A 138,164-nucleotide genomic window follows, 5' to 3' on the forward strand; every position below is an offset into this window, starting at 1 on the left:
CTAGCCTTTCTCAAAGAAAATGCGAACAGCATGTGTTTGCTCCCCTTTGGGTCCTATTGTGCCTCATTTTGTCTGGTCGTCCATCTCCCAGGCCGCAGCTGATGTAGCAGTTTTAGCCGTTCTCCCAGGAAGGGAGGCCTGGTGCTGGGGCAGGATTTGAGATCCAGTACTGGTTCTGCCTTTTAATAGCTTGTATTGCTGGGTTCAACTCCGGAACTTCAGTTGCCTTATTCATTCATTCATTCATTCAGTAGACATGAATGAGCCTGCACTGTGTGCTGAGTGCTGTGCTGGGTGCTGGGGATACAGCTGTGAACAGAACAGACATGGTCCTGCCCTAATGGAGCTTTTATAATACATGATTATATAGAAATTATATATTTGAGTCGGGGAGACCGACATTAAATAGGAGACGTAAGTAAACTAGCATGTTAGAGAGTGATAAAGTCGTACGGTGAAAAAGCAAAGCAGGAAGAGGCACCAGAAATGTTCCAGGAGGGGCTGGTGTGGATATTTCAGGGAGCGTGGCCAGGAGAAGCTTCACTGAGAAGCTGGCATAAACCGAGGCCTGAAGGAAGGCGGGTCATCTGCAGAATGGGGGCATGAATATTTCACAGACTCGTGAGGAGTAGGTGGGGTGATGTGTGTGGAACGCGTTGCCCACAGAGACAGAGCCCTTGCCTTTGTCCGGTCAATGCCTTCTCCTAAAACTGCGGTCCTTAAAACCTACTCTGAACAAGTCCAAGGTTAGAGCCCCTTTGATGGCTTTGGTGACTGTCTCCCCTGTTAGCTACTTCCTTAGGGCAGCGCTGGCCCAGAGCGGCGCCTCTGTGGGAAGCCTGGCTACTCCCTTCATCAATTCCCTGCAAAAAATGACATCCCTGGGGAGGCTGGAGGAAGCACCCAAGGGCAGGGCCACACGGGTGTCACTCTTTCCCTTAGCTTTCGTGGCCTCGGTGACAACGCAAAGGAAGTGATAATGCAGAGGCTGATCTTTAAGGAGAGGAGGTGACAGTAGTCATGGGAGAGTTCCCCATGAGAAAGAAGACGAACCGTCTGGTTGAGGCAAAAGCTGAACTAGGTTGTAACTGCAGCGTCGGTACTGATGCTCCTTCAGGCTGCTGTGCCTTTTAGCAATTTCTTGGTGCCGTTCCTGGTCGTTTGATAGACGAGACCTCAGGGATGTGCGGGCCCCGTCCTCTTCTGTGCATAATAGGTGCTTTTCTGCACCTCGATGTCTAACGTTTATTCACTCTTCCTACCCCTTGAGGTCATCCGGGTGCTGGGCTGCAGCTGTTTTCAGAAACTCATGCAGTTGGTGCAGAGATAACTGTGTCCCTTTTGACCTTCACTGTCTCTTTAGAATGTTGCAGGAATGAGGAAAGGGTGGAGTGTTTACCGATTCAACTCTTGGTGGTTCCCAGTTACACCAACTCAAAACTGCAGGGCCATGCGGCCTGCTCCCCTGAAGAAAAACAGCCCAACCCTCTCTGTTCTCTTTGGTGGTGGTGTTTATAGCGGTACTGGTGGCAACGTAAACGGGTCTCTGTGTGGCTGCCATTGCCATGATCAGGTCTGGACAGGAGAAGCTGAAGCTTTCCACCCCAAAGCAAACAGTAGTGCCGCTGGGAAGCCGGCCGCACAGGCCAAGGGAGCTGCTCTCCCTGCCACTGGTGAGTCACTGGAGGTTTGATCGGGGGTCTGAGCCCGGGAGAAGGCTTCCCGCTCACAGCCACTCGGAAGGCACTGCGGGCACGCGGCGTATGGGGGCTGTCTCTCTTCTCCCTTTTGGCAGAATGAACAGACTGTTCACCAGACCTTCTCGGAAAGGACTGGAGAGGCAGGCCAGGATAGAGGGAGATCTCCCACCCAACCCCTTGTGCTGGGCTCACTCTCAAAGCACCTATGTGAGTGGAGCTGGCTGGCAGGAAGGGAGAAGCAGCTGGGGGAGAGGATGTGGTTACTTTGCAAGACCCTGTTCTGCTCCAGGATCAAAACAAAACAAATTGTTGCAAAACACACTCATGTTACAATGTAACAGACCTGTAGCTATTAAAATTGTGTGTGTGTGTGTGTGTGTGTGTGTGTGTGTGTGTGTGTGTTTTCCTGGGTTTTATTATGTGGACCTTGTGGTCAATGACCATTTAGTGTGATCAGTAGTTTACCAAGAAAGAGTCATATCTCACTGTGTTGCTTTGTTAGGGCTGCTAGAACAAATCACCACAGTCTCGGGGGCTTAAACAACAGACATTTATTTTCTCACAGTTCTGGAGGCTGGAAGTTTGAGATCAAGATGTCTGCAGTGTTGGTTCCTTCTGAGGGCTCCCTCCTTTGTCTGCAGATGGCCGTCTTCTCCCTGTGTCCTCATCCGGTCTTCCCTCTGTGCGTGTCTGTCCAAATCGCCTCTTCTTATAAAGTCACCCACCATTAGATCCCAACCTAATGACCTCATTTAAAACTTAATTACCTCTTTGGGAATTGACATATATACACTACTGTGTATAAAATAGATAACTAATGAGAACCTACTGTATAGCACAGGGGACTCCACTCAGTGCTCTGTGGTGACCTCAAGGGGAAGGAAATCCAAAAAAGAGGGGATATATATATAGGTATAGCTGATTCACTTTGCTGTACAGCAGAAACTAACACAATATTGTAAAGCAACTATACTCCAATATAAAGTAATTTTAAGAAAACGTAATTACCTCTTTTAAAAACTCTTCCTCAAATATACTCAGTTTTCTGAGGTATTGGGAATTAGTACTTCAGCATATGACTTGTGGAGGACACAAGAGTCATCATGACACAGAACAGGGCCTTGGAGTTTAGAAAGTATAAGGGCTTAACCATGAAAAAAAAAATCAAATGTACTAATAAGATTTTTTGTCCTGAAAAAACAGCTAAAACATTTTAGTGTTTTCCAGAACCAGTTATGCTGCAAGACTTAACTTACACTTAACTATAACTTAACACTTAACTATAGACTTAAGACACTTAAGACTTAACACTTAACTATAAAACTAAGCGACCTTTGTTAGGACAATTGGATTAGAGGTAATTAACTTTGTCTCCATTTCATAAATGTTATTGTTGTTCTATATTACCTTTCTCATTAAAAATTATAAATGCAAAATGAGTGGCGACATGGCACCTATTTCAGTGTCTCCTGTTTGGAGCAAGGAAGCTTGGGCACAGAGAGGGAGCCGCTGCCAACTTCCCAGCGCGCACGGTCCAAAGGCCCGCGCTCAGGTAAAGCTTTGCACCGAGGTAGCTGGGCGGTTCTGAGATTTCCGCAGGCCCACGGAAGTGGACTGGAGGTATTAAATGAGCCTCTGACCCTGAGTTGGGGCTTTTGTTACGTTTTCAGAGAATACTTTCCTTTGTTTGTGTTTCTGATAAATCTTGAAACCAGTGCCGGCTCTTCCTCGGCACCCGTGCTCCCCAGATGAGACAGGCCGGGTCTCATCGGCCTCCTCATCTCCGCCCACGACACCCACGCAAATAGGAGCCCAGACGGGTGAGCCCTAGAGTCCTTCCAGATTCTTCTCAACGGGGGACTTGATTCCCTTCTCTGTAAGAACAGCGTGCAAGCATCCCATCGGGGTGCAGCTTGTTTCAACAGGAGGCAGGCGCGCGTCCAGAGAGACCGGGAGCGGGGCCTCAGCCTCGCTGCGGGGGACAGAGCTTCTCGGAGCCCCCGGGAAAGCCTGTCCGCCGGCCCCCTGGCAGGAAGCACGCGTCAGAGCACATTTATCAGGGGCTGCGCAGCACTCTGTAATCCAGACCCTGGGGATCTGATGTGAGGAAACACTTTAGATCCCTCCCACGTCCCCTGAAGGCCGAGAAGCGACTTCATAAGTCGACTGCTTCCTTCTTGCAGTGAAAATTAGGATGCACGGATGTCATTTACAGGTTCCAGGAAGGATACAGTATTGTCTGACATGTGAGAAGGCGGGCGTGTGACCGGAGGAGGATGGTTTATCTCTCAGTGACGTGAGATCCCTCGCTGTTCCTTGCTGGCGTGGCAGCACTCGCCATCTGCTCCGGGATGCTCGGGGTGTGTGTGCGCCCGGCCTCGCCTGGCAGAACCCACATCCTCTGCCTGTGCATCTTCCCCTCCCAGGCGTGCCCCTTTCCCCTCTCGCCCTCGCTGCTGCTCCTGACACACTGTGGGAACGAGGTTCGTCCCTTCTCTCTGAACAAAGGTCTCAAGAGTTTTCCTGCTCTGGATTTGGGGTAGCATGCTTAGTCACCAATACATTTCCTTGGTGATTTTAAAAAACGGTGAGAGAGTTGACACCGCATAAAACCTACCATTTTAAAGTGCACAGTTCAGGGGCATTAAGGACATTCACAGTGTCGGGCAACCGGCTGCACAACGCATCACCAGGACCTCCCCATCATCCCAAACAGAAGGTCTGTGCCCGGTAAACAGTCACTCCCCACCCTCCCTTCCCTCCAGCCCGAGCTAATCTCGATTCTGTTTTCTGGATTTGTGAACGTGCCTGTTCTAGGTACCTCATGTACATGGAATCATACAGTATTTGTCTGGCTTATTTCACTTAGCAGAGTGTCCAAGATTCATTCATGTTGTAGCATATATTCAAACGACGTTCCTTTTTAAGGCTGAAAAATGTTCCTTTATATATATTATATACACACACGTATATCACGTTTTGTTTAAGCACTTCTCTGTTGGTGGGTGTTTGGCTTTACCTCCGTCTTTCTGGCTATTGTGGATAATGCTGCTAACATTACTGTAAAACGTCTGAGTCCCTTCTTTCAGTCCTTTTGGGTATAGACTTAGCAGTGGATTTGCTGGATGGCATGGTCATTCTATGTTTAACTTCCGGAGGAACCGTCAACCCCAAATCACTAAGCATCGTGCCATTGTGTACTTATTTGTAAAAGCAGGACCACTGCCTCTTAGGGACCGGACCTCAGAGGTCATCCTGTCTACTTCCTTTGACCATGGGGCTGAATGGCCCAGGGGTTCTGTGCTCCCCAGGGCCAACCAGGCAGAGTTGAATTCCAGTTCTGATACTTGCTAGATCTGTAATGTTGGGTGAGTAACTTAAGCACTCTAAGCAACAGTTTCTAATGAGGACAATGCTATCTACTTTTGGGGGCTGTTGTGAGAAAATAAATAAGACAACATGGTAAAATGCTTGGCACAGACCCAGTGATGGGCAGCTTCTTGATGAGTGGTAGATGTCATCGTCACTGTGACCGCGTTTACAAGACTGAGAGACCCAGGGAAGGTAACAGTCCTCTGGTTGCTTCTTGCCACGGCTGGTTCTAAATTTCTGTGTACCTGGCTGTCTTGATATGTCCATACATTACAGTATAGTGTAAGTTGAAATCTTCCTGTGAACCTTGTTCATCTCCCCTGCACTGTTCATGGCTGTGGTTGGTTGACGATTCTGATCCAGCTCGAATACTCCAGGAAGCAGGGTGACTTGGCATCATCCCGCTCTGCTATTTATGCACCGGGTGACCTCAAGCAGGTCACTGGATCTGGCTGCTCCTCGAGTTCCCTCATAATACGGGGCATCACATCGAGCGTTCAGGGCTGTGGTTAGACCCGTGGAAAACATTTACGTAAAGTCCCAGCGCTGAGGCACTCAATGAAGAACAATTTCCATAGTTCATGCAAACAAAGACACTGTCAGATGGGCAATTTAACTACTACACAAAGCTAAGGTGCCGTGGACTGTAAACTGCATCTCCATTGCCCAGATGTTGAATGTGAGGGAAATGTGCGTCATAGGACGGATGAAATATGGTAACTGCCGTTCGGTGAGTCCCGAAGTAAAAGGTCATAGAGGAAAAAAGGAAGAAAAAACACAAACCAGAAGCTCAGAAAAACCTCACCTTTTGGAAGAGGAACAAAGGGACTGGAGTCGTTCTGCTTTTCCTGTGATTAATTTGGGACTCACACCTGCATCATGCTCAAGGAATTCCAGGAGAAAAAACGTCGTTGGAAATGCAGGCTCAGCTCGGGCACACAGAGTGGGAGAAGGAATGCTTTGGGGGGAAAATGCTCTCCCTTTTTCCGTTGTATGAGATGGAAGCAGTGTCCTTGACCTGTGGCCGCGGCTAGTGGCCAGTGGTCTGGGTGGGGAGAAGAGTCACCTTGGACTCCACAGGTTAACCGGGTCCAGCTCCCTTCCCCTCCCTCCCCCTGGGTTTCTTACACAATGGATCCGTCTGAAGGTGCCCACTGTAGGCGAGTGACTCACTTCTGAGCCTCTGAAACACCAACTTGTTGGGTCTTGATGGAACTTCAGAGATGACCTCAACAGTGGCCTCGCCTCCGGAACACTCACGTTCCCACAGTTGGGCGTGGCTGCAGCCGCAGCAGAACCCAGGACTTCTGAATCGCTCTCCCGTGTGCACACTGGCTCTCAGAGTTTTACAGACAAGGTGGAGCGTCTGTTAGAGGTTGAGCAGGGTCGCGGATGACGTTCTGCAGATCGCCTGGACCCGCGGCCCACTGGGTTCACCAGGGTTTTACTTCTTTGGTGGAAGCTAAACTTTAATAGCTGTGACCTCTTAGCAGGTCTACGGTTAAGTCTCTACTTCATTCCTCAAGACCCTCACTCACAGGAAGCAAACGCTCGCTGAGCATTTGCTACATTTCGGGCCCAGTTCTAGGCACCTTTACCTTGAGGAAGGTCCCATCGCTATCCCCGTTTTATAGATGTTGGTCAAGCCCTGGAGTCCTCCGCCCAGTGTTATGCACCAGGTTTGAACTCTGACTTTGGAGACTGAATTCTCAACCCAGTGCTGTAGGGCCTCCCTTGACTGACGTTGTCTCCTCCTCAGAGCAAATCGAAGCCATCAGATGGGAAGACGCTCAGTTTCCCTCCACGGAACTCACAAACATCCCTACATCTGCACCGTCTTCCTTGCTGGTGCCCATCTGCTCGTGCTTCTCCGCAGCCACTTGTCCCCTGTGCGCTCGGGGTCCCTCCCTGGCCTGCCTCCTTAAGGACTTCACTCCATGACCATTCTCTTCCACCTTTACTTTCAGCCTCTCGTCATTCACGGACTCCTTTCCTCACTTAAGTATCTCCCGTGGGAAGAAAGAAGTGTGGTGCCCTGGCCCCTTGCTCCCTCCCCTCCCCTCCCCACCCCACAGGTCCCTATGGCTCCCCACTCACTGCATGGTCCCACCTGGCCTCACCATCCCTCTGCATTCCGGCTCCAGCACCAGCACCCGTTTACAGGAGGTCTGTCCAAGGTCACAGTGGCCTCCGTGCTGCGAAATCTGGCAGGATCCCCTTAGTCCTTACCTCCTTGACCCATCTGAGCATCTGACAGCGCTTCCCACTCCTTTTTTGTAGAAATGCTTCCTTTGGCTTCTCTGGTACATCTCCAAAGTAGACTTTGTTTTGGGGCTACTTACCTTCTGATCCTCCACCTTTGGAAAAAGAACCCACTCTTTTCCTCTTGGAAGATCCCCTGTCTTCCCGTGGGGCTGTCTGTGGAAAGGCTGGTCTCCCTCAGCGACCCCACCACCTGCCCCGAGCTGCTCAAACAGCTGGTTAGGAGTGAAGCCTTGTCTCCTGCCCCTTGTTTCCACGTGGAGGGGTTTTCACAAGTAGCGGTTCCTGAAGTGTGGCCCCTGGACCAGGGGTATCAGCATCCCTTGGGAACATGTTAAGAATGCAGGTTCTCATTCCCCACCCCAGACTCACTGAATCAGAAACTCTGGGTGGGACGCGGCAATCTGTGTTTTATAATCTCTCCAAACGATTCTGACACACGTTAAAATTTGAGAACTAGCGTAACACCCCTGTTTTTTGTTGTTTATTCTTGTTCTGTTTTAGGTTAGGTTTGTTGGAGTTTAATTTACATGCAGTAGTAGTCACTCTTTTTACACACACAGTTCGAGAAATTAAAAAAAAAAACAAAAACGTATCTAGTCATGTAATCACTATCATTAACAAGGTATTGAATACTTCCATCACCCCAGAAAGTTCCCTTATCCCCCTCTGTATTTAATCCCTCCCTCCATCCCCTGCACCTGGCAACAAGTGATCTTATTTTTGTTCCTATAATTTTGCCATTTTCAGAACATCACGTAAATGAAATACTACTCGCTTCTTTCACTTAGTGCAATGCCTGTGAGATTTTTCCACCTTGTTGTGTGTTATCAGCGGCATGGTCTTTTTAATTGCTGAATAGTATCCATTGTGCAGATACTAGAGTTTGTGCAGTCATTCACCAGTTGATGGGACATTTGGATGGTCTCCAGTTTCTGGTGACTATGAGTAAAACTTCTATAAACATTCATGTACAGATCTTCATGTGGACGTACATTTTCCTTTCTCTTGGCTAAATATTTGGGAGTGGGATTGCTGGGTCATGTGGTAAAAGTTCATTTAGCTGCATAAGAAACAGTCTTCCAATGTGGCTGTACTATTCTGCACTCTCATTGGTAATGGACGATTCTTCCAGTTGCTCTATGTCCTCATCAGCACTTGGTTTTGTCAGGTTTCTAAATTTTAGCCATTCTGATAGGTCTGTGCTTGAATTTCTTTTTCCTTTTCCATTATTCCCTGCTGGACGGGGAGATGGACAGGTGGGTGGAGAGGTGAATTATCTGACAGGTGAGTTTGGGAGAGGGCCTGCGAGATTCAGCTCTCTTCTCTCCCATGCCCGAGAGCAGGTGCACGATGATGTGCGTGGCTGGCCTGGCTGCACAGGCTGTGGTCCCAGGCTCTGCCCCTGCTGGGACATCTCCCACTGGTCCAGTTTTGCCTACGCCTGGTGGTAACTTTTTTCTTAGGTGCAATATTAGAAAAGCCCATTTTTTGCCAAACACCTGAGTCACGTCTCTATCCTCCCCATTCCGCTGTCCCCCCAACTCCCCAGCTTTAAATCTGACACGGGGATTCTATTTGTCTGGCTCTTGCATTCATCTCTCAATTGATTCTAAATTTGGAGGGGGAACTCATCGCCCTGGACCCTGTAATTGGTTCAGGGTTGGCAAGTGATGGCAGAAAAACTGTTCTGTGGAGATTAACATCAGTCAGGATCTGCCTGGAGCTCTCTTTGCCATGGAGTCAGTAGAGCGTGTCTGAGAATAAAGCCAACACAGGGGAAGCTGCGCTGAGAGACAGAGAGAGAAAGGAAGGGGTGGAAGGGAGGAGGGAGAGAGAGAGAGAGAGAGAGAGAGAGAAGTGATGACATTGCCTCTGTCCCCTCAGGTGTGCCTGAAATATGTCCCACGTTCTACCCCTCATCGTTTTAGTTACGGTGAACTGGTAAATCCCATGGTTAAGTCAGTTTGCGTTCAGTTTCTGTTCCTCAGAACAGGAAGAGTCAATTTGGTGTAAGAGGGAGGACAGAGAACATGGTCTCTGGGGGCAGCCACCTGAGTTAGAACCCTTGTTCTGCAGTGTGACCTTGGGCAAGCTCCTTCTTCTGTCTGTACCTCAGTTGCCTCATCTGTAATATAAGGGTACTAACGTGATAATGCCTCATACAGGGTTGTAAGAATTAAATGGATTAATACTTGCTATCCACTTAGAACAGTACCCGGCACGTGGTAAGTTCTTCATAAATGTTAGCTGCGATTCATACGGCCATATTCTTAGTTTTTGTCCTGCCGTGCTGGGCACCCTTTCTCAGAACCCTTTGAGACCCCTGCTCATCTGCTTGTCATCTGCATTGGTGGAGCCTCAAGTTTCTGTCCTGGACTTTCTCCTTGTCACTGCACTCTCTCCCATGGCTTTGGCTACTACCTATACGTTAACAATTGCCAACTGTGTATCTCCAGGCTTGACCTCGGTCTCGTGGTCCAGATCCAAACATCAAGTGCTTGTTCGCTGTCTCCAGTTAGATACTGTGTTATTTTCCGATTAGTGCCTTCAACTGACACACATTTATCATCTCGTGGTTTTCATGGGCCAGGAGTCCAGGCATGGCTTAACTGGGTCCTTTACTCAGGGTCTTACAAGGGTGAAATCAAAGTGCTGGTTGGGCTGTGATCTCATCTGGAGGCTTAGCCTCAGTGTCTACAGCCTGTTCCTCAGCACCTGGGCTTTCCCAACATGGCGGCTCATTGCGTCAAGCCCACGGGACAGTCTCTAGTTCCGGATGGCTGAGCGAGAGTCTTCTGTAACATAACGTAATGTAGTCACAGCAGTGATGTCCCATCCCCTTTGCCATAGTCTGTCGGCTGGAAGGAAGTCACAGGTCCTGCCCACACTCAAGGAGAAGGGGTCACCCAAGGGCATGAACTCCAGGAGTTGGATCGTGGGTCACCGTAGGGTCTGAGCGCCAGACGTTTCATAAGCATCGTCAGCATGGCCACACCGACACATCATCTCCTGACCACCCTGCGCTTCCTCCATCTTCCCGGAGGTAGGAAAGGGTGCCACTCTTCACACCACAGGCCGAGAAGTCCTCCTTGACCCCTTCTCCTAACAGCCTCTCAGACAATCAGCCGTCAAGCCCTATTGATTTGCCTCCTAAATGCCACTTGATTCCTTCATGCTCTCCGGTGTCTCACTACAGCTGTCTTCTGCTGCCAAGGTTCTTCTCTTTCCACCGGAGTCAGAGCAATGCGTCCGAAGTGCAATTCTGGTCACATTACACCCCACTTAAAACCCTTTAATAACTTCCCATTGACCTGAGGATGAGACCCAGATTCCTTAACGGGCCCATCAGACCCGTTGTCATCTGGCTTCCCCCCCCTCTCCAGCTTCTCTCCCTTCTGACCTTGGCACTGTCTGTCCCTTTCACCTGGAACCCTTCATCCTTCCCTCTGCCGTTAACTCTACTCATGCGGCAGGACTCAGCTTCTGTGCCATGTCCTTTGGGAGGCCTTTCCTGCTCAACTCTGGTCCCTCCCCGGCCCCCGCTTACTTTCCATGTTCATACCCTGGACTCCCGTGCCCGTGACACTCCACACACAACGTGGGTGCTTCTTGATCGCTTGTCCTTATTCTCCTCTGAACTGTAAGCTCCGTGAGGCTGGGGGACAACCTCTGAAAGCTGGTACCATGCTTTCAACACTGTGGGCCCTCAGATAATTGTCAAGGGCATCAAATGATAGATGAAGACTTGGATCTCAGCTTACCCTTAAAAATATTCCCACCTTCCCTCATGGTGACATCCCGCTTTCCCTCTCGATGGGCTCTGTTCCAGTTGGCAGACCATTTGAAATCACAAGTAATATATTAATAGAGACACCTTTGTTTTGGGTCATATTTCTTTCCTATTATGGCCAGTCCAGCCCCAAGACATTTCCTTGCCGCTGACATACTCCAGTGACATGAGTGCTGGGATGTCACCTATTTCCTCCTTATGTGATTTTTGTCCTTTAGCTATGTAATTGGAATTTTGTAAAAAGAGCTGACCAACTGCAGTACATACAGTCCTGTGAGCTCACTGGGAACTGGCCCCTGCATCCACGCTATGGAGGGGCCCACACCTGCTCCTGGGACACTCCAGGAGATGCTCTCACCCACGGAGAACACGAGGAGCATTTGTTCCCCGGGCCCACTTCGGAGGGACAGCCGAGGCTGGGCCTGAGCCAGCCAGGCTCCTGTTCCTGGGCACCGGGCTATTTTCACACAATAGGCGATTGAGCTTAGTTGACAGGTGTGAAGTGCGTCCTTTCTCACCATCTCTGTTCACGTCTGCCTGTATGGGTGAGGCACACTCTCCTGGGAGCCCAGTTAGCATGTCATGGGGGGTGTGTGTGTAAGTGAGAGAGACAGAGAGAGAGAGAGAGAGAGAGAAAGAGAAAGCAGAAGCAAAACTCAAACAGGGAAAGAGAGGTGGAGAGAGAGAAGCTCAGAGAGACAGAGAAATAGAAGGAAACAAGGAAAAAGAGAAGCAGAGAGCTGGAAGTAGAGAGCTGGGTGGCTAAGAGGGCTTGGGAGCGTGTGCAGGCGGCGCCGCTGGGGGCCTTTTAGTTGGGTTAAGTGCGCACAAATGGAAACCAGGATGGTGTAGAGTGTCAGGCCCATCTGGAGGCGCATGTGTGAAGCCAGGGCAAAGTGAGCATCTGCGTGGCCATTAGTTTCTTCCTAATGGGCTGGATTCTCGCAGGGCGGTGGGCTGGGGGCACATTAGACCAGGAGACCGTCTCCCTGGCAGGAGGCTTCACTTCCAGCCCCGGTCGGCTCTCTCGTACACACACGAGGCTGCGGAGATGCTAGAGTGCCCACCACGCCATTATACCGGGCTTACGATGTGAGGGCCTGTTCTGTGTGGAGGGAAATCATTCCTTTGAAGGTTTAGAAGTGGTTCTAGCACACAGAGATCCTGGAAGCCAAGCGAAGCCGTTTGGAACCATCCATTGGCTTCAGAGCCCCACCGAGAGGGGCAGGGCGCCATTCCTCCTGTTCTTCACGTATTAACTAACTTAATCCTCACAGCACCCTTAAGGGGTGATGCTTTCACTGCCCCATTGTACAGATGGAGATAGAAGACACAGGGGAAATAACCAGCTTGCCCAACGCCACACTCCTGGGAAGTGGTGGAGCTGGACTTTGAACCCAGGATTTCTGGTTCCAGAATCAGTGCTTTTAACCACTATCCTGCTAATCAGATTCAGCTTTCAAACTATGTTCAGTTCTTTTTTTTTTTTTTTTTGTCGCCAGAGTCCTTTCCAGAGGAGAGAAGGGGCAGTAGAGTGTAGTGGGAGAACTGAGACATTTGTAGCTCTGAGTTTTCCTGACGACCTCTCTAAGCTTCAGGTAGGGCTAGTGACGACGTGCCTGGACTCTGGAGCCGGACCAGCCCCAGCTCTGCCACTTCCCAGCTGGGTGCCCTTGGCCTTTACTGAGCCAACATAGGCCACAGGCTCTTCCTCTGTAAAATGAGGACAAAAATAGGGCTGTCCTCATGGGGTTGTGAGGGTTCAACAAAGTCATGTATTTGACATGCCTGGCCTGAAGTAAGCTCTCAATAAGTATTACCCATTATTATCTTTCAAATGATGGTCCTTCCTATTTTGTATCCTTATTGCAGGGATAAAATGAGATAATAAATGTGAAAGTGCTTTGTACAATTTTCTGCACTGTTGCAGAGTTAGATATTATTATTGTTGTTAAACACTGAGTGAGTATGAGGCCCATGGAAGGCATGTGGATGAATACTTCAACAGATAGTCAGCAAGACATGGAGACCACCATGGAGGGACTGGAGGGAGGGGCTGGGGGACGAGGGGCAGGCAAGTGACTGTGATACCAGATACAGTATGGGAAGTCCCACGAGAGAATTCCAGCACCGAACTCTGGGGTCCAGTAGGCAGAGGGATAGGAAAAAGCTTAATTAAAACACCAATTTTTGAAAAGGATGTGAAATCCGTTCATTCAATGCCTATGGAGTCTTTACCCCTTGCCACGTCATTGGGTGCTGGGGATACAGTGATGACTACGACATAGTCAAGGTATCCAGGAAATGATCCTTGGCATGAGTTTTCAACTAGAATTGGTTGGGAAGGGCATTTCCAGAGGAGGAAATAGGGGGAGCAGAGACAGAGAGGTAAAGAGATGGAAGCGAGCTTTGTGACGCTCCCAGGAGTCATCTGTGGCCGCCATGGATTTTGTAGAGTAATGCAGGTGAATCCAGAAAAGACGTTTGGGGCCGTATTTGGGCAGGTTTGAATTAATGACAGTGTGTAATTAATTTGAAAGGCAATGGAGGAGCCATCTAAGGGCAGCAATAGGATTGCAGCCGCATAAAGGCCACCCTCAAGTACAAATTCGCATCAGCACCCCTTATGTTTGCTAGTTTAGAGATTACATCCTAAATATAGACGATAGCATATCCCAGAAAAGACGAACCCAAAACTTTTTCAGGGCATGAACATGTATATTCAAAGTCCTTGAGGGTGATTCGAAGTCAACTTCAATAAACAAGCCATTCTTTTAACTTTTCACAGATTTACTGTGGTGCACACACACACACACACACACTCACGCAGAGTAGTAGACTACACTGTAAAGTCGGCTCTGTATTTGGGTGTATTTACGTGTGTCATTTTCTCTTTCAACTCCAAAATTTAATGTGTCAGTATATAACATTCAAGAATAAACGTATATGGCAGGGTAATTGTTCAAGAATTAAAATATATGCCAACAGAACATCGGCAGGCTTCATTTCGTGACATTTGGGGCTCCTTTCTTTGCAGTGTTTCTTTGTGGTGAAAGAGGTAGATTAAAGATCATTGCAAATCAAAGCGATGCTTTCAACTTTTGAAATGAACGCTAGCTTGTCTTTTCCCAGTTTTCGCACATTTGCTTGGATGTCAACCGAGTTCTGAATTCTTTTAAGAGTAATGTTTTATACAAAATTAGGAACACCCGGGTGCCACAAAATTGCTTTGCCCCTCTCTCCTTCACCTCACACCCCCTCTGCCCTTTCCTTCACCCCCTCTAGAGCCTGGTTCTACCAGAAGATTTCACAGGAGCTTAAAGAGGTGGAATCAGAGCCTTAAAAACAAACCAGGAGCCGCCAAACAGAACCTGCAAGTAGAAGCCAACCCCCCCACCCCCCACCCCCGCCATTGACCCTCCCATGCGATGTTCTGTGTTTGACTGCAATCCTGCTGACGGTCGGTCGGAGAAGTGTGTTTTCAGATGTTCCCCAGTGAGATGCCTGAAGTATCTCCTGGCGGGACCCAGGTGGTCAGGTGTGATTCTCCTAGGGTAAAAGATCTGTTGGCTTGGGCAGGGTTAAAAGGCCTCCGTGAGAGAGCCTCCGGCAGTGTGGGAGGATGGAAACCCTACTCGCTCCTTCAACTTCAGTTATGGGTAGTCACACTGGTGCAGGGGTGCGTTTGATTCCGATTGGCTGCCAGCTGCCAGACACCATTCAGGTTTGCAGCCATCTCTGCTGGCAGTGGGTTACTAACCACAACTGTCACGGCCTTGGAAAGAAACAAAACCCCAGGGCAGGGCAGGGCCTTGGTTGGGTCTGTGTTTTGTTGTCTGTTATTTTTAATTCCAAATTAATAGCATAGATCAAGCCCACAGTTAAATCACACATCTGCCTGGGGGTTGGGTAGTGATTCGCAATATGTTTTTATTCATTTTTGCTTTAATTATGGCCCATACTTCTTTTGAATCTCTCCCAAGTAACAGGTGGTTTTCTGACCATAATAAATGCTAAGTGCTGCTGAGGATAAGGCAGTTAGGCATTGTTTGCCTAGCTGTGGTTACACCTAGGCCCCAGGCAGCCTCTGAATGAGCAGCCTGCAACAGATTGGAATTCCTAGGGGACTTCACTTAACCCTTAGTTCTCCCAAGCTTGTTTTCAATGCACTGTGGGGTGAGGGCTCCCCAGAACACCCAGCAGCTCTGCAGATGTACTTTTTGTATCCTGGGAGGTAGCGGGAGGGTTCAAGACAGGTCAAAAAGTTAATATGTCAATGTTCTGAAGGCTGATGGGAGTAAGAACTTGGTGTGATATTAAAGATGATTTGAATTTAGATTTTTTTTTTTTAGAATAAAAGCATTCTTTTATATATCTGCAATAGATGATAACAATTAAATAAGTCACACATGAATCATAGAAATTAGAGCAAGGGCAAAGACCTATTAGATCATCGAGCCAATTCCCCAGCTGACACAGAATTATTCCCCACAGTATTTTCAGGAGAACTTTGTACAGTCTCTTTTGAAAGAGTTGAGCAATTGGGGCCTTCAATTATTTCCTTGGGGAGACACTTTCCCTTATAAAAGGCCGCAGTGTTTTTCTCCTTAGCCTGATTCAAGCTAAAAAAAAAAAAAATGTCTCTGTTACATGCAAAATCGTCTGCACAGTGAGACTGATCAGAGGTAGAAATTATGCCCAAGTCTTCCAGAAAACTGTGCATATACTTGGCATTCTTCTGTGTCCTCTCACTTCTGGGTTTTATGCTGGAATTTGCGCACCCCGTGGGGAACAGCACAGAAATATCTTTGGAAGCCTCCATGTTTCCAGTATCACTGTCACAAACCCGTCAGAGGTGACGTGGAACCCCCTCCCTAGTCTGAAACAAGGGGAGAAGATGTTTTTGAATAAATCTGCTCAGACCGTCCATGTTTCCAGTGTAAAGAGTACTCCATCATCCAGGAAAGAGCCACTGCTCAGAATTCCTCTCTCTCTGGAACAAACTGGTGTTGTCTTCCAGGGCTGTTTGTACTGGAGAGGTATGATTGTGTGCACACGTGGCCTGGGGCTGCAGGGCAGGCACCCGGCACCAGATTCTCTGTGATCCCAGGCTGGGAGCCGCTGACCCAGCACCAGCAGAGCAGCACCCACGAAGCTGCCCACTGAGTGGCCGTGGTTTGTGTCCCAGGGCCCTTAGAGGGCAGCGTTTAGTCTAAGAGGTGAGATTTTGTGTTTGGAGAGTTATAAACACGAAAAGGGAGACATTGCATAGATTTCCAGAAGCTGGGATGCTGCGATTTGAACGGCTCTCCTGTCCCCTTCCCCTTACCTTGCATTAGAGTCAGCCAACGGGCTAGGAAATGGGGAACAAAGGATCAAGCTTCCCGCCCTGAAAAACCTATGGACTGCCGACAGGTGACCCGGATTAATCTCCAAGCCCTGAGGAAAGGGTATGAAAGAGGCAGGGCAGGGGAGGCCATGGGCACAGGGAGGGCACCCGAGGAAGCCTGGAGGCAGGAAAGAGTTCCTGGGGAAGCTGAACTTACAGGACAGATGTGGGGAAAGTTGGGGGGCGGGGGGAGATGCAAACAGGCAGAGAAGAGCAGAGGCGCTGGGGGGTGGGGAGCGGGGCAGCCTGTTGTGGGGTGCCTGCTGCCACGCCAGCTTCACGTTTCTACCCGGGCCTGTGGTCCTCATTCTGCAGAGGAGGGCGCTATGGTCCAGAGAAGCCAGGTGCCTCTTCCAAGGTCACACAGCCCAGAGGCAGAGCTGGGATGCTCACCTGCTGACCCTGCGGGCTCAGGAAGGCAGGGCAGCTGGAGTACAGATTCGGGGTGGGCAGATTTGCAGCCTCCTGTGGGGAGCAGGTGGCCATAGGAGCTGCAGCCCTGGGAGCGCCAAAGGTGGCCAGGACCTTTTGGTGTCCGCCTGGAAGGGACAGAGGCAAGGAGAGAAGAAAGAGGTTCTTGCGGAGTTTGTCAGCTCCTGTTATTACTCAGAATGACTCACGTCGAGGCAGAACAAGTCCCTTCTGCAGACCGGCCACCCTGACCAGGGCTGAGTCAGCGGGGCTGGTGGCAGCCACACTGAGCCTGTGGCCGTGGCCAAAGCGAACGTGTAGCTTTGTGGCGGTGGCCTTCCGACAGGCATGTGATACATGGGGAAGCCGTGGGGAGCCATCCCGACTCAGATCTGGGGGGAGGAGGAGAAAAGACAAAGAAGCCGCAGCAGCAGCTGGAGAGGCGTAGGTGTGTAATCAAGTGCGGGGCTCCTTCTACTGGGGCGACCCTCCCGGCCTCTTCCTCGTGCTTCCTCTACCCTTCCTCAGTCCGGGTGAGGGCGTGTTTGGGTCTGATTGTTGAGGTTGTGAGAAGCGAGTGTGGCATCTTAGCCCTTCTCCTCTCTCAGAGATTTGCCAGCTCACAAATATTATGGGTTCCAGGAGCTGCGAAGCTGGGTCTGCTGCTTGCTGTGTGCTTGATGTAACTCAGAGGGTACGACAAGGCAGAGGTTTGGGCTGTCTTTTGGTCCAGATGTGGTGTTCCATTAGGAAGAGCCAATAGTGGCCATATCTAAACTGTGGTATCCACTACAGTCTTCTTGTAATAAAGTTGCCATGTTGAACAACTGTGTCTACTTTGCATTGATTCTGAGCTCAAAGGTGGAGCAAAGAGCCGTGATGATCATTGCTATAACATTATAAATTTAATATTAGCTTCTGAGACATTGATCAAGTGACGACTAGGATTGGAGCTGGGGGGAATTGCTTACTGAGAATAAGATAGACACATTAGATAATAAATTAGAAACCAGGACAAGCTCGGTTGTCCAACAGTAAGATTTTGGTTAAATAAATTACAGCATATCAATACAATAAAACATGACATTAAAAATGATTATATGTGGGCTTTCCTGGTGGTGCAGTGGTTGAGAGTCCGCCTGCCGATGCAGGAGACACGGGTTCGTGCCCCGGTCTGGGAGGATCCCATGTGCCGCGGAGCGGCTGGGTCCGTGAGCCATGGCTGCTGAGCCTGCGCATCCGGAGCCTGTGCTCCACAACAGGAGAGGCCGCAACAGTGAGAGGCCTGCGTACCGCCAAAAAAAGAAAAAAGATTATATGTGTATGTAGGGTGTCATAAATATTCACACTCTATTAGAGGCCAAAGCAGATTATAAAACAGTATAATTGTGTTTTTGGTTAAAACATGCACGCCCAAGAAAAAATCTGGAAAAATATAACCTAGAATATTAATAGATAATTTCTGGGAGAGGGATTATGTGAAATTTTTTTCTAATTTGTTATGTTAATTTTTTCCTAAAATGGATATGGATTTCTTGAGTCACTAAAGAAAGTGGAAGATTGTAGACATCTTGTCATACAAAAGAGAAGGTATGGCAGAAGGAAACAGTACTGGGTCTAGAACAGGAAAGAACTGGTTTTGAATCCCAGCTTTGCTCCTACTGGCGAGGTGGCCTTGCCACTTGGGTCTTTTGTTTCTTAGTCTGACTGCTGTGGGCTCACAGCAATGCACAGTGACACAGGCTGTCATCAGGTGGGGCCCTGAAGGTCGACAGGTGCTGATGTGTGAACGGGGCTTGGTCCCCACAGCTTTGCAGGCTAAAAATCTTGATTCTGTTATCACGCAAGAGTAGATCAGTGATTGACTTCCACTAACCAGCTTCATAAATGACTCATGTATATGTTAACTCCATTTTTATTTGACTTGATAGACGTAGAGTGAGCTGGCAAGAGGCAGGAGTCTTGAGTTCTCAATTTGATGTAGTTTTTCCATGCAGGCAACTTCCTAGGAAGCCAGACTATAATAAAAACCTTGCTGGGTGAGCATAGAGTCTTTTATTTGTTCAACAAACAATTTCTAATTACCTAAGATGCTCTAGGTTTTGGGCTAGATGCAGAAGCAGTAGTGACCAAATTGACAGTTTTTTAGTGGGTATAATATTAGAATATTAATAACTGTATAGGTTAGTGTTTAGGGGCTTTGGAGTCAGATGGTCCAAGATTCCAACTCATCCACTTACTTACTACATAGCCTTGGGAAAGCCACTTCCCCTCTCTGCACTTCATATTTTTTCTACCACTAAAGTAGAAATAACACCCACCACACTCATAGTCTTTTTCTGAGTATTACGTTAATAATGTATATGAGGTGCGAAGCACAATGCCTGGCACATAGCCTTGCTTGACAAGTGGTGTTATAGCAGCTGTTGATACACAATTTTAGCTCAGTGCATCGTTTTGCAACAGGCCCTACCAGGTCTGCTAACCCAGGGCCTTTGTCAGGCTAACCTCACAAGTTAGTACTTGCCTGGGAACATCTGGCTTTCATTTTCTTGACTTTTTTCCTTTGAAACACCCACTGACCTTTCTGATTATTACATTTTTTCTTTAAATATGTTAATACTATCAATTAGGCCAGGGGTTGGCAAACACTTTCTGTAAAGAATCTGATGACAAATATTTTGGGCAAAAGGAAAAAGGAGCTAAAGCTACAGGAGGAGGTGAGGCACATGTATCAAGTGGGCATGTGGGGGACCCTTGTTGCTACACAGGCATTATTTCCTCTGAAGTAACAGTCCCAGCCACTTTCCTTGCACTTTACTCAGCCCTTACGCTGTTATCTCTGTTGCAACCACTGAGCTCTGCCATGATGGGACAGAAGAAGCTGTAGACTAGATGTAAATGAACAAGCATGGCTGTGTGCCAATAAAATTGTATGGATACTGAAATTTGAGTTTCATCTAGTTTTCACTTGTCACGAAATGTTTTCCTTTCTTTCTTTCTTTTTTTCCTTCAATCATTAAAAAATGTAAAAATCAATCAGGAAGTAGGCTGGATTTGGTTAGGGTGCTGCCCTAACTTTTCATTTGAAGGGCTCTTACTCCTATCTTGAGAAGTAAATTTGGCTCCACAAAGCACTTGAGAGAAATGTATACTTTACTGAAGATATTGTGGGAATACAGGAAGAAGAATTCACAATCCATCCCACACTGCAAAAACATAATAAAACATCTATTAGACATTCCTTCTAACTCCCACAAAGTGTTGCTGTTTTTGCCAGCTTTCTTGTCTCCCTTTCTTCTCTTGCCTCAAAATCCTCTCTACTTTCCTCAACACCCCCATTTCTACTAAGATCAGGTCTCAGTGTTGGTGGTAGTTTCCAAGCACAACCTCTGGGGAAAAGGGAAATCAAGAAATGACATTTACTGAGCACTCCTGTGACAGGCACCGTGCACTGCAATTCAGCTCAGAATTTCTTGTTCTGTTCCAGAGCATCCTTTTAGGAACATTTTGTTCTTTTAGATGTTCATCCTTTAGAAGTTTCTTTGATAAGAATCTATTAATGGTAAAGTGTCTCAGATTTTGTTTTGCCAAAATGGTTTTATTTTCATATCATTTTTGAAAGATAGTATTTCTGAGAACACAATTCTAGATTGACAGTTATTTTCTTTCAGCCTCTGGAGATGTGGTTCCACTGTCTTCTGGCTTCATTGTTTCTACTGGAAGTTTGCTGTCAGACCACGGTCATTCTTTGTTAGGTGATCTGTTTTTCCTTTCTTGTTGTTTTCAAGATTTTCTCTTTGGCTTTGCTGTTTTACAGTTTCACAGGATGTGCCAAACGTGTGTGATAATTTAAAGAATTTTTACTCTCCCTGGGATATATTATGCTTCCTGTCTCTGCAGATCCATGTCTTTCATTAGTTCTGGCATTTTCTTAGCTATTAGTTCTTCAAACAGGGTCTCTCTCTCTCTCTTTCATTCTTTCTGTTCTCTTTTGTGTAACTCTGTTTGGCTGTATATTAAAACTTCTCATTTATTCCTCCCTTTCTCTTTGTTTCTTTTTTGTTTTTTTGTGCTGCATTCTGAATGATTCCTTCATATCTGTCTTCAGTTCACTAATCTTCTCTTCATCCGTGTTTATTTTGTTGTTTCACCTATTCATTAGTGTATACAAACACACCCATACACATATATGTATGAATGTATCTATCTCATTATAATTATTATATGTAATATATGTATAGTTTTAATTATGTATAGTTCTATTTTTATTTCCATAAGTTCTATTTGGTTCTTTGTCAGATCTGTTTGGTCACTTTGGTGGTACCCTTTTCAAAACTTGTTCATTTTTCTATCTTTCATTTCTTTTAACATTTCATGTGTAGTTATTTTTATGTCCTATATCTGATAATTCTAATATTGAAGTTCTTGGGAGTTTAAATCATGCTTGTTATTTCTGTCGATTCTCACTTATGATGGTAGTTACCTTGTGGTTTGGTAAATTTTTTCTCTTTTCAAAAACTTATATGTAATCAAACTTAAACTGTGGGAATCCTCATGTGACTGAGTTAGGAAGGCTTTGCGTTGGAGAGGATTTGCATTTCTTTCTGCCAAGTGTTGTCAAACTGGGACCACTTTATTTTTTTGTTTGGGGTTTTCAAATTTAGGTGGGTAGCAAAAATTTGAATCTGAGGTTCATATGAAGCAGGTTCATAGTTACAAATCCCCAAGGGAGATCATCATTATTATTTTAAAATCTTTATTATTATCACTTTTATTAATAACATTGTTGTCGTGAAAACAGAAGGATTTACCTCTGACTTGTTTTGCCAGCAGGTGTGTTTTTCTAGCCCACCCTTTTCCTGGAGAGTAAGCCCCTTTGAAGGTTCAAGCTTCAATGACTCTTGGGTTCCTCTCCCAACTTTGTATAGGTCCAAAGACCCCATTTCCCTGAACAACCATTAAGGGCTTTCTTAAAGGATCAGAGTAAATATTTTAAAAGCTTGCAGGCCATATAGTCTCTGCTGCAACTACTCAGCTCTGCTGTTGTAGCACAGAAGCAGCCATGGGCGATACATAAATGAATGGGCATGGCCATCTGCCAGTAAAATTTATTTACAAAAACAGGTGGTTGGCCCATGTGCTATGGTTTGTTAATCCCTGCTGTAGAATCCTGGCATTGGCATTTGTTTCCCGAGCAGCCCCGGCTCCTGAGTTTTCTTACTTTTTTGCTCATGGCTTATTTTGTTTTGTTTTATCTCACTTTATGTTTCTGGGCATTTCCCTTATTAATCAACTCATTTAATATTGCAGTCTCTGTGCTTCACAGTGAAAGAATATTTGAAGTATCCAGTCTTCTGTATTTCTAACAGCAGAACTTAACAAGTTCTCTCTCTCTTTTAGCTTACACACCATTTCAATTAGGCAAAGCCTGGTAAATTAGCTAAAGGACAATCATCTATTTTTCCTTAAGCATCTCCCTCAGTCCTTTAGCATCTTGTTGTACCAATTTATAGCTCCTCTTCCATATGAGAGCTTTTCGTCACAGGTTAGCAAGATTTCAGAAGAGATATCCTAAGAGCCTGACCCCTCTTCTGTCGTGTCAGAGGATAGAGTAGAAGAAATTTGGGTGTTCAGTATGAATGTGGCCTTCTGAAATCTCTTTCAGCCTGTTTCCTGGGCTTCTCCTACACTTCTCTCACTGCTCTAGGGGCTAGGGTTTACAGGTAGAAAAGACAGAAAAAACTCCTGCTCTCTTGGGCCCGACATTTTAATGGGGAAGAAAAGAAAATAAGTCAGTGAATAAAACTAGAAAATATCAGGAAATGAGAGTGCTATGTTGAAAATAAAAGAAGTTGTTTTACTAGCGAGTGACTGGGAGGTTGTTTTTGTCTGTTTATTTTTTTGACGGTATGGTAGCAGAGGGATGCTCGGTGAGGAGGGCAACATTTGAAGCTGACTTAAATCAGATAAAGGACCGAGTTTTGTAAGGATCTGAGGTAGGGGAGGGAGCATTAAACACAGAGCAAGAGCCCGGGCAGAGACTGTAAAATAGGAACTTTCTGGTATTTTCGGCAGTCAGAGAGAGTGCTAGTGTGGCTGAGACAGAGTAATACAAGACTGAGACAAAAAAGTCTCCAAGAGAAAAATGGGAATCTGAGAAACAGTGGAACAAACCCAGGAGCATAATGAAAAAGAATCCCGGGTGACAGCTGTGCGGCAGTCTTAGAAAGCAGTTGATCCAAATGAGTATAGGACAGCAGAGGGCCCAATAAAGAAGGCCTTTAATACGATAGGTACTTACATTACACACATTATGTGATTAAGAACCTGGAAGATTTTCCTGATAAGACGGGTGCCTGTGTCTTCCGTGAATCCGAAAAAAGAAAGATAATAGAAATTGTGAGAAAGATATGTATCATATATGTGTATATATATATATATAATTTTCTTTATTCATCTATTGATAGACAAGTTGCTTCCATATCTTGGCTATTGTAAATAATCCTGCAATGAACATGGGGTGCAGATATCTTTTTGAATTAGTGTTTTCGTTTTCTTCAGGTAAACGCTCAGTAGTGAAATTGTTGGATCATAGAGTAGTTCTGTTTGAGGCACCTCCATACTGTTTTCCACAGTGTCTGCACCAATTTACATTCCCACCAACAGTGCACGGCAGTTCCCTTTCTCCACATCTGCCTTTGATCTTGACGTGGGGCACACTCTCCTCTGGGCAGTGTGAGCTGAGTGACAGACAGTCCAATGGCTGCACTGACTTTTCTACGAGCACCGTCACATCACTCGATGCTGCAGTGGGTGATATTTTTACAGTAACAGTAGTATAATTGATGTTGTTTTGAAATTTAGAGTTAACCTAAATTGACAAAGCAAGAAGGACCCAAACATAGTTAAAGACAGAAGGTAAATATAAACCTTGATGCTGTAGGAGGGTGCATGGCAGCTGACCAAAGCTGGGGTCATGATGGACTCTCCGTACGCTCATTTCCTGGTCTTAACATAGCACGTTTGAGGGGTGAGGGTGGAAGGAGAATTTAAATTTAAAATTATTTTGTGTGCTTTAAAACTTTAAAAACTGCCTGCCTGTATTATTTTTAGAACCTTATATTAGAAAGGGTTATCCTTCAGTTCTTTTATTCCACAAAATTTATGGAACATTGCCTACATTTCAAATGCCACGTACTGTGGAACAAGTGGAGAACAAGACAATAAAATGTCCCTGCCCTCATGTAGCTTCTATTCCAGTGGGGGAGGATGGGCCTTTCTACAAGAACCCAAAAAAGCCAAGGTAAAGAAATGGGGTGTCAGTAACATCTCGGCCACGCTCGCCAGCTCCCCAGGTTCAGTTGCTGTGTGCGTATCGACGGCTCCTCGCTCTGTATCTTCAGACGAGATCTTGGTCCTGAGCTTGCAATCTGTGTGTCTACATGCCTAGTGAGCACCTCTAAACCTGATCTTCCTCCACAACCTGCAGCTCCATCAGAAGACATCCTCCCCCCCTTCCTCCATCCTTCCCTGGCACGCACACACCTCCCCGTGGCCGGTCAGTTACCAAGCTCTGCTGATTCTGCTTCCTGTGCAGAAGTCACCTCCCTTCTACGCCCACGGCTCCCTCTCAGACCTGGCCATCATTTCTCACTTGGATTATCCCAACACGCCCTTCACTGCTGTCCAATCCATATTCCACACTGCGGCCAGGGCAGCATTTCAAACAAACAGATCTGATCATCTCATTAATCTGCCTATAGTCTTTCAATGACTTCCCATGGCCCTTAGGAAAAAGTTCAGATTCTTTAGTATGGCTTGCAAAGTCCCTCTCTCTCTTTCACGTATGTGCGCATGTGCGCGCGCGCACACACACACACACACACACACACACACACACACACGGGCCTATACGTTTGCTGCTTTTTCTTTCCAGAATGTTCTCTCCACCACCTAGCTCTCTTCTCCCAGGGTCTTCCCACCCTTCCTGTGAGCCCAGCTGCTTGTGCTGCTGGCAGGGCACCAACCTCACGCTTGGCTCTGAGGCTCTTCCTGTCCTGGTGTCCCAGTGACTGTCTGGCGTAGAGCGATTATGCAGTGCAGGCTCTGGGGTCCCACCCCTTGGTTCAAATCCTGATTCTACCACTTCCTTGGGCAAGTTACTTAACTTCTCTTAAGCTGTGTGAGCATCTGCAAGATGGGCATCACAGTGAATTTACCTCCCAGGTTGTTGTAAGATGTGTGACCGGTCCCACAGTGCATCTTGGCTGCCACCGTGAATTTTATTGGGACTCACAGGTCTGGCCCCAGCTCAGTGAGGCTCTCAGGGAGGTCTTCCGTGACGTGCCCTCTGTTTTCCTGCACCCCACATTTCCCCTCCCTGCACGCATTCCTCTTTATTGCCATCACTCGTGGATACCGCTAGCGTAATAGCAGGAATTGTCTGCCGGCGTGGGAGCTTCGTCCGTGTGGAGACCAAACCTTTGGTCCTACAACACTCCCAGGGTTCAGTGGAGAGCTCGGTACACGGTCGGGCTCCGTAAAAAAGGAATAAATGCAGAACTGGGGTAGATGCGGAATTTAGTGCATCTGACTTGACCTTGGAAAGAACTTTCTGACCTTGAGAGTCAAGGGGCCCTGAAACACCTAAGCAGCAGAGCTCCACGTCTGGAAGTGCATTCTGTCCTTCCATAGAAGAGCTTAAAAATGTATTTCTTTATTGGCTTTTACAAAAATACTTGTTTTCCAGCCACGTTTCTAACTTTGAGATGATTAGGAGGTGCCCAAATGCTGGGGCCACCTCTCCTGGCCGAGGGCAGAGAGGTTTAGAGCTGGGCTTGCAGAGACCACGCCCCCTCAGGCCTCTGTGCCTCTTTGCCTTGGGTGTCCTCTTTTAAGAGGCAGTATTATTCATCCAGCGCCCCCACCATGCACACGTGTCGCAGGACCAGCCAGCGCTCCTCCCTCGAGGATGCTGCTCTGTCCTGAGGCTGGGGGACCGGTGTTCAAGGCGAGTGTGACACAAGCTCAGGCAGCGATTTGGCTCCTTTAAGAGCTCTGACAAGCTCCATGAGTCCGGCAGCTCCCACCGCTTGGCAGGGCAGCCAGCAGCAGAGCCAGCTGTCGTGGGCCCCGCGGGGACCTCGCTGTGTTTACGTGAATGGTCACGTGGTAACCTCTCCCAGCTCGCGGGCGGCTGCCTAGTTACCTCATCTGCAGCCCAGTGACCTCATGCACATAAAATGTGGCCAATGCGAGACAGGAGCAGGACGGCCCAGCCTCTCCCTCGGAGCCCAGGAGAAGCTCAGGAAATCATCTGGAGAGCTGTCCACTCAGTAATCCCTCCCATCCAGGAGCCGATTCCTAAGTCAAGTGGACGTGGCTTCCAGCGGGTAGGGCTGGGAGGTGCCTGTGCAGAAATGTCCACGCCCACCCTGGGAGCTGCTCCCCTCAGGGGATTTGCATCTCCCCTCCTCCACCCCAGGAAGGACCCTGACCTCAGGCCAGGCAGAGCCACCACCACTCCGCCTCCTCGCAGACCCCAGCCCTGAAGCGCTTTGAAGAAGTTGAGGCACAAACAGGATGAGAAATATACCACAAAAGCAGAGAAGGGCCGAGTTCTCTTGACTTACGGGTGGAAGCATCACTAGATAATGTGGTTTTTTTTTTATTGTTTATCGCTTTCTTTGAATTATATTTGCTCTCCCCCTCCAAAAAATATTGCATGTGATGACTAAGAATATAAAATAAATTACCTTTGCCATAGGCTGCTGGGTTTATTAGCCCCTTTCAAGCTCTTCACAATGTAAAGGACAGGCTGACCTAGAGTGAGCTTCCTCCAGTCACCTCCCTCTCCTGCTAGCTCGGTAACAGGAGCTCTGCTATTTGTGCATTTCACAGCTTAACCCTTTGGGTTACCCAGAGCTCTGCATCCTTTCTGGGCTTGCTTTTGGGAGAGCGTCCGGCTTTGGGTTGGCACTCTAAATTTTAAGGCAGCTGATTTATGTTATCCATATCATGTGTATATTAAAAAAATAAAATAAAACAGATTAAAAAACAAGCCTAGGAAGTAAAAATGGAAGAAACAACACAAAAGTTCAATAGCTTCAGAGGTCAAGAATTTGTTTGGATGAGGTCTGCACAATGAAGGTCTTGCCAAGGGGAGCGGTTTACTCATTTTAAAGAGTAAATGTCAATAAACATACAGAGCCATTGCCCCCACCCCATTACATGGAGATCAGCTAGCCGTATAGGAGCCATTGCACGTTTTCTTTAAATGCCTGAGCAAACCAGTTATTAAAGGTGAGATCTAAGTCTTCCGGGGTGGAGCAAACCCTTGGCTGTAATGATCAAAGGAGCAGAGGTCATAGTTTTGATGGGGTGTTTGCTATTTACTTGCAGTCAGGCACTTGACGTATTCTTCCTTATTAGCAAGCTTGGAGCCGCCCTGGAGAGTGTGCAAATCATTCCCCCCAAATCTGGATTCCACAACACTCCCCCTCCACACAGATGAATGCCCCAGCAAGCAAACTGCACCCTTTCCCACCCCCAGCCTGTCCAGAGTCACCGAGGCTGCTGGCAAATGGGTTTTCAGAGCAAGGTAAGCACCACGGAGAACCGGAGGCTGTATATTTAAACAGTCACGGCCTGTGTGTGTCTCTGCGTCTTCTGCCCGGTCTCAGCAAGATGGTGTCCTGTGTGCATTTTACATATCAATGGCAGAGGAGCCTGTCTCCAGATGGCTGTACCTATTTCAAAGCCACCTTTTTATGCAGAGGGAAGACTGTGTGACCTCCCTCCAAGTAAATGTGTTTTGTAAGCCCTGGGAATGACTGCTTTAAAAAATGGTCCTGGGCTATATTTCACGTCCAGTCCAACGTGTGGTGTGTGCACAGCTGTTCCGGGCTGGCATGTGAGAGCATATTAAAAGGAAGATTACCATTTCCCATTTTTTCCCCCTTCTGAAGGCTCGATATGCATATATGAAACTTGTGGAAAAAAAAAATAGGCATAATGAAACAAGGAAGCCGGGTCTCCAGGCACTCGGCGGGGCACATCTGGAGTTTGTAGCATTCTAGAGATAGTTGCTTATTCCCAGGAGCCGCCACCGGGGTGGGAATGGGAGCCCGGTCTCCATGGTAGCCTCCCTATCGCTCCGCGCCAGGTGTGAGCGTGTGTTATTTCTTGGAAAGGCTGTCCTCTGAGGGAGTGGGGAGGGGAGAGGACCAGAGAGGAGAGGAAGGAGAAAACAGAAGGGAGGTAATTAGGCACCCCCTTGCCCAGCGGAGCGAGCTCAGAAGCGGCTATTGGGAGGGCGCTGACGGAGTCAGATGGTGCGCAGCGCCTTCTCCGCGCCCGCCAGCTCCTGGCTTGTTTCTATGGGGATGAGACCAGGGAGGAGAGGCCCTGGGGTCAGCAGAGACGCACAGATAACAACGCCAAGCAGGAGGGGCTGGGAAGGCCCTGGCTACTTGCCTCCTAGGCAGTGTGATATTGGTCTTGAACTGACACCCTGAATTCTTGCTGGTATTTTTCCCAGTTAAGAAATCCGAAGTGTTTCAAACCTCGTTGGCTGTTATGCAGGAAAGGGCTTCCTGGGGTAGTATTTTTACTGGGCAGGAGAAAGTGGGGAGTTAGGAGCTGTAGGGACCTGCGTTACAATAAGAGACCAATCAGGACCGAGTCTGGGACATTTTCCCAGGAAGAGAGTTCGTTACAGTTTCATGGCTTCATGAGATTCATGGATTTTTTTTTTTTTTTTTTTTTTTGAGCTGCAGGACTGTGAGGTTTGCAAATGCCCCGTGTAAAACAATGCTCCCCAGGGGAGAGCCAGGGACAGGAAGTGTGAGGTCCAGCTCGAGGCCACCCTAAAACAGGCTGTAAGCAGCAGCTGCTTCTGTTGTGCGTGCCAAGTGCTGCCTGTTAGTTGAGGTCTCCTAACTCCTCGTTTCTTTCTCTTAAACCAGATGTGACCAACAGGAGTTTTGTCAGTTCCTAGGTGGATCCCAGATGGTGGGAATCAGGGGAAGGAAGCTGAGGGGCACGCGCAGGGGTGCGGGGGCCCAGGCGGGAGAGGGCTGTCTGCCCTTTCTTGGGTGCTTGGTCTTTCTCCGCCTCCACATCTGATCTGCTGTCCTGCCGCCCAGCTCTCTGGATGCAGCAGCTGAGGCCAAGTGGGGAAGTGACGCCTGGCGTGTCTGATCTTCAAGCTCAAGTGCGGGCACGTGGGGGGCGCAGGGCACACTTGTGGAGGGTAGATGACGGCTGAAGAGGTCTCAGAGGGGCGGCGATTAGGGAGCCCCAGGTGGAAGGCAGGACGAGGGTAAACAAAAGGACTCCACGCTGCTGGGACCCTGCAGACCGTGGGAGATGAAACACAAGGGCGCGGGTGGGAAAAGACAGAGTGCATTTCGCTCAGCCACACCTGGCACAGGGGTTCATCAGTCCCCAGGCTGGTAGGGAGGAGCCGTCAACTTCAGAGCCCTAGTCCTTCTAGTTAATTGTGTGTGTGTGTGTGTGTGTTTACCCTTTAAGAAACTGTGGGTTACAGAACCTTTTGAGCTACGAATCAAAAGCACTGTCTGAAATAAGTTGACCCCTAAGGAGCACAGGTGAGTCACCAGCACGGAATGGGGAGATCAGGGAAGCAGAGGTCTCCCAGAGCTCATCCTCGACCCTACATTAAAGCCCTGTGGCCCGGGAAAAGACCCACAAGAGCAGCCTCCGTCTTTCTGTCCTCTCCTTTTCGTGGAGATGCTGAGAGTCACTGTGAGACTTACCTCCTGAGGTGCTCAGCTGTCCCACTGTGTCTGACAGCTCTTTCTGTGTTACACAGCAGTGAGTTCTCATCTACAACTGGTAGAAGTGAGGTGGGTGTAGCCATTCTGGACAGCAATTAAAAAATTGTATATTATATATTTTATATGCCACGCCATGGCCATCCCAACGTACGCCAGAGAAACTGTTGCGTACATCCATATGGAAACGCACAGGGGTAAGGGTACTCCTCATAGCATTACTTCGGGTCCCAGGGAGCTGGAGGTGACATAAGTCTCCATAAGTTGGGGAATGGATAGGTGAGATGTAGCAGAAGTGGTAAACACCGTGCAGCAATGAAGCAACAGATAAACATAGTTCCTTAGAAAGAGTGTTGAATGGGAAAGGAAGATGTAGAACGGGATCTTTAGCAAGATATCGTTTTAATAGAGTTAGGAAGAGCATACACACACTAACAACACTCTATCTTTAAGATACGTATGTTTCCAAGGGCAAATTCCTAACACTTTAGATGGGTGTCTATCGGGTGGGGAGAGAGGAAGGAAGCAGGTCATGGGGTCAAGGATACAGGGAAAAAATCAAAATAAAATTAAAGAAGGGAGGGGGTTTTTTATTGACTAATTATAATAATGTGCCATGAAATGAAGAAACAATGAACTGAACACTGTACCTGGTTCCTATGCATAAAAATTCTCTCTCTCTCATCCATCCACCTACCTATCTAATACCATCGTTTCTGTGATAAGAGCTACTGTAGAAATGCATGAATGCATATATAATATCCTTAACAATCAATCATCAAACACTCTTTAAACCGATACTATATGCTGAGTACCGAGGGGCCTGCGGCAGTATATGGGATTGTCCTTGTTCTTTTCATGCAGCTTGGAATTAACAGTGTACAATTCAAAACAGTTTATAATGAAGGCCCAAACTCTGTGAGACATACCACATGAGTTGCATGAGATTGGAAAAGAAAACAGAAAAAGATTGTTGGTGAGGACAGTAGAAGTCAGGAAAAATTAATGTGGAAAGAAGCTCCGTCCTGGGCCATGAAGGATGGTGGGCTTGGCTTGGAGGCGGGGAGGTGGTCTTGGCGCTGCCCTTGGAGCTGCCAGGCCTCGCAGATGGGCAGGTTTGAGATGTGGAGAAAGTGCATGCCTCCCCTGTGGCCTGGGCGGCACTCACCCCCTGAAAACTCTGCTGTTCTGTGTAACCTCTTAGGAGCCTGCTCTGGGCGTGGGCACTTGAGTAAGAGTGCGATTTGGGATTTGGCCAGGAGGATACATCTGCCACCCCTGAGCTCCCTTTCACTTTATTTTCCTCCTATACTAGGGGCTGCCTCCTCTGCTTTCTCCTTCCATAAAGCAATGAGAAAGGGGCACATTTTAAAGTGACAGTCCTACACTGGCAGCATCACATAGAAAATTCTCACTCCGCACACCTTCCCAAGATCATTTTTCAAGATCTTTTTAAAAATCAAAATCATATATGCATGAGTTGAAAGAGTCAGCCAGTCCCCTGAGGTTTGTTAGAAAAAACACAAAACACAAGACCCCAGGAGTCCCAAGCCCCTTCCCGCTCCATTTCTCGTTACTCAGGGGCAGTTACTTGGAGCTAGGGTGAGAGAGTCCTTCTGTATCTATTTCTGTGTTTCTATTCAGTAGGATTATGTTGCTTCTTCTTAATTTTTCAGTTTCAGGCATTTGAGATTTAGCTTTCTTTCCTCTTCCTCCTTTGACACGATGAACATTTCCCATCCCCACCTTCCCAGTGGAGTTCATATTATGATTCTGATTAAATGAATATTCAGAGTATGTTACTCAAAGCTGAGCCATGTCGTAACTACAATGATTCTTCCTTTTCCACGTAACTTTTTGATCACTCTGGATTTAACTCTCCAATACAATAGCAACTAGCCACATGGAACTTTTGAGTGCTTGAAATGTGGCTACTGTGACCAAGGAATTAATTTTTAATATTATTAAAATGCTATAATAGTAATAATTATTATTATTTAATTATTAATTCGTTTACATCTAAATTGAAAACGGATGGCTTTTGGAAAAAAATTAAGTATGTATGGAGCACTTTTGGTATGTGAATCACTTTTTCAACTGCAGATTTAATGAAAACTAAATACAGCCGAAATCAAGTATTTCTGAGAAATTTCAGTGTGCAAACTGAGATGAGCTATAAATGTAAAATACATACTGGACCTCAAAGATTTAATATGAAAAAGAATATAAAAATCTCAATAGAGAAAGACAAATACCGTATGCTAACACATATATGGAATTTAAGAAAAAAAATGTCATGAAGAACTTAGGGGTAACACAGGAATAAAGACACAGACCTACTGGAGAACGGACTTGAGGATATGGGGAGGGGGAAGGGTGAGCTGTGACAAAGCGAGAGAGAGGCATGGACATACATACACTACCAAACGTAAGGTAGATAGCTAGTGGGAAGCAGCCGCATAGCACAGGGAGAGCAGCTCGGTGCTTTGTGACCGCCTGGAGGGGTGGGACAGGGAGGGTGGGAGGGAGGGAGACGCAAGAGGGAAGAGATATGGGAACATATGTGTATGTATAACTGATTCACTTTGTTATAAAGCAGAAACTAACACACCATTGTAAAGCAATTATACCCTAATAAAGATGTTAAAAAAAACCTCAATCATTTTATATTGATTTTATGTTGAAATAAGGTTTTGGATAAATTGGATTAAATAAAATATATTATTGAAATTAATTTCAGCTCTTTCTTTTTTTAATATGATTTTGCTAAAAAATGTAAAATTACATATGGGACTCTTGAGGGTGCTGCTCTGAATTGTAATTGTTTTGTTTGTTTATTTATTTGGTTTTCCATGCATTTGTCAATCCCTGATTCTATGCCAGTGTTTTAGATGTCTCTTGAGATAAGCATTCACAAAGGACATCCTGTGTCTTACTCTTCTGGGGGAGTCTGTCCGGGAGTCCTCTGACGAGCTCTTGTGCGGAGTGGCTACTGTCATTCGGAGGTCCCCCTTCACTAACGGCCTGGGAAGTCCCTTTATTGTTCTACTGTGTTGAAGCCGAGCCCTGCACCTCATACCTTCTTCCTCCTTGGTTCATTCCTTTGTTTTATGGAACACACTCTCCCACAGTTTCCTAAGAAAAACCGTAGGAGGAGGTTAATTTTTCATATGTCTGAAAATGTCTTCCTTCTACACACACCTGTGACTCATAGTGTGTCTGGGTAGATGAGTCCAGTATGGAGATCATTTTAGAAGGCATTGCACCGTTGTCTTTTAGCTCTCTGTGTTGCTTTTGAGAAATTCTAAGTCATTCAATTTCTTATCATTTGTGCGTGACATTTCTCTCAATCTCTCTTTCAATCCTCTCTCCCTCTCCTTGCAGAATCTTCTTTTTCTCACTCCTGCTGTGATGTCTCATGGTAACGTGACTTGGTGGGGGTCATGCCCTTCAATATGGGGAAATTCTCTTGAGTTACTTCATGGGTGATTTCCTCCTCTCCATTTTCTCTGTTCTTTCTCTCCGGAACTCTTTGTTATTTGGATAAACAGACGATTGTGGGTCTGTCTGAGTCCTCTAATGTTCATGTCTTTTTATTTTCCAAAACCCACCTGTTTCTGTAAGGCACTGCGGGCTGCTCTTGGCTGCCTCTGCCTGTTATCTGTTGCAGTTTCACGACTACCTCAAAACTTTGTGGCTTGGAATAACCATTTTATTTTCCTCACGATACTTAGGGTGAGGAGTAGCTCGGCTGGGTGGTGCGTCTCTGGTCACGCGGCCTCGGCTGGCGCAGCGTGGATGGAGGGTCCACTTACACGCTGGCTTCTACTCCTGTGGCATGGCGGCCCGGCCCCGCCACCATGGCATCTTACGCTCCAGGGCCTTTCTGTGGCTTGGGCTTTTCACAGTGTGGTGGTCTCAGGGCGGTCGTACCTTTTACGTGACTGATGACTTCCAACTGGCAAGAAGCAAAAGCTGCTAGGCCAGTGGGGAGCTGTGCCCAGCGCTGGCACAGCATTGCTTCCCGCACATTCTACCGCTCGGAAGTTTTAGTCTGTCTGCCACCCATGACCGCTTCAAGGATGTGAAGAAAGAGACTCCTCCTCCTGGAAGAAGAAGTCCACATTGCAAATGAATATGGGAGTTGGGAGATTTGCCATCTTTGGAAAATTCACAACTACCCAGCTTGAAGCTGATTAAAAAAGAAAAATTTGGGACTTCCCTGGTGGCGCAGTGGTTAAGAATCCGCCTGACAATGCAGGGGACATGGGTTCAATCCCTGGTCCAGGAAGATCCCACATGCCACGGAGCAACGAAGCCTGTGTGCCACAACTACTGAGCATGCGTGCCATAACTACTGAGCCTGCGTGCCACAACTACTGAAGCCCGTGCACCTAGAGCCCGTGCTGCACAACAAGAGAGGCCACTGCAGTGAAAAGCCCGCACACCGCAACGAAGTGTAGCCCCTGCTGGCCGCAGCTAGAGAAAGCCCGCACGCAGCAATGAAGATCCAACACAGCCAAAAATAAATAAATATTTTTTTTAAGAAAGAAAAATTCTAGTGAGCATGATTTTCACTGATAGGAATATTTATCAATTGTTTTCTCTTTATAGCTATTCTCCGTAATGTCCTTCCAACATTGTTGAAAATATAAATGAAAGATTGTGTTAAACTTATCCCCTGCTTTGGAATAAGTTTATTTCATAGATAAACATTTGCTCTGAGTCTTCAAAAATGTCTTCTTTCTCTTTTCATATGCTCCGTGATTTTTATTGTATTCTATTTTTTTGATTTGTTTTTCCCTTTGGAAGGAGATCTATATTTATTCATTTTGGAGATTTGAAATGGTTTTGTCAGCAATTGTACTGGTTCTTTTTCTCTTAGTCCCAAAGGGGGAATTTTAAATTTATTTGGTAGCAAACTACTGAGAAGGCATCTTTGCCTCAGGAAGTCACTGCTTTTTCAAACAGCTTCTTTGAAGCTTCTTGTGTTGGAGGTGTGGATGAGGGTCCCTCCTTCCCCAGGTGCCTCCTGGGCGGCCAGCAGTTCCGTGTCAGGCACTGGTGTTGTTGCCAAACTGCTCTCATTTTCTGCCCACCAACTGTCCCACAGTCCCATCTGCTTCCAGATCAAGTTTGAGAATTTCCCAGGTCTTTGAGGGGGAATTTTATCCACTTGCTTCCCACCTGGCTTTTCTTTGTCAGTGTTGAATAGTGCTTGTCAGTATTTGGTGCGACATTTTCACCTGCACCAAATCATGCCAACTTCTTCAAAGTTTCTAGCCCCTTGATACCATTCTTCTTCTTCTTTTTTTAAAATTAATTAATTAATTTTATTTATTTATTTTTGGCTGCGTTGGATCTTCGTTTCTGTGCATGAGTTTTCTCTAGTTGCAGCGAGCGGGGGCTGCTCTTCGTTGCAGTGCCCGGGCTTCTCATTGCAGTGGCTTCTCTTGTTGCGTAGCATGGGCTCTAGGTGCGCGGGCTTCAGTAGTTGTGGCACGCAGGCTCAGTAGTTGTGGTGCACGGACTTAGTTGCTCCGCGGCATGTGGGATCTTCCCGGACCAGGGCTCAAACCCGTGTCCCCTGCACTGGCAGGCGGAGTCCTAACCACTGCCCCACCAGGGAAGCCCCATTCTTCTTTATTTTACATTAATGTCTTACACTTTTCTCCCTGCTTAGCATAATTCTGTGATCTTTTAGTGGGATTTAGGAAGGGAGGGGGCATTAAGCATGTTGGCTCAAATTGCCATCTGCAAGTCTTATTGGTCAGTTTGTTCTTGGTTTTCGTCAACCAGGTTTGCAGAGATGCGCTCCAAAGATTGGATTATGCTTGAAAGAGTGAATATTTTCTTTTCTAGGGTTAAGAAGAGATCTTGTCTGTCTCTTGATACATTGAGATGTTATTCTCAACCTTGCACTTTAAGATCACCTGGCAGGGGTGGGGAGGGCTTTGACAAAATGCTGGTGTCCAGGCCACACCTCCAGAAGTTATGATTTGATTGGCCTGGGATGGGGTCAGTCATCAGCTTTCATAAAAGCTCCCTGGGTAGTTTTGGTACTGAGAGTGCTGAGAACAATCGCTCTTAAAATAATGGGTGGGTGCATGTCCTAGGTCTGTGAGTGCCTTTGGAATAAGGAAAAAGGAAGAAAAGGAAATAGAAATAGAAAAGGAAATAGCAGAAAGGAAGACACGATAGAGCTGAGGAAAAACAGTGAGGAAAAACAGTGGGATTTAGTGCTGATTGCCGGCTCCACAACTGAATGTCTGTGTAACCTCACGTTACCTCTTTGGGGCCTCATTTCATTCTTTATAAAAGAGCAGTAATGACACCTACCTTGTGGCATTGATGCAAGAGAAATTGCATGTGAAAGCAAATGTTTGTTATTATTATTTTTTTTTAAAAGGAAAGAAAGAGAGAAAATGTCATGTTAGAAAAGGGAGAGAAATGACACGAAAGAAAGTAAAAATCATAAGATTGAGAATAATGATATGCCTTTTGTTGGCTACCTGACCTTGGCATGAATTTAATCAGTTATTTTTTCATGGTGAGAAACTGCAGGGGACAATCCAGGAAGGGGGTCCAAAGGGGCCTTAATCTGGGCCTCAGACCATTGCATGCTTCCTTAGCTCTAAGGGCAGTGACAATTCCAGTGATCAACTCACAGATTTCGCTCTCATTAAATGTAATTCATATTTCCTGCCTATCCTCATATTTCCTGTGATTCATATTTCCTGCAGTGTAAACTCAGGATTGGTGAGCAGGTGGTGCAAGTCCTGAAAAAAATCTTGCAATCTTTTTTATAAAGTTTGTACAAAGACCTCATGTTTTACTAAAGGCAAAAGAGATCCCTAGCAGGAAGATCCATTAACCTCTGTACTTTGCCTTCTTAGGTTGATTCCATAAATAACACATTCATAGATTTAATTAATATGTGCTCAGTACTATTAGATTTTGTGAGAAAACAAGGATCCTGCTTCTTCTTTCCCTTCCTCTTCGTAGTGAGTTGAACTATGCACCCCTAAAATATATATCCAAATCCTAACCCTAGTGGGGTATTTTCTCTGACACCAACAAATTCTCTAATTCTAAACACCAAAACTGGGTGTTCAACAGTTCAGTTCAATTCTGACACTAATTGCCCAGGATTAGTACAGACCCCACAGGTTAAGGGCCTGGAGCCACCAGAAGCTAGAAAAGGTAAGGAGGGATTTGGAGTATTTGGAGGGAGCACAGTTCTAATGACACCTTGACTTTGGACTTCTGGTCTCCAGAACTGTGAGAGAACAAATGTTTTTGTTTTGAGCCACCAAGTTTGTGGTAATTTGTTATAGCAGCCCGAGGAAAGGAATACACCCTTTATTATACCCCTCTCCTTCTTCTCCTTCTTCAGCTTAATCATAATGTTTAAGAAATTCTTCTTGTTCTCAAAAGAGATCTAATTATGCTGAAGTAAAGGACACCTATTCCAGTGGAAGTTAAATGGTATGCAAGTTAAGTGACCAAATAGGACCACAAGATGGGGATGCCACAAGACACCAGGTGACCAAGAGCTAAGAGTGCATACAATAAGTACAGGGAGGGCAGGGACTTTTTTGGGCTCAGAGTCAATATTTCTCTTGATTAAACTTTCCTTGATCCTGAGAACAAGCTTTCTTCATGCTCTGGAAGATGTACCTCATTTAGCAACATCGCTTTGGTCTCTCAATTCTGACCCTCCTGCTAGACTCTTCTAGGTCTAAGTTTTTTTTCAGATCATGTTTCCAGCGTGTTTTATACGTGCCTGCCTCCTAAAGTGAGTTTTAGAATGTATGTGACTTAAAGATGGCAGATAAAAATCACTGGGTTGTTTAATCTCTTCTGAGAGACCATGAGAAAGTTAAGACCCACATTTTATGAAATGTTTTTTCATGTTTGGAAAAAAACGTGTACTTTGAATTTTAAATTAATAATTATTTTCTCTTTTTTCTAAATAAGAATCAGTCAGTCACTACTGGGTGACTTCATGGGGAGAAAGCAGAGTAGAAATCTCCAGGAATCTACCCATCCGCCAAAACAGTGACTGAGCTGGCAGGAACTGTCAGCCCTTCCACGTGTTGAAGCGGCTTTTGAGGGGATTTAAAGAGACAGGACCCTTTTTTTTTTTCTCCCCTGCAGCTCTTCTGGGAGGCAGACATTTAAGGAAATCTGGCTGCAGAGATAACAGAAACATGAGGGACCACACAAAGCAAGGAACACACCTGTCGCTAAAATAGTTTGGAAAAGTTCAACAAGCAAGATTCAGCAATCCCTGAGGTGTGGGAGAACTAGATCTCTAGAGTTGAGTTAACACACTTCTCAGAATATCCAGTTCTCAACAATAATAACAAAAATACAAAATATACAAGGAAACAGGAAAACATGACCCATTCACAAGAAAAAAAGAGTTTGACAGAAATCAGTCCTGAGGAATTCCAGACATTGGAATTATTAGACGGAGGTGTTAAATCTGTGTTAAATATGTTCAGTGGGCTAAAAGAAACCATATGGGCAAAGAACTAAAGGAAATCAAGAAAACAATACATGAACATTGTTGGTATGAGAATACCAGCAAAGAGATAGAAATTATAAAAAGGAACCAAAAAATTCCGGAGGTGAAAAGTATAATAACCAAAATGAAAAACTTACTAGAGGGGTTAAATGTCAGATCTGAGCAGGCAATAAATCGAAGATAAGACAACTGGAATTATCCAGTCTGAAGAATAGAAAGAAAAAGGAGTGAAGAAAAATGAACAAGAGCATGAGGGATGTGAGGGATACCATCAAACATACTCACGTACACATTGTAGGAGTCCTAGAAGTAGGAGAGAGAGAGGAAGGGGGAGAGAGTGAGAAAGGGGAAGAAAAAAATTTTGAATAAGTAATGGCCAGAAACTTCCCAAATCTGGAAGTACATGAATATACATGTCCAGGAATCTCAATGAACTCCATGCAGGATAAACTCAAAGAGATTCACACCAAGACACATTATGGTCAAACTGTCAAAACTCACAAAGAGAGGATTTTGAAAGCAGCAAGAGAGAAGTAACTCACGATGTTCAAGGGATCCTCAATAAGATTAACAGCTGGTTTCTCTTCGAAAAGCATAGAGGCCAAAGGCAATGGGATAACATATTTAAAGGCCTGAAGGAAAAAAAAATGTCAAGAATTCTATATCTGGCAAAACTATCTTTCAAGACTGAAGGAGAAATTAAGACATTTCCAGATAAACAAAAGCCAAGGGAGTTCATTAGCAATAGACTTGCTGTAAAATAAATGTTAAAAGGAGTCCTTTAGGCTCAGATGAAAGGCCAGTAGACTGTAAATCTCACCCGTAAGAAAAAATAAGGAACATTGGTAAAGATAGCTACATAGTTAAATATAAAATCTAGTATCTGGATTTAAAAGTGCATAATACTGCACTTTGGTAATGATTTGTAACTTCTCTCTTTTTCCCATATGATTTAATAGGAAAATTCATACAACAATGATTATAAGTCTATGTTAACGGGCACACAATGTGCAAAGATGTAATCTGTGACGATAACAATATAAAGGGGGAGAGATGGAGACGTATAGGTGTGGAATGTTTGACACTATGGAAAATAAGTTGGTATTATTCGAACCAGGTTGTTATAAATTTAAGATGTTAATTGTAACCCCCCAGGTAACCACCAAGAAAATAACTAAAGAAAAACAAAAACACAAAGAAGACAAGAAGAGGGAATCAAAATGATATACTACAAAATCGAGTCCTAGCAAAACATTCTACACTTTCTGAGTACCTTGCAATGGTTTTTATTTATGGGTTCTTACAACCCAGACTGTGTGAGAGGAATCGGTAACATACTCAACCCTTTGATAGTTTGGAGCACTTAGCTGTGAGGTAGTGTGCTGGGCCAGTTCTACCAGGCCAAGCTAAGACCTTGGGTCAAAGAAGGAGTGTAATAGCGTGGAGAAAACACCAGGCCAGAAGACAGTAGCAGTGGGTCCTAGCTCCCTGGGTTCTTTGCTGCCAGCCAGCCTTGTGACATTAGACAGCTGTCAGCTTTCTTAGCTGTAAAGGGAGGGTGTTGAACTAGATAATTCAAAGGTCTCTCCAGCCCGCCTATGGGCACCAGGGTCTGTGCACAGTCTCCCACTGACAGCGCGTGCCCTCTGAATTGAAGAGCACGGGTATAACAGAGACCTCTTTCTACTCATTTCCAGGACAGATGCTCATTCTGTGAGGCTAAATTTAAGAGGGATGAAAGTGTCATGTGGCTGGAAGGGACCTTGCAAAGTGAGTCAGTGCAAGAACAACGACATCTGCAGCAATACTGATGCCGTCTGTCTGTGCAGAGTTTTGGAATTATCCTCAGAGGCAGCGCGCCCGGCATGACTTTGAGACTGTGAGTCAGGTAAGACAGACATCTGGTTCAGATAAGTGGATATATATATATTTTTAATGTAAATCATTTTTTAAAAAATTTTATTTATTTATTTTTGGCTGTGTTGGGTCTTCATTTCTGTGCGAGGGCTTTCTCTAGTTGCGGCGAGCGGGGGCCATTCTTCATCGCCGTGCACGGGCCTCTCTTGTTGCGGAGCACAAGCTCCAGACGCACAGGCTCAGTAGTGTGGCTCACGGGCCTAGTTGCTCCGCGGCATGTGGAACCTTCCCAGACCAGGGCTCGAACCCATGTCCCCTGCATTGGCAGGCAGATTCTCAACCACTGCGCCACCAGGGAAGCCCCAGATAAGTGGATATTGATTGAGGGTCCTCTGCGTGCCAGGCCATGTGCTCAAAGCTTCACACAGGGCATGAAGAGTGAGTCCTGCCTTTAAGGAGCCCACGTAGAACATCAGGCCCGGTTGAAGAAACCGGCACTTGGAGAGGTCAGGTTTTGTGAATGAAATCACATGAGTTAAAGAGGCATAACTGGGGCAGGGAGACAGAGAAGGGGATCAGGCTGCTGCTGGATCTGCCAGGCACCATTTTCATGATGTTCAGAAGAGGCGGCTGTAGAACTCCTTTTGGATAAACTCTGGGCTGGCGCACCTGACTGCAGGGATTTTGTTCTCATCGGTAGCCTGAACAGCTCACGTCAAAGTTAACACTTCCTTCCTCTTGTTCTATTTAATTGAAAAACACACAGTCCCTGCCCTTTTTCACTTCTGGTCAGTGGCATAAGTTCCTCATTCAGCACTTTGCAGAGCACACAAATACAGCCCCCTCTGGGCAGGACAAGGTGGAGGAGGGAAAAGCAGAACTGCCAACCTGGGCCCCGTGAGATCTCAGGGCCCAAGAACCACACACGTTCTAGAAGCAAGGCTTGCAAAGCTTGTACTTTCTTCATCTGGAGGTGAAGAAACAGGCCTGTTTCTTCTCCTGGGCCATGGTAAACACTTAATTTTTAAAAAAAGTCTTGCTGTCTCTTTAACCATCACATGAACTCTTATCTAACTATTGCAGTGGGCTTTGCATGGACATCTATTTTAACTTGCTACCAATTTTGTCACATTTTTGAAATCATTTTGTGTCCCTTCCTCAAGGACAGAATTGTATGGTCAATAAAGAATTAAGCGTAGGGACTATAGCAGACTGAATTGTGGCCCCCAAAATATCAGGACCTAATCCCTGGAACCTGTAAATGTTACCTTATTTGGAAAAAGAGCCTTTGAAGATGTGACTCAGTTAAAGAACTTGAGATGGGGAGAGTTTCCAGGATTATCCAGTTGGGCCCTCAATGCCATCAAAACTGTACTTAGAGAGGCAGAGGGAGATCGCACACACAGAAGAGGAGAAAGCGACGTGAATATGGAGGCAAAGATTGCAGTGATGCAGCCACAAGCAAAAGAATGCTAGTGGCCCCTAGAAGCTGGAAGAGGCAAGGCAAGGATTCTCCACTGGAGCCTCTGGAGCGCGCATGGCCCCAGGACACCTTGATTTCTGCCCAGTGAGACTGAGGTTGAACTTCTAGTCTCCAGAACTATAGGACAATAAATTTCTGTTGTTTGAAGCCACCAAAATTGTAATTTGTTACAGTAGCCACAGGAAGCTAACACAGAGACCAAAAAAAAGCTTAGGCCTCTGTTGTTAGAGCAGTCTAGCAAAGCGTATAGAATCCCTTCTCAGGAGAATGGATTCAGATCATAAAATAAAACACGTAAGACAGTGCAGAAAGCCAAATATATTGACACACTGTTGTTAGAACATAAGAAAACAACTCTGCACAGCTTTGAGCACAGTAATCAAGATGACACATTTCAAATATAGCCAAGCTAGAGCTGATCTCATTTCTGTAAAACACCACTGTGACGGCCACTGTGGTCCAGCTTGAATCACACACGGCATCATGGACTGGCCTGCAGGGGAGAAAGGTTGAGTTCACGTGTGATCTACTGGGGGGTCGAATACCCACTGCTGTTTTGAAGTGGTGAGGAAAGTAAGGGGTTCCAAGATACCGACAGTAGCTGTAATGTAATCATGGAAGTGTCTGGTGTGCTCTGGTGACTCAGTCCCAGGGATTGCTAGGCACTGTGGTTTGTTGCCTACTTTTGCAATCAGAGGAAATACTGAATTTCAGACGGTGAAGCTCAGGCTCAGAGGGAGAAGCAGCAGGAAGGGCAGCCTGAACAGCCACAGTGAGCGTGGAGTTGGGGCCTGGGGAGGCCAAGGAGGGCCGGCCAGGCCTTTTTAGGGGTGCCAGCCTGTGCAGGAGCTGGACCCCTCACTCGGGCGCCCAGAGAGGCAGCAGGCGTGGCTAATTGGACAAGCTGTCGGGTCGACTATGAAATATGATGGATTAACAGCCGAGGCTGGCGCTGTGACCTGCTTTCAGACACTTATTTAGAAGTTATATTGCTGGATGCTTCCTATAATTTGTGATGATGTTGATTGTGATAAATCGTGGGTTTCTGGCAGACTCCCCCGGCCTGCTCCAATGGCTGAACAGAGAAAATGTGTAATTCTGTGGGAACATTCATGCCACGAATGAAAGCGAGGATCTGCCTGTAACAACAGAATGCTCAGTCAGTGAACAAAGTAATTAAATCGAGCTAATTAAATCACAATAAAAATAATTTTAATTTAATTAATTTCTCTGCACTGATTGAACATTATGTTGCAAGCAGGAGGCTTTCTGAACACTAATAGAATTCAGGGGCTGGGGCACCGAAGTTGTGGTCACTGGTGTGGTATGTGGGTCACTGTTGAGGGAATGAAATTAAACACGTTTAATGAGATGCTGAAATGTTGCCTGAGCCACAAATAGAAAATGCTTTTGGAATTAAGATAATGGGGTCTTTTCCTCTCCCAGTTAGGTTTCTGTACTAACCAGGGCCATACATTTGGTAATCATTTTTAAGGGTCTAGATAAATTAGATGGTGCACAATTTGCTTTACTTGTTGGAGTTGGTGGGAAACCTCAGTAGTGCAGAAGTACCAGGGACACTTACCTGTTGTCACCCCTCTCCCCAAGTCCCTGGTAGCTAAGAAAGGCTCTAGAAACGTTTGAACTGGAATCCTGTGGGGTCCTCAGTCAAGGATTAAACAGGTGGCAATGGGTTTTTAACAGCAGCATGAAAGATTTAGGTGAGGCATATAGAAGGACTTTCTATCTGCCAATAACCAGTTACTTCTTGAAAACCAGAACCACGGATCCCTCCCATCCCTCATCCCCTTATCCCCAGTGCTAAGCAGAGAGAGCCTCAGCCTAGCTGGTACTCCAGTATTTATTATGAAATTAAATTATTGAGTTCTCGAGGAATTTCTTTCCTTAGCACCTGAAAATCAGGATGGATACTCTTCTTCCGGGGTTGCTTAGACATTGTTCAGTTTATGAACAGGAGGATGCCACACAAGGCGACCTCTCAAGGTCACCTCCCCAAGACTGATTTTGTCATGGAAGCAACCCTGGAATTCTGAGTACGTGTTAGCAGGCGCTCAAGTAATTGCCAACTGTGACTTTCCAGGAGTCCTATGCTTTGGATTCCAATATTATTTATCATGCACGTTATTTTAATTAATATTTTGTGTGCGTGCCAGCACTTGAACCAGACCTCATTATGACTCGTCGGGGCACTGCATTGTTTGCTGAGTGGAACTGTTTTCGGGATGCAGCTGGCTTCCCTCCCCAGCAGCCAGGAGGGCAAAAAGGGCAGCAAAAGCCTCTGCTGCCACCACAGTGTGAGCCTGGGTCCTAGATGCTCATCAGCAAGGAGCTCTTTCTCCATCCAAAAGAGGGGGGTGTGGAGATGCCCCTTGGGAGGGCTCTGGGCCCTGAATGAGGTACCAAAGGGGGAAGGATGCGGGAATCAGCGGTGTCTGCATGCTGCAACCAGCCTCGGGAGCGAGGGGTGTTCATGTGCCTTTGAAGAGAGAATTGGCACCTTTTCTGTTGTCTGTTGTTCTGTAATTGTGCAAACAGTGTGAAATCCAGGCTAGCACAACGCCCAAGAGCTCCAGCTGGCCATTCAGCTCAGCTCGAACAATGACGGAAGACCCCCTGCTCCCCCAAACGTCTGCCCGTAGGACGTGTGGGCAGGTGCCCTTCTTCCCGGCAGAGCTGTCCCCGAGATTAGCACCTGACATTTTCCAGGAAATGTTTGTTGTTCCGAAAGGAGAACTTCCAGCTTGACCTGCATCCCTGCCAATCCTTTCCCCATCTCCACTGGTTTCAGTCCCACCTCCATTGTGACCCCTTCCCTTCCCAGCACTTCCTGGGTGCCTCCCTCCCTCCCTCCCTCTCTCCCTCACAGGTGCAAACGGCCATCTTCACCAGCAGGAAGGGACTGATGGTGCAGATGGTGCAGGTGGACTCCTCCCTCTTTCTAGAATATCTTTCCTTTTCTAGTACCTGATCTTAGAAAGATGCTACACACCAACGTGAAGCTTCATGTCCCAGTTTTGCTAATGAGAATTAAAACCCTCAGATTGGCTTTAACCCCTTTCCCTCACTCTCATAGACTCCTAAGATCTAGTTCTATTCATCTCATATGTTATTCTGCTTCAAACAATACTATCTAACCTTCCTTTGAGGTCAAAGAGGTACCCAGCAATTTCCTAAGCTCTTATCCGCACCTTTAGTTCTCACAGAAACTCTCTCACGTAGGTGCTATTTGGATTTCCTTCTTATAGATGGGGAAATGGTAGCTTGTAGAAGTTCAATAACTTACCCCCCATCACATCTAGTAAGTAGCAAAGCTGCTATTGGAATCAAGGTCCTTCTCTTTTCAAAATCCCTCCTCTTAACCGTCAGCTGCCATGGAAATGAATCCACGAGTGAGATATATTGTTTCCCTGTCCTCCTCCTTTCCTGCCCAGCACACAGCTGCTGAGAATACACAAGTCGTTTGTCTGCGCCCAACTCCACGATCTTCCCCCAAATCCTCTTTCCCAGCTCGGAAGGCTCTTTTACTGAACGAAGATCTTGGACCAACTAAGAATGTTAAGACATTTTTTTTTTCTCTTGTAAATTAACTAACACTTGCATCTGTATTGGTCCAAGGATTCTGTCACAGGAAGAAGTCTCTTTAAAGGATTTGACTCTCAGACCCTAAGGTGTCTTGCACGCGGGTCTTGAAAGCCGGCTCAGGTTCTGCACATGCCCGGCGGCCGTGGGGCTCAGCGGGGCTGGACCTGGTTTCCTAGATGACTGTCCCACGCCAGCCGCGGGCCCTGGACCAGCCCGTTCAGCTCCATCTACCCACCTGGAGAGTTCCTCCTTGATATGCCTCTCTTTGATCTCTCTCTCTCTCTTTCCCCCTGTTCGTTTTCTCTCTTTTTCTATCCGAATCGACTTTGTCAACTCTCACTCCCGTTCCTGTGCCAGCCCCTCACTTCCTGTCATCTTGACTGTGCCGTTGGCGCCGTTCTCCGTTGTGGCCTCTGCCTGCTTCGTGATTCTCTGCTGAGAACGAATAATAACAGAAAATCCAAGAAGAGGGAATATTTACCAGTTCTGAAATGGCTTGAATTAATGAAATAATGTTCGGGGCCATTTAGGTTGAACTGGTGTAATTGTAGTTTGCAAAGTAGAAGAGTAGCTCATGCAGGGATAGCATTTTGTGCTATCTTACTTTCAGGTTTTTGTTAATCCAGTAGGTTTGTTGGAATTAGAGGGCTGCTGTGAAAAAAAAAAAAAAAAAAAGAAGAAGAAGCCTAAGCAACCTGCTGGCTTGAGAACAGCCTTGTCAGACTAACAGGTAGCTGCACGTTTAGCCTTTATCCAGCACACAATCAGGGCAATCTCCAGGGCCTGTAGAAAGAGTATTGAACTGTCGACACAGGACATTTTTGTTGAACGTAGTCCTTTTGATTTCATCTTCCCAGGCTAATGTAATAAAAACAGACATTAGGGAATGCATTCATCTCAGTTTGATAGGGACCATCGTGAATCCCCAGCAACGTGTTCAGTCATAAAGGTTATCCAACTGCTGGAAGTGACCGGAAAGATGATTGTAGATCCAGAGGTTGTGAGCACCTCCCCAGATGGGGGCGGGTAACTGTCACTGGAGCAGGCCCATGTGAGACAGAGTAGAGACACGCTCTTGCTACTAGGAGGATATTTAACTTCTCAAACATTTCAAATTTCATCCACGAGCCCATTTTCTCTAATTAGCACAACTTTGAGGGGTTATCTCAAAGGAAGAAGAAAGGAAAACAAAGTGGAAGAATCTTGAACTTGTTTTTGCTGAGCCAATGGTCATTTCTATGGAAACAGAAATGGAGGCAGGAAGCGGCGCTGGTCAGAGGCCTGGTTCCTGTCGGCTTCTCGGACTTTCCATATGCTCAGATTCCATACTCTGACTCTGCAAGTTTCTGACCTCAATGGCGACCAAATGCAAAGCACAGAGCTTCGTGTAACTTGAGAATTTAGGAGTTTTCTCCCAAACAAGAAGCTCACAGAAGTTGGGCTGATTCCGGCATTTGAGAGCATTCAAACTTACTAAACCTAATTTCTTTAACTGATTGTAGCGTTCCAAGTTTGCTGTGACACGGTAAACATTACTCCCAATATTTATTTGTGTGGTTGCTATGGTGATCTTTTCCATGCACTCGCTGAAGGCCACTGAGAAGGACTGCTTATCCTCCATTAATTTTGGTCTGCCTTGAGTTTATAGGTAGCGTGTTGCTGGGTGTTTGAGAACAGGTGAGTAACTGCGGATTGAATTTGAAATGTAGTGTATAAATATAATTCCTCAAACTAAATAAAGCATGACCTGAAATTTCTTTGAGATTGAAGAGGCTTATGTCTCATTGTTCTAATAATCACTGTTGAATTCATTGTATTTTATCCTTTTTGTTTACTTGTGTATTCACTCAGCAAGCTGTCACTGAGTGCTCACTGTGAACTGGGATTCAGGCAGCCGATTCTGGGAGCTTACACACAAAGGACACAGTCCCTGCCCTCAGGCCGGTTACAGTCCAGAAGTGCTTCCAAGACCAGGGGGATGGTTACAATGTAGTACGATAAACACCAAGATAGGGAGATGCTCAGGGTACAGTAGGAGCCAGGAGGAAGCCAGAGATCCAGCCGTGTGTGTACACGCGTGTGCTCATGGTGTTTGGAAATGCATAGTTTAAAAGTAGACTTCCTCCTAAATGGGAAGGAAATCCAAAAAAGAGGGGATATATGTATACGTATAGCTGATTCACTTTGCTGTACAGCAGAAACTAACGCAACATTGTAAAGCAACTACACTCCAATTAAAAAAAAAAAGTAGCCTTCCTGGTGATGATGTCTAAAACAAATATGGAAGGATAATAGGACTTGAGATAATGAAAGGGAAAGGGATTACATTCTAGATAAGAGCAAATGGCATTCCAAGAACTACACGTTACTTTGTTAATGAGTGCTACCCTTACTTAGGGTTGTGCTGATGGATGAGTCTGGAGAAATTGGCAGTGCTATTGTGTTTAATTCCAAGGGGTTTATTTGTTGAAGGAAGGGAGGGAAGGAGGGAGGGAGGGAAGAAGGAAGGAAGGAAAGAAGGAAGGAAGGGAGGAAGGAAGAAATGACAATAGGAGTATTAAAGAATAAAAAAGGACCTAAGCCTCACACTGGTCAGAATGGCCATCATCAAAAAATCTATAAACAGTAAATGCTGGAGAGGGTGTGGAGAAAAGGGAACCCCCTTGCACTGTTGGTGGGAATGTGAATTGATACAGCCACTATGGAGAACAGTATGGAGGGTCCTTAAAAAACTAAACATAGGGCTTCCCTGGTGGCGCAGCGGTTGAGAGTCCGCCTGCCGATGCAGGGGACATGGGTTCATGCCCCGGTCTGGGAAGATCCCACATGTCGCGGAGCGGCTGGGCCCGTGAGCCACGGCCGCTGAGCCTGCGCGTCCGGAGCCTGTGCTCCGCAACGGGAGAGGCCACAGCAGTGAGAGGCCCGCGTACCACACACACACAAAAAAAACTAAAAATAGAACGACCATATGACCCAGCAGTCCCACTACTGGGCATATACCCTGAGAAAACCATAATTCAAAAAAGAGTCATGGGGCTTCCCTGGTGGCGCAGTGGTTGAGAGTCCGCCTGCCGATGCAGGGGACATGGGTTCATGCCCCGGTCTGGGAAGATCCCACACGTCGCGGAGCGGCTGGGCCCGTGAGCCACGGCCGCTGAGCCTGCGCGTCCAGAGCCTGTGCTCCGCAACGGGAGAGGCCACAACAGTGAGAGGCCCGCGTACCACAAAAAAAAAAAAAAAAAAAAAAAAAAAGAGTCATGAACTACAATGCTCACTGCAGCACTATTTACAATAGCCAGGACATGGAAGCAACGTGAGTATCCATTGACAGATGAATGGATAAAGAAGATGTGGCACATATATACAATGGAATATTACTCGGGCATAAAAAGAAACGAAATTGAGTTATTTGTAGTGAAGTGAATGGACCTAGAGTCTGTCGTACAGAGTGAAGTAAGTCAGAAAGAGAAAAACAAATACCATATGCTAACACATATATATGGAATCTAAAAAAAAATAAATGGTACTGATGAACCTAGGGGCAGACCAGGAATAAAGTTGCAGACGTAGAGAATGGACTTGAGGACACGGGGAGGGGGAGGGGTAAGCTGGGACGAAGTGAGAGAGTGGCATGGACATATACACACTACCAAATGTAAAATAGATAGCTAGTGGGAAGCAGCCGCATAGCACAGGGAGATCAGCTCAGTGCTTTGTGACCACCTAGAGGGGTGGGATAGGGAGGGTGGGAGGGAGACGCAAGAGGGAGGGGATATGGGGATATATGTATACACATAGCTGATTCACTTTGTTATAACGCAGAAACTAACACACCATTGTAAAGCAATTATACTCCAATAAAGATGTTTAAAACAAAAAACTAATGTTTATTTTCTGCTTATGCCTGGTGATTTTCGTTGTCTATTATGTCTTTTAATGTTTAACCTCTGAACCGAGTTTCCTCATTTATGAAAAAGAGATGTCCCTCCACCATCGGGAAGTCGTGAGGGTCAGATGAGATGCGGATGTAAGGTGCTGAGCACCGTCCCCGGCACATTACTGCTGCTCAATGAAAGTGGTTATTATGATGATGAGCGTGGAGGATGGGCTGCAAGGTGCGGGATCCGAAACAGTAAAGACGCTGTGAGAAATGATGGCAGCCTGAGATGGGGTGGAGAGACAGCAACTGCTGTGAAAGATACTTGGGGAGGCAGAATCAGCAGGGCTAGTGGCTGATGATGTGCCGTGGTGAGAGAGAGAGGAGAGTCAGCAGCTTCTAGGCTGCTTCTGCCCAGGAGCATGGGGGTCCCTCCACTGAGATGGATACGGAGGGAGCCGCGGGCAGTGTTCATGACGTGAAAGACCATACAATACCCAAACCCAAATGGTCTGTAGAGCTTGTTTTCAAAACTAGACTCAAATCGGGAGCGTGTGAAGCAGTGCGTGTGCTAGCGGGTGGGATGCAAAGACATCTCAGTGGGGGTGGATTTGCAGCAGTTCCTCCCAGATGACCCTCCCGCAGGCCATGTGACCACCTGCACCTCCTACTCAGAGACACTGGGCCTGTGTCTCTCCAGCTCCCTGGCCACCTGTAAGAGACAAGCCTCTCTCTACCTTCTCCCATCAGCCCAGGTTTATCACCTTGTCACGTGATCTGTGATGCTGGTGACCTTTGATCCTCCCTACACACCAGATCCAGCATCATTTCATATAAACCTGTTGCTGGGGAGAAGCAAGTTCGGGGTCCTGCTTCTTTGTGTTCTAGCCAGAGCAATAAGATATATTCCCAATACTAATACCACAATTTAAATTTATTATCTTTGTGCTTTACAGTATCCATAGCAATAAAATCTATTCCCAAGAGTATCATTACAATTTCCAGCTACTTAAGGAATTATTTTTGTCTACATTTTAAAGCCACAGCAATAAAATTTAATACCAACAATAATACTACAACTTTGCATGCCCTTAAAATTTGTCATAAATGATTATTGTGAGGAGATTGTCAGAAAACATGTAAATGTTTCCAGGGGAAGCAGACTTTTCCGTTTGTCTCATGGGGAGACCCAGATTCTTCACAGAGCGTCAAGAAGCATCCTCCTTCCCGATTAGCCAGCAGTCTGGTTGAGCATATCTCCTAAGTTTTTCTTGAATCATCCCACTTCTTTGTCCTCGCACCCCTGGAGCTATGTGCCACCGCTGTCATGTAGGGAACCCTTCTCTCCTGCCTGGGGGACAGCGTGGCCTTTCACTGTCCACTCTCCCACCTCCCATCAGTTCTCCTCACAGCAACTTGGATTACATTTTCCAAACACAAATCTTGCCAGTTTCAAGGAAAATATGGGGGACAGAAAATAAGTTATATGACCGCAAAGAAGCAATCAGACAAATGCAGAATGTGGGGCACTGAGCAGGACAGATGACCTGGTTTCTCTAACAAATCAGTGGCACGCAAGAGAGAGAAGAGGGAAGAGAGGGGATTGTGATGGAATCAAAGAGGTGTAAGAACTGTCAACACAGTGACCAAGTGTTATCTGTGGGCTGAGCGTGACTCCTGATTTCAACAAGCCAAGTGTATACAGACCTTCTGGAGAAAATCAGGGAAATCTGACCACGGCGTGGACATTAGCTGAAGAGCTACTCTTAATTTTGCCTGCACACCCTTCTGTTCGCGAAGCGAAGGCTCTATCGGTTAGAGGTGAATTCTCGGGTATTTACAGAGGAAGTGACATGATGTCTTTGTTTTAAAATACTTCAGCCCTCTCCTTCCCCAGAGTGGATGGGTGGTGTGCATAGATGAGAATCAAGCTCGTCAAAATGTTGGTAACTGTTGAAGCTGGGGCATGGCGGAGTGGGTTCATTATGTATTCTGTCTACCTTTGTGACTCTTGGGAAAGTAGCCTAAGTAAAAGTAAAATTTCAAGTGAATAGGCCAGATGAAGCATTTGTTTTTTTCAATAGTAACTGATTTATTTGACAAAGATACTCTTTCTTCACCTACTTCAATTCAACAGATTTTTTTTAACGAACGCCTACCTCATACAAAATTGAATAAGACTCAGCTTCTGCCTCTCAGTACCATCTGGTCAGAGAGGAGAAACTTACATTTGTGAAAAGATAACTGATACTAATACTAATATTAACACTCGTACTCATACTCATACTAACACTAAGAGCTAAATCGACAATATGCAAAACAGTCAAGAGCTATCACAGAGAAATTCAAGGTACAGAACACAGCGCATGGTATGCTACTTCTTTTTTATTTTTTTATTTTTTTTGCGGTACGCGAGCCTCTCCCTGTTGTGGCCTCTCCCGTTGCGGAGTACAGGCTCCGGACGCGCAGGCCCAGCGGCCATGGCTCACGGGCCCAGCCGCTCCACGGCATGTGGGATCCTCCCGGACCGGGGCACGAACCCGTGTCCCCTGCATCGACAGGCAGACTCTCAACCACTGCGCCACCAGGGAAGCCCTATTTTTTGAATATGTAAGGAGAAAAATAAGAATTGCTAGTTTTATTTGATTATGAGTGAGTATAGAAAAAGTCAGGAAGGACACATAAGAGACTATAAAAAATCGATACCTGTTTAGGAGAGAAGCAAATGAGGGACGAGGGAGGAGCTTTTACTGAACACCTTCTCATGCTTTCTGGTGTTTGAAAACATGTGAAGGTATTATTGCGTATCAAAAATTTTAAATAAAAAGTAAAATAAGCTCTCAGCTCCTCCTCCATATCAGACCAAGTTTTTCCTCTATTAAAAACCCTTTTTTGGGGGGGCTTTCCTGGTGGCGCAGTGTTGAGAGTCCGCCTGCCGATGCAGGGGACGCAGGTTCGTGCCCCGGTCCGGGAAGATCCCACATGCCGCGGAGCGGCTGGGCCCGTGAGCCATGGCCGCTGAGCCTGCGCATCCGGTGCCTGTGCTCCGCAACGGGAGAGGCCACAACAGTGAGAGGCCCGCGTACCACACACAAAAAACAAACAAACAAACAAACAAAAAAAACCCTTTGGGAATTCCCTGGCGGTCCAGTGCTCAGGACTCGGTGCTTTCACTGCCCAGGTCTGGGTTCAATCCCTGACCTGGGAACTAAGATCCTTCAAGCCGCACAGCATGGCCAAAGAAGAAGAAGAAGAAGAAGAAAAAAAGTTAAACAAACAAACAAAGAAAACTTTGTGTGGTCCTGTTATCCTTGGTATATAGTGCATAGTCCTTGTGGTGGCTTCTCAGGATGGGCACAGTGTGGCTTCTGCATCCTCTCACCTCATTCATGCCCGTCACACGATTGTGCAGGCTCCCAGCTCAGCCAAACCTGCTCTGATGCGAAAAGCCAACGAGCTCTTTGTTCTGCCTGGTTCATCCTCGCTCCCGCCTGGCCTCACCAAGCCCTGACCATTCAGGTTTCCCTGAGATGCCACATTCTCGGGCAGCTCATTCGACAACTTGCTTTAGTCCCATATGTCTCTATTTTGGTAAGGAAATGCGTCTAATTTGTAAGTAATTGTCTGCTTTCATCTTTGATACTCACCTGTAAACTCTGCGAGAGCCAACTAGTCTCATTGTCTCCTGTGTTCCATCACCTATTTCCAACCCTCCTGTCTAGTGGGAGTTGAATATAGAATATTTAATTTCAGGGGCCACAGTTGTAGAGAATAAAGACATGGTCAGCTTGCATGTGTATAATGTGTAGCGTGCAAGAGAAGATAGCATTTCTGTGAGAAAGGAAGATGGAGAGAAAGTGCTAGAAGGAGCAGACAAGGAGTGGCATAAAACAGCACCACAAGAAGTGACCCAAAGAATACTTTCTGAAGCAGAGGTCTTCTTTGAATCGATGTAATGGAGGGCACCCGAGAGAGGAAAGCTATGGGGAAAAATGGAAGTCCCGAGCTCATGGGATGCAGTGGGGATCACCTGGTGTGACACACATGGAGCCCTGGGGAGGGACCTGCCCGTGAAGCTGCTCAGGGCTTCACTCCTCCGAGCGGCAGGAGACAGGCCAGCCTCACTGCAGCCCCTCATGGACCTCCACGTCAATGATTTCTCTAGAGCTGCCCAGGGTGGGCAGTTATGGGTTTAATCCCTGGGTTCACTCCGTAGGACGGGACGTTCTTGCCCAGTGCCTCTCCTGTCTTCAGGAGCTGGAAACTGCACTGTCTGTTCAAGGCTCCTGAGTTGAGGACAGAGGATGCCTTTTCATGCCTGCTTTTCCCCCTCACAATTCTGATTCTGAGCAAGTTACTTTCTATCACTGAGCTTTTATATCCTTGCTTCTGTTCTGAGTGTACAGGCTGTTGAGAAGGTGCCCTCATCTGCTCGGGCTGCAGAATACCACAGACTGGGGGCGGAAACAACAGAAACCTGTTCTCTCACAGTTCTGAAGGCTGGAGGTCCGAGATCAAGGTGTCTGCAGGGTTGGTTTCTCCTGAGGCCTCTCTCTCTGGCTTGTGGGTGGCCGTCTTCTCCCTGTGTCTAAACATAGTCGTTCCTTGATCTGTACCCTGATCTCTTCTTCTTATAAGGACACCAGTCAGATTGGATTAGGATCTACAACCTTATTTTACCTTAACTACCTCTTTAATGACCCAGTCTCCAAATAGAGTCCCATTTTGAGGAACTGGGGGTTAGGACTTCAACACATGAATTTTTGGGGGGTGGGGGGCACAGTTCAGCCCATAACAGAAAGCTAAATGAAAAACTGTATATTAAAACTTGGATAAAGCAGGCACTTGATCAGTGCTGGTTCAATTTGTTGACATTTTCAGAATGGCTGTCGTCAAAAAGAACACAAATAACAAATGTTGGCAAGGATGTGGAGTAAAGGGAACCTTGTGCACTGCTGGTGGGACTGTAAATTGGTGCAGCTACTGTGGAAAATAGTATAGAGGTTTCTCAGAAAATGAAAAAACGAAAAATGGAACTACCATATGACCCAGCAATTCCACTCCTGGATATATCTGAAAATAACAAAAACACTAATTTGAAAAGATACATAGACCCCAATGTTCATGACAGCATTATTTACAATTGCCAAGATATGGAAGCAACCTAAGCGTCCATCAACAGATAAATGGATAAAGAAGATGTGGTATTTATATACATATATAATGGAATAGTACTCGGCCATAAAAAAGAACAAAATTTTGCCATCTGCAGCAGCATGGACGGACTTGGAGGGCGTTATGCGAAGTGAAATAAGACAGAGAAAGACAAATACTGTATGATATCACGTATATGTGGAATCTAAAAAATACAACAAACTAGTGAGTGTAACAAAAAAGAAGCAGACTCATAGGTATAGAGAACATACTAGGGGTCACCAGTGGGGAGAGGGAAGGGGGAGGGGCAAGATAGGGGTGGGGATTAAGAGGTGCAAACTATTAGGTATAAAATAAGCTACAAGGATATATTGTACAACACGAGGAATATACCCAATATTTTATAATAACTATGAATGGAGTATAATCTTTAAAAATTGTGAACCACTATATTGGACATCTGTAACATATAATATTGTACAGCAACTATATTTCAATATAAAAAAGAAAAAAATGTGTTGCTGCGTGTTGCTGCCCCGTATTTCGCTGGGATAACCTATGGTCCATGAGCGGGTATTACTGCAGCTCTGACTGGGCTGAACTGGCAATCAGACTTTGTTTCCTTCTGTTTCCCGCCCAGCTCCCTCACATCCCACGCCTGCTGTACCACCACTGGCAAGGGGCAAATGAGGGCAGAGCTGAGAACTTTTTAGCTGCAATGCTGCTGAATCAAAAATGGACTTGGTGAGTCTCCTCTGACCACATATTGTTAGGGGTTTCAGGACATCGTCCAACTGTTGTCTTACTGGTCACATGCCCTGTGTCACTGGAGCACAGGTTCACAATTGTCATCTTAAGAACGAAGGAAAATCTGTCCTGAGCCGATGGGGTTGCTTGCGATATCTTCACAAAATAGCCTTTCGGTGTTTCTTCAATTAACACAAAAGGAAGTAAAGAGCACCAGTAACAACCACTGAAAATATAAAGAAAAAGGGAGAGAGAGCTACTTGGTTCCGAAGATGAGAAAAGTGAAAAGGTCTTTTGAAAATTCTGTCTCTGTCCCCGCCTCTGTCCCAGGTCAGAGCAGCAGCAGCTCTGGCTCTGGGCCTTTCCTCTCGCTTTTCTCTCTTCCTGGTCCCACGTTCCTGCATCCTGCAAATGCCATCACCAGTTATGGATTCCTCTGAGTGGTGCTCTGGTGGTTCTCGGTCACTCAAAATGTCCCTCCGGCCAGGGTTCATGGCTGTGGGCAAGGCCTGCCGGTTGGCACCCCAGCTTCTTCTGAGGAGAAGCAGGCAGAGGCTTTCAAGCCCATGGGCTGTTTGTCTGCAACCTTTGACTCTCGAAGGCCCCTTCGTTCTGCCGTCCTCTGCTCTTCTGTTTAACGGCAATTGTAAGTGTTCAAGGGGCAACCACGGGGGGGAGCGGCCTCAGCTAATGGGGCTAAATGACGAAATAAAGGTAGACATTTTCTCTCTCGTGCACAGCCCTGTCTATTCCAAGAGCATAAATAATGAATTTGAGGGGGAAAAAAATGAAGCATGAAACCTAAATGTAGGTTTGAAGGAAAGAAAATTTTAATTCTAGATTTTGGGGAAACAAAATTTCTGGTTGCAATTTTGAATAGTCTTGATGGATGGAGTTGGCGGACGGTGACCACAGCTGCAGCGCAGAGAGGTCAGATGGCTTGCCAGGAAAGAGTGAAAACTCAGGGAACTGTAATGACGAGAAGCCCTCAAAGAGCTTTCAGGGAGCAGACAGACATGCTGGGAATCCTGGGAGCCACTGCAGTTAACATCTAGAAACAATCGTGGGACATCCTTGCCTGAAATACAAACCGACAGTGCAGTAGTACACTCTCAGTGTCTAGAGCATGGGCTCACAACAAGCAAACAATCTGTGTAGCATATAAATGTATGCAAATATGTATACATTTGATATATTTATATATTTAAATAAATAAATATATATATACACATAGATACATATACAGTGTACGTGTATTAAATCTGTGCTGGTTAGAATAAAATCAGATGGGGAGGAGGGTGGCAGATCCCAAGTTTTTCTAGTCTCCATCCGAGCTGGGAAGGGACCAGGTTCCTGTCGTGCCTTGCCTGGCCCAGCCGCTCTCTTCCTTCTGTGTAAACTGTGCCACGAAGGAAAGGGGAGGCTGTCACCTTACTCAAGCAGCTACCAAGCTCTCTCTTCTTCAGCTGAAAAGAGCCTAAGATTTTTTTCTTTTAAATAGTATAGGATCACTTTAAATAGCCAGGTGGTCATGGTCAAAAGATGTTCTAATATTTATGCAGAGTTCATCGAAAGGAGCTCACAGCACTCTCAGGCTTCTTACCAACCCTCAGGTGTTGCTGGGTGAGTGTGAGTGTGTGTGTGAGTGTGTGTGTGTGTGTGTGTGTGTGTGTGTGTGTGTGTGTGTGTAGGATGGCGGGAAGGTTGGGAAGGCGATGGAAGGAAGGCATGATCTTCTTTTTAAAACAAGCTGATAGGGAATTCCCTGGTGGTCCAGTGGTTAGGACTCGGTGCTTTCATTGCCAAGGGCTCGGGTTCGGTCCCTGATCAGGGAACTAAGATCCCACAAGCCGCGCAGCTTGGCCAAAAACCCAAGCCCAAACCCAAACCAAAAAACAAGCTGAGGCGATGAGCATTTGTGCTTTTGCATCGTTTCCAGTAAGAAAGAATCCATATAGTGCAGGGGTCCCCTACCCCTGGGCCTCGGACCAGTACTAGTGCACGGCTGTTAGGAACGGGCCAGCACAGTGGGAGGTGAGTGGCGGGCTACGAGCGAAGCTTCCTGTGCCGCTCCCCATTGCTCCCCATTGCTCCCCATCGCCTGCACCATTCCCCCGCCCAACCCCGCCGTCTGTTGAAAAATTGCCTTACACAAAACCGGTCCCTGGCGCCAAAACGGTTGGGGACCGCTGATATAGTGGACTCCTAGTTGAGTGCTCTGTCAGGGAGGACAAAAGACAGGAGGGGGAAGGGGGCTGGTCTCTTTTGCTGGCCGTGCTGAGGCCTTAGTTGGCAAGGATTTGAGAGGACAGGCGGAGAGGTGCTGTGTCACGCCGGGAGGGCTGGCTGGCTGGTCCCCACCCACTCCCTACCTGCTCCCCACCCATCCTGGTGTCAACTTCAAGCTGGAACACCCTCAGCCTTGTTCAGTGAGCTTATTTGACTGATTCCGTAGCTGCAGTGTCATACCAGGATACCCAACCAGAGTGCCACGTGATGTGAGAGCTTGCCCTCGTGGCGCTGGCCCCTGGGGTGTAGGACGGGGAGGGGGCGTCACTTCTTCTCTGTGGCTTTTCGGGCCTGCCTGGTCTGGCTGCTGTCACTCTGGGTGGCACAGGAGATGGGTCAAGGGACAAAAAGAACTCCTGCCAGGCTTGAGGTGTCGCAGGAATTCTATGTCCTGTCCCTGCATTTCTGTCTGGGTCTGATCCTGGTCTTGGAGGGGAGTCAGTAAACATGACCCCAGAAGTCTTGGCGTGAAAAGAAAAAACCCACAACAAAGCAGACTTTTTTTTTTTTGGACAGACTTTCCCTTTACCTGAAGTACAGGTTTGTTGACTGTCAGGCAGTGAAGCTCGCACAGGTAGTCAGTCCCTTGTGTGGCCGGAGAATCTGCCATCTGGGTCTTCCTTTCCTGTCAGCCCTCACCCTGGTATCTGTTTGCTCCCAGAGTGTCCTACAAATCACAATAAGCGTGAAAAAAACACAGATGAGCCCCCAAGGTGCTACAGCCTAAGGTGATTTGGGAACACAGGGGACAGTCCTGCCATCCAGCGGCCAGTATCCTGGGGTTTGATGGGTGTTTGTGAGATGGAGGTGACAGGACAGCGGGAGGGTGGAGAGCAGGTGGGGGACAGCCAGTGGCAGCATTTCAGAGCAAGATCCTGCCCTAAAGAGCCTGTAGCCAAGCTTGTAGCTCGTAGCTTGTAGCTTGTGGGCTCTGGGATGAGCCGGGGCCTCTGGTTGACCTGTCCATTTCAGCTCAGTGTGTGAGGCTGTTGGCCGGCAGTTACTGTGCAAGAGGAACCTGGGGCAGAGGACGAAGAGGAGAGGAAGCCACGTGGGTGAAGCCGAGCTAAGCAGAGAACGGATGAGAGGTGGGAGAGGCCCGAAATCAGAAATGAGAGTGCAGGAGAGCGGCAACGAGGAAGTGAGAACGTGGGGTTCTGCAGAGAGGCGTTGTGATTTGGGGGCGGAAGACCTGGGTCTCACCTCTGCCCTTTATGAGCTGGGGAGCCTTAGGAAAGGGATTTACCCTCTCTGAGCCTCCATTTTACCCTCTTGAAAGTAGAGCCGATAACCTCCGTCCTCTCTCCTTCATAAGGATGGTGTGAGAATTAAATGAAAACATGAAGACCTTGTAAGGCAAAACTCACGCTAACACCCTCCTTGGCCAACCATTGGTTGGTTCAACAAATTTGGTTAAAGAAAGAAAGACACAGGGGAGTACAAAACAGAACATAGAGAGAAGCTGATTAATCAAAGGAAGCAGGAGGGAGCCAGGTGGAGAATTAAGAAAGAACCAGATGGTGATGGTGTTGGCAGAGACACCAGACTCACTTGAAGATGCAGAAAGAGTGATGGGGTCCAATGGATGAGCAGCGATACCCGTGCTTAAGAGCTCAGTGTCAGCCCAGTGAGTGAGAGACAGGGCCCGGAGCAGGGGGAGCAGGGGAGAACCCCCACGGTGGAGACGGCGAGAGAAAGTCAAACAACACTTGGTCTTAGGAAGCCTAAAGGCAGAGGCAGGAGGTCGCACACCGATGGGCAGACAGATGAAGTCATCTCGGGTGGGGTACAGTAGACAGTGAGGCAGAATGATGCAGGCTACCTTAGTTGAAATTTAGGGTAGCTGAGATCTTTATCCAAAATGGTAATCTAAGAAAGGGACGTATTTTTTTTTTTCAGGAGAGAAAGCCTTCACTGATTTGCTCTGAATCCAATTATTTGGTCCAAACTGGAAGATGAATCACGTGTAAGAGAGTCCAGAGAAGGAGAGTCCCATGTACAACTCAAGAGGAGGTGGGTCAAGCTTCTGTAATTCAGTGTCATGAGAGGTACAGGAAGAGGCTCTGGAAGGAGGTGACAGCACTGTTTAGCCTTCCAGGAAGGGGGCCAGTGAAACTGGGATGATTGTAGTTGATTTAAGGGGTAAAAGTTGAGAGGCACAGGACAAGCGAGGTTGAAACGGCTTCTCTGAGAGGCCCTTTTATTCCCAGGCAAGACGTTGCCGCTGCTGGGTTCAAGGGGGGTGGGAGGGATGATGGATTGCCAATGAACATATGAAGAATGAGGCAGAGCAGCATGAAACCATTTGTTTGGGCTTTATAGATTTTCTAATAAAAATGTCAAGGTTTTTTCACACCATTTCGAAAATGTCATCAAATGCAAAACAGTTCTCCTTATGCCAATGATAAAGGCTGCATTTCCAATGGTAAATTCCAGCCCGAGATGCAATAACAAAGTTTCTCAGGTTGCCTCCAAGTCAAACCAGGGGTCAGGGTCGGTCCAGGACCCTTCGGGGTGACTCTTCACAGTAACTGACCCCTCCCAATAGAGCCCAGAACTCTCCTGACTGTGAAGTACTGGGGGAGTAAGGCTTAGTTAGCCCAGCGGGAACATCCCTGAGAACAGGGAGCCATGTTTGGAGAGTAAAGTATGTATCTCTGAGCCTCTGACTCAGGCTTTGTCTGCGGTAGCCGTTAGAGAACCTCTCCGTGGATTTTCTTGTCTCTAGACTCTCCTTGCAACCTGCCTCACACACATCCTCAAAGTCCTTCTTCTTATTAATTGTTATTATTTTAATGCATCTTTAATCAGGTAGCAGCCCAGCTCAAAGACCTTCAATGGCTCCTCCTTGCCTTTTTTTGGTCTTCATTTTTCATAACATTTTAACGTAACCCAAGAAATCCAAGATATTATCGTTACAAAGTATGATCCACATCAGAATAAGGAATAAGATGTTTTATATCCTATGTTTGTACTGAGCTTCAAATCCAGTGTGTGTTGCATAGTTACAGCCCGTCTCAATTTTAAAGTTAAATTTTATCAGTTATACTTCATCTTGCGTTTAGCTTTCGTAAGATTACATTTCTAAGAGAAGATTCACAAACCAAGTTGTCCAAACATACCTTAAACATTGCCAATAACTGAATAGAACATCAGGTTTTAGAGTTGACTTTACACTAGTTAAATTTGAATCAAATTTTAAAAATCTCATTCTCATTGCAGAGTACCATCCCACCGTAGGGCTGGACCATTCACTCCCCTTTGTCTTTCATATTAAGTGCAAACTCTTTTGACTGGTATTCTACCCCCTAATTCCTTTACAGCCTTATCTTCTGCAATTCCTGGGCATGGACCTCATACTCCAGCCAAACTCATCCAGCCTCTGTCCCCACCTTTCACATTTCCTGTTCTCCACTGCAGGGCCTTTGTCACCCCCTTCATCCAGGGCATTTTCCCTTCACACCGTCTTTGCCTATTAAGATCCTGTTGTTCCTTCTGGATTTATTTCAGAAGTCACTTCTTCCATGAAGTCTTCCCTGATTTTCTGAACTGTGATTCTGTCAACGGTTATCTCTCCTTCCTTTTTATCCTTCAAAGCACGTCGGTGCCTCCAATGAATCCCCTTTGACCTGTGTTCTAGTCTAATCCGAGATGCTCATCTCCTTGAAATTGAAGTAGAAGCGGCCTCACACACTTTCCAGCCCCCTACACGCCATCAGCTGCACTAAAGCTTTCTCAGGTTGCCTCCTTGTGGGCCACCAGGATTAGGGAAGAGTGAAAGCTTTCCATTTAGAGTCAGTTTTCTTTTGGGGTTCATCTCTGTTAAGTTGACTGGCTAAAAGGACCATACGTGGAAAAAAGAAAAGAAACGCAGGGAGAGCAGCTGGGTTTTGACCTTGGTCTGGTCTAGCACATCAGATCTGCTGCCCCACATTTGACTTTGGTAGATGTCTCTTTCCTGGGCCCAGAGGCAGAGGCCAGGAAGGGACTTGCAAATATGCTGTCTTCCGTCCCTGGCGGGTTCTCTGCAGCTCAGAGGAAAACACTTAAAGGACAAAAAAAGAGAGGGGGTTTCTGAAGGGACTCTGTTTCACGTGTGGGACTTCTAGGGGGGCTTCTAGTGGACCAGGACTCTAGGGGGTCCTGGTCCAAACACTTCCTCTTGGATCCTCTGAGCGTGAGGGATTTTAAACACCGGAAGGGCTTACTTCCATGATCCAGGCAAACACCGGAATTACAGTCTTTGACTTAAAAAAATGTATGGATCTGGGGAGTGGCCAGCAGGAAGGCAGTAAGTTCTATATGTACTGTCTGGAAGGCATAGGGGTCAGCTCAACAGGCCTGCCACCTTCTGCATCCCAGGAGCGATGGAGTGTTGGTGGTTGGATTAGCGACGTCTAGGCAAGAGTTTTGCAGTGTGCAGGAGGAAAACTTGGAGAAGCGTAATAAAACAGCTCCCGGACAGGATTCCCGGGGGCAGGAAGCCACTGCTAGGATAACTGACGATAGCTTAGTCTGTTAGCCCAGAATTTGATGGTCTAGTCCTAGATCGACCAGTGTTTTATGGTAGAATCCTGAACATGTCCACCTCATGCCCGAGTTCTCCATATGTAGATGGGGTTGTTGCCTGACATTTCTGGCAACCTGGCCAAACATTATGACTGATTTAGCTTCGAGCTTGAACGCCTTGCACCCCCTTCCTCCCTCCCCCCTCCTCCCTCCCTCCCTCCCTCCCTCCCTCCCTCTCTTCCTTCTTTCCTTCCTTCCACAGATATTTATTAAATGCCTGCCAATGACCGGGAGGATACAGCAGTGATCAAAATAGTCAAACTTCCTAACACATGCTAGCAACAACTAGACAAGAAAAAAAAAATTTTTTTAATAATAAAAAAATAAAATACTTATTTTATATATATAATAATTCTTGGGTATTGGTATATAATACTTTTTGGGTAGTGATAAATGCTCCAAAGAAAGATAAATGCTCCAAAGATAAATAAAGATGGGTGAAGGGACAGGGAGTTCTATTTGGGACTGAACAATGTAAAGAAGATTCATCTGTGGGGTGGCATTTGGGCAGAGCCCTGGAGGAGACTCGGGTGTCATTGGGGGAAGCGCAGTGGGACCTGCAGAGGGAAGATTTGAGTCAGGCAGTGTGCTGCCAGCTGTGTGACCCTGGGCAAGATGATAACTTCTGTGAACCTTGTTTCCAAGGTTTAAAATAAAGCTAATGACGCCTGCGGGAGATTAAAATGCCAGGAGGCCTGGAAAGGCTTGGCCTGCAGTACAAACTGGACCAGGGTGCATGCTGTCAGGCTAGCAGCCTGCAGCCCCGGTGAGCAGATTGCTAATCACCCCACTCTTCCTCAGGACCAAGTCAACCCTCAGTCTCTCTGGGCCTCTTTCTCAATCAATACAAACGGGAAACAACCCTTGGCCCCTCCTCAAAAGAATGCAAAAGGGCAGGTGAGGTAGCAAATGCAAAAATGCTTTGAACCAGCCCTTCGGATAAAGGTCTGCAGAGAATCAGAGCACGTGGGAGAGGCCGGCCCTCACCCCGCGGGACTTGGCGGCAAGGACTCCAGCACCAGGACGGGTCCTTTAAAAACGTGGGGTTTAGACCGAGACGGAGGGAGACAGATTTGCTAGCACAAGAGAGAGCTGGGAAGAGAGCCAGTCCCGGGGCGGAGGCGCAGCAGAAGGGCGGCTCCGGATGGCCGCCAGGAAGCAACAAAGCGGCAACACAAACAGGAAGCAGGACCGCTGGTGACAGGATGGGGCCCTGCAAGAGCCGGGAAGAGCCCGGAGAGGCGGCGGGGCCGCCGGGATGCTGGGGGAGCAGGCGGCCTAGGGCAGGAAGGGGCTGCCTCTCCGCGCGGGGAATCCCAAGTGAAATTGACGTCTCCATCTAAGCACGGAATAATGCACCCTCTTACACTTTTCTTAAAAATGCAACAGAAAGCTGCCTACTCTGCAACTCTCTTCCCGCCACCTCTGTCGGGAAAGGGTTTTTCTGCTTCCCTTTTACCCACTTACGTATCCACCTCCTCTTTAGTGAAATAGCATCGCACCCCGGGCCTGCCACCACCCTCTGCTGATTTCAGAGGCTCGGGGGAACCAGAGCCTACCTTATTATGGGAACCTGCCGGTAGGGGCATCTAGCAGATGATTGACTCCCAATGAGAACAGGATCTGCGTCTAGAATAATATGAGTAGATTGCAGATTGATTCATGGGACCAAGCACGGAGCAGCCCAAACTCCATTCTTTCTTCCGTTCCATCTCCGACCTCCTGTCAGTCTCAAAATTGATAGAACAGCCTGAAGCCATTGAACAGAGTTATGTGGGCAATCATCTTTCTAATTCTTGCATATAGGTGCCAATATGTCAAGAGGACCCAGGCGAGGGGACACCAGGGTGGCTTTATTTAACATGATGACAAGCAAACGCTTGAATAGCAAGGAGCTCATGAGCTTTGCAGCAGCAGGGAAAAAAAAAAAAAAAAGGCCCCTGCATGGATGCCTGCCTGCACTCCAGTAGCCCTGCACGGTGCAAAAAAGAGATTGCTAACAAAAAGGTTATTCAGCGGCTCCCCGAACAAATCCAAAGGTAACAAGTATGGATGGAGCAGATGTCAGGAGACTGAGCGCTATTTTGGAAAACTGCCGAGATATTTAGAAACAGCGCTTTCTTATTAACCCAAGCATAATGCTGAAGGTCCTTTAAGATAAAACTTCCCAGAGGCCACCTGTATTTGACATGGCGATAGGATGAATGCCTGAGTGTCCACTGATACTGGAAATGCTTTTAAGAACCAGCCTCAACGGATGGTTCTGGCACAAACAAATCACGAACTAATTTATGTATTCCTGCAGCTGCACCCCGGCCGAGGCGCACAGGCCGATTCACAGCTGACTGGCGCTGCCTCATTCTTTGCAGATTTGGCATTTAACTGTAATTAAGATTTATTGTTCACTAGCTTGCAGGTCAGGGCGAGCATGACAGTATGGGTAACTTTTCTGTTTACTAGTAAAATGTCTGGTAGGAGGAAGCCTCAAACCTTCCAAGCAGAACTTGACGGAAATAAATAGCACCTCTTCACTCCAGGACTGGCGCATGACCGATTTTAATCAGACACGAGGGTTCTCTTTAAAGGAGGGCAGGGAGACATCAGAAAGAGCTAGTGAACTGTACTGTTGCTTTTGCCCCAGAAGGGGACGGGCCAGAAGCCAAATCAATTACTGCTGATCTTCTGGATTTGGGGAAGGGATTGTATGCTTGGTGTGGGAGGGAGGCGCGGATGGAGACCTCGATGCCGACAAAGGTTCTGCAGAGGCTGGGACCTGTGAGCCTTCACGGCCCCTTCTTGCCACCGAGAGGAGCATCATTCCTCATCTCTCTGCGCTCTCAAGGATGCCCTTGGACCAAATCAGATGGCCGGAGGGGGAGGGAGGCAGGGGTTCAGCAGTCAGCGGCCGCTCATCTGCTTTTACAGTCTGTCTGCTGAGGTCCTGTGCAGGTGACCCACGACACAGTGGGTGTGAATGAACAAACGGTCTGTAAGCAGACAGATGAAGAAGGACATCTCATCCCTCCTGGTTGATTAGAAGGCAGAAATGCTGAAGCATAATGTCCTTCAATTTTCTAGCATCTATAATTTATTATCTATTATTGTTTGTCCTCCTTGGGGTCTTTTTGTCAGTGCCTACGTGAAATAAAACATTACTCACACGAACCAGAGATTTAGACCCTGATCTTGTTCTGTTTCTCTTGTTTCCTGACAGAGGACGGGAAAGGAAGAAAAATCCTCTGCTCTACGGTAGCACTGTTGACTCCAGAATATAATTTTATATGATCTTGTAAACTTATCTCTTTGTATCTCACCCTAAACTGTACATCATTCAAACTGTGGCTTACAAAAATGCACACAACACTTCAGGAAAAAATTAAGGGTAAATGAGTGAAAAATTGTGTGATTCCTGGCATTTTCTTGTTTCATGTTGTCTATTAATATTTGAGCTACCAGTTCATGGAAGTTAGAGAGGGTTAACTGTGGTCTGCAGTGACCCAATACTTCCCCGATTGCCTTAATTAGAGCACATTTGTTTTCCTCTTTACCAGAAAAGGATCTCAAGATTCTAAGAAGTATAAGAGATCTTTTGTTTTGACATTAAGAGGAGGCTGTAAAAGCAAGCATCTTTCCCAAAGGTAAAAGGGGGAAAATGGGTGTGAAATTCATTTTAACGGTGGAGAGAGACAAAATCTGAAAAAGGACTTAAAAGAAAACTTCCTAAATATTTTACCAACTGAAGGTGTTTTATAGTCCTAGATACCAGATTTCTAGTCTTGTGGAATTCAGTTCAATTACAGCGATGCTGAATCACAGAAGAGGAAAATACAATTGCAGGAGGGTAGATCTGAATATTTAGATCCACTTGTTAGTGGTGTTCTAACCATTTAAAGGAAAGCCAGACCTCCGTTTCACTGAAGTCACTATCATTCGTTTGATTTTCAGATCTTGCCAGTTTAAGTCAGCATTACTGTATCCCAGGGACACTGAGACAGGCACAGAGAGGTTCGAGAAGTCTCAACTTGACCATAAATGCGAGCCTAGTGTGCCGAGCCCCAGGACTCTGGTCCTTGGTGATGCCCTGCAAGGTGATCTCAGAGAACACAAATGTCGCTCCACAGCGTCCCGAGTTGCTGATCTAAGCAAAGCATGTTGATAAACTCGGGCTCCGGCTTCTCTGGATGCAGACGGGCACAGGAAAGGACGTGGAGGATGCTGCAGCCATTTAGTGGACAGGACGCTGTAGAGCCCGATGCTGTTCAGTCCAGACAACGGGAGGGGGAGAGAGGGAGCCGCCGTGGCTCCAAACAGGTGGGCAGCTGGAGGAGAGTCACTCTGCTCTCAGCTGGGGGCAGTTTGTGGAGGAGGGAGGTCTCAGGAGCTGGTAGAATGATTTCAGGAGACAGCTTGACGAGATGGGACAGGGCAGGATTCCAGGCTCAGGGACTCCTGCCCTGAACGAAGGAAATCTTGAAGGAGGGAAGATGCTTAGCTGAAGGGGCAGTGGGAAAAATTCCAAAGAAGGAAAAGGAGGACTTAGCAGAGCTGCTTAGATTCTCAGCGTGTAGGAGATCCTCACCCACTCAACACAATCACTGTTTCCCCATCTTTGCTGAAAACGTAATTACTTTGTTACATGGCTCGGGCATTTATGCTTTGTTTTTTAAGAATAATACTGTGCCCACATAGGTCGCCTCATTCTTAATGGAATGTTAAAGAATGAGACATGATTCATCAAAGAATGCCCGGAATAGAGAGAAAATGGGTCAGAACCCAGGGAAAATAACTCCATTGTTTGAAAATTTAAAAAATGTGTTTGGGGGGGGGGGCGCCCACGGAATAATTCTTATTTCCTGAGACACTAAGCATTGGGAATTTCCTTTTACAAGGAGGAGAATAAGCAATATCTTCAAGGAAGGAACATAGAGCCGTCAGAGATTTTAGGGCGCTTTAAATAGATACTGTGGAATTATCCCTTAAAAATGCTGTAGGAATGTTGACACCTACCAGTAGTGTGTGAGACTGGCTATTTCCCAATGTCCTGCCCAGGAGTAGAAGTTATCAGTACTTATGACATCATAGGCCAAGAGCTGGTGTCGTGTTTTATCCTGACCTTCTCTGATCGTGAGGACGAGTTCTATCCTAAATCAAAATCACCATCCAGACTGAAATCTCTCTCATCTATCTTGACCACTTGTAACTCTTCTGTGAATTGCCTGTTCAATCCCTTTGCCCATTTTTCTCCTGGGTTCTTTGTCATTTATTATTTTGCAGAAGTTCTTTGTATATTAGGGACACAAGATTCATGCAAAAGAATGCTCACACCATTGTACCCTGGGCTGCATTCAGTAGAACTACCTTTCTTTTTAAATTTTTGTTTTATATTGAAATAGAGTTGATTAACAATGTTGTGTTAGTTTCAGGTGTACAGCAAAGTGACTCCATTATACATGTACATGTATCTATTCTTTTTCAAATTCTTTTCTCATTTAGGTTATTGAGTATTGAGCAGAGTTCCCTGTGCCCTATAGTAGGTCCTTGTTGGTTATCTATTTTAAATATAGCAGTGTGTACATGTCAATCCCAAACTCCCAGTCTGGCCCTCCCCCAATCCTTCCCCCCGGTAACTGTAAATTTGTTCTTTAAGTCTGTGAGTCCAGAACTGCTTTTCTTTCTTTTTTTTTAAAATAAATTTTATTTATTTATTTTTGGCTGAGTTGGGCCTTTGTTGCTGCACGTGGGCTTTCTCCAGTTGCGGTGAGCGGGAGCTACTCTTCGTTGCAGTGCACGGGCCTCTCACTGCAGCAGCCTCTCCTGCTGCGGAGCACAGGCTCCAGGCGCGTGGGCTTCAGCAGTTGTGGTGCGTGGGCTCAGTAGCTGTGGCTCATGGGCTCTAGAGCGCAGGCTCAGTAGCTGTGGCGCACGCGCCTGGTTGCTCCGCAGCACGTGGGATCTTCCCGGACCAGGGAATGAACCCGCGTCCCCTGCATCGGCAGGCGGATTCTTAACCACGGCGCCACCAGGGAAGCCCCTGGAACTGCTTTTCTTAATTTGCCAATTTAACAGTCTAAAAAGGCCATTTCAATGTTTGTGTCTATATTTGTTTGCTTATTAATGAGATTAAACATTTTTCATATGTTTATTAGAAATTTATATTTCTTTTGCAAATATCCCCTTGCCCATTTTTGGGGGGGAGGTGCTGACAGTGTTTTTCTTACTGGTTTGTAGGATATGAACCCAGGGCCTATTATTTGTGGTAAATAATTTGTCATTCAAATTTTAGGTACTTAGGTGTCCGTGAGCTTTGTTCGCAGGGGGACTTCTGGCTCTGTGGACTGACTGGGGAGAAGGTGTATGTTTCAACACTGGCTGTATTCTCCTTAAATTTGCAAATCAAACACAATTCACCATCCTGACGATTAATTTCCTTTTGAAGAACACCCAGTCTGGTCTATATAAGAAATGGTATTTCTTCTTGTAATGTGGCTTTGACCATGTACCACATAACATAGTAACTCTGGCCTTCTTGTGCGAAAGGTACATTTGCTTGTATTTATTACCATTGAGCTGATGAATTACAACGCCTCTGCCTTCTCCTCTGTCCACAGGAGCTGGGGGCTAGGGCAGGGTGGGCAGGGAGTAGGGATCGGCAAGTAGAAAGCAGAATAACCCCCTGCGGGGCAGGCAGGGAAGAGGCGTGAACTTGGCCTCGGATGCCGTCAGCATCTTGTTCCCTTTGTCTCTGCCTCTTGCTGACTTCTGACTTCTGTCCTCGTCTCATTCTCGCCCTTGGTTGGTTGGCCTTCTTCATGTGTCAGACAACATCTTGAACTTTTAGCCCCTGGAAAGAGGGAGACTCTGTTCTCTTTTCATTGCATCCTGCAGAAAGCACTCTCTTGAGGGCCCAGTTTGGGTCAGGAGGAGGGATATGCCAGATAAAGTAGAGGATGGCCAAGCAGATGAGAATTTCAGAGAAACAGCTCATTCTTTTTTAGCTATAAGTATCTCCCCAAAGTTGCATGGGCTATACTTATACTACAGAGTTATTAATTGATTATCTAAGATTCAAGTTTAACAGGACATCCTGTATCTTTATTTGCCGAGTTTGGCAACTCTAGTCAGGAGTCTGCTTCTGGAACAGTCAGCTCAGAGCCAGGGAGCTGGGGCTCTGTCCACCCTCACGTCGGTTACCAGTGTCCAGTGGGCATGTCCTCGCTGCTGCCCACTTGCCAGTGGTGGGGTGTGGTGTTCCCTAGACAACCCAGTGGGTGTCTGCCACACCCACCCTACCTCGACTGGCTGTCTCTCTGTGCGGCTGGCCTTTCTGCCAGCTCCCTCCCGTGACTCTGACTGCCTGACCGCACCCCTTCTCACTAGCACTGTGCTCTGTCATTCGCTGTCACTGTGAACCCTCTCGGCCTCTGGTCCCCATGATGTGATGTAAGCCACATGAAGAGCAGGGTCTGTGTGTGTGTAGGGGGGGCTTCTTTAACGCCCCCTGACATTTCCTTATGGTGCCAATGCACACCTGGTTGTAATGAATTCAGCCCAAGGTCCCTGAATCTGGGACATCATTTTCCTGCCATCCCTGTCCCTGGACACCAACCTTACAGGAGACCCAGCACTTCTCCCCAGAGGCCACATCTCAGCACTTACAACCTGCTCACAAGGACACGTGTGTGCTTGCCCTTTCTGCTTCTCCAGCTGTGGCCTGTGCGGACACACACTTAGCTTTGGCACTTTCCATCCCAGACAGGTCACCACCAAGCCTCACGCGCATGCAGGGTAGCTAGTGTGTCAAGGTGACCCCACCAGCATGAGAATCCTGTCAGGACCATCAGAGACAGGCATGAGCTCATCCAGGGAAGCTGGATCCAGGATGCTCCAGGGTGGTCTGTTAACAGATGCTCCCACAGGGCGAGGTATCCAGGCCCCCTCCCCCATGCTCTCCTCCACTCCCCGCGGCTAGCTCGTGCTGACTCTCCCTCGCTTCCCTTCCTTTGCAAGAGCACTTACTATATATTGGGCACCTCGCGTACTTTTTCTTTTCATTTTAACAACCCCACAGCATAGCCATTTGTGTTTAAAAGCGAAGCCATTAGGAAATGAGAAACATTAAGGAAGCCCGGCCAGGGTGCCGGCAGTGGGCTTTGACCCCAGGTCTTCGGGCGGCAAAGTCTGCATGTGGAAGCACCGTGGGGTGCCAGCCCTCCGCAGATGCAGGGCAGGTACCGGGGTGGGTGGGGAGGGCAGAGCTTCGGGGTCGGTGTCCTGGGCAGGACTGCGCGGCCCGACTTGGCACCGCCTGTGCTGCCTCTTCCCATCCACGCCAGCACACCCCCCAATCCGGCAAGTCACCGCCTGTCTTCACGCTGTCCTTTGTTTTTCATTCATTACGCTGTAGGTTCACTGCCGCATCCCCACATCCAGGGAGGCATCCTGAATTTGCAAACCGAACCTGTCCCGCTTGCTCTGGAAGACCGTCGTCTGGAGAGGTTGCCCGCAGACTGCCGCGCTCCTCGCGGCTCAGGGCTCTTGGCAACTGCGGTCCCAGAGGTGGCGCTCCCTGCCGGGGAGGAACCTCGGCTTCTCCCTGACCTCCGTCTTCTTTTCCCTCGCCGTCTGTCTTGGGATCCCTCTCCCATTTGCATCGAGGGTCTTGTCCTGCCTACCTCAGGACGCCCCCACCCTGGGCAGGGAGAAAGCAGCGTGGCTTGGAGGAGGTAGGGGACAGACAGGCAGTGCAGGGTGGGCCGTGTTCCCGCCTCAGGCCTCACTCATCCCAGCCTGAGCCTCCCCGGAATCACCGAAGGCCGTAGGCTGGCAACCTTCCTCAGCTCCAGTGGCCAGTTACATCAGCCAATAAATACAGGTGGAAAGAGCAGAGGTTCCTTCCTGGCCCCTTTCTAGAACCTTTCTTGAACCACACGATTCCAATCCGCAGCTGCAGCTGGGAGTGTGTTTCAGGGACTTCATTTCAGACAACAGCCCCTCCTTGCTCAGCTCCAAACTGCATTCTGCATCTCTCTCTCTCTCTCTCTCTCTCTCTCTCTCTCTGGGTCCCTCGGTCATCCTCTTTCCAGGCTTCAAAAAGGGGAAGGGTTTGGGAAGCAAATCCAAACTCTGATTTTGTGTAGGGAGAAGGCTTTCACATGAAGAAATAAAAGAATATGCATTAATAGCTCAGAAAACAATGGTAATATTTAATTAACCTTTTGGAATGGCTTCTCTGCAAATCTGCACGTGTCAGCTCGTCTTCCGAACAGAGGGACTGTGTGTACCTCTGCCAAAATCAACATGCTGGGTCCGTGCTTTTCTTCTGTGGGGATTTCACAAGGGGGTGGGGTGGGGAGTAAGATGCCCCCTGCCCCTCCCCCCCAAATCCGTTGTTTTACTTTAAAAATTCATGCGATCCAGCTGCCCTCGTCAGGGCTGGATGTGGCCTGCGGTGCTGCACAGCTGAGGACCCCAAGTCACAGCCTGGCTCTCTCTCCTGTCATTGCAGCAGACAGGCCGCGGGCTCCTAGGGGAGTGCGGGTCAGGTCTGATGACAGCAGAAATCAACTCCTCGCACTTGGGGCTCTCGAGCATCGTGCATGTCCACAGGACAAAGGGAATTCAACTCATCTGCAAGTGTCAACGCTCTGGCTTTTTTAGTGATCTTTTTTCTTTTAAAGGTGGTGTGCCCCTCTCATGGTGTGACATGAGGCATCATGTCATCCAGGGAGCACTGGGGTTGGCTCATTAAAATATCACCTGGTTGAAGTAAATCGGTGTGGATGGGATTGTTTAAGGTATTCCCCTCGTGGAGCTGGTGTGTCAGGCTGAGCACACTTGTTACTCCCATCACAGGCTAAATGGAAACACCTCCTTTCTTGCTCTGCACCCCATACCTGCTTTAATGAGCAGGTCTCACAATGTAATTAGAAGCCTGGGTTGATGGGTGGTAACTAATATATTTCATTTTCCGTTATCAACAACAGTAGCAGAAAGAATTGGGAAGGGGGATATTTTGCTCTTTGGGACTTCCAGAAATTAAAGAGTGTGCACATCAAGAAAACGGATGTGGAACAGTTGATTTGTATCCATCAATGAAGCAATAAGATGCATTTTGAAATGTTAAAAAGATTGCTGTAACTTATTTTTTAAAAAAACGGCTTTTTGCTGTTGCTTTTATTTGTTTTGAACCATCAAGGAAAAAAGTTGGGGGATTTTAAGAAACATGGCAAATCTGCCCAGCTTTGGGTAGAAAGGTTCAAAGCCCATGAAGACTTGATCAAGGTGGAAGATACACAGGTGATCAGATGAAGCAATTATTTGATTGCTAAGCTCCCTCCTTTCCTGATTGGAAGGACATAGCACAGTTGGGTACAACAATTGCAAAATGAGCTTATCTCTGTCACTCTAGCAAGATCAAAAGATGTAGGGATCAAGAAATTAGGCTTGACTATTTACAAGAGCCAAGACATGGAAGCAACCTAAATGTCCGTCAACAGATGAATGGATAAAGAAGATGTGGCACATATATACAGTGGCATATTACTCAGCCATGAAAAGTGAAATAATACCATTTGCAGCAACACGGATGGACCTGGAGATCATCATACTAAGTGAAGCAAGTCAGATAGAGAAAGGCAAATACCATATGATATCACGTGTGGGATCTAAAATATGATACAAATGAACTTACTTACAAAACAGAAACAGACTCACAGACATAGAAAACAAACTTATGGTCACCAAAGGGGAAAGGGGGGGAGGAATAAATCGGGTATTTGGGATTAACAGATACACACTACTATATATAAAACAGAAAAACAACAAGGACCTACTGTATAGCCCAGGGAATGGTATTCAATATCTTGTGATAACCTATAATGGAAAAGAATCTGAAAAAGAATATATATATATTCTTTGCTGTACACCAGCACACTTTGCTGTATACCAGAAACTAGCACAATGTTGTAAATCAACTATACATCAATAAAAAAATAAAATAAAAACACAAGTAGTAGAATACTAAAAATAAAACAAGAAATTATGTTCGAATGTGTGAGATCTTCCCTGAGATGATGAGGACAGTGCCTTTCCAGAAGAAAAAGTAGCTCATCAGTGAGGGTCCCGCGTGGAGCAAGATGTGACCATCAGTGACTCACCTCACACAGCAAAAGGATGAGAGCATCTCAGGGACCATAATGAGCCAGAAGTGTTACAAATATCACGTCTTCTGGTAACAATTGCTGGGTCAAGAGCCAAGGACTTTTTAGTCCCTAAAAGCGTGGAAGGTAATAGGAAGTAAGCTTTCCTGGAGGTAAAAAGAAAATTCACGGTTTGTTTACCAGCCTACACTTAGAGACTGCTTAGCGTATTCACGCTTGTTCTCAGCACGTTACAGGCCTTATCTCATTCGATCCACGTAACAAACCTATGAGGTATTTACTGGTGTTAGCCTGACTTTACAGGTGGGGCCTCTGAGGCACAGAAGGGTTAAGAAACTTGCCCAGGGTCACACAGGAGCTACTGATCTGAGTAACAGTTGAAGAGCCGAGTTGAAGAGGAAGGTATCCATTGTATCCACTGGTCTATATCCATGGCTTTCTCTGTTTTATCTTGTCTTCATTGTGTTTAGTAATCGGCCTCGGCTGCTCAGCCTGACTTTCACAGACTCTGGTAGTGCTGAGTGTCTCCGATGTCAGGCTCTTCTGAGAAGCCAGCCCCACTCCTGCATCCACCCCAGGATGTGAGGCAGAAACAGGACAGATCTTAGATTTCGGGGAGAGCATATCCCACTCAGGGACAAACCCCAGCCAAACTGAGAAATGAGAGTGAGGAGGGCAAGGGGTTCTGTGTGTGTGTGTAATATCCCCTCCCCCTCCCCTCCCCTCCCCTCCCCTCCCCCTCCCCTCCCCTCCCCTCCCCCTCCCCTCCCCTCCCCCCTCCCCTCCCCTCCCCTCCCCTCCCCCTCCCCCTCCCCTCCCCCTCCCCTCCCTTCCTCTCTCCCTCCCCTCTCCCTCCCCTCCCTCCCCCTCCCCCTTCCCTCCCCTCCCTTCCTCTCTCCCTCCCCTCTCCCTCCCCTCCCTCCCCCTCCCCCTTCCCTCCCCTCCCCCCCTCCGCCTCCCCCTCCTCATCCCCTCCCCTCCCCCCTCCCCTTCCCCTCCCCTCCCCTCCCCCTCCCCTCCCTTCCTCTTCCCCTCCCCTCCCCTCCCTTCCTCTCTCCCTCCCCTCCCTTCCTCTCTCCCTCCCCTCTCCCTCCCCTCCCTCCCCCCTCCCCCTTCCCTCCCCTCCCCCTCCCCTCCACCTCCCCGTCCTCCTCCCCTTCCTCTCTCCCTCCCCTCCCCTCCCCCTTCCCTCCCCTCCCCCTCCCCCTCCCCTCCCCTCCCCCTCCCCTCCCCTCCCCTCCCCTCCCCTCCCCTCCCCTCCCCTCCCCTCCCTCCCCTCCCCTCCCTCCTCCCCTCCCCTCCCCTCCCCCCCTCCCCCTGACAAGGGAAGCTCAGCTTCAGGAGGGAATTAGAAAGGGAGGCAGGATGGCAAACCAACAGGGACACTTACTGGTAGACAAATGAGCACGGCTGCCGTACTGGACTTTCACCATGTGGCCCAGTGCTCCATCAACCACTTTAGTCTGCAGACTTGAGTGCACGTAAGTAACTTAAGTAGTCCTGAGAACTGGGAAGGACCTTAACACAGGAACTGCGAGAAGGACCTGATTTCTAGCCTGGGCGTGTTTCAGCTATCCAGAGTTCACACACAATATGGCGAGCTGGGCAATTTCTCAATGAGGAATAGCACATGGATGTAATTCTATGGGGTCCTGCAACCCAAAGTGTCTTATGTATGGGCCATGAACGCAAAGTGGCTTCATTCATCTCTCAGGAGGTTGATTTGGGGCCAGGGAGTAGCCTCTTCACCAAGGGCTCTTTCTGACGTTGAAAACCAGAGGCCACCAAAGGGCAATGTGAATAGCGAAGTCATCGGTGACTGCAGATGGTGGAACTCACCACCACACCAAGGGAATTCTTTGGTGTCCCAGGTATTCAAGCCTGTTAATTCCCCGAGCTGCTAAACGATCACATTTAGTGATTAGCACTCTTGGAAAATCTAAGTTGACTCTCAAGACGTGGAGGAAGAAAACTGTATGTGCATACAGAACAGTGGAGACTCTGTGTGTGTGTGTGTGTGTGCACGTGTGTGCGCGTGCACACGCATTTGTGCAGGCAAGTGGTGAGAAGCTGAGGGTTTGAGCAGTTTTCCGAGATTCCCCAGAATATGGAAGGCTTGTGATGCATATGCGAGAGCTGACAAGTACACCAGAAGGTGAGGAAATGGCTGGAAGCAACGCTAACGCCGCTCCATCTGGAAAGAGGGATACTGTTTAGTGCGTCTGGAAAGCATTATTTCTGCAAATAGCTCAACCTCTATCAACTTTCAGGCAGGGATCCCGATCTGCTGCCAAAGTGAGATCTCCCTGACGGCTCTGTGGTGGGAGCAGCTGAGCGAATGAATGGACAGCAGAAAGCAGGAACTCTGCGGAGATGGCGGCCGTGAAGGTACCACACGGCAAGCACCTGCCTCTCTCCAAAAGCACAGCCGGGGCTTCACATCACATTAGGCCAGGGCTGTGCTCGGGGAGGGCTGAGCCTGGTGGGATTTCTGGGCTCAGCAGCCATCTCCCTCAATTTCTCACCATTTCTGGGCTCAGAAAAGCCCCCAGTGTAGTTAGCCAAATGGCTTTCCTGCATTGATTTTGATACCCCTGGGTATCTTGGAGGAAATTAAGTCCATGTGTTTCTGATTCCGTTGCCATTAGCACATGAAAACGCTGTTTTGTGAGACTTATGGGATGCCGTGGGTGCCTTCGCACGGTGCTGCTAAATGCCGTAAAACCGTCTAGCCAGACACGAAGGTGCAAGAAGCCGGGTGCGTTCTGTTGCCGCCATTTCCCTGCCTCTCCAGAAGGCGATGTGTTTTTGCATCCTTTCTGAGTGTAGCACAACACGTTTTCTCATGCCTGTTAACCATCTATCATCTCCAATTTGAATGAAGCCTTATTTGTGTGGATGATGAGAAATTGAACTTAACCACTAAGAGCTGGACAGGATTCCTACTAAAGCAGCCACCAGACTAGTACTGGTCTCCAAGTCCATGGGCAGAAAGGCTGGCGAAAATGCACCCCCAGAGAGGCCTGCTCAGGCTCTGGTCTGCAACCCTGAAAAGCAGTAAGTATGTGCTGGTGGGGAGAAAGTGGGAGAGTCCTGGTCTGCAAGCACGAGAGAAGGGCCCTGCGGCTTTCCGTCTCTGAACTTCCTCCATGATAATCATCTGGTCAAATGCCATGGGTTTAGGGCCCTCTCTAGGCCTGGCATTCTGTGATTAAAAACTGGCCCCTGTTTGCCCTTAGTTATCATATTCATTGCCTGATTTCATGTATTAAATCCTTAGTGTGTTCAATTCAATATTGAGGACACAATGATGAAAAGCGTGCTTTTGCCTTTGGAGAGAGGAGAAAGGGGCGGGGACTAATCTGTCGAGCACTGGCTATGAGTCAGACCTAGCACTAGGGGCTTTATTTGCCAATCTCATGTGATCTTCACAAGAATACTCTAAAGCAGGCATTATTGGCCCCATTTTGTAGATGGAATTGCAGGAAGGATGAGGAAGATTAGATAATTCGCTCAAGGACACAGTTTGTAAATGGAGGAGTTGGGAGATACAGTCTCTTATCTCTGACACCAAAGCTCTTGTTATTTTCTCTCCTCCTTACTGTTTCTTGCAGTTTAATGTGATCAATGTTAATACTGTGATCAGGTGTATAAAATGTAATATTTTATACCTGGAATCACAGAGGAGGGAGTCCCTAATTCCATTGAGGAAGTAATAGGAGATTTCACTTGAGAAGATATTTGTGTTGGGTTTTGAAGGATGAGCAGGAGTTGGCCAAGTGGAGATGGAACACGGGTTGGGGAATGGCAGAGGGAATGGTGTGTGCAAAGATACAGGGTGAAAAGGAGAGCAAGGTGTTTCGGGTACTGAAAATATAACACTCAACTCATTTCTGCAACAATGATGAATGCTTAAACTGCTGAAACGGTTCTGGTCATATTTCTCCTGTGGACCCACTTAAATCTTGAGTGTGCATTTTCTTATCAGAAAGATAAGACCTCCGGTCTTCTTCGACTTCCAGTCCAGGCTCATTACTTCACCTATTGGGCTAGGCAGGATGTCATCTTTGAGAGCAGATGACTTCTCTTCAAGTGCTGGGGTTGGCTTTGACTTGAGTCAGGCTTGACGAACTCTTGGTGCAGAAGGGGTTCCCTAAATTTTTCTCCACTTACGTTATCCTCAAAGATGCTTTGCTCTTCAGTTGCAATGGAGAAAGTTGAAAGCACAGCTGGTGGCAATTTTGCTTTGAATTTGGAGGTTGTGGAGCAAACGGGAAATTTCACGCTGCAGCCGTGGGGGAGGTCCACCGAGCTTTAGTAACTTACACGGTGTGTCCACAACCTGCTTCCCATGAAATTGCCTATCAGCTCAGGGGAGCAACTGGAGAGTGGCCATTGAGCTGCTTGTCTAGAAGGCTCTCTGGATTTTATAACTAGGCTGACTCCAGCACTTCATAAAACCACATTCTCCTGTGCTTGGACAGGTCGAACTTGGCCTGTACCCCCTTCCCACAGTCCCTTTGCTTTCTGAAGCAGTGTAATCGGCGGTCCACGAAGAGTGGTCTGATCCCATCGTAAGGATTTCAGGAGGTCTCTCAACGTCTGGCAAGGGGTGTGCTGTGCTCCTGACTGAACACACTTGCTTACCTTGATCTAGAATTTAACCTGTGGCTGGAGTGCCTTTGGTGATGTGTCTGTGCTTTTAATAACGTCTAAACCGATCCTTTGGGTGCTGGTGTCAGCCAGTTGTGAGAATCCAGCCCTCCATTTAGACCTAGGGGACCTACTTCTAGTCCAGAATCTTGCCCTAAAAAATAAACTTCATCGTCTGTCAAGTGAAGAGTTCAGACTAGATAATCGCCAAGGACTGTCCAGCTCTCAAATGCCCCAAATTTCTCTTGTTCTAGCTGTGCTAGAGGTTGAGAACCACTGCTTCCTCTCAAGGACAGGCTCACTCTCCCAGTATCATTCTGAAGCCAGTTACAGGTCCCACAGCCCCATTCTACCTTTCCCTCTTTGCTCCATTCAAACAAATCTTCATGTCCTTGGCTGTTTCTCCGAAGGATACTTTTCCCAAACATATCCTCACCCACATGGACATGAAACTCTCTGGAACCGTCTCCGTGGTCCTCGCATAACCCTCCAGTTGCACCTTCCAAACAGAATGCCAGTGTGGGCTTGACTACACTGCGGCTGTGTGGCTGGCTGGGTGTGGACGGTCAGGTTCTGCCCTTCCAAACCTTTCGCGAGAGCTAAGCCACGTCGGGGAGCTTGCAGCCCGCTCTCTCCTCCAGTGGGCATCGTTGGGAGTATGGGCAGCGTTAAACATGTTACAAACATGGCGGCTAACAACGACTGTCCTGGACCCATTCCCCTCCTGGCTCGCGCAGAGAGAGACCGGTCAGGTGGTGTGGAAATGTTGTTGGCAGGAAGCATCACTCCCTCGATTTGGGAATGAAGGACCATAAATTGTGGCTGCCTTCCAAACTGCCAATAAATAAGTAAATATAGAGAGTGTTGACATTGGTCTGCCTGCCAAACTCCAGGTTGTTTCTGTCCTCATATTGTGGAGCTATTGAACAGGCTGTTGAGAAGTAGCCTCCGTTCTACTTGGACTCTCTCCTGTTGGAGACCTGTCAGTCGGCTTTCTGGTCCTTCTTGGAGAGTGAGACAATCTGTCCAGCATGAGTTTATTCATAATGATGATCAGCAACGGGGTGAAATGGAGCCATTTCTAAGGCCACAGATACTTAAGCTATAGTTTGGAATAACCGCTGAGCTCCTGAGAGGGTGCTCGTTCAGCGTGCCGTGATCAGGAGAGATGGACTCAATTTCCTCTTGGTCCACAGACTCACAAGGGTTTTCACCTCTGCCTCCTGAGTTAGAGGATTTTCTGCACTGACTGAGTGTGAATTCAGACAAGATGGTGGCCGTGTTCCACGTAAGAAAGGCATTGAGAAGAAGCAGCTAGTTTACATTCACGTGCCTAGTGCTTAATGGGTACCTGTCACATGAGAGGTGCTTAATTAATATTTGTGGCAGCAATGAGTTAGTTTGGAGACGCACTGCTTCCTCTCTGCTGTGATCTACGCTCTCAGGCTGTTCCTGATTCTGAATTACTCCAGAGCTGTTCTTCCAGGATGTCTTAAAGCTTAAGATTTGTTTCTTTCAGAGGTTTCTCTTGCTACCTACTCACGTCCAGCCTTCTCCTTTGGGTCTTCGCCACCAGCATCCTGCAGGGCTCCCCATAAAGGTGGTTCCAGCCCACGCTGCACTCATCCTTTTCCTGTCCTGAAGCAAGGAAGGTCTCGAAAGTTTTCAAGGAAAAGGGAAAAAGGAAGGGGAAAGCAGTGAAACAATTTAAAAAGAAGAGAAGGGAGAAAACACATGCCTACAAATCCCATGTACTTCCTCCCTTCTTTTTCTTTTTTAATTGTTTCACTGCTTCCCTGTTCCTTTTTCCCTTTTCCTTGAACAATTTCAAGACCCTCCCATGACAAACAACTCACAAAATCTAACTGAGAAACTGAGGGAAGAGAAGGCAAAGGAAAGAGAAAGCAAAGAGGAATGAATAGCACAATAACTTCTCTTTTCTTAACACCCAACGGGGTTTTCTCCCTTGCTGCCTGGTCTCCGGAGCAGAGCCTAGAGCCTTAAAGGGCCATGCACACTTCAGTTTTCCACTATTGTTTTGACAGCTGAAGAGCAAAGGAATTAACCCTTTGAATCAAAGTCTTCTGTAGTTTGTTTGGTTACTGCGTTCCTTCAAAGTGTGATTTATCATCAGCCTATTAAGGTATGGTGTGAGGACACACACACACATATTGAATGGTACTGGGTTTTTGACTAGTTTAGAAATTACTGCATTCTTTTCACAGTCTCATGGCATCTGAGCTACCCAAAAGTTCCCATTAATGGTTTTGAGACAAGACTTTCAGGTAATTAGGGAGATTCTAGTTTCCAAGAAAGGCTCATCTCTTCAGAACCCCAGTTCCGAAGAATTGTGGATTATTGGTATCAAAGCTCAAGGGACAGCCTTCAATTGGGGGCTGCTATAGTTTATGGGCAGCTCATGCCACACCATAACAGTAAAGTTACATAAATGTGCCCCTTACCTGTTTCACATTTTAAAGAATATAATAAGCATGTTTGTGTCTATAAAGAGACGTAAGCCCCATGATTGTTGTGGTTTTTGTCCATTAGGGTCTTGAATATACTTGCACTATTTGTATTTTTAATGGTGCGAAAGTACCCAGAGGGTTAGTGGCAAAGGAAGAGAGTTGTAAAAATGGAATAAATAAATAAATTTGAATTTAAAAAATCTGAGTTTAGTGATGTCTGACTTCCTCTATTCATGCCATCGCTACTCTTGTTGCTTTTTGATTTTTGTTTTGCTTCTTGACTGTTGTTGTTTTCCACCAAAGCTGTCATTTATCGTGAGAACAAGAGCAGCCATGTGTTGATTTTTCTGGATCCTTTTTGGACACTGTCCCAGTGCTAATGAAGGCCCTTCCAAAGTGCTAAAGCGCTGGTGCCAAAATCAGTTATGCTGAAAACAATAGAGGAGAGGGGTACACAGACAGCGTGTGTATCCCCCCATGCATGTGTACACGCCAGGAGATATGTATATATTTTGTGATTTTTGAAGTTGCCTTTATTTATTTATTTATTTTTCACACTCGGAGATATCTGAACCGATACGTGTGTATGTGCACGCAGACACACATGCGTGTTTGCGCGCACAGAACGTGTGCGTTGGAGCTACACGGAGGGGAAGGCGGGGGCTGAACTTTTACCAAAGGACTTGTTTGCGTCTGCTTGCAGAAAATGCTCGTGGATCAAAAGATGAACAGAATCTCTGAGTTTTACGGTGTCCTCATTTGTGGGTTTAGAAGCTATTAGAGATGCATATTCACCAACTTAAAAAAATTTAGACGTGAATGTAAATATTGTTGTAGATCTTATTTGTTTTATTAAGAGATGAGGATCCTACTTCGAGAAGCGCCTAGGAAGCCCTTAGCTTAGGCTCAGCTGCTGTGCTTATATTGAGAAGGTCTCCAACACTGGCCTTGGGGTACTTCTGAGGTGGTGTATTGCCCGAAAAAGGGGGAGATTTTGTTACTGGGCTCTCTCTCCCCTCCATACATTTCCCCCTGCCTTTTTCCCAACGTGTAATTATTCTTTCCTCGATTTGTTTACAGGGCTTGGAGATGGGGACAGAGTTCTCTGGCGACCATGCAACTGAGCAATCGCCCTAAAGAGGAGCATTTAGAAGCTATAAAACCTAAATGCCCTGCCATGCATCATCACACTGCAGTTATTCAAATTTAGTAAATTAAATTAAATAATCTCAAATTACTTGATTTCGGGGCTTTAAAAATTCATCTCTATGGTGCCCAGTAGTCAATTTCCTTTATTACTATTGTTCATCAAGTAGAATTTATGTTTTTGATGAATCAAAATCCTTGCTCGTTTCGCCGGCCCAAGCCGAGTAGGCTGTGTCGGAGGCTCGGTGCGCCATCTACCGGCCGGTTCGGGCACGACCGCCGTCTCCGGAGCTCCGGGAGCGGCGCCGAAGGCCGGTGTGGCCGCTTCGCACTCGTCACTGTAAACATCCTAGGCAGGACCGAGCTCTCAGCGAGTGTGTTAACTGCTCCCTTGGGCTTTGCCGTTGTGGGTCAACTTGAAGTCGCGGGGACAACCCAGGGAGATTTGCTGTCGAGGCCGGAGGAGGGTTTTCTGTTCCCGCTGCAAAGCCAGCACGGTTTGGTCTGCTAGCAGCTCTGCTGCTCCCATTCTTCTTTATTAAAGGCCAGATGATCTAATCAAACTGCTGTTTACCCGGCTGATCTGGGAAGCCATTCCTTCATTACCAAACGCCAGTCTCTGCTCTTGCACGACACTGTTTAAAGAGAACATTGATGCACAGAGACGGTGACTGCCGATATGCCAAGAGCATGATTTCCCAGATAAAGACAACGCTGAATCTTGCCATGTGCGATGTTTTAAAAAGTATTTTATTCCCAGGGAAATTTTTTCCCTTCAACACTCTAAGACAGAGTCGAATTCTGGCGTGGTCAGGGCAACTGCAAACCATCCATTGTTGTAGAGGTTGGTTTAAACTGTGTTCAATGTAGTCATCCCGTTTAGCAAATAAACAACCATCAAGTGATAATTCTATGTGTTTTAGGAGGGAAATCCCTTCAAAGCAGCGTTAACATGTTCCTTACTTCAAACTTCTCTGACACCTTTGCTTAATCTACGTTGCTTCACTAGAGTTCCGTAAATGTGCCACTCACGTGCTTTCACAGTTTTTTAAGAACATAGTAATCCACTTGTCCCAACGAGGGTCCCAAGCAGAGGACTCAGAGTAGGTATTTATGTGCGAGCCTTCTAATTTGTCAGCCACCTCCTTTCCCAGTCAAATGGTTCAACATAGCAACAGATGGTGTTCTGGGCTTTTTTTTGCTGAGTTTGGGATGGTCTATTTTGTACTTTCTCAGGGAGATTTTCACTGTTATTAATCAATTCAAATGAGATGCTAGAACCGCCTCTTAAAAGTTAAGTTCACCTCACCAAGCCCCACAGTTCAGAGAATGTTTTTCTCATCCTCCAAAGGAACTCTCCTTCCCTCTCCTTAAAAGGAAGCCTCTCTCCCTACAGCACCATTCCCCACAGTTTCCAAGCATTTTCTTCAGATGTTTGTACAGGAAAGAAGTGTAAGGAAGCAGTTGCCGGGTTGGGAACAAAAGCACATAATTTATAGTTCTTCTGCACGTGTGAAGTTACAGATCTCTGGAGATTGTGCGACCACTTTATTTTCCAGGCAAGCGTCAAAACTAAGTAACAGCCTTCATTTGGTTCAAGAAAAGCAGACGGAACGGTGCTAGATGGGTTTGTTACTGAGCTTGCATTTAATGCAGAAAATCCCATTCTTAAAGGACGCAGGGCCTGAGAGCCTCCCTCCTTGCTACTCAGAAGAAAAATCAAAGACTCTTTGGTCGGGTCGTTAACGTTCAAGGTGGAATCACCTTTGCTTCATCTGATGACTGAAGGCAAACTCTTCTAAGTGTCTTGACCGTGCACTTCACGTTGTGTTGGTAGTATTACCAGGAGGATCCATTTGGGGACAGTTATGTCACGGTCCTGCTTTCGTGCAAGTTCCCCAGGGCTTCTCCAACCAGCCAGCACGCAGTCCGTGTGCCGTGGCCTGGAGTCACCCTCTTGCATCCTGGTCTACCTGCCTTAGCATTATGGCTTTCTAGCTCCTGTCTAATATAATAATTTGTTTCATGGGTTTTTTCCTCTACTGAATATAAAGGAGTTGGCAAAGAAACACGGGTATGAATTAGCTCCCCCAAACTCAGTCTTTAATCTGTTTGGCTTATTCTTTTATGGAGAAAACCAGAAACAAAGTGTCTAAAGGTTGTGCTATCTGACACCAGATTCCCTGTAGGAAGGAGGTATGGGCTGAATTGTGTCCCCTCCAAATTCACGTGTTGACATTCTAACCCCCTAGTACCTCAATATGTGGCCTTATTTGGAGACAGCGTCTGTACAGAGGTAATCAAGTTAAATGAGGTCATTAGGGCGGGCCCTCATCCAATATGGCTGGTGTCCTTATAAGAAGGGAAGATTAGGACACAGACACACACAGAGGGAAGACCACGTGAGGACACAGAAGATGGCCATTTACGCACCAAGGGGAAAGGCGCTTCTCTCAGGGCCCCCAGAAGGAACTAATTCTGCTGACACCTTGATCTCATATTTCTCACCTCCAGAACTGTGAGACGATACATTTCTGCTGTTTCCTAGTCTATGATTCTTCGTGACGGCAACCCTTGCAAACTCACACAGAAGGTGAGAAAGTTAATGCAGCTGTCGGTATATTCTGGTATTCCAAAACGACTTCTCTTATTTCGAAGAGTGGGAGGCTTATCTTCCCTGCGGGGAAATTGGTGTGTGATGGTGGTGGTGGTGGTGGTGGTGGCGGCGGCGGCGGCGGTGGTGGTGGTGGTGGCGGTGGCAGTGGTGGTGGTGATGATGGTGGTGGTGATGGTGGTGGTGGGGAGTGTGTGTGTGTGTGCGCGTGTGTGTGTGGAGGGGGGTTGACAGTTCACTAAACGAGGCCTCAGGAGGTCTCCAGCCTGGCCCTGACCTAACCGCTGAATCCTGGGTAAAGCATGACATAGCACTGAAGTCTGTGCGGCATTACTGTCGTGTGCACAGTGTGGTTACTAGTGCATGTAGCTGTCTTCTATTTCGCTTCACACATCTGGACACAAAAAAATTTTTCACGCTGACAGATCAGGCACTTCAAAACATAGTGCTTTATGCACCTTTTTTGCAGACCCTTAATATGATTTTGAACAGAGTTAAGCTCTATGGACCTGCAAACTGCATGCTAAGGTACCGTGGTCCCTCGGTATCCGAGGGGGATTGATTCCAGGGCCCCTCATGGATGCCAGAATCTGAGGATGCCCAAATCCCTTATATAAAACGGCGTAGTGTTCAAATATAACCTGCGCACACCCTCCCGTATACGTTAAATCATCTCTAGGTTACTTGTAATACCTAATAGTGTAAATGCTATGTAAATAGTTGACAGCACGGCAAATTCAAGTTTGGCTTTTTGGAATTTTCTGGAATTGTTTTTGAATACTTTCCATCTACTGTTGGTTGAATTTGCAGATGCAGGACCGGCGTATACAAATGGCTGACTGTCCTGATGTGCCCGTGTGTGGTGTCCAGACAGAAGGCTCAGGTGAGAGCTTTTGCTGGTGCTCTGAAAGGTGAGGCCTCTTCAGTAAATACTCCTTAGGGACTTGCCTGGTTCATCTTTTCAGTTTTTCATCGATGCAGCTGTTTTTCCCAGGGAGTACTTGGTCAGAGGCTTCGTTCTTTGCTGGACGCCGTGGGCGTTGAGTTTATCCTATACGGGGTTTGTAGTAACCTTCCAGAAGCTAACTTGTCTTGGTATCTGTAGAACACGACGAGCACAGCCACCACTCGGTACACGTGTTGAATTCGGGTTAGTGTCAGTAGATATGAGGAAACAACTACAACTGTAGGCTGGATTTGGTTTTTCTTTTCATGTTAGTAAATAAACATTTCAAAACCAAGTCAGATCATGAGAATTCAATTTCACTCGAGTGTAGAGCATTTTTGGACCTCCCTGGCGGTCCGGCGGTTAAGACTCTGCGCTGCCACTGCAGGGGGCGAGGGTTTGATCCCTGGTCGGGGAACTAAGATCCCGCATGCCCCATGGTGCAGACAAAAAAAAAAAAGAGAGTGTAGAGCATTTTTATTTTTATTTTCTTTAGTGCACCTCACTACATAACATTGACTTATTTAAAGACGTCCTGAAGTGTTTTTTTGTGGAAAAGTGGATACAACTCAAAATGGTTCTTAAAAGGGATGGGAAGGTAGTGGACAAGTGGAGCAAAGAAACACCTTTCAAGTGGGCTTTTACTAAAATTCAGGAGAGTCTTCTTTTTTAAATCAAATATTGTTACTAGTGTCCCTTTAAGAACCTGTGAGGTGACTAATGGATACAGGTGATGGTGACAGCCTTAAATAAACCTCCAGTAATAAACAAATCTTGCAGAGTTTTTGTAAGATTACCACCATCCCATGCCTGGTCCAATAGGGCAAGGAATGCAGGAAGGAAATGAACGTGATCATATCCATCACACCGTCATGCCCACGGGCGAGACAATGTTTCAAGGAGACTCACCCTGTCTCCCAATAAAAGCCAACAAGGCTGTGCGTTAATATGGATCTTGTACTTTACAAAAAACTATTCCCTTCCCTGCCTTACGTTGTGTTTTACACACACACGCACACACACAAACTATGGAATTGAAAAGGATTCGGTAGACATTAGGCATCTGCTCTAGGGGTTTGGAAACTGGATACTAAGCGGGGCTAATCAAATGTCAAAAGTTGGAGTGGAATGAATAAAATAGGTAAAATGAGTGTCTAACTCAAGATTCTATGTGTGTCACCTTTGCTTTGGGTCCGTATCACCACATAAATTTATAGTTTGACCCACTTAAAAATAACTCTCTTTTGCTGTTGAGATCTTTAAGGTCAAGTTCAAAAAGTGTCAGCACCACCGTGATTTACCATTTTGCGTTTCTTTCCTGAATATTTTCTCTAGTGTTGTTGTGTTTGTCTCTCTGCGCGTTCCCATTTGCACCAGAGAACTGATGGGCTGTGTGTTTAGAATATCCAGCGTCTGGTTGGAATATGACAAATATCTGCATGGTTGTCCATTTTTCACTTGGCATCAGCATGTTTGAGGTGATACACTAAACATGCTCATATGAAGTCATCTGACTTACAATATCGTTCCCCTCGAAGTCATCTGATTCTAACGTTCACATTCTAAAACACGATCTTGGTTAGCGGTGAATCAACCATTCTGTGATAAGCAGTCAAGAGAATATTTTCGGGGTATAATAGAAAAGTATTGATGGGCTAAGCTGCGAGCCCAAGATGACACCTTTAAAAACAATTTTTTTTTGGCTGCGTTGTCTCTTCGTTGCAGTGCGCGGGCTTCTCATGGCGATGGCTTCCCTTGTTGCGGAGCATGGGCTCTAGGTGCATGGGCTTCAGTAGTTGCGGCAGGCAGGCTTCAGCAGTTGTGGCAGGCAGGCTTCAGTAGTTGTGGCTCGCGGGTTCTAGAGCGCAGGCTCAGTAGTTGTGACGCACGGGCTTAGTTGCTCCGTGGTATGTGGGATCTTCCCGGACCAGGGCTCAAACCCGTGTCCCCTGAATGGGCAGGTGGATTCTTAACCACGGCGCCACCGGGGAAGCACCCCAAGGTGACATCTTTAAAGATTAAGACATGGAGGTATTGATTGGACAAATCTGTTTGGCACGAGCAGATGTATAGATAGGGGCGCCGGGTGTTGGGAGAAGTCTGTGAATGCACGTATTTGAGAATAACTCACACAGTTCATAAATAATCATAGTTACAGTAAAGGCTCTGCCAGTGGCTTAGGGATCCAGGAAATGTGACTTGATGTTAACATTTCACTTTAAGGCTGGTCTAATTAATGCTGAATCATACAGTTATTCTTGTGAAAGTCCTGTACACATGACACTCCAAATTCATACCAAATGAGTTTGTTCCAAGTGGGGTCATCACAGTCCACACCCAGTAACTAGTGACGACACGGCATTTAGGAGTCCAGGCGTTAGAGTACTGAAGGTAGCAATTCCTGGCCACTCTGAGGTGTTAGGTCGTGTCAAGCCCAATTCTGGAGGTTCCCCAGCATTTCAACGTGACTTTCCCGGGTTCCAGATTTCTCTGCTGGCCACTTTGCCTCTGCTGGGCCAGATGTGCTGAGAGCCTTGGGTCGTGGTCCCCTGCTCTTCTAAGGGTGCTGGCTGCTCAAGGAATCTCCTAAGTAAACTGTTACCAAAGAAATGACGATGAGCTGAAGCAAATCACGAAGTCCTGTTTAACAGAGAACTTTCGAAGATTCCGGAACGGAGGGCTCCGTTCTTTGGTTGGTCTTTCTGATCCTCCCTTCCTGCTGCCTAAGCTTGTTGCATCCCGCAGCTTGCTCCGGCCTTCAGGGGGCTCCTGTAGCATCCTTCCCCTCTGCGTGGACTCACGCTGAAGCTCAGAGACCTGGAGGGTCTTCCCCAAGAGCACACATCTGTGAACCCCCAGACCAGGTTCTCATTTCTGGCTGCCAGCAGGGCACCTTGACCAAGCAGTGATCTGGAGTCAAATGGGGGGAAATGCAAACGTGTCTATTATATCAGAGGCCCCGTGTGATAAGCCACGAGATCAGAGACGCTTCACGGGAGTTAATTTCCTTCCTAGAGGAAGGGCGCCTGCATAGAGTTCTGGGCTTTCTAGGTCTGCTTACAAAACTCAGAATTGTTTCTACTTTGCTAAAAACAAAGACCTGAGGCCCTTGGAGCTGGTCCCTCGTGCATTCATTTCATAATTCACCAGTTACTGAGAAGAACAACTACGAGGTCTAAATACCAAATAGGTTTACCCTTCTCCCAGCATCTAAGCAGAACCCTTTTTGAGGAGCTCAGAGAGTTTAAATTACTTTGCATGAGAAGAGACCAGGAGTTGAGAAGACCTCCAGAGAAAGGCAGGTGAGAGGGCGAGGAACTTGGGGCAGCTGCACCGAGAATGGAACTTTCTGGGGAGAGACTCTTGCTGTGCGCTGTGATGTAAACCCCTCACCGCGGCCGCCGCCACTTCGTCAAGGAATCTTGACTAAAGACTTGCATCATTGTTCAATGCTTTTGGAGGCAGTGTGGCTTTGAATATGATTCTACAGAGAGCTTGATCTCAGGGTAAGCTAGCTTCGTGTGGTCCACCTTTAATGAAGCTTTTTAATTTCCTAACAAGCACTGTGTTAGGACCTAAGGCTGGAGAGTGCCTAAGACCCCATTTCTCCTTCACATTTGGGGCCACGGGAGAGGGGGCGCCCTGGACTTCCATGATTAGCTATTTAATGAACGTCGATCTCTCTCACCAGACTTAGCTTTACGAAGCCAAGACCCAAATCTGTTTTGTTCCCAATACCTGGAGGATAGTCCATGCTCAGTCATATTTGTTAAATGCAGGAGGGCTGTCTTAGTGCTCTAGGGCTGCTGTAAAAACCCCACAAACTAGGTGGTTTAAAACAACAGGACTGGGGCTTCCCTGGTGGCGCAGTGGTTGAGAGTCCGCCTGCCGATGCAGGGGACGCGGGTTCGTGCCCCGGTCCGGGAGGATCCTGCGTGCCGCGGAGCGGCTGGGCCCGTGAGCCATGGCCGCTGAGCCTGCGCGTCCGGAGCCTGTGCTCCGCAACGGGAGAGGCCACAGCAGTGAGAGACCCGCGTACCGCGAAAAAAACCAAAAACAAACACAACAGGACTTTATCCTCTCACAGCTCTGGAGGCTGTCAGCAGGGTTAGCTCCTGCTTGGGGGCACAGAGGGGGATTCCCTTCATCCCCGCACCGCCAGCGGCTGGCAGTGACCATCAGCCCTTGGTGTTCCTTGGATTACAGGGCAGCACTCCAGTCTCTGCTGCTGTGGTCTCCTGGCTGTCCTCCTTCTTCCTCTGTCGTGTCACGTGGCTTTTCCCCCTCTGTGTGTGCCTGTCCCTGTGTCTCTTCTTATAAGGACGTCGGTCACAGTGGGTTAAGGGCCCACCCGACTCCACCGTGGCTTCATCTTAACTTACATGTGGAAAGACTCTATTTTCCATTAAGGTCACTTCCACCTCTGCCAGGAGTTAGGACGTCAACCTATCTTCTTGGGGGGACAGAGCTCAACCCACGTGGTGAATAACAGTGTGTTTCTGAGATGCGTACTTGGGAGAATCATGACCTGGAACCTAGCGTAGACAAGGGTAATTTCCAAGACCCACAGCTGTTCTCTGAGAAGTGGTCAGGCGATGGGCTGGGAGACACCGAGGGCCCATATCCCTCTCGGGTCCTCCCTGCTGCCCCCACTCCTCATTCGGACTCCCCGCCAGCCCTCACATGCTGCCCCTGGCTCTCCCTCCCTCTGTCCGGCCCCTCTCCTCTGTTACACCCACATGCATCCCTGCCCTGGCCCTTCCTTCCTGCCTCCGCTTCTGCTTCAACTCCTCCTCCAGATATGCGGACTCCAAGGAGGGTGAAGAAGGGACAGGGGGCGCACCCCGCTCCCCAGTCCGGATGCGTGCCATGCAGATGGTTCCAGTGGCCATGAGCAGATGTCACCGGGTCTGGGGACCTTGCTCTGGCCTCTGCAGTCTGACCAGGAGATGACAGCAAATACGATCGCTCACACTTATTAAGCACTTCACGTGAACCAAAGGGTGTGCTGAACACTTTACGTGTCGCTTGATCCCCAAGTGAAGTAACTGGCTCGAGGTTACCTCGCATGTTAGAGATAAGTTGGGACTTTAACCCGGCTTTATTTGCCACCAGCGTTTGAGTCCCCCACCTGGCGCCGGTGAGGGTGTGGTCTCCCCCTGAGTGTCTGGTTTACTGTGAGGCCCCTGCAGCTCCCAGGAAACTGGGTCAACGGTGGAGGGAGCACAGAGGGAGGGAGGCGGGGCAGGGAGAGCAGCCACTGGAACGTGAGTGGAAGTGAAACCTGTCACTTCTGGGCTGAGGTTTTGAAGAATCAGGGACGACTTTACCACTCTCTTTCCCCTCGTCTGTCAGGAGATAGTGGAATCATGAGATGAACCAACCCAGCCCACGGGGAGCCCTTGTGTTGGGCTGTTACCTGGGTGAGAAATACATTTTGATTGTGTTAAGCCACAGAAATGTTGGTACTTATTCTTTCCCTTAACTAACATAGGGTGTAAAACAGGACAGAAGGTCCAGGGTGATTTTAGTTCCCACGCGGCTCAGCCAGTCTCACTGTCCAACTCCTACGAGCCACGTTAAGGTCCACGACAGTTTCCTGGGACAGAGGACACTCCGACGCCGCTCCCCTGCGTTGGAACGTGTGTTTGCATCTAAGGTCTCTTTGCCATAATCACAGAAACCACTGGAGAGCTCAGTGAAGCTCTGGCTCCGCCTGGCCCCTGGATGCCCCCGTGGGCTGCCCGCTTGGTGGCAGGTGGCCTGGGCCTGCCTGGGCAGCCCTGTGCCGATCTCACGAGACCCGCGGGTCTGCCTCCGTTCAGGATTTACTGCTAACAGGGCCATAGTCTCCTCCAAACATTTCATTCAGAAATAGTTTCGGCCTTAGAGTAGAAATGTTCCTCTCCCCAGAACTTAGATCATCTTGGGGAAGAAGGAAGTGACAAGGCACGGGCAGCAAACTATGAATTGACTAAGCATTTACCTGAAAGGGACTGAAAAGAAATCTCGAATTGACTGAATCATCATGAACTAGCAAGGCTACATTTTCCAACATCAGTGGGAAGGAGGAGCTTCAGAGGGAGTGAAGTTTAGTTTTGGAGAAGTGAAGGTCCTACGTGTTTGCACAGTTAAGAGCTCTTTACACACTCACACTTATCCTCCCACAGATGTAGCCGCTGGGAGATGCTGGGCCAAGGCCTGGGCTCCTCTGGAAGACCTCGACGAAGCAACCTCGGGGCAGGATTCTGCCCAGGGATGGAGAAGGTGGCTGTCGACAAGACGCCCCTTTGTTTGTCCAATATTCATTGAGCACAAACTGTGTGCCAGGCGCCAGGCTTTCCAGGGTGCTGGGGAAGCCCCTCCCTAGAAGGACGGCTCCTCCACCCCCTAAAGTCCTCACATCCCTGAGCTGCACCCGCCTGAAGACTTCGACCAGGTTGGCCGCCATGAAGGAGAGGTGCCGAGCAGTAGGGAGAGGCCAGTTTGGGGGTCAAGCTGCTGGGTGCAGATCTCAGCTGGGTTTGTAACTCTGGGTGAGTTACGAACCCTTAGGGCTTCTGCTTCTTCCTTTGTAAGAGGAAGATGCTAGTAACGCCTGCTTCGTTGTGGGGTTGCTGCGAAGATTAAATGAGATACTTTATTCAAAGCTCCGGAATATGTTTGCTCCAAGTCTGTCAAGTTCTGAACAACCCAGTAGACGGTAGCTACCAGAGTGGATAGAGAGGAATTTTGGTGAGAGCAAGGACAGAAAGTTTCTTCAAGGAGAACAGAACTGTATGGAATGGTGGCCCTCAGGGGAAGACCGAAGGCCCGGGGAGGGTGGGCCGTGGGCCGCAGGGTCGCAGGAAGAGGATAGAAGATGCGCGCCCTCTTCGCTTCTCTGGACCTGCTGCCCGGCGAGGCTCCCGGTCATCGGGACAAACACTTGGCGTTTGCTGGGCCCTTAGCACGGGCTTCTGGTGCCGTCTTCCTCACCCGGGGGCTACTCACCCGCCTTCTGGATTCCCCTCCTCCATCCGTCTCCACGTCAGGTTCATCCAAAGCCAGATGCTGAAAGGGCCAATTCTGTGGTTCTTTCAGAGCGAAGAGGCACCAGCATAATTCAAAAGGTCCCAGATTCTCTCTGTGCCTTTAAAGAAAAATCCCCATTTTCCGCCTCTGGGTTTCACACTGTTACTCCCTCGTTATTCTGGGTTTGGAGTAGTAAACGAACACAGGACTGCACAGCAGAGGAAATGAACCAAACGAATGACAAAGTTCCTGGCTATCGAGGAACTTGAAGTCTAGCAGCGTGAGTCGCATCAATAATTCAGTGCGGAACAGGTCCAAGGTGATTAGCAGCTTTTGCTGATGAAACCCTTTGTGGGACAGGTGGGGGTTTCAGGAGGAGCTAAAGCAAGAAAACACGAACTGGCGTCTGTTCTAAAGGAAAGGAAGAAATGAGGGGAAAGATACAAAATTAAGATGTGATGACCGAGAAGACAGAAGACTGAAGGTCTTCTGGATTTGCATAGAAGGATTCAAGGAAACAAAACAAAATCAAATAAGGGGGGAAATGCACTGGTGGGAGGTTTTAGTCTTCAGACAAAGATATTTGATCTTCACAGAGGTTCAGAGGCATCGTGTGTTCAGATTGGGGTGTGCAGGAGCAGGTGTGCAGCCAGCCAGGAAGAGTTGGCCCAGAACGCAGAGCCTGGGCCTAGGGAGCACGTGTAGCATCGAGGGTGACGTACTCTGCTGTCGGTAAGACCTTCTTCCCTCCCGAGAGGTGAGACCATGACCTGGGGGGCGGGAAGGACATCAGGGTGACAGAACAGGCAGGGGGCTGAGGCATGTGTTAAAACATTCCTGCCCCTGTGGTCTTCATCATTCGAGCACCTACCGGCGCTCTCTTTTCTCAGACCAAGTGGAAGCCAGAACACGGACAGGGGCTGCTGCCTCTCTAGGGCTTTGCTATCTCGCCTTCCACCACCGCCGTGTGTCAGAATCTCTTTCTGAAGCACTTCCTGTCACCCTCTGTGGGTAACACGTGTGCTGCAGCCCGACAGTAAGACGGTGCTGGCCGAGCGCTGATGACCGTCAACAGATGTCAATGACCAATTAGTTCTTGGGGGGTCCAGGCACCCCCCCTCCAAGATTGCAGGCCTTTGGGCCGTAAAGAAAAACTGAATGAAGGGAGCTGGAGGATGGTTACCCTCTGCAGAAGCCCCTCCTCCATTTACGTGAGGTCTAGGAAGGGGGACCCCTGAGGAAGGGCTGAGAATAAGGGAAAGCCTACTTTTCCTTCTCCCAGTGCCTCTGGCTCTGAGGCCTCTTCTATCCTTAAGCAAAACTGCGGTGCAGTAGTCAATACGGGCCCCAGTGGGGAAACCTGACAGGACGTATTCCTTAACTGTGGCCTCGAAATACTATCGAACAAAGTTTCTCCAAACGCAGCTGCTTGAAACAGCAACCGTTTATCAGGCCTTACAAGTCTGAGGGTCTGGGCTCCAGGCGGAAAGGCTTCCGGCCGGAGTGTCTCCTGTCCTCCTCCTGGGACAGTAGACCAGCCCTGGCCCGTCCTCCTGATGATGGCAGAATTGCAAGAGAGCCGCCACTCCCCAAACCTCTGCCTGCATGACGTCTGCTGTCACGGCATTGCCCAGAGCTAGTGGCACGGCTGAGCCCAGCGTGGAGACGAGGGACGCGCACCCCGCCCGGGGCGGGGGGGGGGGGGGGGAGGGGAGGAGAATCGCATAGGGTGGGCCGCGGGGACTCCAGCTCCGCCGAAGAGGATGGTGATTCTACTGCTGTCTGTCACGTGCAACAGAAAGAGCTCCTGTCCTTTCTCCCTAATTTGGGAGGGACATCCCTGTCTCCAGGGTGTCAGTCACCCCCGGGGACTTTCTCCACCGGCCGTGATCTGAACAGCCTGAGGGTTTTCCGGCCGGAGAGCTCAGAGGAGACCCCTGCTGCACAGTGTAACCCCCGCTGCTGCTCAGCAAGGAGCTGCCTTAGGCTGGTGAAAGAGAGTCAGCTTTTCTGCTGCAAGTCGGCCTGGACCGACCTTGACAGAGGAACCCAGCCATAGAACCACCGGCCTTTCTGTTGGTGAGCAAGATGGACTGAAGTTTAAAGTCAGGAGTAAACAGCAAGACCCTGCGCACACCACGGTCTCAGAGCCTCGGGCGGCTCAAGAGGTTGGCGACGCAGCCCTTCACCTGCTCCTCTGGCAGGTCAGCTCCACCAGGCCCTCTCCTTCATCCCCAAGTTCAAGTGCAGAGGTTAGAGCCAGGGTCACATCAGGTTTCACCTCGGGCCCACAGCTCAAGGGTCAGAAGCCAACAGTTCTTGACTCAGAGCTGAGAAACCAGGAATGACCTTCCCACAGTCGGGATGCTCGAGAGTCGTTGGTTAAGAAGTTTTACCGATTCTCTGACCATCGCTCCCTCTTATGTCATCTTGGGAGCTGCTTCATCAACATTGTTGCCAGACAGGTGTAACTCTGAGTAAAACTTTCAGTGCGACTTTATTCTACCCACGATTGTTCTCTGGGGAAGTTGTGTTAATGATTCCTGCAGGAACCCAGTACAGTGTTTTCAAAAAAAGAAGCAGAGGTTTTGGAAAAAGAGAGGTAAATATAGGAGGTCCCCAAACTCAGGATACATCTGATAAACGTACAATAAGTACACAACTTGCCCTGAATTTCCAGATGTTTTAGACAATAGACAGTCTACTTTTGCAGACTAGTAATTGGACCTAATGCTTTAAGTTTAGAGGTGCTTCGTCGGAAAAGGAGTCTGGAAGTTAAAGATGAGCACTGAGCATATTATTTGAAAATGTACATACGTATTTTTTTCAGAGTTGAACATGGCTTCTTTTCTTTTTTTTTTAACCGCGAGGTACGCGGGCCTCTCACTGTTGTGGCCTCTCCCGTTGCGGAGCACAGGCTCCGGACGCGCAGGCTCAGCGGCCATGGCTCACGGGCCCAGCCGCTCCGCGGCACGTGGGATCTTCCCAGACCGGGGCACGAACCCGTGTCCCCCGCATCGGCAGGCGGACTCTCAACCACTGTGCCACCAGGGAAGCCCTATTTTCTTTTTTTATTAAAGTATAATCAACATAAAACATTATATTAGTTTCAGGTGAACAATGTAATGATTCAATATTTTTATATATTGCAAAATGATCACCATAAGTCTAGTTAACCTCTGTCACCATATGTAGTTACACAATATTTTTTCTCGTGATGAAGTCTTTTAAGAGCCACTCTCTTAGCAACTTTCAAATATACAGTACAATATTATTAACTATAGTCATTAGCTGTACCGTATATCCCCATGACTAATTTATTTTATAATTGGAAGTTTGTACCTTTGGCTGCCTTTCCCTGTTTCACCCAGCCTCTACCGCCCACCTCTGGAAACCACTATCTGTTCTTTGTATCTATGAGCCTGGGTGTGTATTTGAAGATTCCACATACAAGTGAGATTATACAGTATTTGTCTTTCTCTGTCTGACTTATTTCACTCAACATAATGCCCTCAAAGTCCATCCATGTAGTCGCAAGTGTCGAGATGTCATTTTTTTGTGTGTGTGGTATGCGAGCCTCTCACCGTTGTGGCCTCTCCCGTTGCGGAGCACAGGCTCCGGACGTGCAGGCTCAGTGGCCATGGCTCACGGGCCCAGCCGCTCCGCGGCATGTGGGATCTTCCCGGACCGGGGCACAAACCCATGTCCCCTGCATCGGCAGGTGGACTCTCAACCACTGCGCCACCAGGGAAGCCCCAGATGTCATTTTTAATGGCTGAATAATATTCCGTTGTATATAATACCACATCCTTTTTACCCTTTCATCTATTGATGAATACTTAGTTTGCTTCCATATCTTGGCTATTGTAGATAATGCTGCAGTGCACATGGGGGTACATACAGCTTTTTGTGAAAATGTATATTTTTAAAAAATTAGCAAGCAAATAGTATCAAGCGAAAAGCAAACAAACAAACAAAACCCCCGAAATTCTTGGTCTTTAGTCTTTTCTTTTGAGGAGATCAGCACGTTTCCTACCCTGACCTCACTAGGATGATGAAGTGGGTGGGGGAGGGGAAAGTCTGAAATTCCTTCTTCACCGAAGCTGCACTTTTCTTGAGAGCTCAAAAATCATAGTGTCTCCGTCATTTCCTTCTTTTGTTTGCATTTTCCAGTCGGAAGTTCTATGTTTTTGTTTTGTTTTTTTATTCTTTACAAAGTCAACTGATCAAATAAGGGCAAGACACCCAAGAGTAATTTTACGATTTCTCAGCCTCACCGCTGGGAGAGAGATTGCCGACACTTGGATCCTGAAGAATAGGTGTGCAACGGCCTGGGCCCCTGTGACCGGCCCCGGGGTCCGACCTCTCTTACTATTACTGAGAACTGGTCTGCATTGTCAGGGGCTGGCCAGAATTCTGAGAGGGGAAAAAGGAAGGTCTGTTCGGTGTAATCTCTAGGAGATGCAGGTGTCTGCCCAGACTAACTCAGATATCATTTCCCTAAGGCACAGGAAGCCCTCCTCAGACTTGTTTAAAGGATAAAGACCAGGCAGAAACCCCAGCAATGATGATAAATGACTTCTCAAGGAGAAGAGTACTAGTAAACACAGACCATCCCCTCCCTCAAATTCTTGTCTTTTTTTTAAAATTACTGTTTATAAATATTGTCTTTATGTATAAACTGGTTTAACTTGACATCAATCATAAAAACATTTATTAGAATAAATTCTAATTCAATGACACTTTTTTTTTGCGGTACGCGGGCCTCTCACTGTTGTGGCCTCTCCCGTTGCGGAGCACAGGCTCTGGACGCGCAGGCTCAGCGGCCATGGCTCACGGGCCCAGCCGCTCCGCGGCATGTGGGATCTTCCCAGACCGGGGCACGAACCCGTGTCCCCTGCATCGGCAGGCGGACTCTCAACCACTGCGCCGCCGGGGAAGCCCCACTGAGTGCCCCTGATAAAATTTTTTGCGGGTAGGTTGGTATCATCTAGACCCAGTATCACGGACTTTCTCGGACTTTCTTCGTAAGGCTCCTCCCTCTGTGATTCCCCCTCATTCCCGCCCCGCCTCTGCTCCTTCCACAGCACGCCGAGGTTGTGCTCCTGTGGCGGTAAAGCGTCGTCACGGAGGATATCGGTGATTAACCACTTTCAGTGTATTTCGTAAGGTCCCTCAGGAACCGGTGAACCAGAGCAAAGGAGGATGGAAGGGCTTACGTTGTTCCCCTGCTTGCCTGGGAAGGGAAAGGACGGCCAGAGGAAATGAGGTCTTTTGGAACTCCAAAATGGGAATTTGAGAACAATGCAGCCTCCCGGAAACTGTGGAGTGTCTTAAGGGAAGTTATCTCCTGTTACAGGAAGAGTGAGCGAGGCGCTGGATGTTGTAGGATCCCTGGCCAGGCTCTCAGGGCAGCTGCAGGGGCCACCATCCTGGGAAACGAGAGACTTCGTTTGGCAAGACTCAGACTTGGACTGGAGGTGGGCTTGGGGTTCACAGAAGCCCCACTCTAAGGTGTTTGTATTAAAATGTGAGCATTAAATTAGACCAGGTAGTTGATTATGACTTGGCTTTTAAATTTTAAGAAGCTGAACTAAAAGGTCTTTCCTTTCCTGTCCCTTCTCCCTCCCTCCCGTCCCCCTTCCTTCCTATCTTTCTTTCTTTAAGAGGAAGAGCTGGTAGAACTTTTGGTTCACGAGACGGGCTCTAGCTTGTACCCCGGCTCTGTCACTTTCTTGTCACGTGCTCTTAAGCAGGGTCCTTATCTCTCTCTGCTCCAATGATCTTTCCTGTAAAATGTGGCTGATAAAAAATGGCTGGGCTTCCCTTGTGGTGCAGTGGTTGGAAGTCCGCCTGACGATGCGGGGGGCGCGGGTTTGTGCCCCGGTCCGGGAGGGTCCCACGTGCCGCGGAGCGGCTGGGCCCGTGAGCCATGGCCGCTGGGCCTGCGCGTCCGGAGCCTATGCTCCGCAACGGGAGAGGCCGCAGCGGTGAAAGGCCCGCGTACCGAAAAAAAAAAAAAAAAAAAAAGGTAACTTGTAAATGTTAAAATGAGGATTATAATTTTTTTTGAATCTTTGGGAATGAAACTCTTCTTTCAGAAAGAGTGTCATACAATTTCAAATTCTGCCTTTCTTATTTAAGATTCCCCTCAAATTTGATTATTTAAAAATATCTATCATTTATATACCTTTCATTAGAAAAGGGAATGAAGTGATTTGAGGACATAGGTGTCACAACTACCAAAATCTAGGATATGAATTCTAGTTTCTATAACATACTTTAGAACAACTTCTTTTATCATGGACATCCTTTTATTCGTCTCCCCACTTGTCTGTTCACCCTTGCATCCTATCGGACCTCCAGCAGCCGTACAATGAGTATTTCTAAGCTCCCGCCGTGTGTCCGACACTGAGCTTGACACTGGGCCTCTCCGGGTAGAAAAGGGGGGGGATGAAAGCCCCACCAGAATCACAGCCAGAATACAAAACTTGCATTAATAGAGGGCCGACATTTTCAGTATTTTTAACATTTATACGAAATATGCCCTATACTGCCATAACACCAAAAACATGCATCTGAGTAGCAATAAACACTTAATATTTAAAAATATTTAAATTTTTTTCTTTTTTATAATACTCATAAAGTTTACCATCATAACCATTTCTATTTTTATTTTTTTAGTTTTTATTTTTATTTTTTAACATCTTTATTGGAGTATAACTGCTTTGCAATGGTGTGTTAGTTTCTGCTTTATAACAAAGTGAATCAGTTATACATATACATATGTTCCCATGTCTCTTCCCTCTTGCGTCTCCCTCCCTCCCACCCTCCCTATCCCACCCCTCTAGGTGGTCACAAAGCACTGAGCTGATCTCCCTGTGCTATGCGGCTGCTTCCCACTAGCTATCTACCTTATGTTTGGTAGTGTATATATGTCCATGCCCCTCTCTCACCCTGTCACAGCTCACCCTTCCCCCTCCCCATATCCTCAAGTCCGTTCTCTAGTAGGTCTGTGTCTTTATTCCCGTCTTACCCCTAGGTTCTTCATGACTTTTTTTTTTTCTTAGATTCCATATATATGTGTTAGCATGTGGTATTTGGTTTTCTCTTTCTGACTTACTTCACTCTGTATGACAGACTCTAGGTCCATCCACCTCACTACAAATAACTCAATTTCATTTCTTTTTATGGCTGAGTAATATTCCATTGTATATATGTGCCACATCTTCTTTATCCATTCATCTGATGATGGACACTTAGGTTGCTTCCATGTCCTGGCTATTGTAAATAGAGCTGCAATGAACATTTTGGTATATGACTCTTTTTGAATTATGGTTTTCTTAGGGTATATGCCTAGTAGTGGGATTGCTGGGTCGTATGGTAGTTCTATTTGTAGTTTTTTAAGGAACCTTCATACTGTTTTCCATAGTGGCTGTATGAATTTACATTCCCACCAGCAGTACAAGAATGTTCCCTTTTCTCCACACCCTCTCCAGCATTTATTGTTTCTAGATTTTTTGATGATGGCCATTCTGACCGGTGTGAGATAATATCTCATTGTAGTATTGATTTGCATTTCCCTAATGATTAATGATGTTGAGCATTCTTTCATGTGTTTGTTGGCAATCTGTATATCTTCTTTGGAGAAATGTCTATTTAGGTCTTCTGCCCATTTTTGGATTGGGTTGTTTGTTTTTTTGATATTGAGCTGCATGAGCTGCTTGTATATTTTGGAGATTAATCCTTTGTCAGTTGCTATGTTTGCAAATGTTTTCTCCCATTCTGAGGGTTGTCTTTTGGTCTTGTTTATGGTTTCCTTTGCTGTGCAAAAGCTGTTAAGTTTCATTAGATCCCATTTGTTTATTTTTGTTTTAATTTCCATTTCTCTAGGATGTGGGTCAGAAAGGATCTTGCTGTGATTTATGTCATAGAGTGTTCTGCCTATGTTTTCCTCTAAGAGTAACCATTTTAAACTGTGCAATTTGCTGGCATTAACTACATGCAACTATGTAGTTTTTTGTGTAACCATAATTACCATCCATCTCCAGAACTTTTTCACCTTTCCCAAGTGTAACTCTGTACCAGTTAAACATTAAATCCTCATTCCTCCCTGCCCCCAGCCCCTGGTAACCACCGTTTTACTTTCTGTCTCTATGAATGTGGCTACTCCAGGTGCCTCATATTAAGTAGAATTACACGGTCTTTGTCCTTTTGTGATTGGATTATTTCACTTAACATACTGTCTTTAAGATTCCTTCATGGTGCAGCCTGTGCCAACATGTCGTTCCCTTTCATGGTTGAATAATTTTCCACTGTACGTGTAGACCATACTTGTCATCTGTCGACGGACACTTGGGTTGCTTCCATCTTTTGGCTATTGCGAACATTGCTACTAGGAACACGAGTGTACGTTAAACACTTAATATTTTGATACTAGTGATTATCTCTTCTAAACTTGATAGCAAACCAACTGCTTAATGGTAAATAACAGGTAGTGAAATTTCAATTTCATAAAGGGAACTCATTTGCTCTTTCAACAAACATTCACTATCTTGGAGTGCTGGGTGCCGGGGGCCGCGTATTGGGTGTCCAGGGTGAACCCCACAGGCTGTTGTAGAGCCTCTGGTAACCTGAGGAGGCAGGTGGTAAACATATGAACATACCGGTCAGCATATAATTATTCTTTGTGATCAGCTCTGTGAAGGAAGTGATACACTGAGAGCACGTTGATGGGTGACCTGGCTCAGGTGGGTGGTCAGGGAGGGGCTTTCCAACAAGGTGACATTTGTGTTGCAGTCTGAGGATGAGAAGCAGCCAGACCAGCACAGAGTGGGAGGGAAGAGACTCCTGGGTGAGGACCCAGTGCAGGCAAGTTCTGGGCGAAACTCCTCAACTGATTTTCCAGCTCCCCATTTGCAATCAGTTCTGGCTGTGTTTCCGGTTGTCCAGTGTGACTCAAGTTCCTGACATTCCAGCAGCTCAGTTTTGGTTTATGAACCAAGCATAAAACTATGGCTATTGACATGCTTGAGACTTTGGAACTGCAGCATCTCAGTGGTAGATAGAAGCATGACTATCCTTCTTCTCCAGGCTGCACACATCCCAGCCCTGTCTGAGGCCTTGGGGCCCCCGGGAGTCCCTACCAAGGATCTTTGCTTCCCATATGGGAGGCAGTGATAAGCAGCGTGAGGCTCTCAGGACCCTTTGGGAAGGAAAGTGTGAAGCATGACTCATATAGAGCCCTTCCTGGATGAAAAGTGCTTTGAAAAACTATCCATTTTTTCCTTTTCATTTTATACTTTTGTTGACCTATAGTGGGGGAATTCTGAAGTCAGGAGAGTTACTGTTGTGGAATGGATTGCGACAGAAGAAATCCTGGATTTCTTGGTGGCCAACATAAGGATTGGTGCTGATCAGTCCTTTAAGCAGCATTGGCAAGCATCTCAAGTCCACGTCAGCCTCCTCTGCCCTTGTGGTTGGTGTGTCGCTCCCCCGCTCAGGCCTGTGTATCAAAGCCACTTCCTCAGACCCACTTTGTGGAGAAGTGAGTGCTCAGCATGTATGAGTGGTGTTGGAGGTGGTCCTTTTGTGATGTGGAGTGACTCTGGACATGCACAAACACCTGTCTCTCTTAGATGACCCTGAGAGAGGGTCACGATCAAAGAACGTTTAAAAGCATTAAGCTCTTTTTGTTGTTATTGCTGTTACCTGTGTTATTTTTCATTAATGTGACCCCTTAGGGTACAGAAACATCTGTAGCTATATCAGTCTCAGATAGCTATAGCAGTCTTGGAAACACTTCTGTTTTGGTCATTCACTTTTCTCTTGATGTCATGCTAACTCGGTGCCCCTTGGTTGGAGGCTGGCTTGATTTGTTTGTTGAAGTATTATATTCTTTTGTATGTTCAATGCAGTCTTTTCCAGTTTTTTTGACCACAGTAAGAAATACATTTTGCTTCATCCAAAGTAACAGAACTTCACAAAACAATACTTATTCTTCCTACAAGAGATACAATTTTGGGTTGAAACCTGCAATTTGAGAAGCACTGCACAATGAGGCCGTTGAGCCTTCTGTGGTTCATTTCTGGCCCACTGCATCCAAGTTCATCCCCAAAGGCTTGCAAGTTCCTTCAGTACAGGATGGTGGTTACTTTTCTCAGGACTCAGTCGATGGTGGTGTTTCCAATGGATAATGGTTGAATTAGGTGACTTAATCTCTCAGGTTTTGAATTCCTTGTACTTCCCAGATTGGTTTGAATCATATGAGAAGAAAGTTGTTTAGATGGGTACTCTCTGTTTGTGAGTTAAGATTTCCAGAGGATTTGACTTCCTCTAGTCAAAATTCCAACCAGCTTGAATCCCTGTTTTGCTTTTGATCTCCCTCATATGAACTGAGAATTCTTTCTCATATTCATCTCTCCTATTCCTTCATAAACAACTTTCAGGAGAGAGGTTGAGCCTTGGCCGCTTCACACGCCAAGAGCCACTGCAGTAAGAAGTGCTCAACAGCTAAACAGATAGGATGACTTGGCCAGCTGATGTTCACCTTCACCCTTGGCTTCCCCAGTGTGTGAGCAACGGGCTCATGAACACAGTAAGCATGAAGGCAGAGAAGGAGGCTCTGCATGGGCCCCAAAGCATGGGCTTCCTCTCACCAAGGCTAATTTAGCAACTGTGCTGCTGGAAGTCAGATCTCTTAGCTAAGCAAAGCCGAGCCCCTTGAGCAGACCAGAATGGCGCTTGTGGTAAGTCTGTCACAAAGGTTCCCTCCCATTCTGGACGGAGCCATGATTCACACTCACTGGGATTGATGCACATTCTGGACATGGGTTGGTCTTTTCTGCCCACAGGACCTTGGTCATTAGACTATGCGAGGGCTTACCGAGAGTCCATGACCCAGGATCACACACAACATCTCCTTAGACCAAAGGCTCGCTCTGTGGCAAAGGAGGTGTGGCAGTGGGTGCATGACCGTGAGATCATTCATTCGACCCTCTACCCCACCATTCAGAAGTTGCTAACATGACACAATAGTGGAAGAGCCTTTAAACAGAGCATCTGGGTCACACCTAGAGTGTGACCGCATGAAGGTCACACTCCGTGTGGATGAGGCACTGTTTCAGGATGCAGTCGATTTCTTAGGATGAGAGGTCAAAACCTGGCTCCGGGAAGCAGTTGTGGCTTTCTTCACCATCATTTCCAGCATCATGACTGACTTGGGTAATTTGTGTTTTCCGTCCACACAGTTGTAGATATCTTGGTTCCCAGAGGTGGATGGTTCCCAGAGGTGGATGCTTCCCCAAATCATTTCCCTCCGCTGACGGGAACAGCCTTGTCAAGAAAACTTTCACTGCCCTCCAGGTTGGGGGGCCCGTAGGCAATGACTGACGGATAAAAGGGTACACAAGGCGGGATCATTTGCATCACGGTCGGGGGAGTAAGTCTGCAGTTCTGTCCCTGCCCTGGGGCTCCTTCCACCCCCCACCATGGGTCGGGCAGAGCTGGACTTCCTCCAAGACAACAGCCTTACTCTGCTCTTCTCTCTCCCTGCCGCGCTTGACTCCCTCCCTCCCCTCACCAGTTTTTCCCATAAGGCGCTCCCTCAACGAACCCTGAACACCTGGATCTCTGACCAAGGCTCTGATATTCTCCCTCCTTTGGTCCTTGGGCCTAGGGAGAAGGCATTCTGTTCATTATCCCATGAACAAAAATAAGAACCCTGGTGAGTGGACTGCTAATGGCAGAATTTTTAGAACTGAAGGACAAAATTTATTCAAGACCACCTCTTATTTTTACTTTAAAAATTTTTTTAATTTTAAATTGAAGTATTCAGTATAATTAATTTACAGTGTTGTGTTAATTTCAGGTATACAAGGTATCACAGACTCTTCTATAACTCAGCCCAGAAATAACCATCATGCTTCCATTGTCATGTATAGGCTAGAACTTGGGACATGGCCCACCTATAAGTGGAGGGGAGAACTGGATGTGGGTAAGATTATGAATTTCTACAGCAACGAACACACATCTGGCAAAGTCATCTTTTTTTCCCACTGAGTTTTCTTGGGTATATCAATTTCTCTCTTTTCCTCCAGTTTTGGTGGCTAGCTCAAACCATCCTGACCCGATATAGAGGAGAGGAGAGATGGTGCCTTCACTACGTTCGTTCCAATTATAAATTCTGAAGCACTTGATTGATTTGATTTTGGCTAAATATCGCTAAATGATAGCAAAATCACCTGGACTACAATTTGAGGTTCAATTTGAAACAAAATGGTAGCTAACCAACATTCTACTAGGCAACTCTTCTGCAACAGCCTGCGATAAATTTTGCATATGGTCAGAGGCTCTAAGGGCCCATAATTACACCAAAAGAGGTGCACCATTTAGAGAATCACTGATGGCACCAGGAAAAATGTAAAACTAATTACAGATCCTTTGATATTAATGCACATTGTCATAATGACTGCCATGACTGGCTCTGGGGCCACATTCCACAATGAGCCTTTTTTGGGACTGAGTATTGCATAGAGATGCTAGAGATGCCGTTTCTGTTAATGAACGTGTAGTTCTAAGCTGTGACAATGGCAATACTGTATTCTTCTGTGAGCGACTTCTGCGGAATTCACAGACAGGTGACACTGTGTGGGCACTAATGTATGTGGAGCTCTCTGTTGTAAGAAGTCTGCTATTATCTTTAACACAGTAACACTGAACGAGCCCTGGACTTACCAGTGGGTGCTGTTAGCTAAGACCGGACTTAACTCTTTTTTTTTTTTTCGCGGTACGCGGGCCTCTCACTGTTGTGCCTCTCCCGTTGCAGAGCACAGGCTCCGGGCACGCAGGCTCAGCGGCCATGGCTCACGGGCCTAGCCGCTCCGCGGCATGTGGGATCTTCCCGGACCGGGGCACGAACCCATGTCCGCTGCATCAGCAGGCGGACTCTCAACCACTGCGCCACCAGGGAAGCCCCAGACTTAACTCTTTGCCGTCTGCTTTCGGCTGTTCCTTACAGCGCTGTGGGTGATTTCCAACCTTAGAAACTCCCATTCTTGTTTTTGATTCTATTTTATTTTTTACTGTGTTCACGCTCTCCTCCTTTCCTTGTGTGTTTCTATAACGACCCCCTTTTGCATCCAAATTCTTCTTTATTTGAAAATGCATATTTTGCCCATTGGAGGAAATTGCTGACTTCGTCTACATCCATGGAGTCTGAGGGAGATGCATTCTTGTGCTTTGCCTGCATCTCCCATCCCATCCCCCAGCCTCCAAGGGCTCCATGTGGCAGGATCATTTCTCCCAACATAATGCATTCTCTAAGGCGCGGTGACTGCTCTGGGCAGAAAAGGGACATTAAACATCGCCACTGATTGGACTTGGACACAGTTTGCTGGTCCCACAGAGGGGCCTGGGAGGCAGGAGAAACGCCCTGGTTCTCGGTGGCCTGATCACATGTGGCACACAAATGAGACACTTTCCGTGCACAGAGGGGAGAAGGCAGGTGCAAAGGCCCTGAGGCACAGTTGTGCTCAGTGAGCCAGAAGACCGGTAAGGGAGCTGGCGTGAGTGAGGGACAAGCTAGGGCGGCAGAGCATATCAGAAAGGAGATGGGGAGGGTGGGGTGAGGGGCTCTGCGGACAGCTGTATGAGTTTTACTCTGAGTGAGTTGAGTGCCGCTTCGGGTGCTGACCCGAGGAAGTCATCATCTGACTACCTTCACGGGTTCATTCTGATGGCTGAGACGAGAGGATGCCAAAGAGGACCAAGGGGGAGACGGCGCCCAGGTGAGGGGCTGTGACCATACTGGTGAGACGTGACATGACTCGGCCCAGACTGGCCAAGGCAGACGAGGTGAGAAACGGAGCGCAGACAGCGGTCGAACAGCCTGCACGTGGTGTGGGACCGAAAGAGTGGAGACAAAGACGTGGGGTGGGATTTTTCGCCTGAAGGACAGTGAGAATGGGGGGCAAGGAGAGGGCTGGAGGGCTGGAGTGGGCAATGGGCTGGGTGTTCTCCAGATGCCTGTCGGTCACCGCAGTGGAAGAGTGAAGTCTGGAGCCCACGAGAGGACAGCTCTCCAGAGAGAAACTTGGTGCCCGTGGCACAGAGATGGCTTTCGAGTTCACAGGCAGAAGAAGGTTACCATTGGGGGTGGGGGAGGTGCGGACGAGATAGGAGAGAGGTCAAGGCCTAAGCTTGGGGGCCTCCAGCATGAGGAGGCCAGGGCACTGAGAAAGGCCCGTTAAGGGGGAGACTGGGACCATGGGGTGAGCAGCTCGGTGTTTTGGGTGGTCCGTGACAATGAAGATAAGGCCTACAGATGACGGCTGCTGCCAGCAAAGGGGAGGCCACTGTTGAGCCCGATTCTGTGTAAAGAAAACCTGTCAATACACTTCAGCTGTGGCTCCGGCCCCTACCTTAGCCTCAGGGGGGGCTTGTGGACCCAGGTCTGGCCGACCACGGGGATCCCTTCCTCTGGCCTCGGTGACCAGTGCAGAGTGGAGCACACGGCCCAGGCTGGCCGGTTAGACCGCTCTCTGGCCATTTCCTCCTGGAGCTGTCAGGACAGACGGGCCCTTCCCCTGGGGTTGCTAAGCATTGCGGTGCAAGTCCCGGCCTCTAGCAGACGTCCTGCCTGTCGGGTGGACTCCCTGCTTCTGAGATGGAGAGAGACAGGTCCTGACAAGAGCATCTGGACCAGCTCTGGATGTAGCTCTGCCTGAAGCCCGCTGCATCCTTGGACTCAGTGTCACTTCCCAGCCAGTAGCCTCTGTTTTAAGCTCACTGGAATCGGCCTCTGTTCCTTGCATCCAAGGGGATTTCTCTGACGCCCACTCCTTGGTGGTGGGAGACAGTGTGAGGGAGGGTGTGCTGCAGAGCCCCTGGCCAGGCAGAGGCCGACCAGACGGGTCTTTGAGCCCCTGGGCAAAGACACAGACAGTCCTCGCGGGGCAGGCCTCTGAATGAAGCCTTCCTAGGCAACCCCTGGATTCAGGACTCTCAGCTGCCTGGAATTGCATGGTGGAGGCTGGGCTGGGCAGGACCAGACAAGGTCACCTCCCCCCTCTTCGTGTGGCAGCCTCTGACGCAGGTCTGAAATCTGGGGCAGGTAGGGTTGCAACCAGAGAAGCTGGGTGAGGGCATCGGGTTCCACCTGTGACCCAGGAGGTGGCGTCCTGCGGGGCACAGGGCTCGTACCGGTACTGGGAGTTCCCTGGGAGATTACGAAAGCCACGAGGGGAACTGCCACCAGCCTGGGGGCGGACAGGGCCAGCATCTGGGGAATGCAGATGAAGTAATGGGAGACCAGGGCACGGGAAGCAGTTGCTAAAACAAACTAGTTCTGCTGGCTGAGGTTTCTCTGGCTTGGAACTGTTTTTAAAGGGCCAGCCGCACACACATTGTAGCGTCTTAAAGACGCCAGGAGCAGAGTGTAATCCATGGGTGCTGGCTTTCAGCTCTGAAGATCCAGTGCCTCTTCTCCATGTTTTTACCCTTCTTCCAGGTCTTGGTGCAGATGGGTTGTTCAGTCCGTCTCATTGCTCTTCCCTGCAAGGGCAGATGCATGAGTCAGCCCTGGGAGAGCCCTGATCTTCTCCTCTGCACCCTGACCAGGTAAACGATGCTCCAGTGGTAATCCCTGGTTACCTAGGCTGAAGGCAGGACTTCGGAGAGCCCTGCGATATCTGCGCACCCAGGGTCTTGGTCTAAGTCCTGTGCATCTAAAATCACTGCCTCCTTGCTTGCTCCTGTTTCAGGATTTCTTATGTCCTTGGAGAAGACTTATCTTTCACACCAACCCTTTCGTCATCTAACGATGTTGAGCCTTCCTTCCAATAGTATACTTTACTCCCATCGTGCAATATGAAGGAGACCGACTCAACAAACCTCATTAAACGTAGTGCCACCCATTTGGAAGCTGTAGCATTTGACAGATGCTGAAATGAAATCTACTTGTTGCTCAGATAGTGCACGTTACCAGACTAAACACATTTGCAGGAAGGGTGAATTTAAAGTGTTTAAGAGAAAAACTGTCTCAAACAACCTCAAGCACTTTAAACCATCGTATTGCGCTCAAACAGTGGTTGCCAGGTCCACGTAAATCGTCTGGCTTCACACAAGCAGGTTTTTGAGGATTTCTGGAGGCTGCGGGCTTTCAGCTTACTGTTTATTTTCTGCAATAAAACTACCTAAATACCCTGTCATTCACCCTGATCGCTAATTTCCTTTGACCTTCTCCCACAATTGGTCTGAAAAAGAATGTTTTACTTTAAGACTTTACTCTCCAATAAGGTATATATATTGTTGGTGCCGTAATTGGATGCTGCTTTTCTAAACCAGATAAAGACAAGGTTTTCCAGAAAGTCTTTCCCCACTTCCTGTAGTTGGGACATGAAGTGCAGGAGAGGAAAGTCCTGAGGTTCGGAAGTCCATAGGTCTTTTTTTTTTTTTTTCTGGAAGAGTGGTTTTCATTCTCCCAGGTCTGGCTTTTAGGTTCCCATCTTGATCCTGGGAAGGTGAGCAGACCCGGCCTTCGGAAGTGCGAGCTGCTGTAACAGAAAAATCCCCGCATGGTAGCTGCCTTACGTGCCGCAAGTCTGTGTCCTGATCTCAGGACGATCCGAGGCTGACACTTCCGGTCAGGCAGCTCTCCTCCACGATGTGACTGGAAGAAGCAGCTCCTCTCCTCTGTGACTCCACCAGGTTCGGTGTGTGGCTCTCAAGACAGTTCCCAGAGTCCGATCATTCCAGTGGCTGGAAGAGAAAAGCCCGTGGAGGGTCACAGGTGATGTGTGATCCAGACCCGGGATTGGGGTGGATCAATTCTGCTCATTTTCAACTGACCAGATCAGGACAGATGCTGGACCATGGCCACATCACCCTGCGAAGAGGCTGGGGGGTGCAGTTTAGCTGTGTGCCAGCCTGAACATGTAATGACGGTGTGGCCCTTCTGTGGCCACAGGCAAGAGGTTTTTGACCCTGGTAGTGGTCAGACTGTCCCTCCAAAGGATGTGGGATACTTGCTAGGGTGGGCCTCAAGAGAGGGCAGTAAATTAATTGCCTTGGTTTGCTACTGAGTTTCGCTTATCTCATAGCCTTCTAGATTGGAATTTAACATCTTAAAATCTCGGTCTGTAATAACATAGGGGAAAAAAAAAACAGCCAAAAAGGAGAGGGTCTATAGCAAAAGCAGTCTGCCTGACCTTGTTCTTTTTAGAAATCGTCTGAAAATTAGAGGCTCTGCGTCAACATGGCCTGAGGCAAACAGGATAGAGATCTCTCTCTCACTCTCTCTGTCTCTACCTCTGTCTGTGAGATCTGGGTATCATTTAGCACTGAGTACCTGTTTCAGGACGTCAAGCCTTGCCCAGACCCCCAGCTTCTTGACCCCCGCAGGTGAGTCAACTCCCACCTTCGGGCAGGTGTGGGAAAAGTTCTCCAGCCCATCACGTAGTAGCTGTGAAGTTTGGGCAACTTATTTAACCTCCTAGGTTAAATTATTCTGTAAATTATTTTCCTCGGTCCTTTATTCTGTGAAGATGGGGTTAATAGTTCCCATCTCATGGGACGCTGTAAGGGTTATGGCATATATTGAAGGAGAAATCACCTACCGCAGTGCCTGCCGTCCTGGACAGCCCATCACCACCAGCTTCCTTCCTGCCTGTCTCACGTGGGGAGAGGTAAACCACCAGGGCCTTTGTCAGGACGGTGGAGCGCCTCTCCTTCCCCGCCCTCCACACCTCCCCAAGACCTAATCGCAGCAAGAGTTCTTTCCATTCAGGCAGAAATCAGAGGGTCTGAGGGCGAGGAGGGAGTAGGAGCCAGACAAAGGCGCAATTACCCCCACATGACTGCCTATCAAGAATTCTGGCTGGAGAAAGGCTCTCCTGCAGTTTGTTTTGGATAATTCTGCTCCAAGAACCCAAGAGGGAAGGCCTTCGGTCAACAGGACCGCCGCGATCTCATTGTCCCAGTGAAATTCAACTTAGTCAACCTCTGGCATTTCCTATGCTCCGTCTCTTCTCTCACGTATCTCCTTGATTCATCAGCAGCTATTTACTCCAGCTAGCACCATTTCCGTTGATCTAGCCCTGCTCACACTAGCATCCTTCACACGCACACACACACACACACACCCCTCCAAGAAAAATCTCACCTCTAAAGGGAGGGTGGGTGGTACGCTGTGTTTCTCATGTAAGGCCTGAGTACATGATGGAGGAAGATGGAAATCACTCCCCCTGCAACCCTGCTCCTCCCCAACTAAGTTTATGAGAATCAATTATAATCCTTAAATCTTCTCATTCTTACATAGGCTTATTTCTTACTTAGCTCTGGTATCCCACTTTGAGCCAGTCAGAGGAAAAAAAAACTTTGCCTCCGTGATACCTCCCCACTATGCTCCCACAAGGATGATATTCTGGGATAAATCAGCAAAAGCCGTGGCTGTTTCCATAGTAATCCCAAAGATCAACAGAAGAAATTGCTTGAAGTGGATGGATAAAATTCTTAGAATAATCCTGCCCAAGCCCTCTAGAATTCTTTTATGATGCCTTTATATATCTCAGCCTTCCACCTGGGACGATTCCAAAGTGTTACCAAAACGAATGTGCTGTGCAGTTGGGAAGGAGCATGGTGGCTGCAAAAGGGGTTAGACCTGAAGACATCTTTTGGAAGAGTATTGAGAGAAAAAGTCCCATTGATGCTAACTGGAATTCTGGGGAAAGGTTTTAGGTGAGCTTCAATGGGGTGCAGATACAGTCACTTTTCTCACTCTGTTGAAAGTGTCAGGGAAAGAAAAATCACCCCATTGGCCAGGTCAGCATCCACCTGGCTAGAACTTTGTCCAGTGGGCTGAACTGGAGTGGGGCCTGGGGCCAGCAGGTTACAGTGAAAGGTGTGGTCTGGCAGGCGGGCTGAGGCTGGGGTGCAAAGTCTCTGGCAGTTGGCACTGTGGACTGGTAGTGGGTGGGAGAGTTTCATGGAATTGTGCAGGATGGGATGTGTTCACTGCAAAGAATCAAGACCAGAGAAGGAAGCTTGGTCGATGCTTGAGAAGCGCGTGAGCTCGAGGCAGGGACAAGAGCTGTAGATAAATCTCCTGAGTCTTGTTTCCCAACAGAAATCTTCCTCCCATAGTCTCCCTTCTTGTGGTCCAGAATATCCCAGAACTTGATAGTGACGTGACGAAAAGAAACTAGATGTGGAGGATACTTCCGATTGACCACCAAGTTCTGTTCTCCTCATTATCCATTAAAAAAGGCACATACTTTTAAAATTGAGGTAGAATTAACATACATTAAACTGCAAATCCTAAAAGTGTACAAGTCACTAATTTTGGCATATGTCTACAGCCATGAAAACATCACCACAATCAAGACAGAGAATATATCTATGACTCCAAAAAGTTTCCTTGTATCCCTTTGCAATTCCCCCATCTCTGTCCCTCTCTGCCTTATCCCCTTTTCCCCAGGTAACCGCTAATCTGCTTTTTGTTACAATATATTAATTTGCATTTTCTAGAATTATATATAAATGGAATCATATAGTATACACTCTTTTTAGTCTGCCTTCTTTCACTCAGTGAAATTATTTTGAGGTTCCTCCACGCTGTTTGTGTATTTCAAGAGTTCATTCACTTTTATTGGTAAGCAGTATTTCATCAGACAGGTATTATACAATTTGTTTATTCACTCAACTTTCGCTGGACATTTGGTTGTTTCCAGGTTTGGGATATTACAAATAAGGCTGCAGTGAATATTCATGTGTGAGTCTGTGTATGGACATACGCTTTCTTTTTTGTTGGCTAAATATCTAGGGATAGAAAGGATGGGTCATACAGTAGGTATACATCTAACTTTCTAAGAAAATGACAAACTGTTTTCACTTGCTTGTACCATTTTAGAGTCATATACTAGCCATGTATGAGAGTTCTAGTTCCTCCGTATCTTCACTGATAATCGATAACATCTATTTTTGCAATTTTAGGCATTCTAACAGATGTGTTGTGGTATCTTGCATGTCCCTAATGACTAATGATGTTGAGCACGTTTTCATGTGCTTATTTGCCATCTGTCCATATTCTTTAGTGTCTTTTCAGATATTTTGTTCACTGTCTTTGAGTTGTTGGTTTTCTAATTATTGTGTTGAGAGTCTTTATATATTCATGATGCAAGACGTTTATCAGATACGTGCCCTGCAGGTATCATGCAACTTGTCTTTAATCCTCTTTAACACGGATGTGCATGCATTCTGCAGGCTCTCTTGTGGCTGGGTGTGGCCACGTGACTGAGTTGCCACTTGTGGAATGTGAGTAGAAGTGAAGTGTGCTACTTCTGGGTTCAGTCCTTAAAATAATGTGTGTGCTTCTCTGGACTCTTTTTTATGATCAGCTTTGATCACGCTGGTGAGAACAGTGCCCTGGGGATCAGAATGACCTGGTGCAGCAGGATCACTCACCTTTGCACTGTTGCATGGTGGAGAAATGAACTTCTTTTTTTTTTTTAATTTTTATTTATTTAGTTTTGGCTGCATTGGGTCTTCGTTGCTGTGCACAGGCTTTCTCTAGTTGCGGTGAGCTGGGGCTACGCTTCGTTGCGGTATGCAGGCTTCTCATTGTGGTGGCTTCTCTTGCTGCAGAGCACAGGCTCCAGGCACCCGGGCTTCAGTAGTTGTGGCACGTGGGCTCAGAAGTTGTGGCTTGTGGGCTCTAGAGCGCAGGCTCCGTAGTTGTGGCGCACGGGCTTAGTTGCTCCTCGGCATGTGGGATCTTCCCAGACCAGGGATCAAACCCATGTCCCCTGCATTGACAGGCGGATTCTTAAGCACTGCACCACCAGGGAAGTCCCGAGAAATGAACTTCTATCTGCTTTTTTAAAATATTTATTTATTTTTAAAACACTCTATTTTAAAATTTTGGTTACAGTTTCATTTTTGTTTCCTTAACAAGTCTACTGTTTAATCTCTCAGGATTAAAAAACAATTATTAATCTTCTAAAGAACTGAACAACAAAGGAATGTCAAGGGGAAGGGCACAACTGCCCCATTCTCTGGGGGTATAGTAGCTACTCCAGTTTAACACCTAGCTTCAAAACAAAATGAATTTTTACATTTTCTAAATGAAATAATGTACAACCACCATCTTCATCTGAGCTTATTATAACTTTCAAACACAAAGCTTCATTTTAAGCTTGGTAAAAAACTTTTAACAGGAATGATGGCTGACCTTAGTATGTAGTGTGTATCTTACAGGAAATGTTTTTTAACAGTCACAACACAGTAATAATGCCATTAACGAAGTCCTCAATTTAGAATCTGGAACATTCTTCCATCAAGGCGGGGAGGGGGAAATTCAGTCCAATGAGTCTGTCTCAAGATCTTCCTCTCTTGTTTGCTCCACTTGTATTCTCTTTTCAGTAACTGGATTAATGCTTTGAGCCCCAAATGCGCTATATTTTTTATTACTGTAGATTACATGTTGTTTGCTGCTCAGTTTCCATTTGTTCCGCTTGCTTGCATTTTCTATCTGCTGCTTCTTTCTCATGTTGGCCTTTCAGCATATTTCTTCTATGTGCAGTCTGAAAGTTTCTTCCACCTTTTCTCTTCTTTTCACCTTCTTGATCATCTCCTTTCTCTTCAGAATCAGAGGTTGATGTAAGCCCTGTTTTAGCTAAATTTTTCCTTTTTTTTTTTTTTTTTTTTTTGCTGTACGCGGGCTTCTCACTGCTGTGGCCTCTCCCGCCGCAGAGCACAGGCTCCGGACGCGCAGGCTCAGCGGCCATGGCTCACGGGCCCAGCCGCTCCGCGGCATGTGGGATCTTCCCGGACTGGGGCACGAACCCGTGTCCCCTGCATCGGCAGGTGGACTCTCAACCACTGCGCCACCAGGGAAGCCCAATTTTTCCTTTTTTTTTTTTTCTTCCAATTTTTCCTTTTTGATTCAACTTCTTTTTCCCCCTTTTTTTTTATCTGGCTCTTTTCTTGGTTATCTTCTTCCTTCTGGCCCTCCTCATCCATTTTAAGCTGCTTTTTAGGTTGTTTTTCCTCTTGCCCCTTTTTCTTACTTTTGTCTTCTTCAGGTACCATCACTCTCCGAAGGACAGGGCTGTTTTACCATTTGGGGTCTGCCTCTTGGTTTTGGAATCTTGACTTCTGTAGTGGCAGGTCATCCTCTTTCAGGACTCACTTTTAGATTAACAGATGCTGTTGCTGTAGTCACTACGCCTGCCTCCTCGGTTTCTACTTGTTTTTCTTCCTTTCTCTTTCTCCCTCTTCTGGCAGCTTTTGGAGTGGTTATGTCAACTGCTTTAGTCACATCCTCGTTGCTGGCTTTTTCTTCATGGTCAGTATCTTCCTTTGAAACACTAGTTTCTTTTTCTTCAACTTCAACATCAGATGACGCATTTGATTGTTTAGTTGATGCCTGTTGACTTGAAAATTTCACTTTCGGATTGTTATCTATCTCCCATAAACCTTCATTAAAGCCTTTTCGCTTACTTGGTTTGCCGTACTTTTCCTTATTTTCTGAGTAAGGAAATATGTCCTTTGGACCTAAAAGAGCAGTCTCATGAGTTCCAAAAAAGAAAATGGGGAGTTTGTTTGTGGGTGGTTTTGCAGCTCCATCAGGAACTTCATCTACCTGCCGGGGCCGTGGGCGCTGGGGCTGCGGTGGCGGGCCAGCCGCCTCTGCCCACGTCCACGCGAGCCACCTGTGCCACCAGCTGCCGCAGAGGCGTCTCAACGGCTCCGAATAGCAACCACCGCCAACACTGCCGCCGCCGTCACTGCGCCGCTCCCTATCTGCTTTTAAACCACTGGAATTTGGGGTTTCTTTATTAGCCCTTAGCAGCTTAGCTCTTACCCTAACTAATACACCAAGAGAGTCTCCCTTCCTTCCTGCCTTCCCCCCTCCCTCCCTCCCTTCCTTCCTTCCATCCTTCCTAGCTTCTTTGAGCACATTCCAACAGAAGTTTAGGTTGGCTGGTCTGAGAATGAATTCATTTTCTTAGATAAGAGAATAAAAATTTCTTGAGCAACCCGTAAGGTGCCGTGCTATGTATCTGGTCTAAAAAGAGGAATAAAACCCAATTCTTATACTTGGGAATACTTGAGAAACTGATGGTCCAATGAAAGTCTTTTGACTTGGTTTTGTCTCTAGCCAGTCTGGAATTATAGAGCTGTTCAGTGGTTTAGGGACAAGATTTTGCTGAGCTTCGAAGAAGCCAGAAAAATGCAGAAATTTCGTGGCAAATTGGTGTTTTTCTCTTGATATTCTGCAGAAAATCACAGTAAGAAGAAACTGAACTTTGCCCCCTCTGCCTGACAAATGAGAAGAAGGTATTCCTGTCTCAGTACCTGCAGTCCTGTATTTGATCCAAGTCTCCCCAGAGTAACTGAAATCGTGTTGTTGCCATTTATTTGGGTTCTTACGATGGGCCGTACACTCTTGATGTAATTCAACCACTTACTTCTCTCAAGAACGTAACTGATGTTTACAGATGAGGAAATACATTCAGAGAGGATAACTAACTTCTCTGTCACCATGGAGACAGTGGGGGATGGAGGCAAGTTTGAAACCCATCCTGGTACCCAGAAGCCAGGGGCCCTCCTGAAAGCTCTGTTGCCTTCCATGGGAGCAGCTTTGCACTTAGATTATTCAGAGTCCTGCTTCGGGCTTTTGCTTTTCACGGGAGAAATAACCTCACAGACTCTGGGTCTGCTCCCGCTGCCTCCTCGGCCCCAGGCTGGAGACGAGCCTCTATTACTCAGAAGAACTTATGAAACTCCGTAGTTCTTTACATTCAAGCATCAGCACGTCTGACTTTTGTTTTCAATCCAGAACCTGCCCTGTTTTCACAGAACAAAAATCCAGATTCATTCTGAAAATGAAATGACGGTTGGTCCTTGGAAAACAACCCAGATCCCAGGTCCCCACTTTAGCACAATCCCGTCAAGGTTTTCTGGTTGGGTGATTCCAGGCCCTATCACACTGATAAGGGCTTTCAGACATACCAAAGCAGGGGAAAATGAAAGAGACCCTTTCTTTTTCTTGTTGTTCCAGATCAGATAACACTGCCTGATTAGTTCCTCCACCGTGAATTCACACCGCATGTACCCACACGCCAGCCCTCTGCGAAAAGGCCATCTGCTATATTGCTTCCTGCACAATAATTCGCATTTTGCCTCATGCTTTCCCTTCTCCACCTCTGTTTCCGGCTCCTCCCCCTGAAGTAGCAAAGTGCCCGCAAAGAAAATGTGTCAACAGGTGAAATTTATAGGAGTTTCTTGGCCCACACAGAAATGTGAACCACAGGTATCCCCAAAGGAGAGATTTTCTTACCCAGACACTTACCCTCTTGAATATGCCCTGATTCTATTCACATGTGGGTTCTCTAGAGACACCAGTTATCTCTTGGATGGAATCAGAGTGTGGAGCTCCCGTTTGGGAAGAGTGGCTTTGATGAAGGCCAGTTGGGATTATTTAGTTGCGGTTACAGAAAAGCCCAACCCAAACTGGCTTAGTCCAAAAGGGAATTTATTGACTCAAAAGCTGAAAGAGGATGCTACCTACAGACAGGACTCAATTCAGGGCTCAGGCTTACCATTGGCACCTGCCAGCTTTTAAAAACTTTATTCCTTTGTTCTGCCTTCCACTGCGTTGACTTTAGCCTTGGGTTTTGTGGGTACCAGAAAGGTCCCTGCTAACCCACTCATTCTCTTACGTCTTAGGTCAAAGGTTTTGAGTGAGTCTTTTCCCCAGAAGGTGCAGTGAAAATGTCATTGCATTTCATTGACTCTGCCTAGGTCACATATGACCCACGAAGATCAAAGGATGGGGAAGTGAGATAGCTGATGACTTAGGCCTTGGTCACAGGCTCCACTCCTGGGGCTCGGTGTGGAGTCCGCTTTAATGGGACTGCATGGAAATCGGGTACAGTCACCTGGAGGACTCCGGCACTGTTCCCTGCAGTGTGTGTTGCCTTAGAAGAAACGGTGCATAAGCGTCACATAATGTTTTGTGTCCACTGCATGAGCCAGCTCCATACCTTGAAAATAGCCAGCATCTGCTTACGCAAAATAAGAATTTACGGGCTTCCCTGGTGGCGCAGTGGTTGAGAGTCCGCCTGTCGATGCAGGGGACGTGGGTTCGTGCCCCGGTCCGGGAAGATCCCACGTGCCGCGGAGTGGCTGGGCCCGTGAGCCATGGCCGCTGAGCCTGCGCGTCCGGAGCCTGTGCTCCGCAACGGGAGAGGCCACAACAGTGAGAGGCCCGCGTACCGCAAATAAATAAATAAATAAATAAAATAAAATAAGAATTTACACCCAAAGCCAAGCTGATGGGAGAAAAGGTTACTTACTGGTTTAAATTCCAGGAGTCAGGCTAGTTTGCCAAAATTCTGATGCAAGTGGGTCAGTATAGACAACACTCAAAAATTCCTCAACGTCTACATCAGGACTGCCTTGTATTCTTCAAAGCATGAAGAGCCTCCACTGGTTCGGTATTGAAGACTGTGGCAATGAGCCTTTCTTATCGGTTTCATTGAGTTTTTGTTTTCTAAGAAGACTCTGATATTTTAGTGTATCTGTGGGGAGGAAGGTGATCTCCGTGTCTTACTCTTCCACCATCTTCCCCTCGTTCCGACTCTGATATTTTAGTTATAAAGACCTCTGTAGCCTGATCAGCCTGGTTCTGGAGGGAGTGGAAGAGTTTATGGCAGAAACGTGGGAGGTTGTTGGAAGTATGTTGACTATATTATGATACACACAGCAAAAGATGTTCTCCTCTAATGCTCTTTCTTCTAGTCATTCGTCTTTCTAAATAAACATCTGGAATTAGGTTATTCATTCTTCTTGTCAACTCTCAACGTTAAATATTCATCCTTTTAGCCACTGAACAATTGTTATTGGTTATGAACCTCCTTTCTTCAAACACTTCATTGTTGATTGTGCATTGGGCCCTCTCTAAGCACGTCACATGCATTATTTCATTTATGCTTCATAACTACTGTATGACATAGAGACTATTATTATTATTCAAATTGTATGGAAGGTGAAACAGATCTAGAAGAGGTTAAATATCTTGCCCAAGGTCACCCCGTTGGAGCCAAAGATTTTAAAACCATAGTATGCAAATAAAACAGAGATGTTGCCCCTGCTGCCACCAAGGTAGGGCACAGGAAGACAGACCTATAAATAAACAAGTGCATTTAATGTTGTGTTTGCTGTGATAATGAGCTACACAAGGGAAAGTGGGAGAGAGAGAGAGAGAGAGAGAGAGAGAGAGAGCGCAGTCATTTCTCTGGCCGGGGCTGCAAGATTTGAAATGGGTGTTGGGAAAAGTTCCCTTGAGGAGGCTAAGCTGAGGTGCACCTTTCCAGCTAGAAGGTGGGGGATGAGAAGAGCATCTCAGAGATCAGAACCCATGCAGGCAAAACACAGATGCATGATGGGGGAAACACAAGCTATCTGGCCTGGGTGGAGCCTGGGGTTCAGGAAGGACAGACATAGGAGTTGCCAAGCGGGACCCAGTCCATGAAGGGCCTGGTTGGGATTTGGTCAGGAGAGAATGGGGAACTGTTGAAGGACTTTGAGGAAAAGGTGACAGTTATTCATACCTAGTTTTTTTGTTTTCTATTTTCTAAATTCCCAAGCTTAAATCTTTTTGGGGGGGGGGATTTTTTATTGTGTAAAATCAACATAACAAAACTTACCATTTTAATTGTACAATTCAGTGGCATTAAGTACATTCACAACATTGTACAACCATCTCCACTATCCATTTCTAGAAAATTTTCATTATCCCAGAGGGAAACTCTGTACCCATTGAACAATCATTCCCCCATTTTCCCGACGACCTGCTGGATCAATGGAAGTTGCGCTGAAAAACAAGAGGAAATAAACATATAGGTCCTCGATGTATGTTAGCACAAAGAACACTGCGCTTTGTGCTTTTTTAAAAGGAAAAGCATCAATGACGCTGCATTTTGGGCTGAGAGTTCACTCAGTGTCTGGGGTGAGCTGTTCCTGCCAAATCAGCCAGTCAACGGCGACGTTCCGTTACCACCAAGATGTCCCTCTGCGGTTTCTCATAAAGAAAGGCAGTGGGTGCCCCACGTGGCTGTCATGACTAAAACTGCTGGTGAACACCCCATGGCATCAGGTTAGCCAGCAGACACACATTGAGCACCTGCTGTGTGCACGGGGGTCAGGAGTCAGGTGCCGTAAACAGAGAGGAGTAGGCAGCGATCCACAGCTTTCGAAGGAATCGTAATGTAGTCGGGGAGAAGGACGAGGACACGGCAGCCTGTGACCTCAGGTGCGGCGGAACCACCTGACCTGTGCTGATTTACCTTTTCACTGCACTCGGTAGAGCTCTTTACAGCACTGAGCACGTTGTCATTTTACATCAGTTTGACCCTCTTCTTGTCGTAACCATCAGACTGTTCACCCTATAATGGCAGATGCTTCATCTATTTTTGTTCAGTATTGTCTCTTCGGAATCTAGCGTCGTTCTTGGCACGTAGAATGTGCTCGACAAATGCATATTGAATAAATGGTTGCTATAATTATATATATGTGTGTCTATACACGCATACATACATATATAATACACATATATGTGCATACCTACATACATATACACACATATATGAATGCTACAACACATTGTATATGTATACTTTCACTGAACATATAAATATATATACATTCAAGGTATGGATATATATGTACAAGTCATATTTTTTGACAAAAATAACTATCATTTATTGAGCACTTTAATTTTTATAAACAGAAACTTTTTTCAGTGTTTTACATATATCATTTTATTGAATTGTCACAAGAATCCTATGAGGATTAATTAGGTTGTTTACTTTTTCCAAAAGAGGCAAAGGAAGCACAGAGAAGTTAAGAAACTTTCCGAAGGCCACACTATTTCAGTTAGCATCAAGCCATATGTCTTGAAAGCACAAGCAAAAAATTGACAATGATCCATTTTTTTAAAAAGCTGCCACTTTGGAATCAATAGCATCTTCCAGGCCTCAGTGCTGTTCAAATATGGCCGAGACCCTGCGGCTGCAAAGCTCCACGAGCTGGGTATGTTAACCGCACATCTGGCACACGCAGCAGTGGGTGCAGAGCTGGGTTTGTGGCCCCCAGTAAGAGGTCACCATGAGGCCCCCAGTGCGCCCAGACAGACCCACAGTCTCCCTCCGCAGTCTAATTAGTTAGAAGACTATTTATAGACCTCAGCGCTCCTCTCAAGACAGACTCCCTCTCAGTTCCTACGCCCCCTGCTCTCAGCAGACTTCACCTCGTGAGTCACTGAGAAAATTGAGGGCATGCGCGTGCTTTCTGGTAACTTCTCACCCTCTACCTACAATTTACCTACACCCACGTCCGTCCTCCCAGCCTGCTCTCCAGCCGGCAAAGGTAAGGTGGCTTCCTCTCCCAGCCGTGTGAGCCTCTCCCAGGGTCCGTGTCCTACCCCCGCCCTTCTGGGTTCATCTCTCATCCCTTCCCGTCCCAGGAGGCTCTCCAATCTTTAGGTCCGTTTCCACGATGATGCCCGCTCTGCCTGTGAAGAGGCTGCGCTCTCACCGCCTTCCTGGATTCCTGCAGCGGCCTCCTAACCTGCCCTGCATTTCCATTTTGCCTCTTCTGCAGCGCGGTCACATGGAATCTTTTACAATGCAGGGTCACAGGCAATTCCCAGCGCACTAGCTCCAACTCATCTGCGCCTCACTATTTCCAGGAATCGTATCAGGATATGAGTAACTAAGGGTGATATTAGAGCCTCTCTACTTTTCCCTTCCTTCCCTCCCTCCCTTTGAAAGTAAGTCATTTGCATACCTGAGTAGTTATTAATAGTAACACAGCTCTCCGGGTGCACCTTACAGCGGACTTCTTGACTCAGTCACCAGGCTTTGGCTCAAGCGCCTCTCACGCACCTCCACGTCATCCCCGCCGCTCCCTGGCTCTGCTCCCAGCACCCCTAGAACAGCAGGGTCACTGGGACCTCCTCGCTGCCGCTGATCTTTGTTCAGTCTTTACATCCGGCTTTTGACCGCGTCCACCCTGCTTGTTTTCAGACTTCCCCGCACGCTCCCCGTTTTCCTCACAGCGCTGGCGTGGTTCCTTTTTCCTCCGTGGATGCCTCTTGCTCGGCCTGACCCTTGAGGGCCGTGTCCGTGGGGTTCTGAGCAGAGCCTCCCTGTCCTAGCTCTCTGAGTTTTCTGTAGGGGGCTTTACCCCCTGGCATATTTTGTGTGCATTCCTTATGCATGTTACCCTTATCATTTTAGTTTCATTCGCTAGGTCTTTGAGAGCTTTAGCTGATCATTGTTGAGGTTTGCTTACTAGGATGTAGGTATTGATCCAAGAAGAATTATAGCTTGATTCTTCTAAAATCCTTCTTTTTTTTTTTTTTTTTTTTTTTTTTGCGGTACGCGGGCCTCTCACTGTTGTGGCCTCTCCCGTTCTACAGTGTCAGTGTTTGTGTTTAACTTCATGGAAAAACCATCATGCCAATATTATGTCCTCTTTCAGCCTGTTGAAAGAGAGCCCCTATGAGGACATGTACACCCGTCAGGGGAGTTGTCCAGGTGTCCAGGTGTTGGGCTCACTCAGGTGCCAGTAATGACACTGGCTTCTCTCCAGTCTCCAAAACTCCAAAGCCCAGAGTGAAAGATGCCCCCCACCCACTGTTCCACTGACTGCACACCCCCAATCACCCCCTACTTCCCTGCCTTGTTCCTTGGTTTCCTCAGTTTTGCCCACTGCCCTCAACGCCCAGCTGGAGATATTTCCATTAAGATTCTATCCTTTAAGGACTGCCTCCCTCCTTCATGAATTTCTTCTTTGGTAATCTTACCCACTCCCATGACTGCAACTCTCAACTGTGGGGAGGAATTCCAGACCTATGTCCCTAATGGAAAACACTAAACATAAAGTATTTCTTTGATAGTTTCTCAAGTGCCTCTACTATTTCTTTTGGTTTAAGATGTTTTAATGATTATGTTTTAATTTGCCGAGGTTATATATTTTAATGACCCACGTTGACTGAATATTTGGTATGGTAGGTGCTCTTATAAACATACATATAAAATAAACTGTACTTAATGTAGTCAGGTTATCTGATTCACTTAAAAAAGGAGAAAAACCCAGAAAGACACATCCAAAATTGTGGCAAGTTACATTAGCAAAAACTTGATTTAGAGTATTAAAGTTTAGAATGGAGATGTAAACACAGCTAATGGGACCATGGTCCATCCATTGCTTCCCATATATAGCACCAAAGGGGTTTTGAATATGGTGCCCCTGCAATAAATAAAATCACATTTCTCAGCTCACATCTTAGCATAAAATAAAATAATACCATGCACTATAAGTATATGTTTGCTAATAAACATTTTATCTTCCAAAGGGAACTGTTAAGCTATCGTCTTTAGGTCAAATCTCTGAAACCTCTAGGAAAATCAAGCTTAGTGAAAAGGAATAATAAACTACAAAGTGAAATGATAAGGTTTTCCTTTATGGAAGTCTATATATTTTTGGTATTTGGCTATCATTTTTAACTGATAATATTATATTAGTAATATGTTTTTATTGATAATATTATATTGATAATATAATATTTGATAATATATTAATAATATTATATTTTGGTATTTGGCTATCTTTTTTATTGATAATTTTATATTAGTTTTTAGCATTTCCTCTGAGCTGCATTCCTTTCATCTGATTTTTATATTTATTATATTTGTGGTGGTAGTGGAGGTGGGGTGGATAATAATAGTTGCTTTGTAGGTTTGTTTGTAAAAACAAATATGCATTTAAAGTGCCTGGCACTTAGTAGGCATTTACCAAGTGTTAAATGAATAAATAGTGGGTGTTCAGACAAAGGAACTATTATTCCCAGTTTGGCTCAACAAAGAGAGCTCCTATCAGGCTGTTTGATCTACGAGAATCAGGGGCAGGGCGTGGGGGGGGGGGGGCAACTTTTGAAACAGAAAATCACATCCTCCCTTTAAAAATGCTCTTCTATGTCTTTTTCCTCTTGTTCAAGTGGGCACACGTGGTTTCTATGATCACGCTGTAGTCCTTACTTACACCTCTTCCAAAGTAAGCACTTAATCAATGGCCCAGCTCGTGGGGAAGGATTCTCAAGTACTTAAGGAATGGGAGGCACCACCAGCTGCTCAAGCAGCAGGGCATGGATTGATGGATTGATGCCAGACGGCGGCAGGTGGCTGTTTTCACATAGCAGCCCCAGGCAAATGAAAGAGGTGTGTGCAGATCATTCTCCCCAGAGGGTGTTCCTTTCTCTACAGCTGAAAGGGCAATGAATTGATCCAAAACAGGACCAACAGTTTGAAAGAATTATGACAGATCAGTCAAGCACCCCTAAGTTTATCTGGATCGAGATGCATAAGCACCCTCCAGGTGTGACCCCTGTAGAGGCTGAAAGGGGGGGAGCTGAGCGAACAGGACCATCACGTTCCTTAGGTGCAGGAAATAGATCCAAATTAAGATGAAATAACGTTTGCATGGGTCACATCTTTCTAACCTTAAACTATGATTGAAACTACTCTGAGTATGATGCAAACAAAAGTATCTCCCAAGTTATAAACACCTAATTTATGATGGCCCATAAGTATCAGTGATTGGTTGGGTACTAGTTTCCCTCAAATATCCTTGCTCCCCTCTTCACACATGCTCTTCTCAGAAAACACCCGGGGTGTCCTGGGCCACTGACTAACCATTGCCGCCTTGATTACAAATGGAGTATGGCGGACTCAGTGGCTTGGACAACAATGCTTCCTTCCCCTCCCTCTTTTTACAGCTCAGTCAATTCAAGCTTGGTTAAACCTGATCTCATATCCTATTTAACTTCCTTCTTTCCCTAAATCTTCCAATTCCTGCCAAATTAGGTAAGAAAAAAGTTTAATATTAGATTTTCTACCAAGAGTTTGAGGCTATGGAATTAAACAAAGAATAGTACCGTGTCTGGCCCTAACTGAGTTTAATATCTATCGTAGAAAATCATTTCTCTCTATGGACATCTATCTATCTATATACTCAACATGAAATGAAACAAAGTGGGGTAATGCTGATCTGACTCAAAAGAAAGTTATAAGGAAAAGTCAGTTTTACACATTTCTTTCATTTATTTGTTCTCTCTCTCTTCCTCCACCTCCCTCTCTCTCTCTCTCTCTCTCTCTCTCTCTCTTTCTGCACCATTTTACAGCAACTGGTCTGTTGATACGCTTTTGCCTTATTTATATGACTCTGTTCTATTTTCTAGTTACACACTGGGATGGAAAATGCGTGCATGCTGGGTGGCGGCCTCTTTGTCTCCCATTTGCCTTTTCCCCTTCCCTGTGAAATGAGATATCCACAAGAAAGGGCTAAAATCACAGCACGTGTTAGCGAATGCACAGAGTGGCCTGTAATCTCGCTCTCCTTCTGTGCTTCCATTTCCTGACTATGGAACATATCAGCGAGCGTTTTTTTTCTGCAGCGCTGGCAGGATCAAAAGTCAGGCAGCGACGGCCCAGGTTCCATTTCTATTACGAAATAATTGTCGTATCTGCATGATAATACACACATATATGCCTGCGGACTTATCTGCCTGCTAAGCATCCATTCACGCCCCGGAGATGATGAACGTGCCGGATGCGTCCCGGTTGCGGTGAGCGCACGAGACGGGCGGAGCGGGGCAGCTCGCCAGCTGTTTGGGTGGCTCTGTCAGCAGAATGCGTCATCTCAGCGACTCCTGCCGTACCAGCCCTGATACCAGGTCTAACCGTCCCGCTGGAAGAAGGCCAGAGGCCCTGCACTAAGATTTAGGCCCATTTTTCATCTTCAGGCAACAGTGCATTTCCTCTCTTACGCCCTCATCCAGCCAGGCCGTTACTGTGTCTCCCCAGGAGTGCTACTGCTGTTCTGCGGCTAGGGCTCCTGTTTTATACTTTACATTTGGTCCTTGAAATATTTACCAAAACGTGTTACTGGCCTCGGGCCAGGTCTTAGCCTAGAAACCAGATAATCTACTTTCCCCAGAATGAATAGCATTCAGCTATTCCTGAGCTCCCGAAAGCCAGCAGGCCCTCCAAAATTAAACACTCGCAAAGCTTTTTGCCAGCAAACCGGGGTTTGAAATCGGCGCGGGAGGGGGAGGGGAATGAGAGGAAACGCTCCGCTCTGGGGCGAGCAGTGTGCACGTCCTCGCTCCCGTGCAGCAGCGGGCAGAGCACCGGCGGCCTCAGTGGACCCCAGACCACGCCGGAGCCACGTGACGAGGCCCGGGGTGGCGGGTGGCGGGTGGCTAGGAGTCTCCGCGGCTGGCGTTGCCAGGCAGTGGCCAGCGCGGACGCTGGGCCCCTCCTTCAGCAGCCTTTGTGTCCTTGCGCTAGACTGAGCTGCCTTAGACTCGGGATCAGACCGCCCCCGCTGTCCTATTGTCTTAACAAGCAGTGCTGGGGCCGGGTCGGGGGAGCCGAGGGGAGTGCTGATCTGAAGTTTTCCATAGAACCCCCATCCGGGCTTTCCCGGGATGGATCCCAGACAGCCTCGTGCCCAGTCTACCCGAAGGGGCTGCCTGTCTAAGGGGCGCACCAGGCAGCTGATAAAAGAAGCTGCGTGGTACAGGAAGGAGGGAGGTGTATTTGTTTTGCATTCTGCAGTGTGGCTTATGTTAACTGTCTGGGGGCCCAAGGCACACACACCACGGTTGCTCCCTTGTGCTGTGTCATGAGGCCCAAGTGATGAATTTTTTTCGCTAACGTGGCCTGATTTGGATTAGGACACCTGGGTGTGTGTTTGTGTGTTTATCTGCCACCTCTGGCAGTCGGCTCAGGGCAGGGGACCAGGCCACGGCGAGAGGCAGTGTCTTGGTCAGAGAGTGGAAGTTTCTAGTTTCAGCTTATATCTGTTTTTATGGCCATCTTGATTTGTGTTACTGGCTGGGCTTTCTACGAGCCTGAAATGCATGCAACCCGTCAGTGAAACCTCAGAAAGATTGAATCTAATTCATTCTGAAACTGGTTGCATTTTTCACTCTAACAATAAATCTAACAAATTCAAGGACACTTTTTGAATTCAAGAATTTTCCTTCCCTCTTTTTTGATGTTGGTCGAGGAAACCCCCCATCGTAGAGACCTCAGGCATTTTTATGTATATTGGGCCATTCCTTCTATCTTCGTTTGCTAACCTTATTGGGCTAACGTTCCCCCAAATGTTTCCTAAAGAACTGGGTATCATTAGGTCAAAAGAGTCATCTACAGGCACACCTCGCTTTATTGCACTTCGCAGCTATTGCCTTTTTACAAGTTGAATGTTTGTGGCAGCCTTGAGTAGGACAAGTCTATAGGTGCCCGTTTTCCAAGGGTGTTTGCTTACTACGTGTCTGTGTCATATTTTGATAATTCGCAAAATATTTCAAACCTTTTCATTATGTTTGTGATGGTGATCAGTGATCTTGGATGTTATTACTACAGATCTCTGAAGGCTCAGGTAATGGTTAGCGTTTTTTAGCAATAAAGTATTTTTAAACAAAAGTACGTCCATGATCTTTTTTAGACATAATGTTATTGCACTTAGTAGACCATAGGGTAATGTAAACGTAACTTTTATATGCACTGGAAACCAGCAGATTCATGAGACTCACTTTCTTGCCATATTTGCTTTATTGTGGTGGTCTGGAACTGAACCTGCAATATCTCTGAGATAGGCCTGTAAATGCATTTTTCTCATTAAATTCCAATTTTTCCAAAACCAATACCTTATTATATGATAAACATTAAATGTTGAGATGAACAGCTGCAAATGCAAATTAGCCCAGTTAGGGGATATTTACGTTTAGAATTGTATGAAAACAACATCTGTGAAGGCTGAGGAAAAAGTAGGTAAGAATAATTGACCTAAGATCAAAAACATGCCAAAGACTAAAGCATTATTTCTCTGAAAGAAGTTATTTGGAAAAACTCAAAACATCTGGTTTATATTAGAAAATATAAGCATAGAAAGAGTAGCGGTCTTTGAGACATCAACTTTTATATTTCTGGAATTTTATAATCGCTCTGTCCCTATTTCTTTAAAAATAAAATGAAACTTCTGTTTTACTGTTTATGTTTGTTTCAGCTGGGGAGGGGCAGTGGCGTGAGGCTGGCAGGGGGTGGTCATGCCACAGATGATATTAAAGGAGACCCATATGATTGCTTTCTTTACTTTTCATATCTCAATTCCCTGGCTGTTCAATTTAGTTCCTGAGGTGCTGACAGCTGGTAATACGCTAAACTGCAATCCACCTTCCCCAAGTTATTGATATTTCCTAACTGAGGTTTAATGGTGTGACTTGGCTTAGGTGAAAACGTGCCAAGGTCTTGGGTCTCCTGTGTTTCATCCAGGTTTGTTATAGTTCCAGAAACATACCGCCAGGGGCTAGAAACCACGTTGCTGCCTGGTCCTTGCAAGGCAAATGGATATCAATTACCTATGACTTTCAGAATACCTCTACACAGACCAACAAAGGGACCCAGCAGTGATTCTTTCTTTGGGGCTGTTTATTTGTCCTGTTGACAAAAGCTGGTGAGTCTAAGAGATTGAAAATATCCAGTTCTGCAAAATGAATAGTGCTTACATTACAGAAGATAGTTCTAATTTATTTTAGCAAAAAGCCATTAGGAAAAGAAAAAAAAAGCCAGTGTATCTGGTACCAGATAGTAGTGATGGTTGCACGACAATGTGAATGTACTAAGTGTCACTAATTGTGAATTTCATGTTATGTGTATTTTACCAAAATCAAAATAGAGTCAGTAGAAAAAGTTTACCTTACTCTAGTGGCTGAGAGTGTTAATGTTGACTATCACTGTAGCTATGTGATTTTCAGTGGGGTGGCGGGAGCAGCAAGGGTGTAATATTCCAGACCTGGAGCTCTTTATTGCTGGCACTACATTTTATCAATGGCAAGTGGTAGATGATTTGAACATTCTTCTTAGTCTAGTAGTTTCTTAGCAATAAGGATTTAACAGTTGCGGTGATCACCGTCTGTAAGAAAAACAGCATAAGGTCTATAGTTTATAGTCATTTGTCATTTTGGGGAGATAAAAAAACCCAACAACGCAAATTGCCAGGCTCATTGGCTGCCAGTATCCCTCCTGGTTACCTGCTCCCAACACACGTCCAGTAACGTTCATGAAGTGATTCAAAACTTTGTTCCTTTGAATGAAATGATCATTAAGTAAGAGAAAACGTTAAGTAAAGATAGAAAATGTAGTTAATCCGTGGAGAGTTGGTCAACACGTAGCTATGGACAGAGACGCAATGAAGGAGGAATTAAGAGGTGGATGAACATTTCTGAGTTCTACCATTTGGGATTCCTCTGGTTCCCAGTCCTTCTTCCCCTTGTGACTATCAGGGATATCGTATCATCTATTTTATCCAGTACATCAGAACCATAACGAATGAGCTGAAAACCATGGATTGCCTTCCTAAAATAACATGGTTTCATTTAAATTAAAGATATGTTTGTTGAGCGTGTACTGTCTGCAAGGCATTGTGTTAGATATTATGGGGGAATGTGGAGATGAGTATGGCACGGACTCTGTCCTCAGAAAACTAGAAATATCATAGAAAAGACAGGCGCCCGAAGGACAATCACACTCTAATAAAAGCGAGTGTTAAATGCTGAAAGTGAAAGTGGCCTGGAGATTCACAAAGGAGAGAGAAAGTGTGGCAAGAGCTAGCTATTTTTTGTGAAGTTGTGGTGTGTGTGTTTGGTCCTTTTATAAAGGATGTGGTTTGGGAAGAATGGGTAAGAATTTAGCAAACTGAGAAAGCATTTTAGGTGGCAGAATTGAAATAAGGCCAAGGCACAGAGTAGGAAATGCCCAGGTGTTGGGAAAATGCTATAATTTTAGTTTGGCTGGAAGTAGGTTGTCTGTAGGAGATCAGTAAGAGTTAAGATTAGAAATGTAGATTGGTCCTAAATGTCAGGACGAGGCATGTTGTATTTAATCCAGAAAGCACTGGGAAGACACTGACAGTTCCTGAGGAGGCAGCGAAATGATCCAAGTCATGCTTCACTGATAGTGGGGACTGAACTGGGATGGTTTGGGAAGAGACCTGCAGGGTGGAAGCTGGTAGAATGCCCTGTGAAGAAGAGAGAACAGAAGGAGTGGGGACCTGGGCCAGGCCAGTGGCAACAGGGAAAGAAAGAGAAGAGGCAGGATCTACGTTTGGTTTGGCAGCGAATCGGGTACAGGTGGATTGAAGAGAGTTCTGGAAAGATGGCAACCTGAGTGTGTCCAGGCTTCGTCTCCTGAGCCAAGGCTTGCAGAAGCCAGCAGGCATGCCAGGCTGGAGGGTGTGAGGACGGCCCCATCTCTGGCGAATTCCGAGGTTGATGGAGGATTTCTCCTCTGTGTGCTTGACAAGAGCCTGGAATTAGTGGGAAGAGCCTACGTGAGGCAAATAGAGTAAATTGTATCTTGGTCTGCAGAGATGAGAGTGTCTTGTTGTTGGTATAAACAAAAGGGAGGACTTCCAGCTTTCAGGCTGGCTTGTAAAAAGTTTGGAAGTCATTACTCCCATCTTCACAGCAAGAGAAAGACTTCAGAAACTGAAAAGCAACAACTCTTAACTAGATGCATCAGAGACCGAGGTCACAGGGCAAACCACTGCCCCCCAAATTAGAGATACAGATAGGCAGATACAGAGAATCACAGTTTATTGGAGTAGAGGTACCAGAGCAGAAACCTCCATGGGAATCAGTACCGGGTTCCTTTCACCCAGTACATCATACCCAGCTTTCAGCAAAAAATTACAAGACATACCAAAAGACACGAAGCAAAGTTTGAGGAGAGAGAAAGCATCAGAACCAGTCTCAGATATGGCAGAGATACTGGAATTATCAGACTGGGAATTTAAAACAACTATGATTAATAGGCTAAGGGCTCTAATTCAAAAAGTGGACAACGTGCAAGAAGAGATGGATAATATAAACTGGGAGATGGAAACTCTAAGAACCAAAAGGAAGGCTAGTGATAAAAAACAACCTCTGTATGGGGCTTCCCTGGTGGCGCAGTAGTTGGGAGTCCGCCTGCTGATGCGGGGGACACGGGTTCGGGCCCTGGTCTGGGAGGATCCCACATGCCGCAGAGCAACTAGGCCCGTGAGCCACAACTACTGAGCCTGTGCTCTAGAGCCCACGAGCCACAACTACTGAGCCTGCGTGCCACAACTACTGAAGCTTGCACTCTAGAGCCTGTGCTCTGCAACAAGAGAAGCCACCGCAGTGAGAAGCCCGTGCTCCACAACAAGAGAAGCCACTGCAATGAGAAGCCCGTGCACCGCAACGAAGAGTAGCCCCTGCTCACCGCAACTAGAGAAAGCCCACGCACAGCAACAAAGACCCAACGCAGCCAAAAATAAATAAATAAATAAATGACGTTGGGAGAATTTTTTAGTTTTATCTTGAGTCTGGTTTATACTCTAAAACTATGCCATATGTTGAAATTATTCATCTGCATAATAAAATGAACCCTCGTGAACCCACCATTTGACCCAAGAAATAGAACATGCCTCAAATCCTGAAGTTCCCTGTAGACCCCTGCTGCCCCACCCCCAGTCCATCCTTCACTCTGCTACGAGTTGATCAATACCCTGATATTTGGTTTATTTTCATGACTTTCTTTTCCTTACAATTGTGTCATATGTGAGTATTCTATAATGTGTTGCTTGATTTGAACTTTATTAAATGGTATCGAACTATATGTATGTATTTTTCTATGACTTACTTATTTCACCTGCTACTACGCTACTAAGCTTCATCCACATTGAAGCACGTAGCTATAATTTCTTCACGTTCGCTGCTGTACGGTAGTCCATGGTGTGCATCCATAACAACGTATTAGCGATTCTCCTGTCAAGAGATGCGTGGCTTCTTGGCATTTTTGCCATGATATACTACACTGTCTTAAACATGTTTAAAGGGGCCCATTTGCAAGCGTTCACGTAGGATATATACGTAGGAGTGGGATTGCTGGGCTGTATGGTATCACTTTTTAATTTTTACCAAACTGTTTTCCAAAGTAGTTGATTGCTGCTTTTTCAGTGTCCACCTTGCCAGCAGTGGGGGCCTAACTCAGGGAAGAAAGTCCTTGATGCCATTAATTTCAAAAGAAATTGTTAAAAATTTTCCAGGAAGCAGATTCCACAGCTTCATAAACCTTCCTGATGCTCATTGGGGGTCCTATGAGGAAGTTGTCCCTAATACCTCCTGCTGTAATTTGAGCACCTCCTTCCTTTTAAGATTATTCTCTATTTATTAGTCATGAGCATCGTCTGGACAGTCCAGTTTTTACTTTTTAGCACTCATTCTGACTTTTCCTGTAAGGAGATATAGCACAGTTGAAAGGTCTTTCAGATAATATCGTGTTCTAGTGTATAACTTGAGACTTAAAGACCTGACATACCTTAAATCCACATTTAAGAGCGGTGAATGATTGCATTCTGTGTGTGTGGTGCTTTATAACGTAGGTAGCCAAAGACATCCTTCAGAAGTCACGTTTTCCTCCCTGTATTAATTATCCTGTCTGAGCAATCTGTGGCAGGCTGAATAATGGCCCATAGGTTTTTGAGAATGTCATTCCAGCAGAAACACTGACACTTGGATTGAAAGGGACAGAAAGAAGATGAAATAAAATAAGGCTGGTGGGCTCCCCAAATTCCACAGGTAGGAGACAGGCTGATAAAAGTACTCAGCTGCAAACATGCAGTACCCTTCAAGAAAAAGGATGAGGGACTTCCCTGGTGGTCTAGTGGGTAAGACTCTGCACTCCCAATGCAGGGGCCCCGGGTTCGATCCCTGGTCGGGGAACTAGATCCCGCCTGCTGCAACTAAGACCCGGCACTGCATACATAAATAAATATAAGGGAGGAAGGAAGGGAGGGAGGGAGGGAGGAAAGAAGGAAAAGAATGGCTTCGAGGGTGAAGCTGTGGGCTGAGCCAGAGACTCATTCCTGGGTCCCAAAATGTAATGGAGTTTGCCTCGTTGCATACTGGTTGAGACCCACATGCTCCCTTTCTCCTTTCATTTTCACCCTTTTTGAATGGCATGCCTATAACTTATCCTGTGCATGTCCCATCATTGTTTTTTTGGAACATGTAACTCATTTTCTAATTTCACTAGTCCGCAGGAAGAGAGAACTTCTGCTTTAGGATGGATTATATGCAGAGACTCACCTGTACCTGATTTGTATTTCCTAGATGAGATTTGGGAGCTGCTGAGACTTGGATGAGATTTTGGACTTGAAACTGTGATGGGTTAAGACCGTTGGGAACCTTGGGATGGGGTTAATGCAGTTTGCATGTGGGATGCGTGTGAATCTTTGGGGGCCAGAGGGTGGACTGTGAAAGCCTGAGTAATGACCCCCTAAATATGTTCAGGCCCTCATCCCCAAAACCTGTGACTGTTACTCTACCTGGCAAAAGCACCTTTGCAGATGTGATTTGCTTAAGGATCTTGACATGGGAGATTATCCTGGATTATCCAAGTGGGCCTGATAATCACAAACATCCTTATAAGAGGGATGTAGGAGGCGTCAGAGACAGAGGAAAAGGCCACGTGAAGCAGATTGGATTGGATGTGGCCATTAGCCAAGGAATGTCAGCAGCCTCTGAGACAGGCTAGGACCTGGGACTTGGGACCCTTTGCTGCAGTGCTTGCACCTGGACAAATGTCTCCTCCAGCAATAGAATACAAAGAAACTATAAGGGACTAAAAATAACCGTGTACGTGCACAGTAGGGGCAAATTATGGGCAACAAGATACAAAAAGAAGAGCCTGGAGCAAAAGCCGGGTACTGCTCACACCTGCTGCACACAACACCACCAAAGGGGTGAGCAAACCACCTAAGCCCCCCTCCGGCTGACCCTGGACTTGCCCCTGTATAAGGAACCAGCTTGCCACTGCCTCGGGGAGAGAGCGAGTGAGCAGGGGAATGTGCTGCTTGTTCTCGCTCCCCGCTGCTGCAGCAGGAGCCCCAGTAAAGCCTTGCCTGAATTTCTTGTCTGGCCTCTGATCAATTTCTGTTGATTAAGGAGGTCAAGAACTCTGGTCGGTAACACCTCTAGAAGGTAAAAGAGGGAAGGAACAGATTCTCCTCTGGAGTCTCCAGAAATAACCAGCTTCTGCTGACACCTTGATTTAGACCCCATGAGACTCATTTTACTCTTCTGACCTCCAGAACTGAAAGTAATACATGTGTGTTGTTTTAAGGCATGAAGTTTGTGGGAATTTGTTATGGAGCCGCAGTAGGAAACTAATACACTCTCTGTTGGGCCAGGGTCCTTCAGTGCTCTTGTAAATGCAAGAATGTTAGCAAGAGCAGTTGTATGAAAAGGAGTGAGGGAGGGGACATTTTTCCTAGGAGGACTGTTTATTTCATTATAATTGGTGAATTTTCTTTTTCTCAAACAAAACCACATCTTTAAATGCACTACAAAGAAGCAACTAAATTATTAAGTCTTTCATAAAACAAAAGTTCTATAATTTAGCAGCTACTACCTGGGGTACAATACTTCCGCTTTTACTAAATATCTGAACTAATTCCATTTTTAAAATCCTCTCTCTAGAAGACCTAAGGCCTCTTAGGAAAGAAACTAACAATAACGTATAACATTATTTTTGCCAAAATGAAAGCAAGATCACATTATTGATATTCTTATGAAATCCTAATAGGGGAAAATGCCATGGTTAAAGCTCGCGGGGTGTTTTTGATGGTACTGGTTATTTAGGACAGGTTTGGGCAGATCTGGCAAAACATTGAAGTAAAATGAATGTGCTTTCGATTTTAGGAAGAACATTCTTTAGACTGAGGTCTTTGTTCCCATGTGTACTTGCTTCTTTTGACTGATCAGAGATGCACGCATACAACATTTAATCCATTTACATTTAATGTATGGATGCAGATTCTTTCACTGGAAAAGATTTGCAGATGGAGAAGTTTGAAGATTCTCTTTAGACAGCTAGCTTATTAGGTGGCATTTTTTCTCTTAGCATTTGAGCTTTTTTGACTAAGTACCAGTTTGCTCTGATGGTACCTATATCAGTCACAGACCAGTCAGGAAACCGGATGTGTGGGTTACGCATGTGATGAAAGATCTGAGATCTAGTCAAGGGCAGTGGGGAGACCCACTGGTCTGCAAGAGTAGGCGGCTACCCCTGCCTTAGTTCCAGAGGCCAAGGGGCAGGCGTGGTGGATAGTTTCTGCTGCTGCTCCTGTAACAAATTCCCCTACGCTAAATGGCTATGATGACACAGATTTATTGCCTTGCAGTTCTGTAATTCAGAGGTCCACAGTGGGTCTCCGTGGGCTAAAATCAAGGTGTCACCAGGGCCTTCCTGGAGGCTCTGGAGGAGAACCTGTTTCCTGGAGGCTGCACACATTCCTTGGATACTGAGTCCCACCCTCCATCTTCAAAGCCAGCAATGGTAGGTTGGTCCTTCTCCCATCACCTCACTCAAACATCACTTTTCTGCCGCCTCTTCCACATTTAAGGACCCTTGTGATTACACTGGGTCCACCTAGACAATCCAGGATAATTTCCCTATTTGAGATCAGCTGACTGACAACCTTAATTCCTCTTGGCCTTCTGCTGTAACATAGTCACAATTGGGGGAAATTGGGACATGAACATCTTTGGAAGCCATTATTTTGCTTTCCCCAAGGGGTATTACTGGGGCTGGCAGCCAGGGCGATACGGTGGGAGCTGGACCACCGCACGAGCTATGATCGTGGATGGAGAGGCGTGGGCAAGACACATCCCTCACAGTGTGAGGCGGGGAGAAAGAAATCCCTTGTCTCCTCCCTGCAAAATGGGAAGTTTTCCCCAAGTAAGCGTCTTGTACTGGACGTCCAACTTCTCGTTTTTCCTTTCCTTTTCTTTTTTTTTTTTAATGTGGAATCTCAGGAACCTTTTTATTAGGAGCAAGAGAGTATATCGTTCTTCTGTTTATACTTTACTGTGTATGTGACAACTATACACAACTTTCTGCAGTGCACCAGTGTGATGGAAAAAAGGCTAATCCTATTGAAGTCGCCATACTGACCCCATACAAATCCTTTCCTTAAGTCGGGTGAGGGTCTGAGTTGTTTGTGTGGGAAAAATCATGTGATTAGAGCCAGTGTCCGTTGGCGTTTTTCATAACAATGGATAGTGCGATGATTTGTAATCCAGCCTCTATTCCTGTAGAATTCTTCCTGGGCACAGGCCGAGCGAGGTGAGTTTGGGTGAGTTAGCTTATTCAAGTTGCCCCAAATACTGGAAAAAAATAGCTCGTTATAATGTGCTCACTAATTTCAAAACAAGTCTTTTTTATGTCACTCTGCAGAAATCTACAGCAAATGGGATTCAAAGGATTACTGCATGAAGGAAACGTCAATGCTAAATCTATGGACAGTCTCTTTAGTACCGCGTGTCGCAAATTAAAAGCACGCACCAGGGAGAAGGTGAAGGAAGAAATAGTGAGGCACCTGGCCTATCCCTGTTTACCTTTCTTTCTGGAACACACTTGCTTGGTTGCTCTTTTCTTGGGGCCCTTTCCCCTCCAGCAAGAAATCACCGCATTTATCTGCCATGGTTTGGTTTTCTCGGGCTACCTTAGCAATGCTGTTTCAGCAGCTGGCTGCTATGCCAGCATCAGGTGTCACAGCCACTGAGGTGACTGGGTGAATGGCCGTGCGTTTTCCCTGGAGAAGGAGGGACAGACAGGCCAGCTTTTGTCTCTGCCAGGAGAGCTCTGCTTGTGAAACTCCATCCCAGTCGGTGTGCCTGGGAGCATGGGGTGCCGGCCATTTGGCCATCGCTTCTTCTCTGCTTGGCCACCCACTCTGTGCACGGCCAGACACTTCTTTGAGGGAAGGAAAATGCATCTTTATTTTCTTGTTTTCCTTCTGAACCCATGTTTGGTTTGAATTCTAGAGTCAGAACTTTTTTAAAAATAAATTTATTTATTTATTTATATTTGGCTGCGTTTGGGTCTTCGTTGCTGCGCGTGGGCTTTTCTCTAGTTGCGGTGAGCAGGGCTCCTCTTTGTTGTGGTGCGCAGGCTTCTCATCGTGGTAGCTTCTCTTGTTGCAGAGCACGGGCTCTAGGCGCTTGGGCTTCAGTAGTTGTGGCGTGTGGGCTCAGTAGTTGTGGCTCGCGGGCTCTAGAGCGCAGGCTCAGTAGTTGTGCCGCATGGGCTTAGTTGCTCCACGGCATTTGGGAGCTTCCTGGACCAGGGCTCGAACCCGTGTCCCCTGCATTGTCAGGCAGATTCTTAACCACTGTGTCACCAGGGAAGCCGAGAAGTCAGAACTTTAAATAGATCCTCCTCTGCTGGAATTTCCTGTGGGTCCAGCAATCTTCTGCTCTGAGATATCTGTGTCAGAAGTGGGAGAGGGGAGTGAATTAGGGTGGACCTTAATCCAACATGACTGGTGTCTTTATAAGAAGAGGAGATTAGACACAGACACAGAGGGAGGACCATGTGAGGACGCAGGGTGAGGGCGGCCAACTGCAAGCAAAAGAGAGAGGCCTCAGAAGAAGACAACCCTGCTGACACCTTGATCTCAGACTTCCAGCCTCCAGAACCATGAGGAAGTAGATTTCTGTCGTTTTAATCCCCCAGCCTGTGGTATTTTGTTATGGCAGCCTTAGCAAAGCAATACAGTAACTTTCCCAAGGCTATACACGGGGCAAACCTGACTACAGAACCCACATTTTCAGTGTAAACCTCATAATTTTTCTATAAGTTCCAAGTAATACATTTAAGCATTAGTTAATATTCTGGAAGGACATGTTTTAAAATACTAGCTATGTCTCTCTGTTCCTATTTATAACGTACTTACCAAATTTTGGAAGTCGTCTCTCCCAAATCTGACTCTGTGCTGCCCTGGTGTCCAGTTATGTCTAAGTGAGCCGTGAAAATTTCAAAACAACACTTACTCAATTTTTCTTTAATTAAAGGGAAAGAAACAACTATGCAAAACAGCTTTTGGTTTTTAGGGGCAGAAGACAGGTTTCAGGAAATCAAACAAACAATAAGGTTTGGAAATTCCCCAAAGAGTGGGGCTTTCTGACTCCAGAGCAGGGGCGGGCGGCCTCTCCAGAAGTGGAACACTTTTTATTTTCCCAAAGGATCGAGAGCCTGGGCATGGGGGAGGGCTGAGGGGTTGGGGGGAGTCTCCCCAGGGGAGGCCTCTGAGGTGTGGGCCTGCGTGGTGTCTTTTTCCCAACAGGAAGCCTGGGATAAAAATGGGATGAGCAGACGGGGTGTGGACAGCCCTGACCTGGCCACCCCCCTGAGGAGCTAGGTGACCCTACTGGTTGATCCTGATCTACTGGTTGGAAATGTTTGCCCTAGAGGATCTTACACAACAGAGTATTTTGAGTTTTCCAAAAGACTGACCATAATGGCAGTCGGAGACCTGCTCTCCCCATGCTCTCTGGCTTACTCTGGGGCTTTGCAGTAATATATCAACACAGAGACCCCAGGCACAGGGAGCGGAATGTTTGGTGTTTCAAGCAAGCCACATCTGGCTTTTCATTTTTAATACTTCAAGAAGTTTATTCCATTCCATATATATACTTAAAATATGTATAATATTTAAAAATATAACTTTAAAATATAATTGTATACTTTATTTATTTATTTTTATAAAAAGCAATGCTAGCCCACTTCCCTGGTTTCAGCTGTAGACAGTTCACGGCCTTTCTGAATTTTCACTGGGTTAGTGTAGGCTACTTCTTCACTGGTTTCTTTCTGAAATCTACGTGGGAAGGACAAGAGAACAGTAAACAACAGTTTTTGTTGCATTCATGTAGATTTGAGCAGAGGAAAAATAAAGGATTCAATACGTGGTCCAGGTAAAAAAATGTGACAGTGGTGGCTTGAGCTATGACCTTGCATAGAATCAATACGCTGCTTCCCTTTCTGTCAGGCAGAGCCTACTTCTATGCTTCTTTCTTTCTTTCCTTCAGTAAAGGCAGTTACCTAATGATATTAAAATTTTAATTGATTATGCTGGATGTTCTGGAAATTGAAGCAGCCGGACTCAAACTCGCTCAACCCAGTTGCCCTCCAGCCGCCATTGAAGGTAAATGCGACAGCTGTAAACAGATGCTGCCACCTACAGGACAGAGCGGGGACGTGCGCAGCCACAGTCGCCCATCCTCAGCCATTAATCTGTATGACTTTTTCTTCTACCCACTTCCCAGTGTCATTCAAGAGATCAGAATCTTTTAAATTTTCTTTTAGAATACAAAGCGAAACCTC

General features: G+C 46.8%; 2 long non-coding RNA genes and 1 pseudogene across 2 annotated transcripts; 1 reads left to right on the forward strand and 2 right to left on the reverse strand.

Annotated features, from left to right (window-relative positions):
* Positions 1-597: 597 nt before the first annotated feature.
* Positions 598-71,055, forward strand: LOC117308700 (uncharacterized). Its single transcript, XR_004522864.2, has 4 exons — positions 598-1,673; positions 39,958-40,148; positions 59,170-59,283; positions 70,244-71,055. It is a non-coding gene; the product is annotated as an uncharacterized lncRNA (long non-coding RNA).
* On the reverse strand, positions 55,790-58,011 carry LOC117308701 (uncharacterized). Its single transcript, XR_004522865.1, has 2 exons — positions 57,800-58,011; positions 55,790-56,059 (listed from the first exon to the last, which is right to left on the reverse strand). It is a non-coding gene; the product is annotated as an uncharacterized lncRNA (long non-coding RNA).
* Positions 71,056-113,899: 42,844 nt separating the features above from the next.
* Positions 113,900-138,164, reverse strand: part of LOC101335259 (PC4 and SFRS1-interacting protein pseudogene) — a 24,994-nt pseudogene continuing 729 nt past the window's right edge.

Source organism: Tursiops truncatus, chromosome 17, assembly GCF_011762595.2.
Source record: "Tursiops truncatus isolate mTurTru1 chromosome 17, mTurTru1.mat.Y, whole genome shotgun sequence".
Taxonomy (NCBI): Eukaryota; Metazoa; Chordata; class Mammalia; order Artiodactyla; family Delphinidae; genus Tursiops; species Tursiops truncatus.